This window comes from Schistocerca cancellata, chromosome 2 (assembly GCF_023864275.1).
Source record: "Schistocerca cancellata isolate TAMUIC-IGC-003103 chromosome 2, iqSchCanc2.1, whole genome shotgun sequence".
In the NCBI taxonomy this organism is placed as follows: domain Eukaryota; kingdom Metazoa; phylum Arthropoda; class Insecta; order Orthoptera; family Acrididae; genus Schistocerca; species Schistocerca cancellata.
The window spans coordinates 149,097,020-149,241,198 of NC_064627.1; the positions used below are offsets into that span (position 1 = coordinate 149,097,020).

At 41.3% G+C, this 144,179-nt stretch overlaps 1 non-coding gene across 1 annotated transcript; it reads right to left on the minus strand.

Annotated features, from left to right (window-relative positions):
* Positions 1-140,977: 140,977 nt before the first annotated feature.
* Trnas-cga (transfer RNA serine (anticodon CGA)) lies at positions 140,978-141,052 on the minus strand. The gene has a single exon. It is a non-coding gene; the product is annotated as a tRNA-Ser (tRNA).
* Between the last annotated feature and the right edge of the window lie 3,127 nt (positions 141,053-144,179).

Sequence of the window (144,179 nt, forward strand, 5' to 3'; positions counted from 1 at the left end):
ATCAGCCAGCCCCAGCAGGTACCGAGGGCCTCTGAACCTAGACGACTGGCTTCATTCCTGAGCCACGATTTGCAGTCAGGTGCACCCGGTGTACTCAATCGCTGCTGGGGCCTCCTCCACATCTCAGATGAGACGTCACGGCAGCAAAAGAGAGTGGACAATGGAATTCTTTCCCGACCTCCGAGCTATTTACCTTCTGCCCAGAGATGCACGATCCAACCGCTGTTCACCAATCGGCATCAAATAACTGTCGACAGACCAGGACATGTGAATCGGAAGATGCAGAGGCATCAAGGATACCAGGTGATAACATATGTTCCTTAGGTGCCAAAGTATTCGTCTCAGATGCCCCGAAACTATCTCAGCCCAGCGTAGATGCAGCCTGTCAACTGACCAACAAAGCCTCCAGTCCTCTTACAGACTGTGGACATTTCCCCCTGCATCTGTACACATCACGCGCAATACCTATCCCTATACATTCTATCTTTTCTGAGCCCCAGGTAACGAAATCCTAACCAAAGAAACTGAATTCATTCAACACGAACACTGGAAAACAACGCAAATCCTTAAACAAAGCCGGCCGTTGTGGCCGAGCGGTTCTAGGCGCTTCAGTCCGGAACCGCGCTGCTGCTACGGTCGCAGGTTCGAATCCTGCCCCAGGTATGGATGTGTGTGATGTCCTTAGGCTAGTTAGGTTTAAGTAGTTTTAAGTTCTATGGGACTGATGACCTCAGATGTTCCATAGTGCTCAGAGCCATTTGAATCATTAGAGTGAGCATGTACCATGTTACACGGTCCACTCACGTTCATGTGATTATCACCTGTGGCGACATAAGTGTACAATAACCGCTCACAGGTGGTAAGTGACGGCACTATCAGTGGGGAGTATGTAAAGTGTGTTAAGGGACGCAGAAAACAGTGCAGTCGCTGTTGTCAAGCGGAAATGGAATCATTTATCTTATGTCCATCATCATTGGCTTTCGTGCTAAGGATGGAAGCATTTATGAATGAGCTGAGTTTCTAAAGTGTTCGCGTGCCACCAAGATTAAAGTATAACATGGATGATAAAATGGCGCTGTCAAAAACTGGTGCTGAGGTAACTGTGGAGCACCATGGCCCATAGATGGCTGCAGTGAATGACGGCTGCAAAGATGTGTATGAGTCAACAAATGGGCCACTGTTGAGGAAAGGACAACCCAGATGAACTATGTGGTTACCAACGTTATATCCCTAACGACCAATCACCTAACATTGCTGCATATGGGACTCTGCAGCAGGCACCTGTTTCATGCACCCATGCTGATTGTTGTTTATCGTCGATGAAAGACGTAATTTGCACGCCAATACTGCAATTGAAGTCCACTGACTAGCAACAGGTTATCTTTTTCAGTTGAATATTGTTTTATGTTCCACTGGACAGATGGCCATTAGCATGTATGGCACTGCAGCAATCGTCGGTTGCGTCCAGGCAGAGGAGGGAGCGTTATGGTCTGGGGAATGTTTTTGTGGCATTCGTCATTCTGGAAGGCACAATGGATGAATAAATATATGTATCTATTTGGGGACCATGCCCACTCCTAAATGTTGTTTGTTTTTTCCTCGACACGAAGGCATCCACCAGCAGGACACTGCAACAAAGCACACAGCTCACAGTGCATGTGCGTGGTTCGAAGAGCACCAGGATGAATTAACTGTACTCTCCTGAGCAACAAACTCCTGGAATTTAAACCCAATCTACAATCTGTGGGACTACCTTGATCAGGACGTTCGTGCCACGGATCCTCAATCGAGAAACCTAGTGCAGCTGGCAAGAACACTGGAGTCAGCATGGCTCCACATTCCTTTTGGCACCTCCAAAATCTCATTGGCTGTCTTGCAGCACGTCCATGCTGCGAAAGGTGGTTATTCAGGCTTCTGAAAGGTGGTCACGTTAAAGTGACATGGCCATGTATAACAGTGACTTTTACAAACATCCTTACTAATCATTTAGAAAAGACTATAGACTTTAACAACTGAAAATAAGCTGGCTTTAGAAATGACATCTGCAGGTTGTTGACAAATTCACTGAGAAACACTTTACGGTCAGTTAGTTAGTAGTGGGAGTATACACTGAGTATAGGCACTTTGCTTAGGCACAATAAGCTGTAGGGAAGGATGGGTAATGTACTATAAGCAAAAGGAGGAGGAGAGAACAATTACAATGGAAGACCAATAACAAAGTGTTCTGATTAAATATGGTATAAGACGTGGCTGCAGTAATTCGCCCCCACTTTTCAGTCTCTATGTAGAAGAAGTAAGGACTGAAATAACAGAAAGATTCAAGAGTGGGATTAAATTTTAGAATGAAAGGATATCAATGATATTATTTGCTGATGTCATTTCTATCGTCATTGATACTGAAGAAGAATTAAAGGACCTGTTATATGCATTATGAGTCAATTTAATAAAGAAAAATGTAATGAGGAGTAGCAGAATTGACATAAATGGTAGAATTAATATCAATATTGCCTTTCTATCTTGCAAAAAAGTACATGCATTGGATGAAGCAAGAAGGACCCAAAAAGCAGAACCAGTACAGGCAAAGAGGGTATTCAGTGCTGACTGAAATTGACTAGCATCAAAAATAGGCCTGAATTTGAATATAATGAGTGTCCTAGTAGATACAGGATGTGGATTAAGAGTAAACCAAATAAAGGCGAAAGTAACATGTGAGGCAGAAATGATATTAGTGGTAAAATTAATATCAACATACAATGTTGAATCAGCCGTCTAAATTTTCAATTGTTATGTTATCCAGCGAGCAAAATAACTGATGACGGTCGAAGTAGAGAGGATATAAAATGTAGACTGGCTATGGCAAGGAAAGCGTTTCTGAAGGAGAGAAATTTGTTAACATCGAGCATGGATTTAAGTGTCAGGAAGTCGTTTCTGAAAGTATTTGTATGGAGTGTAGTCATGTATGGAAGTGAAACATGGACGACAAATAGTTTGGACAAGCTTTCGAAATGTGATGCTACAGAAGAGTGCTGAAGATTAGATGGGTAGATCACATAACTAACGAGGAGGTATTGAATATAATTGGGGAGAAGAGGAGTTTGTGGCACAACTTGACAAGTAGAAGGGACCGATTGGTAGGACATGTTCTGAGGCATCAAGGGATCACAAATTTAGCATTGGAGGGCAGTGTGGAGGGTAAAAATCGTAGAGGGAGACCAAGAGATGAATACACTAAGCAGATTCAGAAGGATGTGGGTTGCAGTAAGTACTGGGAATGAAGTAGGTTGTACAGGATAGAGTAGCATGGAGAGCTGCATCAGACCAGTCTCAGGACTGAAGACCACAACAACAACAACATGGTCGTCTTCAGGCGACTTTGTCTTGGGGACATTTCAACGAAGATTATTGAAATTTGCACACAAAAAAACATTGTGAGAACAAAAATTTACTAAAATGTGTGATGAAAGCTGCACTAAGATGGTAGCAGAAAGAGCGCTAAACCCAGACTGGTGACATCATACTAAATCGTCGTCACTCGTTATACGAAGCATCGCTCGTTAAGTGGGTCATATTTTTACCGTTTGTTTTGCTCGTTATGCAAATTGCGCGTTATGTGAGGTGCTCGTTAAGCGAGATTCCACTGTGCTAAATTAAACCTGGCAAAATTCGAACCATATGTACATACTGGGAACGGAACCATGCTGATTGTTGTGCATGTGGGATTCGCGATGACAGATTTTCTTAAAGAATGTAAATTACTCTACAGATATAGCAAGTCAAACAAATCAGGTCATTACCATTTGAAAATGAACACAGCTGAGTTTAGAAACTTGTTTGACAGTGTTTTGAATTTATTAGAGGAAGGTTCCATCATCATCATGGACAATGCCAGTTATCGCTAGGTAGCCATGAAGCGACCTCCAGCAACGAAAATACAGAAGGCTGACACGGTCGCTTGGCCAACTGAGAAAACTATTTACGAGATGTTGGATAAGGTTCGTTTAAACAAAGAAGAACTTGTTTACGAGCAAGATGTACTAGCATATGAAAGGAAGTACCAAGTAGTTCCCTTAGCGCCTTATCATTGCCAGTATAAACCAACTGACCACATTTGGACACAAGTCAAGAGAAAAGTAGCCCGAAGAAACAATACGTTTGAAACCACAGATGTTGAATGCTTACTTTACGAGGCCTTGGAAAACATCATAATCGAACAATGGCAGAAATATGTTCAGCACGCAGAGAAACTACAGGAAGAAGATTTCGAGAAAGAAGTCGTCCGAGACACCGTAATAGAGCCACCAACTGCAATGTTGAGTCGACAACCACAGAAATTGGGAGCAGCGAAGAAGAAAATGAATAAAAAAATGCGATGGAGAAGATTACACAATTGGATACAAAGGAATGAAACACATGCAACATTTCACACTTTTATTTCAATTTACTGTGGACTAATAACACCAACATTTCTTAAGTAGTAGTTTAAAAAATATTGTACTGCAAACAAATTGTACTGTTAGTGTTTTGTATTCATTCGCAAACGAATATTAGATTGGATTCCTTAGGAAACGGTATGCTAAATCACTGTACAATGGTTTGGAAAACAAGCTACGTATTTACAGCTATCAGTCACATAGTAATATGGTTTTATTGCAGATCTAGATTCAGCTATCTTATAGCTAACGTTAGTACGTTTAGAATGTGCCATATTGACCAATTATGCATTTTCGTTAACGTGCTAATTTGCTGGAAATTCCAGTAGTTATTCTTCTATATCCTGACATGCGTTTTGTTAGTGATTTACGTATATTTCTACTTCATGTAAAGATATAATACCTGACGTTGTCTGTAAAATGTATTTGAATTCAAATAATGCACACGCACATTGCTTACATAGTGTTATGACTGACATAGTCTAAATCAATATTTCACTGCAAAAACTTGTAAGAGGTCCGAGCAGATGTAATTTCGATGTATTGCTCATGCGCTGCCTTCGATATTCAAGGTATAAGACAATCGCTGACCAGAGACCAGTGTTGACTGTGTACGAACTCTGTAGCTGTAGCAGTAAGTTTTTGCTAGTGGCTAGTCTGCAGTCTGCTCTGGCCTGGTACGGTATATCGTGTTGGCTGGTCGGTCGCGGTCCAGCGATGCCGGAGCCTGAGTATTATTGTATAAGGTAAAAAGCAGCCTCGCGCATATCTAGTAATGTTATCTGAACTCCCATGTAAATGTTTTAAAAATGTCCTAATAATAATCTTTGTCATATAAAGTAAATTTCTAACAAGCATTCATTTCCATTTAAAGAATTTAATAATTTCTCCAATCCATGATCATTCCGATTGTTGCGAAAGAAAAATCAGCTGCTTCCTTTCATAAATCGGCCAGCATTGCACAGAGCTGTGCCGGAAAAATTTATTGTAAGAGCAGATATATTCGACAGTTTTATTGAGGTAAGAATTTTTCCTTATTTTATTCAGAATGATCTTACAGGGCCATGACGCAGCACTGCTGTCGTCCAAAATTTAACAGGTTATTGAATTTATTTTTTATTACGAGGTTTAGGAATTTTTTTGTTTCGAGCACACATTAGATGAGAAAAGAATTTTGTGGGTACATTAAATGGGAAACAAATTTTGTGTGGAGGTTAAATGTGAATGAATTTCTGTAGGGAGGTTATAAATGGGAACCAATTTTGTTCTGCGGTTACACTAAAATTAGAATCATTTTCATATTATTATTATTTATTCAATTTTGTGGGGAGGTTACACTTGGCGACAACCAGCCAGGATCGTATTTCTTTGTGAATCTCTTAGTAGTCATATATCTGCTCTTATTTACTTAAATGTAGTTTGCATCTGGCGCAGCGCATTTACTAATTTGTCACTTTTTCTTTCACAGATCATCGGCAAATTGTTGCTCTTTGTTGTAATTGTTTGTTCCATTTCACTTTGTCTTTGTTTCATTTTTTGGTTAATTTTGAGTTGTGAAAAATGCTGCGAAAAACTGTTAACAGTACATCGCGATGTGCAATGAGTGAAATAGTCGTCTCGAATAATTTGACCGATAATACTTGCGACACTCAGTGTAATAATGATGATCCTCTAATGACAGATAATCAGTGCCTGCCGATCACTAGTATTGAGTCAAATCCTAACGATGGGCAAATAAATTCAATTATGTCCAAAGTAAATTTAACAATTGATGACGCGGCACGTTCTGATACAGTGAACGCTGCCCAGTTTGACACGTCCAGTTTGCAAAATTTGAATTGTGAACAGATAAACTTTTCTCACAAAGATGAACAATGTAGTCAAAATACGTCAGATTTATTTGGTTCCGAGGTAGTGGCCCACAGTGCACATCCGATTGGCAAACCTTTCCGAGAATCACAGAATGACCAAATGGTTACACAAAACATGACAACTGCAGGTACGCCATCAAACAGCACAGAGAATAGAGTAGGTAATTTTGGCATGGATCAAGTTGTAGCATTATTACTACAATTCAAGAAAGAACAAGACAACTATTTCAAACAACTTAGTGAAAAACTAGACAACAATTATAAACAACTTAATGAGAGTTTCAAACAGTCGAATGAAAAACACGACAACCTTAACGAACAGAACAAACAACTTAGTGAACAGATTACAGCCGTTACCGCGCAATGTCATGATACTAAAGAACAATTACGTGAGGATACTAAGACTTGTGCTAGGAACAGTAGTGAAGAAATTAGATCTGTTGCACAAGAATTAAGTAGTGCACGTGTAGCCACAACGAAATTACTTAGAGATGAAATTAGTGCAGTCACTGAACAATGTTCAGAAAACGCAACACAGATACGCGACGAGTTTAAATTAATGTCAGCAGAAGTTTCACGCACTCTGGATACGGAAGTCGATAAGAAATTTGAACAACAGATCAGCCAAACTGATGAACGTTTTAAAGTGACAGAAATGAAAAATGTTTCAGTCTCTAACACGACACAGCATACGCCACATTCCGAACATTTGTCACACTGACACAGCTAGTGTAACTTAGGTAATTTGCAGAGACTACGTGACGTAGAATCCGAACAGACACAGACAAATAGAGTCTCATGCAATTGTCGTATCCACTTCAAAGCGTGTACCTGTGCTCTTGTCATTTTTAAATACCTTAGATTTTCTTACGGATAAAAATTGCTCATAATCAACGTTACCGTCACCGAATGTGTGAACAGGTTCACGATTGCATAAGAATCTGCTTGTCTGTGTCTTTTCGGATTTTAAGTCGCGTAGTCTCTGTAAATTACTTAAGTTATACTGTCTGTACGAGTGTGACAAATGTTCGCAACGTGGCGTATGCTGTGACGTGTTAGTGACTGAAACAATTTTCATTTCTGTCACTTTAAAACATTCGTCAATTTGGCTATTCTGCTGTTCACATTTCTTATCGACTTCCGTATCCACAGTGTGTGAAAGTTCTGGTGACTTTAAATTAAACTCGTCGCGTATCTGTGTTGCGTTTTCTGAACATTGTTCAGTGACTGCATTAATTTCGTCTCTATGTGATTCTGTTGTGGCTGCATGTGTATTACTTAATTCTTGTGTAACAGATCTAGTTTCTTCACTATTGTGCGTAGCACAAGTCTTAGTATCCTCACGTAATTGTTCTTTAGTATCATGACGTTGCACGGTAACAGCTGTAACCTGTTCACTAAGTTGTTTGTTCTGTTCGTTAACGTTGTCGTGTTTTTCATTCGACTGTTTGCAACTTTCATACCACTGTTTGAATATTTCACTAAGTTTTTCGTATTTTTCATTAAGTTGTTTGTAATGGTGGTCTTGTTTTTCACTGAATTGTTTGAAATTTTCATTACGTTGTTTGTACGATTCATTAATTTGTAGCAATAATGCCATAGCTTGATCCCAGCTAAAATTAGCGGCTCTATTCTCTGTGCTGTGTGTTGGTGTATCTGCTTTTGTCGCGTTTTGTGTATCCATTTGGTCATTTTGTGATTCTTGAAAAGGTTTGCCAATCGGATGTGCACTGTTAGTCACTATCTCGGAATCAAATAAATCTGTCGTACTTTGAGTACACTGTTCATTTTCGTTAGAAATAATTATCTGTTTGCTACGTAAATTTTGCAAATTGGGCGTGTCGAACTGGGCAGCGTTCATTGTAACAGAACGTCCCGTGTCATCAATTGTCGTTAAATTAACAGACGACAAAATCGAATTCGTTTGTTCATTGATAAGATAAAAATTATTAGTGGTCGGTACGCACTGATTGTTAGTAAACGGATGATTGTCATCATTACACTGAGTGTCGCAAATGTTATCGGTCAAATTATTATAGTCGGCTATTTCACTCATTACACATCGCGATGTACTGTTAACAGTTTTCCGCAGCATTTTTCACAAATCAGAATTAAGCACAAATGAAACAAAAACAATGCAAAACGCAACAAACACAAATATAACAAAGAGCAACAAATTGCCGATGATCTGTGAAAGAAAGAGTGACAAATTAGTAAATGCGTTGCGCCAGATGCAAACTACATTAAGTAAATAAGAGCAGATATCTGACTACTTCTCAGAAGATTCACAAAGAAATACGATCCTGGCCGGATGTCGTCAAGTGTAACCACCCCGCAAAACAAAATGTCAATGAAAATGAAAAATGTGAGCCAAGTGTAACCTCCCCACAAAAAATATTTTAAATGGAAACGGAAATGGAGCCACGTGTAAGCTCCCACAGAATTATAATTAAATGAATTTTTCTATGATTGTAACCTCTGAACAAAATTGGCTCCGATTTATAGTCGCTGTGCAAAGAATGCATTCACACTTAATATTCCCACAAAATTCTTTTCTCATTTAATGTCAAGTTCGGAATAGAAAAATTCCTAAACACCAAAAATAATAAAAAAGTTTCTGTAACCTGATAAATTTTGTAAGGACAGCAGCGCTGACCTTCGGCCCTGTATTCTGAATAAAAAAAGCAAAAATTCTTACCTCAATAAAACTGCAATTATATCCGCTCTTAATTACTCATTTTTCGACACAGCTTCGTGCAATGCTGGCAAATATTTTTTTGATTTTTGGATGCAATGATAATGCATTGGAAATTCTTTAAATTGAAATGAATGCTTTTCTTTAAAAGAGTTGGTTTATATTATAAAAATTATTATTGGGGAATTTTTTTGAAACAAATTAAATTACAATTAACATACATTATTTAATATGCGCAAGGCTGCTTCTTTACCTTCTACAACAATACTCATCCTCCAGAGTCCTGACCAGAGTCGCGAACAGAGCACACAGCCGACGCATGCCGACTCCCGCCGACTAGCATGGACTGACAACTACTGTCGACTACTGTCGACAGAGAACTACTACTCACTCGCTACTACTACTGTCGACTCACGCAGTCAAGCACAGACTAGCGACAAGCAACAACTAACGATAAACTACTCTCTGGTCAGAGATTCTGTCATGCCTCGTCCATCGCCGGCAATGTATACGTCTTTCAGCAATAATTACAGCATTTAGATGCGATTATGTGGAAGTAGCGACGAAGAAGGAGAAGATAGACGAGGATGAGAAAAATGTAGAGGACGTTGAAGAAAGCATAAATGAAGGAAGAAATAGAGAAGAGGAAATAAAAGAGAGAGAAGTAGCAGTCGAAGCTTATCCTACAGAAAGTTCGAATTCACAAGAGAAATTCCTGAAAAGACTCATGTATGATTCAGTGGAGGATTCGTTGATGCAAGAAGAAGAAGAACAGAACCAACCCTTTCAAATTCAACCAATTGTGAAGGCCATAGTAAATCATATCCCAGTCAATATTGTAATTGATAGCGGAAGTGAACTGACTGCGATCTCAGAAAATTTATTCATGCTGTGTAATGCCAATGAGGAATTGCCAGTTCTGAAAACACGTAAGATTAAAGTAAGAGGTCCTATTAGAAACAATGCTGCGGAAGTTACGAGACAAACAAGGTTAACTCTTTCGTGTCAAGGTCAAAAGATCGAAGCCAATTTCGTGATTCGGGAATGTCACACTTCTCGTTGAGCAAAAGCTAAAATTAGAAGGAATACCAGTTATAAACAAACAATTAAGAATGACGCGAGATAAAGAGGATGAAGAATGAGAATGGTATGCACAAAAGAGGGAATCGCCTCCTGTTAGAAGTCCATAAAGAAATCGACGAAAAATTGCAAGAAGTTCAAGGTATTTCGGAACACAGTAAAAGAGAATTAGAGGGTATTTTACGAGATAAAGCAGAGGTATTTTTACCTAAGACTGGCAGTATTAAACACTTTCAGTACAAGTTTGAAGTAAAACAGCAGAAACCATTTAGAGTGCCACCCTATACAATCCCATTACGCTACAGGAATAAAGTATTCCAGGACATATCTAAAATGTTAGATGATGATATTACTGAACCAGCTACCTCCACATATAACAGCCCGCTCCATATTGTACAAAAACGAGATGGGAGCATCAGATTAGTGCTCGAATCCAGACAGATCAACACAATCATAATCACTGAGACAGATCGCCCAGAAAATTAGAGGAATTGATACAAAACTTCCACGGTGCTAAGATATTTTAATCAATTGATTTACGGAGTAGTTTCTGGCAAATAGAATTGGCCCCAGAATGTAGAACATTTACAGCATTTATCGTATTCGGTAGATGTTACCAATTTAAACGATTGGCATTTGGTCTAAACATATCATCAGCAGCGTTTATTAGGGTATTTAATACTATACTCAGTCCGGAAATTTTACAAAAAATTACTTGTTATGTTGATGATGTGATTATAGCAGAACCCTCTTGGGAACATCACAACAACACATTAAATCAGTTTTTACAGATCATGAAAGAGCATGGGGTCACAGTAAATGTAACAAAATCCAAATTTGGAAGGCGAGAGGTCAAATTTCTAGGACACATAACTTCAGAGAAAGGGTTAATGACCGACCCAGAAAATCTAACGGCAATCAAAGAATTCTGTACTCCATATAATAAGAAAACTCTCAGAGGATTTCTAGGTCTCACCGGATTCTATAAAAAATTTATTTGGATCGACTCTCTCGCAACACTACGCCTATGTGCATTGACTGGAAAAAACACGCCATGGGTATGGGATCAACAAGCCAATGAAGAATTTTTAAAACTGAAAAACGCACTAACAGCGGCACCGATTTTAGCACATCCTAATCTAACACAAAATTTTTGTATAGCCACTGATAGCGCGAAAACAGGTTTAGGAGTTGTTTTATTCCAAGAATACGAACAGGCAGGGCTACGATCATATAGAACAATTGCATTTGCCAGTCGTGTACTCATAAAAAGCTAGAAAAACTATTCAGTCACGGAGCTGGAAGCATTGGCCATTGTATGGGGCTTCCAACGTTTTCGACACTTCCTATTCGGAAGAAAAACAAAAGAATACACTGACCACAAAGCATTAGAATTTCTGTTATCCGCCAAACTAACTCATGGGAGGTTAGCCAGATGGACGTTAATACTACAAGAATTTGACTTCACTATTACACACATACCAGGACCAGCGAATGTATTAGCAGATGCTTTATCACGATGTCCACAGGGTGCATCCAATAACATAGGTTTGGAAGCAGCAGAAGACCAGTTTACAATGTACTATATGAAACAAGTACCTTTCGAAAACTACATTACGACAGCATTGAAAAGCATAGGCAAAGAACAGGACAAGGATCCCAAAATACTAGGAATCAAACACAAGTGGAGAAGTAAGGATTTTCCAGACATTCGACAGCACTATCTCTTAAAAAACAATGTTTTATTTCTTAGACGAAATGTTGCAACGAATGAATGGTTAATTTATATCCCAGATGAACTAATTAATAAGTACATATGGTATACACATTTAAGTAATGGCCACTTTGGACCAAACAAATGCTTTTTAAAAATAAAACAAACAAGCCATTTTCCTAACATGGAACGACGGATTAGAACAGTATTAGTCAAATGCAAAAAATGTGAGGGCCAAATACGTCACTTTCCAAACCAAACCACCTATGTTTCCAATAATCCCTAAAAAATTAAAACAAATAGCTGCAACAGATTTGATGGGGCCCCTCCCACGCACAAAAAATGGATATATTTTCATATTTGTCGTTTTGGAACTTACTTCTAAATATGTTACCTTGACACCATTAAAACGTGCGACAGGTCTTACTATAAGTAAAGCATTTAGACAAGATTTTCTCAGACAAGTAGGTCGAGTGGAACGAATAATTTCGGATAATGGCCCACAATACAAATCAGTGCAATGGCAGAACATGTTAAAACAACACAAAATAAAATCCATCTACATATCTAAGTACAAACCTAGCGTAAATCCAGCAGAACAATCTATGAAGGACATAGGCACTTTATGCCGATTATATGCAGGCAAAAGACACAACACTTGGGATATATACCTTAAAGACTTTCAAGAACTAATAAATGAAATGCCACATAGCACTACAATACTACCTCCACTTACTGTACTTAAAAATATTGAACCCGCAAACATAACCAGAGAAAATGTTAGATTTCCTATTGTACCACGTAGACAGCACAAACAAGTCATAGCAACAGCACTCTCCAACATCAGAAAGGCAGCCATTAAAAGAAAAGAAAGAGGAGATAGAACAGCAATTAAAAGAACATTCTCTATAGGCCAGAAAGTATTTGTAAAAACACACCATCTCTCCAGCAAAAAGAAACACAAAATACATAAGTTTTACGCTGCATACAAAGGACCTGTCATAATTAGCCGAATTGCTCATGATAATGCTGTGGAACTAATGAACCCAAAAACAGGCAAAACCTTAGGACTTCACCATGTGAGCCATATCAAAAACTTTTAAGATTAATTTTATTACTGGTAAATAATCAGCACAATATTTCAAGATTATGTTGCAGATAAGATCGTCAGGAGAAAGGAGAATGAAGAGAGAGGAAGGAGGGAAAAAGAAAGTAGATTCAATAAAAACAAAAACAAAAATAACACCAATAGTACCATAGATTAAGGTGAAGGGACAAGATGTAGATAGTCTAACAGCATAAAATACTAAAATGCTATACACCACGACACTACAAAAAAATAAAAAACAAATTTGAGGATTCTTGTAGAGGCTAAGACACAAAATATCTTAGAATTGTAACATGGAAAGGGCACCGAAATTTGTAAAGCTTTTTAAGAAGGCGTAAAACAATGTAGGTACTAGACATATGTTAGATGATTATAAGTAAAACTTTTTGTAAGAACCATTGTAAAAACTAGGAAAGACCAGATGCAATGACCCACAAGTTGCAACGCGAGAAGTATCAATAAAGAAAAGGATGTAATTAGCAAGACACAATTCCTACAAGGCAGAAGCGTCGAGAGAAGGGAAAGGACAGCGAGACCAACAGAGGGCCCTTGTAGCTGAAGTGGGCAGTAAATCTGCTGAACTACAGAGTGGCAGAAACCTGCTGGGACAAAACACGGAACCTCAGAGTGGCAGAACACGAAAGGCCAAGAGGGTCTTGGAACGCCCCGACTCAGCAGAGTGAGCAAAAAACTGCCCGACGAGAAGACCGCTTGGGCAAGCCACCACTGGCAAAAAAATATGTGTAAAAGTCACACTACTGCTATTAAACACCACGCTGATGCACGAAACTGTAGAAAAGTTCCACAAAGTAAAAATGACATGCCCAAACAATTTATCAAACTGTTACTAAGAGGAGAACTTCAAAGCGACTAGTTATCAATGAATATTTCCATATCCTGCCCAGAGAAGAACCAAGAATCAAGTAAGAAGCAAAGAAAAAGCAGGATGAACAGAAGTTGAAGATTCGCAAGATTGAGACCAAGAAAGAAGAAGGGTGAAGAATAGACGACATACCTTCCCAAATCCCTATCCTATTGTAAACTAGTCGTCTGCGAAGCATTACAACAAAAAAAGACCGCTTTCAGTGACACATAACGATGACTTTCACGCATACAAAGCCAGTAAACCATGAGATTCTGCACTCACAGTTCCATTCCATTATGGGACCTCCACAACAGCAACACACACTTGCAAAGCCAACAAGGAACGACGAACAAAGCTGTACATCAAATACTTTCCCACATCCATCTCGCTCAAGTCCATCACCTTCATGCAAAAACATTCGCCAACCTCATGCTTAAACATTTATAGGATTGTGTGAATGTGTGAAATCAAATTATGTGATGTTGGAATTGTGCAAAAAGAAATGTGTGAAAAACTAAATAAGTTAAGCACACCAGACAGCCAATAAACTACAAAATAACAGTCATTGACTATGGACTTAAGTAAAAAATAGACTATCGATAAAAATAAGTCATTAGTTCTGAAATGGACGAAATAACAAGAACAAAAGTAAGGCATAATAAACACTAAAACTATATGCCATTTATTTTCTCCTCATAAAAATAAAAGAATAACTATATTTTACTCATTTTCTCTTTGTTTTTACAAAGAATAAAAAATTATCTTGTTGGATGTTTTCCCTTTTTTTAACACTTGTACCATTTATTAGGATAATATCTCAATACTTGTGTATGTATATTTCTTTGTCAAAGCAATTCTTGAAAATAATTCTTATTTATTAGTGTAACAATGTTGAAATGAGTGTCTAGAAACAAAAACATTTTACTTGTACATGATATTTAGAAAATGTGTTAGGAAGAGATTTTACTTAATTACTACATTTATAAAAAAATATTTCTAAGAAAATCGATGTGAAAGACTCCTCACTTTCAGTAACAAACTTCTTAAAAAAACTTTACAGTTAAATAAAGAAAGAAAATAATTACAAATTAATAATAATAATAATAATAATAATAGCATAAAAATATTCTTCTCTTGTCAATATAAACATATTTTTGAGAATAATGTGGAAGAATATAAGAATATAAATTAGTACTACAAACTAGCATACAACCAGAATAACATGGCTGAACAGTAGGCAACAAAATTCAGATAAAGTAATAATTTTTGACTGACTTAGACAACGATTCAATCATTACCTAACTTCAGTGCAAAAATTAAGTTCGAAGGGTGGTGATATGTAAGGTGTCAGACAAATCCAACACCTTCCATGAAAACCCTGGCATGATAAGCAAATCCAGTAGTATGTCACATAGCTCCGAATAAATCGTGACATTAAATTAACCAAAGTAATACAAGTAATGAGTGAGCAAATGGAATCCCACAGACTAACAGAAGAATGCCTAAATGCATGTCATACCTTCCCACCGTGAGACAGACGCAGTTCCGAGGGGAGAAACGAGAACAGAAGCCGAGAACTAGAAGACCCTATGATAAGGGACGGACACCCACGTCGCCAGCTAACCACCAGGACCACCCCCCAGCCCATGTTTAAAGCTAGAGCCCTCCAGAAGAACAGTATAGATCTTATGATAACACTAAATGGGCCACACCAGCTGCAAGTTTTAGCGTGAGACTTTTTCGCGTCTCTGTTACGTTGCAAACGTTACAAACATTGCCCCACCACGAAAAGTAACCTCCAGGACCACCCCCCAGCCCATGTTAAAAGATAGAGCCATCCAGAAGAACAGTACTTACGATAACACTAAAAGGGCCACACCGGCTGCAAGTTTTAGCGTGAGACTTTTTCGCGTCTCTGTTACGTTGCAAACTTCAAAAACATTGCCCCACCATGAAAAGTATAACGTTTCTCATTGGATAGACAGAATTTTTGTAGGTGGGGCTTGAGGTTAACATTGAGACCCTGATTGGTCAGATGAAAACACAGCCAGATAGTTTTTTTTAAACCAACTTCGGTAAATTGTAGTAAGGAGAAGTTAGGAGAGAGTTGCTTCCGAGGCAGCGAGCTGTGTGGAGCTGCGCCGCCCGCCGCCCTCTGACGCTGCATAACCAACGACAAGGTAAAGAATGCATGCGATGCCAAATTTTTGAGCGCGTAAGGCTTCACTCAGAACTGCATCATCTGTTACATCCCCGTTTTGCGTAATACTAGTGTCGATCGTCAATTAAAGCTCATGGTGTTCACATTTGCTACGTGAAGTAAAAATCTGAAACGTGATGATTTTTCTGTTATATAATTATTGAGAAGCCACATCAGCCACTTACCTTACGACAAGTTAAATAAGTAATTAAATATAATTGAGGGTCACTGTAGGCCATTTTGATAGTTTTCTCTTTTGTGAAACTTAATTTTAACCTAGATTATAGATGAGATATGGCATAGGTCATCCTTCGATCCATTGTAGAACTTGGAAACCCACTCAGGAAATATTCGTTCACATTTTTGTTGAACACAGTTGGTTTTTATCATCCTGTATTAAAATATTTCCTTTTATCAATAGTGCAATTTATAAACAATGTTTTGTGAGTAGAATAAAATTTCCAATGATAAACTTAACTGCTTTTTCGACGTTATTTTACCAGCTAACTAAAAGTAGGAAAGCCTTGAACCCATTCCACTAAATTTAGTTAGTATTAAGATACTTTTACAGGGAGTGCAGTGGAGCTGACACTGAAATCATTAAGTATTTGGTTGTATCATCACTAGTCTCACTGAACTCAGTGAATGTTTAAGATTTGCGAAAGATGCATGACACCCTGTTGCAACTGTTGAGAAGTATAAAATTCCATGTAGTCATGGGAAGGATGGGTGGATGTTTTGTATCATTCTGATAGATATACCCTATCATTAAATAAGTTGTTTGAAAATAAATAGAGTGCACTCCATCCATACTCTCCCCAGCAGCCCAGCGGGCTGAGTCGTTTCCCATCATTTTCCCTCACCATCTTGGTTTATGTCACGAAAAGGACGACAGCATTCTCTGCTGGTCGTACTGAGTACTAGACCTCGTGGAGAACGCATCAGTAATAAATGTACTTGCGTCATCAGCTCCTGTCACAGAGGCGTCCTCTGGCTGCGACGAAATGTACTAAGACAGTCGGGGTGTGCAGCTCATGGTGAGCTTGGGTACATAATAAAGGCAAGTCCTTTTTCCCGCTATTTTCTTTGCTTAGTAGAGACAACTGGCGTGTGACACACTATCATGGTGGAATTTGAAATTCGCTCCATTTTTCTGGGCGAGGGGTGGCGTGGCACTTTCCCACTAAAATTCAAACTTCCCGCCAAAATCCTCCAACTTGAATGACGTCATGGCGGCCATCTTGAATGACGTCATGGCTGCCATCTTGGATGGCGTCATCGCCGCCATCTTGGATAACGATACTTTGGGCTAGAAACCCTGTTGTTCCAATACTGGCGAGGTCCATCTTCGCAACCACGACACCGTGCTGCGTGGTACAGATGGGCCCAAAAATATGCCAAATGGACTGCTCAGGATTGGCATCACATTCTCTTCACCTATGAGAGTCGCATATGCCGTCAACCAGACAATCGTTGGAGACGTGTTTGGAGGCAACTCTGTCAGGCTGGACGCCTTGGACACACTGTCCAGTGAGTGTAGCAAGGGAGGTTCACTGCTGTTTTGGGGTGGCATTATGTGGGGCCGACGTATGCCACTGGTGGTCACGGAAGGCGCAGTAACGGCTGTATGATACGTGAATACCATGCTCCGACTGATAGTGCATCCATATCGACAGCATACTGGCGATTCATTCGTCTCCATGGACGACAATTGCGCCCCCAATATGCTCATCTTGTAAATGACTTCCTTCCGGATAACGACATCGCTCGACTACAGTGGCCAGCATGTTCTCCAGAAATGAACCCTATCGAACATGCCTGGGATAGATTGAAAAGGGCTGTTTATGGACTACATGACCCACCAACCACTCCGAGGGATCTACGCCGAATCAGCATTGAGGAGTGGGACAATTTGGACCAAAAGTGCCTTGATGAACTTGGGGATCGTACGCCACGACGAATACAGGCATGCATCAGTGCAAGAGGACGTGCTACAGGGTATTAGAGGTACTGGTATGTACAGCAATCTGAACCACCACCTCTGAAGGTCTCGTTGTATGGTGGTACAACATGCATTGTGTGGTTTTCATGAGCAACAAGAATGGCGGAAATGATATTTATGTTGATCTCTACTCCGATTTTCTGTACAGGTTCCGGAACTCTCGAAAGCGAGGTGATGCAAAACTTTTTTTGGTGTGTGAATGTTAGTGCGCTGAGAACTGTATAAGGCAACCGTACAGCTGTCGCAATTCTGCATCGGTATATTGGGAAATCCAGAAATAGAAGGTAAGAATATTCCATAACATCAAACTATTCTTATCAGCCATAGAGGAACTTTTCAGATCCTTAAAGTGGCAAAACGCAGAGGTGGTACCAGTTATTGGAACATAACTGAATACCGGGTGATCTGACACGTCGGGAGGATACAATTGTAAGCACTGAGGCTCTGAACAACAAGAAATAGATGCCACTATTTCTGGATGTAGTGTGACTTCACCTTTCCCAGGAGGGGTCTTGGCAGAGAAACCTTTCCCTAGAACTTGTATTCCTTTCCCTGATTCTCAAAAGACTCTTTAACGCTAAACTCACCTTCAGATCACCATCTTGACTTATGGTTTACATTGTATAATGAAAGGTGGTGAGTTAATAGAGGTATGAATAGTCTCTACTTAGCTTATTAAAACAGAGCTCTTCTAGAAAATGCTAAGTACAACAGACCTTATATTTTAATTATCTTAATTGTCCCCTTTGAAATCCCTAGGCTAGCAGGACAGGGCAGATGCGGTTATATTTGTGGAAGGAGGCCAATGTAAGTCACTGTCAGTTGCACTCAACATATAAACTTTAGCCCTTGAAACACACACTCACGCAAGCTAGAATCACAACTCTCAAGGTTTTAACGCAAGACCTCCTTTGATTTAATTTAGATCGGCTGAAGGCCACATCGAAAATCCAAGAACAAGGCGTAAGCAAGGAAATGAGCTACAGGAGTTCTTTTGAAGGTTTCACTTCTTTAAAACATTTTTTTATCTTCAATATAAATAGACTGGAAGCCTTAGCTTAAATTTTCCCCATAGAACTCGGCTGAAGGCCTCACATTAATCAAGAACAGTGCTCCGGCTTAAGGCCGAGATAAAGATTTTCGATGGTTAATCTAAATAGGCTGAAACGTCGGCTGAAGGCCACATATCAGCAAAACAATTTAAGGCCTTATGGCCTAGGAAGAAGAGCTGTAAGTAGGCTGTTTATGTTTTCTTTATGTAAGTTTGCTGTTTATGTTTTCTTATGGGCAACGTTACGTAGCGCTCTCTGTATGAAAATCACTGGCTGTGCTGTGTGCAGTATGTGGCTAGTTTGCATTGTTGCCTGCCATTGTTGTCATGAACTGCTATAGCTGGATGTGAACAGCAGATTGCGTTGGGCAGTTGGAGGTGAGCCGCCAGCAGTGGTGGACGTGGGGAGAGAGATGGCGGAGTTTTGATAATCTGTAAGACTGAATGTCAATTATGAATATTAAGGTAAATACATTGTTTGTTCTCTATTAATATCTTTCATTTGCTAACTATCCCTATCAGTAGTTAGTACCTTCAGTGGCTTGAATCTTTTATTTAACTGGCAGTAGTGGCGCTCGCTGTTTTGCAGTAGCTTGAGTAGCGAAGATTTTTGTGAGGTAAGTGATTTGTAAAAGGTATAGGTTAAAGTTAGTCAGGGCCATTGTTTTGTAGGGGTTATTGAAAGTCAGATTGCGTTGCGCTAAAAATTATTGTGTGCCAGGTTAAGCACAGGCTTGTATAATTGTTCTAAGTGGACGTTTCACATGTAAAATTGTTCTAAGGGGACGTTTCATATGTCGACCCTTAGCCTAGGATACCTCACTGGAATCTTCTGATTTTTTCTTGTAGTTTGTGTATTTAGTGTAGCTTTTGTTTATTGCTAGCGCGTAATTGTAGAGAGAATCTCCTTTGTAGTTGCAGTCTTTCATTGTTGTAATGTAAAACAGTTGTGGCATGCATGTAGATTTGCAACAAGTATTTTGCAGCTGCGCTTGTAATTAACTACATATTATTTTCAGTGCTATGTTAATGTGTTCTCTTATTTTTGCTCTTCAAATTGTGTTTTCGTGTGTTATCGTGTGAAATATTGTCTCAATAATGGCGTGTGAAAAACGTAACACTCGGCTCCAAAGTAAACTAAGAAACGACAGTGAAGACGAAAGCAATGTGTTAGCGCCACTGTGTAATGAGTTAACTAATGTTCAAAGTAGTAATTTGGTAACTGTGCATAGGGAAATGGAGCGGGCGTCAAACAATGGCGTAGACAGTCAAACAGGTAGTGAACAGGGAAGCATTATCGATCGATCGGTCGGCAACAGCTCGCCTCAGGAATCCGAAATGATAGGACACAATTTTGCAAATACTGTAGATTCAGGTTTTGGGTCCTCACCTTTTTCTCAAATGAGTCAAGACACATTTTCTGCTTGTCAAAATGTGAATGTTGCCGGTCAAAATGCACTGCTAAAAAGCATAGAGAAACAGATTCCAGACACTAATACATTATTATTGCAATTAATGCAACAAATGAAACAAAATCAGAGACAGATGGGACAAAATCTTCAAAAGTTAGACACAATGGAACAAAATCTTAAAAAATTAGACACAGTGGAACAAAATCTTCAAAAGTTAGACACAATGGAACAAAATCTTAAAAAATTAGACACAGTGGAACAAAATCTTCAAAAGTTAGACACAATGGAACAACACCAGAGACAAACACAGCAAAAGTTAGACACAATGGAACAAAATCTTCGGAAGTTAGACACCACACTTGAACAAACACGTGAAGATTTAACTACTGAATTACATAACATTGAATCGAAATGTCAAAAAGTCTGTAATGACGTAAAAACACAAATTTGTGAGCATTTTCAGCCTATTTTTTCGCGGCATGAAAATGCATTACAGAATCACGAAGCAGCCATAAAAGAGCTGCAAACCATTGTTCATGAAAATCATGAGACCTTGTGGGCTAAAATTGACTCAGTTGCATCTACCGATTCGGTTACGCAACTGGCAAAAACTCAGGACAACTTAAAGAACACAGTAGATTCGATTGCAACACAAATGGACACTCTGAAACTTGGTTCAGAAAAACACACTGAGGAAATGTGTTCACTATCGGAGAAAGTAGCTGAACTTTCGGATCAGGTCACTAACTTATCTACAAAGGGAGATGATGATCTGAATGACACAAGACCCGTAGCCTTCACGGACACAGAAGAGTATGAACAAATAAGAAAATTCAAACAAAATCAGAATCAAATTAATACGCAATACAAAAGAGAAATGCGGGAAGTACAAGATCAGCTGACACAGGTAATACAAGAAATACGTATTTCAGAGGACACTCGCGCCCCAATAAGGGAAGAGGGACATATAAATACGGAAAAGCCACAAAATAATAACACAGAGCATTTCGGTAATTATGAAAGGAACTGGCAAGGTGCACCGAATTTTGAGATGGAACCGCCGACACGACGTAACAATGACCGATATGCTACTCGCCGACACGATGATTTTGATTATAAGCTGTTCATTACTACACGTAAATTCAAAACATTTAAGAATTCTGGCAACGACATTCATCCACAAGCATGGCTCCATCAATTCTCTCATTGTTTTCCTCCCAACTGGTCATTAGAACACAGATTAGAATTTATGTGTGGCTATTTGGAGAATGAACCAGCTGTAAGAATGCGATCGGTCATTCACGATTGTCACAGTGAAGGAGATTTTTATCATGCCTTCCTCTCAGCATATTGGTCTCAAGCCACACAAGACCGCGTAAAACATAGCATCATGATGATGAAACACTTTGAACAATCTGAATTTTCCAGTCTTGTCAAATATTTTGAAGACATGTTGCACAAGAATCAATACCTGTCAAACCCATACAGCCCCTCAGAACTCATCCGCATTTGCTTAATCAAACTGCCTGAACATTTGAGACATATTATTTTAGCAGGACGTTGCAAAGATGACATTGAAGCTTTTCAGGGACTGTTACAAGAACTGGAAATTGACACTGACAATCCCGGAACGCGAAAACAGGAGTACAACAGTTACAGGTCACATCTGTCTCAATTCCGTGACGACAGAAACAATAAATGGCCACGACAAACCTATTCTTACAACGTAAATCGTGACCAAAACAGACACCACCCATATGATAACCACTGGCAGAGTAATAGTTACAGGGAAAGATCACCTTTCCGCGGTAATGACTATCACAGAGACAATCAGAGAAACAGACAATATGGGAACCAAAATAACTATTATCAAGGGAGACAGAATAACTTTAGACGCAACGGTCCAGCGCGTAGTTACGATTCAAGGAGAAATTCTCCACCATGTGACCGACAAGAAAGAAACTATGGAAACTACCGACATGACGACAGACGATATGATCGTAACGACAGACCTGAATTGCATCAGAACTGGCGAGATTTAAACAGAGCAGAGCACTCTCGTCACGATGAATTTGTAGAAGTTAGGTCTCCAAATCCCAATAACGACGCGCGCCAACAAAGAGACAATAGGCGATGACTCACACCACTGGCAGCCACAAGACGTACTTATGAAACTGATGACGCAGCTGCCGTAGCTAGTAATTACGTAAAAATGGAAGACATTAGGGACATCTTACTCCAGGAACACGACGTAACATATAACACCATTGCATATCCTGTGATTCACATTACTGTACATGACGTAAAATTTACGGCAGTACTTGACTCTGGCAGTCCCATTTCAGTAATTAGCGAAACAGCTTTTAGCAAATGCAACAAAGCGAACGATTGCCCCACACTTCCGTTACGTAAGATTAAATTACACGGTGCAATCTTTGGAAAAAGTGTAGATGTACGCCAACAAACCAATTTAGAATTCTTTTGTCAAAGCCACAGCTTCTCTATGAACTTCCTTATTGTTCCATTATTGTCGACGGAAATTATACTGGGAGTAGACTTTTTGAATGAATACAAAGCAATCTTAAGCTTTCACGATGCTGAAATAAGTTTAGAGAAAGAAGGTAAGTCAATAGCTTTGAAATTTGAAGACTGGCTCTCAAACCATGATGAGGAAATTAATCGGCTTTACGTTCTGTTAGACAACAGTTCGGAATTTTCTACGGAACTAGACACCAACAATCACTCTGCAAGTACTGACAGGGATGATATCGACGGCATATTTGAAATTAATGAGTTAATTCAGAATAAAATTCAAACAATTGAGAATTGCAATGACACTGATAGGCAGAACCTTTTTGAGATTTTACAAGCACATTCCACAGTTTTTACTCACAAAACAGGAACAATCAAGGGATTTCAATATCAATTTCGTGTTCGTGAGCATACTAAATTTTGTGTTAGACCATACGTAATTCCGGCACATTATAGGGACCGTGTTAGAACAGAAATACAATCTATGCTTGGCGAGGGCATTATTGAGCCTGCAGTAAGTTCATACAACAATCCGTTACATGTTGTTGAGAAGAAAAATGGATCGATCAGGCTTGTTTTAGATTCGAGACAAATCAATACTATCATCATTCCTGAAACAGACAGGCCGCAGACGATGGAAGAACTTCTTCAAAATTTTAATGGTGTAAAAGTGTTATCTTCCATTGATCTCAGATCCACCTTTTATCAGATCGAACTTCATCCAGAATGCAGAAAATACACAGCTTTCCTTTGTTTCGGCGTTTGTTATCAGTTTCGGAAACTTCCTTTTGGTTTGAACATTTCTTCAGCGGCATTCATTCGGGGGCTAAATTCCATATTACCTGAGTTCTTAAAACGTCACATCACTTTATATGTGGACGATATTCTAATAGCAGAAGCTTCATGGGAACAACATAACCGCATCCTCAACAGTTTGTTACGTATTTTTGCAGAATCTGGAATTACAGTTAACTTGGAAAAGTCAGAATTCGGTAGGTCAAAGGTGAAGTTTTTGGGACATATTATTTCTTCTGAAGGCATTCAGCCGGATCCAGAAAAGTTAGAAGCAATCAGAGCTATTCCAGTTCCATCCACAAAAAAACAAGTCCGCAGTTTTCTAGGTCTCGTAAATTTTTACCGTCGTTTTCTGAATATGCAAATTCTAGTTACACCAAAACTTTGTTCTCTCACTGGAAAAAATACTATTTGGAACTGGGACGAACAAGCACAGTTGGAATTCAATTCTTTGAAAGAAGCGTTACTTCACGCGCCAATACTAGCTCATCCAGATCTGTCACAAGATTTCTGCCTTAGCACTGATTCTTCCAAAGTTGGTCTTGGTGCCCATTTATTTCAAGAAGCCATAGAAGATGACATTACTGTTCAGAAAACCATTGCTTTTGCTAGCCGAGTGCTAACAAAATCTGAAAAAAATTATTCCGTTACTGAATTAGAAGCTTTAGCTATCGTTTGGGCATTTAACAAATTCCGTTTCTTTCTTTCTGGTAAGCACGTAAAAGTATACAGTGATCATCGTGCATTACAATTTCTTATGTCTTCAAAATTAAATCATGATAGGTTAAAACGTTGGGCATTGTTTCTGCAAGAATTCCGCTTCACAATAGTCTACATTCCCGGCAAGGAGAACATTGTTGCGGACGCGCTGTCACGCGCACCGGCTGGGCTTGAGAAAAGTAACACAGAAGGCAACCTCGAGAAAAATTTCAGTATTCTTTACATTCAGAAAGTCGCCTTTGAAAACTTCATCACCACATCTTTAAAGGACATTGCTCATGAACAAGATAAAGATCCGATTTGGAAAGATATCAAAAGTAAATGGCATGAAAAGACACACACTCAGATTCGGCATTATTACCTGGTTAGAAACAACATACTCTTCAAACGCTGCACTGTTGATGACAAGCTATGGGTACTTTGCATTCCAGACGATTTTGTTAATAAGCTCATTTGGTACATTCATTTCAGCTACGCACATTTTGGCCCACGAAAATGTTATCATATTCTTCGAACGACTTGTTATTTTAACAATATGGAAAAGAGAATTCGAAGAGTCTTGTCTATTTGTAAACTTTGTCAAAAGGCGAAACCATCTACTATCTCACATCGTGCTCCGTTATTTCCTATTATTCCTTCTAAATTAAAAGAATTTGCTGCTGTTGATCTCTTGGGACCCCTTGTCAGAACATCGAATGGATTTTCGTACGTTCTAGTCGCTGTTGAACTTACTTCAAAATTTGTTTCTTTCACTCCGTTACGTAAAGCCACTGGACGGTCTGTATCCAACGCCTTTGTTAAAAATTTCTTACGTGAAGTGGGACACGTTAGTAAAGTCATTTCAGATAACGGACCGCAATTCAGATCTGCTGTTTGGTCACGCATGCTTCGGAATCATAAAATCAAACCTGTTTTTATTTCATTGTATTCACCACACTGTAACCCGTCTGAACGGATTATGAAAGAAATCAATAAGCTTTGCAGACTTTATTGTCACAGAAAGCATCAGAATTGGGACAGATATTTACACTTATTTCAAAATGTGCTGAATGAAATGCCTCATGATTCCACTGCTTTACCACCTACTCTTGTACTGAAGAATGTAGAACCTCCGAACAGAATCAGAGAGCTTGTACCTTTCCCGAATACACGTAAACTGCGACACAAAGACATAATTGATTTGGCTCTTAAAAATATAAAATCTGCAGCAGAGAAAAGGAGAAAACTACACGGTAAAGCAAATGCAAAGAAATTATATATTGGTCAGAAAGTTCTCATTAAAGCTCATTCATTGTCACATAAGAAGAAACACTTGAGTCACAAATTCTTTCTAGTTTACGATGGACCTTACAGAATCCGACGTATGCCACATGATAATTGCGTTGAAGTTGAAACTCTGCGTACTAGGAAGAGTAAAGGTTTACACCACATTTCTCATGTAAAACCATTTATTGACAGATAATCTGCTTTTTAACTTAGTCTTTGCAATTTTCACTTCACGCTACTTGTACAATTTGTCACACTGAGAAACTGTTAACACGCAACATTTTGGTTTGCTTACGAGTGGATTCTGGATTTGAGGTGCTTTATGTGAAATGCCAGATGACACAGTGGTTAGTTTATGTGACAGCTACACGATTATATCACGATGTTACTAATGAGTGACAATTTACAATGTCGCTTTTGCGGTGTATCTGTTTTATATCTGCACAGTTTTTTTCTGAATTCTTCTATAAAGTGAGACATGTTTTAGTGGTGACTTTTGTGCTATTGCTACAAGGAGACAGCCTTTTCCGTAGGACAACAATACGTTACAGCACAGTACTTTCCTCATCACGGCAATAAGCGTAATAACTAAGTTATCTATACGCAAAGCATTTCACTTTGTTTATCATGAGGTAAGTACATTGACTTCTGCAGAACTTAGCTTTCGGAGGACAATAACTACGACACTTCCCAGAGATTATCTTACGCAAGACGCACATTTAGCGCTACAGGACACGTATTTGAGTGATTAATTTTGTACTTAAAACATTTATTTTTAAAGAGTTTTGAATTACAAAGAAAGTTTTTCGTGATACATTTCATTCCATTGCTGTAAGCTATAACACCTGAGGGTATAATTACAATAAACCTCAGGGGGGTACACGCCTACTTTGTGTACCATGTGTTTGGCAAGCACAAGGAGCCCTAGCTAATATGGTATTTGCTTATACAATTTAACACATCGGTACCATATTTCTCTAACACATAAATTACACAGCTATCTGATCATTTAACTGAGAGAGACAAACCGTTTTACTACGTCAGTGACACATGTTTACGCAATTACAGAGTTGGATTATTTCACACTTAAGAAATTGTATTTTGTCTGTACTGTGTGAACTCTTCATATTTTTTCGGAACCATTGTGATACTATGAGAGCTTTGAATGATGTATTTGGTAAGGGAGTATGATTTTAAAGTACGTTGGAGGCAGGTGACACTTTTGACATGAACAGAGAATTTTGTTAGGTTTTGAAATTATTGGAGGAAGCTACGACGATTTTGAGATTTGACTGAGGTTTTATGATGTTATTTTTACGACGACGATGTGTATTATGCTGTTGCGGTAAGTTTATGATCCATAAGCTGATGCTATATGAGTTATTTGATTATGCTATGTATCTGTTATGATGAAATATGGAAAAAGTGTCGACGAATAAGGTAAGGAGTAATGAATAGTGGTTAGGGACTCTTGACTTGTGAAAAAGGATGTTGGAAACCAAGAATCGTACTTTAAGAGTTATGAAATGTGTGTGTAAATGCGTGAATGTATCACAATGCAAGCGAAAATATTTAGGACACTGTCATATCAATAGCATTTTGTTTCTACAGATTTGCAACGCTAATTCTTGACCTGTGAAATTTTGTATATGAGACTGTCACTGTAGCGAAAACTGCTGTCGCAAATATTTCCGTAAGAAAGTTAAGTGACCACCTGCACATAATGCGACGTGGGCACCCAGGTGTGTCAGACACCTGGAGAACAAGCCTTTTCAGACGCTCAGGTAGAAAAGAAAGCCATTAGGGTGTGCCAGAGGCACAGGCGGAAGAGAAGGACAAAGAGAGGCCTATATATCTGTTAATGACATTCCTTTGTAGAGGGCATCGCTAATGCGACACCCTCGTCACTTAAAAACATATGATTTTTGTAATGCGTTGTGGGCACACAGCTGTGTCAAACACCTGGAGAATAAGCCATTAGGATGTGCCTTTCATCACTAATGCGACACCCTCGTTACTTAAAAACATATGATTACTCGCACTTTGTGCTAATTATTGAAATGCTTATGAATTGATGGGAAATATTCGTACATCTGCTCACCTGATTATGACAAGTGTCTTTCTACAAGAGTTGAGAGCCATTAACTTATGAAACGAAATGCCACATGACTATTGAATGATATTTTTATGCTTTGCTTTTCGTAGTTGCTTATTTCATTTGATATCTGGTTTCCAGCTGTGTTACAGCATTGCTTAATAAAATAAAATGCATTTGCTAATGTGAACTCTTTCTGTCAACAGATCTATTAAATAATTATTTTATGATCCACATTCTTTAAAAAAGGAGCACTTGGAAAGGATAGAACAATAAGAAGAAACTAGCAACAGTAACACATAATTTTCTTTTCTAGTACATGGTAATATTTTTTTTTACAATCAGTTGTTATGGTGCACCACTTTAATTACATAGACATTAAGATGTGAATATGCATTTCCCTTGTCTGCATTGTTGTTTTTACTGTAATATTTTTTCTGCTTGAGCTATGTCATGTGTAGGTATAAGTTGCTGCTGTTTGTCAGGCATAGTGTTACTGAATTTGACTTTGTGTTACTCTTCTAAGCTAGTTTTTCTTGTTTCCTGCATTGCCTTATATTAGTTGTAATATTGCACTTGCTTTGCTAATTTATGCTGCTTGCTTTGTCATTTCTATTTTTTGTCATTGATGTTTGTGTTAATTATTTTTTTTTTGCTGCATTGCCTCGTCCCTTGGTATATATATCTGAGCTCAGTAGATTTAAGTTAGCTTAAGAGGGGGTAGACTATATAAGAAACTGACTATGGAGAATAGGTAAAGAATGCATTGCGAAGAAAGATTTGGGCCCCAATGAGTATTGTACAATCAGAAATAATTATTTTGAAAGAAATATGAATAGAATACAGGAACGAGGTATAGGTAGGATTTTCTTGGAAATAAATGATGAGGTAAGCAATGTGTGAACATATAAATACAGAAAGCATGCTTGGATAGAATTTTTTGGTGGAAACAAAGGATGAAATACGAGGAAAGATATACGGAATGAAGTTGTGGGGTGGACTGCAGTACCAAACGTTACACTGAAAACAAACCCTGTCCTTTCCTTTTGTGTTATCCCACTATGTGTTTGTGTACCCTTGTGTATTTGTTATCTTCCTGTCTCTGTGTAGTTTCATAGAATTTTTTTCTTTTAATAGTAAGCTACATTCACTATGATGAGGCATATTGTTATCCTCAAAGATAATTGGCATTAATACTCTGTTATTTTCTTTGTAAAGATGCTTAGACATTATTTATTCTGTTTTAATGCTCATGTGTGAAGTTGACGTTTCAAAAGTGATTCTGATCTTTTATGTATGTACTCATGTCATCATTCCTGTAACACTGATGTATATGTTTATTTCTATTCTTTTGTAAAGCCCCTATTACTACAAATATTATCTGTATTGTTATGTTTTAATGAAGTATTTTGTACCTTTGTAATTGTATTCTTATGTTATATAATTGTAATTGACGCCAGTTAATCAAATTAAGTAACTTGTAAGCATTCATTTCACTGCACACATTTCTGTTGGTCACAGTATATGGACGATATGTGAGAAGTAGGGACTGTTAGTGTTTGCGCGTGTGTTAATAATTCAGCAAGGGACTGGATAACAGCATTGCTGGTTCTAAGGACAATTCCCAAAAACTTTGTGCGTGCACAAGTGGTGGTTTATGGACTTGCTATCTTCTCTGCAAGACTCTTCGATGGTAATTGTGCACCTGCACAGTCGCAGCAGATGGCTGCTGGCCATCTCTACCAGGACTACAGTGGGTCTACACCTTTGCTGACTCACCAGTACCACAATTTTTACAAGGACTACAGTGGGTCTGCATCTCTGGTGGCCCATCAATACTCTCTACCAGGACTACAGTGGGTCTGCTCTGTGATGACCTACCTACCAATATCCTTCAAAACGTTGAATGACTCTGCTGTGGGTTTGCTCTGTTGTGGCCCATTACCTGTCAGCATGTCAAGAGTCAGCACTGTCTTTCTGTTGGAAGGACAACACTACTTCTTCAAGACTGCATGGACATCCACTACTTCCGTGTGCATTGCCTTTTATTGCTCAGACTTTGATAAAAGAAATGGCAGTTTTACTGTGGTGAATGATCAGGACTGTCTTTATTGACTGTGAGAAAATTTTAGCTGTTGACCAACATTGTATTAATAAGTGTGTGCATTTGATATCTTTCTTACTGTAATTATGAAAAAATTTTTCAAATCTGTATTGGCCACTGGCCAAAAACATTTGTAAAATTTTTTGTGGGGAGCATGGGGGCTATGTAAGTAGGCTGTTTATGTTTTCTTTATGTAAGTTTGCTGTTTATGTTTTCTTATGGGCAACGTTACGTAGCGCTCTCTGTATGAAAATCACTGGCTGTGCTGTGTGCAGTATGTGGCTAGTTTGCATTGTTGCCTGCCATTGTTGTCATGAACTGCTATAGCTGGATGTGAACAGCAGATTGCGTTGGGCAGTTGGAGGTGAGCCGCCAGCAGTGGTGGACGTGGGGAGAGAGATGGCGGAGTTTTGATAATCTGTAAGACTGAATGTCAATTATGAATATTAAGGTAAATACATTGTTTGTTCTCTATTAATATCTTTCATTTGCTAACTATCCCTATCAGTAGTTAGTACCTTCAGTGGTTTGAATCTTTTATTTAGCTGGCAGTAGTGGCGCTCGCTGTTTTGCAGTAGCTTGAGTAGCGAAGATTTTTGTGAGGTAAGTGATTTGTAAAAGGTATAGGTTAAAGTTAGTCAGGGCCATTGTTTTGTAGGGGTTATTGAAAGTCAGATTGCGTTGCGCTAAAAATTATTGTGTGCCAGGTTAAGCACAGGCTTGTATAATTGTTCTAAGTGGACGTTTCACATGTAAAATTGTTCTAAGGGGACGTTTCAGAGCTTTCAATCTGAAAAGGCTGAAGGCCTTATCTTAAAATATTTCGTGTAAAACTCGGCTGAATGCCTTATACTAATGAATAACAATCTTATGACTTAAGGGCAAGACAGGGATTTTGAATTTTTAATTTAAGAGAGATTAAAACTCGGCTGAAGGCCACATAAAAACTAGAAAATATTTCTTATGGCTTAAGGCTTAGACAAAATGTTTCAACTTTTGATTTGAAAAGGCTGAAAACTCGGCTGAAGGCCACATACCAACTTGAAACTAATTTATGGCTTAAGGCCTAGGCACAAGGAATTTTCAGTTTTCGTTTCGAAAGCTAAAACTCGGCTGAAGGCCACATACCAAAAAAGAAACAATTTTGTTTATGGCTTAAAGCTTAAGAAGCCCTGCAATTTTAATAAGCTAAATCTCGGCTGAAGGCCACACAGAGTACTTACGACTAAAAAAGGAATTCACTATGTAAAATACAAGGATCAGCCTGGGAAGGTAGCACTAACGTACTTTTAGATGAGACAGGCAGCCAGACCGACAACCTCTTAACCGGAAGGCAACCCAACCGAAAGCCAGCCGACAACCAACCAACAAGATCAGTTCTGCTCCACCCGACCAGCAAAACGACAACAACATGTCAATAGCACAACGTTCTGGATACTGGTGCCCAATCCAGCCAAGCCAGAATAAACGCCCAAAACTACCAACAACACCGCAGCTGTCGAACTACACGCCATGCTGGACAGTATCAACACGACGAGGAAAATACACTGCCAGAAACTACGTTAATGACCAGGGCAGGTCACCGGAACATGAACGGCCACAAGGTGGAAGATACCGCTGGTACACTTAATTAATGAAGGAATGAACTAAATTAAGTTAAACACCACACAGGCTGCAATTCTGGCCTACTTCAATGCAAAAATGTTGTTGCTCATGGGAATCTCCCAGAAGGCGACAACCAGGATCAAAAGAAGAAATGTGATAGCAGTTGGGGCTTGATAGTAGTTTAAGTGATGACTCAAGTTTAGTGTCCAGTATCAGTGGGCGACGAGCTTCGTAACCCTCGCAAGAAGCGCCTCACAACTCCAACCAGGCGTGCGCGCCGCCAGCGGCTCCGACCTGACCACGCGCCACGGAGACTTCCTCGCTTCACTGACCCAACCGACTGACTGCCTCACAACGGAAACGGTCATACAACCAAATACACGTCAGCCGATGAGACGACCGACCGTACGACCAGCCAACGGTCGTTCCCGCTCCAGTCTCCTACCGTCGGACAGTGCGTGTGGGTCCCCACTGTGTGTACTGTCTGTCAGCACCTCACTGGCGCTCCATCCCCGACGCTGCTCCGTGAACAACTGCACCCCTGATCCGTTTCCAACTGACTTCCAAACCCACGACGACCCGGAAATACTATCGGTCACTCCAGAGATGGTACGACAGTGCACTTATCGATAAGCTCTGCTGCTGCCACTCACGGGCAAGTAAGGCAGATGTTAGTGGCGCCAGTAAATAGAATGAGAAAACGAGGCGGCAGTACCGTAAAAGAAGATGACAAACAATAGCTTATTCTGTGACTGTATTATTTTCTAAAACAAAGCACAACCGCTGGATAATGAACAAAAACAACGTAATTTTTACATTTACACAAAACAACCTACACTGACATCACAATACACAAATCATAGCATCATCCAGACTACCAGAAGTCTGCTGCTTTAGATCCATGCTGAACAGAGCACACACATTACTTTTAAAACCCAACACACTAACACAAGAAATTAATACGATCAAAACAATCGCGATAAATAAAGGATATTCATAAAGAATCAACAGACGAACTGTCGAACATAGGTAACAGAAGCAATACGCAATAACAATTGTCACAACACATATATTCACAAGAATTCTCTATTTAGACGCAGCATAATCACTAACTTATATACAAACACCAATATTTAAATAATCTTAGCTACAAATAACAAACTTAGATACCACTTACCTCTCACAGTAAACACGGGCACCCCAGTAACAAACACAATCGAATATATAAATTACAATGTAACAATCAATAACTAATTATCCATACCGTAATAGACATTAACTAAGTGACATCCACAAAAGACAAACTGCACTCCATACAGAAAACCATGGTAAAAAAAAACTTGATCTACTATAACAATTAGAGATAATGTTACGCAAAGAACTATCTTCTGAAAAAATGTTGAATGAACAAATGAATTTTAGGAGTCACAGTTTTTTTCAGAATTGTGCAACAATTTGATAACATACAGCCACATTTGACATATTAAAAAATATTCGTGTTATAAATGATATCTATGTATAGTTAATAACGTAACGGCTTTGCACGTTTCTTGAAGTAATAACATCTATGAATTTGTAGAAATGCAGCGTCTTTACATTAGAAATTCTTTGACTTGTGTTTACAAATGTGCTGAAAAGCGGGAAGCATAGATATGTATATAACATGTCTAACCAAACTGTAATTCAAAACTGTGTATCCACAACTGGAAATAGTAAGTTATCTTTTGATTTGTCTTATTTTGTAAAATTATGTTCACAATATGCCACTTTGTAATATATCGATGTAATTTTACCAGGACCAGGATTAACATAAATTTGAAAAAAAAAAAGATGTAGACTGTCAAAGCCCCTGAAGATGAGCTTCAAGGCTCGAAATGCATCGTGCATTGAAATAAAATCATGATTGTGACTAAAGGCGTTTCTTCTTTATTTTGCGGTTTTAGTGATGTATTTGATAGGTAGTTCAACTAAATATTTGCATTTGTAGTTTTGGCTCATATGCTGTATATCACGCAAATGAGTAATTGGTAGACAACGGTTATAAACTGCTGGAGCAGATGTGTCTTATTATTACTTGTAACTTGCTGGAATTGAGTAATAACCTGAAATAATGGAAGCAGCCCTGGTATGTTATCTTCTGTTGATAAATACCGACGTTGAACAGGAGTATTCTGTTTCTCCAGGGGAGTGGGTGGAGGAAGAAGTGCGGCGCGTGGCGGGTAATGCGATAGTATTTTGCGCTTGTTCCTTTTTGGTAGAAGATTTGAAGTACTGTCGACTGATTCCGCGAACTGCTAGCTGTAATTCAATGCAGAGGGGGCTGTCTCCACAGATAATACACTGGCGACGTACTGTACACGTGGCGCTATGGCTACAGAAGGGAGAATAAAAGTTCCACAGTGTAAATGTCGCAGCGGAATGTAGCGGACGAAGCACTGAAAGAAACCCGTCTGTGTAGATACACAGGACGGGTGACAGGAAATGGATCCAGCAAAGTTTAATATCTGCTCTGCAATCAAAGAGGAGTCCCTCCGCTGCTTCAACCTTGTGCTTTGCAAACAGACGTCCTTCTTCTTCCTGTGCCGTTCCCCAATGCCTTGCCAATCCGTGCGAAACATGGTAACATGGAAATTTAGCAAGTAACTTATTATTCACTATTTGTCCCGCCAGGACACAGTCCAGTAGTTATGAGCAGTTGTTAATGGACGATCTGGCAACCACTTCTATTTTCTAGTTCTGAGGCTGTGCTACTATTTTATTGAAATCGCCAGCCTTGTCATGAATCTGAGATCTACTGCGGCCGCTCAATCTATACAACATCGGTTGCTTGAGATGAAAAGTGCTCCCGTCGTCATAACCTAAACTCTACGTAATAATAATGGGTTGTGATGTAACGTAACAGCCGCTTCCGGCCACTACCTAAATTTTCTTGAAAGTATTCCTCCCTTTCCATATTGATCTTTTCTTACTTAATATATTTACTCTGTAACTGATTTCTCTTTTTGAAATTAATAGCGTACTGGCGTGCGGCCGTTGGGGCGCTATTGCCAGATCGTGAGTGACATGCAATTCATATTCGCATGCACCTCTACACTGCCCGACTGCTAAAGGAACAATTGGCACTTGCTAATGAACAACTGCCAGTTGCTATGGTACAACAGACAACGGCTACGGAACGCCCGACCAATGATAGTAAAAGAAAATGAAAATACAGATGGCGCGAACGCTCTGTATACCGACTGTTTATGCAGTACGGTGTTTGACGAAGGTTGTTGTGGAACCGATTAGTACGACATTCCGTGTGGCATGGCAACATATCTGTAAGGAATCATTTGGGAGCTTACGATCGAGGACGAGCAGGTGGACTGCTCGAAGGCGCCAAAGTGTCACTACTGTGGCCACATCAATGGGCGTGCCCGAAGTGTCATCACGCGATTTAAAAAGGCTACTGAAGGTGAAAAAGCTATGCGAAAGCATGTGGTCGTCGTAGACGGATTACCGCACCGCAAGAGGATCGATACGCAACCCTAATGGTGAAAAGGAAATGACATCTCACTCTTCGGCAGGTCGATCCAGACCTTGCAATAGCTACCGGTACACGTGTCCCTGCCAGAACCATTTCGTGGCGATTAAATGACGCTTGCTTGCATACTCGGAAGCCTGTTACATGCCTCCCACTTCAACCACGCCATGGTCCAGAAAGAGTTCGTAGGCGAGGAAGCATGTCTATTGGGGTCAGCAACAGTGGTCTACAGTGATGTTCTCCGACGAATGCCACATCACTCTGGCAAGTGACCACCAGTGAGAGTTGAGAGAGAGGGGAACAATTTACACACCGCAGAATGTCCATGAACGTAATCGGTATGGCCTACGTTTATGGTGTAGGCAGGCATGCCTAATTGCCAAACACATCTGCGTATCTTTGCGCGAGGTACCGTTGCAGCACAGTGGTATTGCACGGAGATTATGCTGGATCATGTCAGTCCATTTACGTGTACGGTAGGTCCAGATTTTCTGTTTATGGACGGCAGTGCCCGGCGCCACACAACAGCTGACGATATTGACTGACGGGGAAGTGACGATATTGAGCGTATGGGATGGCATGCGTACTCCATGGACCTTGTAAGTAGGCTGTTTAGGTTCTTATATTGGTAACGCCGCCACCACGTAGCGCTCTGATGAAAATCACTGGCTGTGCTGTGTGCAGTCAGTGGCTGGTTAGCATTGTTGTCTGCCATTGTAGTGTTGGGCAGCGGCAGCTGGATGTGAACAGCGCGTGGCGTTGCGCAGTTGGAGGTGAGCCGCCAGCAGTGGTGGATGTGTGGAAGGAAATGGCGGAGTTTTGAAATTACATATATTATGACTTTTGATGATATTAAGGTAAATACATTGTTTGTTCTCTATTAACATCTTTCATTTGCTAACTATCCCTATTAGTAGTTAGTGCCTTCCGTAGTTTGAATCTTTTATTTAGCTGGCAGTAGTGGCGCTCGCTGTATTGCAGTAGTTCGAGTAACCAAGATTTTTGTGAGGTAAGCGATTTGTGAAACGTATAGGTTAATGTTAGTCAGGGCCATTTTTTGTAGGGATTTTTGAAAGTCAGATTGCGTTGCGCTAAAAATATTGTGTGTCAGTTTAAGCACAGTCGTGTATAATTTGTTCTAAGGGGACGTTTCATATGTCGACCCTTAGCCTTGGATACCTCGCTGGAATCTTCTGATTTTTTCTTGTAGTTTGTGTATTTAGTGTAGCTTTTGTTTATTGCTTGCGCGTAAATGTAGAGAGAATCTCCTTTGTAGTTGCAGTCTTTCATTGTTGTACAGTAAAACAGGAGTGGCACGCATGTAAATTTGCACCAAGTATTTCGCAGCTGCGCCTGCAATTAACTAGATATTATTTTCAGTGCTATGTTAATGTGTTCTCTTATTTTTGCTCTTCAAATTGTACTTTTCTGTGTTGTCATGTGAAATATTGTGACAATAATGGCGTGTGAAAAACGTAATACTAGGCTCCAAAGTAAACTGAGAAATGACCGTGAAGATGAAAGCAGTGTGTTAGCGCCACCATGTAATGAATTAACTAATACTCAAAGTAGTAATTTGGTAACTGTGCATAGGGAAATGGAGCGGGCGTCAAATAATGGAGTAGACAGTGAAACAGGTAGTGAACAGGGAAGCATTATCGATCGATCGGTCGGCAACAGCTCGCCTCAGGAATCGGGAATGACAGAACACAATATTGCAAATACTGTAGACTCAGGTTTGGGTTCTCACCGTTTTCTCAAATGAGTCAAGACACATTTTCCGCTTGTCAAAATGTGAATGTTGCCGGTGCAAATTCACTGCCGAAAAGCACTGAGGAACATGTTTCAGACACCAGTGCATTGTTATTACAATGAATGCAACAAATGGGACAAAAGCTTCAAAAGTTAGACACAATGGAACAACACCAGAGACAAACACAGCAACAGTTAGACACAATGGAACAAAATCTTCAAAAGTTAGACATGATGGAAGAAAATCTTCAAAAGTTAGACACAATGGAACAAAATCTTCGGAAGTTAGACACCACACTTGAACAAACACGTGAAGATTTAACTACTGAATTACATAACATTGAATCGAAATGTCAGAAAGTCTGTAATGACGTAAAAACACAAATTTGTGAGCATTTTCAACCTATTTTTTCGCAGCATGAAAATGCATTACAGAATCACGAAGCAGCCATAAAAGAACTGCAAACCATTATTCATGAAAATCATGAGACCTTGTGGGCTAAAATTGACTCAGTTACATCTACCGATTCGGTTACGCTACTTGCAAAAACTCAGGAAAACTTAAAGGACACAGTAGATTCGATTTCAACACAAATGGACACACTGAAACTTGGTTCAGAAAAACACACTGAGGAAATGTGTTCACTATCGGAGAAAGTAGCTGAGCTTTCGGATCAGGTCACTAACTTATCTACAAAGGGAGATGATGATCTGAATGACACAAGACTCGTAGCCTTCACTGACACAGAAGAGTATGAACAAATTAGAAAATTCAAACAAAATCAAAATCAAATCAATACACAGTACAAAAGAGAAATCCGGGAAGTACAAGATCAGCTGACACAGGTAATACAAGAATTACGTATTTCAGAGGACACTCGCGCCCCAATACGGGAAGAGGGACATAGAAATACGGAACAGCCACAGAATAATAACACAGGGCATTTCGGAAGTTATGAAAGAAATTGGCAATGTGCACCGAATTTTGAGATGGAACCGCCGACACGACGTAACAATGACCGACATGCGACTCGCCGACATGATTATTTTGACTATAAGCTGTTCATTACTACACGTAAATTCAAAACGTTTAAGAATACTGGCAACGACATTCATCCACAAGCGTGGCTCCATCAATTCTCTCATTGTTTGCCTCCCAACTGGTCATTAGAGCACAGATTAGAATTTATGTGTGGCTGTTTAGAGAATGAACCAGCTGTAAGAATGCGATCGGTCATTCACGATTGTCACAGTGAAGGAGAATTTTATCATGCCTTCCTCTCAGCATATTGGTCTCAAGCTACACAAGACCGAGTAAAACATAGCATCTTAATGATGAAACATTTCGAACAATCTGAATTTTCCAGTCTTGTGAAATATTTTGAAGACATGTTTCACAAGAATCAGTACCTGTCAAACCCATACAGTCCCTCAGAGTTCATCCGCATTTGCTTAATCAAATTGTCTGAACATTTACGACATATTATTTTGGCAGGATGTTGCAAAGACGACGTTGAAGCTTTTCAGGGACTGTTACAAGAACTAGAAACTGACACTGAGAATTGCGGAACGCGAAAACAGGAGTATAACAATTACAGGTCACATCTGTCACAATTCCGCGATGACCGAAATAATAAATGGATACGACAAGGCTATTCTTACAATGTAAATCGTGACCAAAACAGACACCACCTGTATGACAACCGTTGGCAGAGTACTAATAATTACAGGGAATGATCACCTCTCCGCAGTAATTACTATCACAGAGACAATCAGAGAAACAGACAATATGGGAACCAAAATAATTATTATCAAGGGAAACAGAATAACTTTAGATGTGACGATCCAGCGCGCAGTTACGACTCAGGGAGAAATTCTCCACCACGTGACGGACAAGAAAGCAACTATCGAATCTACCAACATGACGATAGACGTTATGATCGTAATGACAGACCTGAACTGCATCAGAACTGGCGGGATTTAAACAGGGCAGGGCCCTCTCGTCACGGTGAATTTGTAGAAGTTAGGTCTCCAAATCCCAATAACGACGCGCGCCAACAAAGAGACAATAGGCAATGACTCACACCGCTGGCAGCCACAAAACGTACTTATGAAACTGATGACACAGCTGCCGTAGCTAGTAATTACGTAAAAATGGAAGACATTAGGGACATCTTACTCCAGGAACACGACGTAAAACTTAACAACATTGCATATCCTGTGATTCACATTACTGTAAATGACGTAAAATTTACGGCAGTACTTGACTCTGGCAGTCCCATTTCAGTAATTAGTGAAACAGCTTTTAGCAAGTGCAACAAATCGAACGATTGCCCCACACTTCCGTTACGTAAGATTAAATTACAAGGTGCAATCTTTGGAAAAAGTGTAGATGTACGCCAACAAACCAACTTAGATTTCTTTTGTCAAAGCCACAGCTTCTCTATGAACTTTCTTATTGTTCCATTATTGTCGACGGAAATTATACTGGGAGTAGACTTTTTGAATGAATACAAAGCAATCTTAAGCTTTCACGATGCTGAAATAAGTTCAGAGAAAGAAGGTAAGTCAATAGCTTTGAAATTTGAAGATTGGCTCTCAAACCATGACGAGGAAATTAATCGGCTTTACCTTCTGTTAGACAACAGTTCGGAATTTTCTATGGAACTAGACACTAACAATCACTCTGCAGGTACTGACAGGGATGATATCGACGACACATTTGATACTAATGAGTTAATTCAGAATAAAATTCAAACAATTGAGAATTATAATGACACTGATAGGCAGGACCTTTTTGAGATTTTACAAGCACATTCCACAGTTTTTACTCACAAAACAGGAACAATCAAGGGATTTCAATACCAATTTCGTGTTCGTGAGCATACTAAATTTTGTGTTAGACCATACGTAATTCCAGCACATTATAGGGACCGTGTTAGAACAGAAATACAATCTATGCTTGACGAGGGCATTATTGAACCTGCAGTAAGCTCATACAACAATGATACATGATAATTGTGTTGAAGTTGAAACTCTGCGTACTAGGAAGAGTGAAGGTTTACACCACATTTCACATGTAAAACCATTTATTGACAGATAATCTGCTTTTTAACTTAGTCTTTGCAATTTTCACTTCACGCTACTTGTACAATTTGTCACACTGAGAAACTGTTAACATGTTGAAGTTCAATATCCACTCAAGAACCAAGAGAACTTATTTAAACAGAAATTACGAATGCATTGTTATTGCAAACAGACGACACAGTGTTATTGTGTGTGTACATTCTTGCTTGTTAGTTGCACGATTACGTAACGACTATAAGGCTCACATACTTAGAACATTTACCAGTACTGCTAATGAGATTCTAATGCAACATTTTGGTTTACTTGAAAATAAATTCTGGATTTAAAGTACTTTCTGTGCGATACCAGACGAGACAGTGGTTAGTTTATGTGACAGCTACACGATTTTATCACGACGCTACTAATGAGTGACAATTTACAATGTTGTTTTTGCAGTGTTTCTGTTTCATATCTGCACAGTTTTTCTGAATTATTCTGGAAAGTAAAACATGTTTTAGTAGTAACTTTTGTGCTATAGCTACGATGAGACAGCCTTTTCCGTAGCACGACAATACGTTACAGCACAGTAATTTCTTCATCACTACAATAAGCGTAATAACTAAGATATCTATACGCAAAGCATTTCACTTTTGTTTATCATGAGGTAAGTACATTGACTTCTGCAGAACTTAGCTTTCGGAGGACGATAACTACGACACTTCCACAGAGATTATCTTACAACAAGACGCACATTTAGCGCTACAGGACACGTATTTGAGTGATTAATTTTGTACTTAAATCATTTATTTTTAAAGATATTTGAAGTACAATGATAAAAAGGTTTTCCGTGACACATTTCATTCCATTGTTGTAATCTGTAACACCTGAGGGTATAATTACATTAATCCTCAGGGGGGTACACGCCTGCTTTGTGTACCATGTGTTTGGCAAGCACAAGGAGCCCTAGCTAATATGGTCTTTGCTTATACAACTTTACACATCGGTACCATATTTCTCTAACACATAAAGTACACAGCTATCTGATCATTTAACTGAGAGACACAAACATTTTTTACTATGTCAGTGACACATGTTTACACAATTACACCGTTGGATTACTTCACACTTACGAAATTTTCTCGCTTCCCGAGCACGGGGTCCCGGGTTCGATTTCCGGCGGGGTCAGGGATTTTCACCTGCCTCGAGATGACTGGGTGTTTGTGTTGTCCTCATCATTTCATCATCATCCAGGAAAGTGGCGCAATTGGACTGAGCAAAGATTGGGTAATTGTACGGGCGCTGATAACCACGCTGTTGAGCGCCCCACAAACCAAACATCATCATCATCACTTACGAAATTGTATTTTGTCTGTACTTTGTGAACTGTTCATATTTTTTTCGGAACCATTGTGATACTATGAGAGCTTTGAATGATGTATTTGGTATGGGATCATGATTTTTAAAATACGTTTGAGGTAGATGACACTATTGAAATGAGCAGAGAATTTTCTTTAGGTTTTGAAATTATTGCAGAAAGCTACGACGATTTTGAGATTTGAATGAGGTGTTTTGATGTTATTATTATGACGACGATGTGTATTATGCTGCTGAGGTATGTTTATGATCAATAAGCTGATGCTATATGAGTTATTTGATTATGCTACGTAGCTGTTATGATGAAATGTTGAAGAAGTGTCGACGAATAAGGTAAGGAATAATGAGTAGTGTTTAGGGACTCTGGTTTGTGAAAAAGGTTGTTGGAAACCAAGAATCGTACTTTAAGAGCTATGAAATGTATGTAAATGCGTGAATGTATTACAATGCCGACGAAAATTTTTTGGACACTGTTATATCAATAGCATTTTGTTTCTACAGGTTTGTAACGCAAATTGTTGACCTGTGAAATATTTTTATATGAGACTGTCACTGTAGCGGAAACTGCTGTCGTAAATATTTCCGTAAGAAAGTTAACGGACCACCTGCATGTAATGCGTCGTGGGCACCCAGCTGTGTCAGTCGCCTGAAAAAAAAAAGCCATTAGTGAGGGCCTTTTCAGAGGCACAGGTAGAAAAAAAAAAGAAAAGGAGGCCATTATCCTCGCTATTGACATTCCTTTATAGCAAGCATCGTAAATACGACACCCTCAAACTTGAAAACATGATAACACTGTGGAGCTCTTAATTTATGATATTTACTGCAATGCCTAATGAAATGACGAGAAATATTTAGTTGAGAGAAATGCCATATGGCTTGCTTTATGTATTTATTTACTCGTTTTGTTTAATATCTAGTTTCTAGCTGCACTGCAGCATTGGTTAAAATAGAATTTTATAGATGTACTAATATAAATATTTTCTGTCTACAGATCCAGTAAATACTAATTTTGTAATACACTTCCCAAAAAATGAAGGAGCACAAACACATTTCCCTTCACAGGAACTGCATACATAATTTTCTTTTCAAGTACTTGGTAATTTTTTGTAGAATTAGTTTTTGTGGTGCACTACTTTAATTACATAGACATTAAGATGTGAATAGACATTTCCCTTTTCTGCATTGTTGTTTTTACTGTAATATTTTTTTTTGCTTGAGCTATGTCATGTTTAGATATAAGTTGCTGCTGCTGTTTGCCAGGCATAGTGCTACTAAATTTCACTTTGTATTACTCTGTTAAGCTAGTTTTACTACTGATTTATTTTTCTTGTTGCTGCACATTGGCTCATATTAGTTGTAATGTTGCATTTTCTCTGTTAATTTAGATTTACTGCTGCTGCCAATTTGCATTTTTTTGTCATGGCTGTTTGCGTTAATTGTTTTGTGCTGCTGCATTGCCTCATCCCTTAGTTTAGCATCTGAGCTCAGTAGATTTAAGTTAGCTTAAGAGGGGGTAGACTATAAGAGACTGAGTTGCGATTAATTGGAAGAAATGCATTGAGAAGTTATACAAAAAAAGTACAGAAAGCAGGTATAGGTAGGATTTTCTTGGAAATAAGTGATGAGGAAAGATAATGAAAAATAAATAATGACGTAAGAAAAATGTGAATATATAAATACAGAAAGCATGCTTGGATAGGGTTTTTTTGGTGGAAGCAAAGGTTGAAATAAGATGAACGATCTATGGAATGAAGTTTTGGGTTGGACTGCAGTACCAAATGTTACACTGAAAACGAACCCTGTCCTTTCCTTTTGTGTTATCCCACTATGTGTTTGTGTACCCTTGTGTATTTGTTTTCTTCCTGTCTCTGTATAGTTTCATAGAATTTTTTCTTCTTTTAATATTAAGCTACATTCACTATGATGAGGAATACTGTTCTCCTCAAATGTAATTGGCATTAATAATATGTTATTTACCTTGTAAATATGCTTAGACATTATTTATTCTGTTTTGTTTTAGTGCTCATGTGTAAAGTTGATCTTTCAAAAGTTATTCTGATCTTTTATGTATTTACTTATGTCATAATTCCTGTAACACTGATGTATATGTTATTTCGATTCTTTTGTAAAGCTTGTACTACAAATGTTATCTGTATTGTTATGTTCTTTAATGATGTTTTCTGTATTTCTGTAATTGTATTCTCATGTTATAAAATTGTAATTGACACCAGTTTATCACATTAAGTAACTTGTAAGCATTCATTTCACTGCACACATTTCTGTTGGTCATAGTAATGCACAATATGTGAGAAGTTGGGACTGTTAGTGTTTGCACGTGTGTTACTAATTCAGCAAGGGACTGGATAACAGCATTGCTGGTTCTAAGGACAATTCCAAAAAATTCATGAGTGTACAAGTGGTGCTTTATGGACTTGCTATATTGTCTGCAAGACTTCTGAGGACAATTCCAAAAACTTTGTGCGTGCACAAGTGGTGGTTTATGGACTTGCTATCTTCTCTGGAAGACTCTTCGATGGTGATTGTGCACCTGCACAGTCGCAGCAGATGGCTGCTGGCTATTTCTACAAGGACTGCAGTGGGTCTGCGCCTCTGGTGGCCCACCAATACCACAATCTCTACAAGGACTACAGTGGGTCTGCATCTTTGATGACCCAACAATACCAGGACTACAGTGGGTCTACACCTTTGCTGACTCACCAATATCATTATTTCTACAAGGACTGCAGTGGGTCTGCACCTCTGGTGGCCCACCAATACCATATTCTCTACCAGGACTACAGTGGGTCTGCTCTGTGATGACCTACCTACCAATATTCTTCAAAACGTCGAATGACTCTGCTGTGGGTTTGCTCAGTTGTGGCGCATTACCTGTCAGCATGTCAAGAGTCAGCACTGTCTTTCCATTGGAAGGACACCACTACTTCTTCAAGACTACATGGAAATCCACTACTTCCGTGTGCATTCTCTTATACTACTCAGACTTCGAGAAAAAGAAAAAACACTGTAATTTTACTGTGATAAATGATCAGGACTGTCTTTATGGACTGTGAGAAAATTTTAGCCTTTGACCAACATTTTATCGATAAGTGTGTGCATTTGACATCTTTGTTATTGTAATTATGAAAAATTTTATCAAATCATTATTGGCCACTGCCCAAAACAATTTCTAAAATTTCTTGTGGGGAGCATGGGGGCTATGTAAGTAGGCTGTTTAGGTTCTTATATTGGTAACGCCACCGCCACGTAGCGCTCTGATGAAAATCACTGGCTGTGCTGTGTGCAGTCAGTGGCTGGTTAGCATTGTTGTCTGCCATTGTAGTGTTGGGCAGCGGCAGCTGGATGTGAACAGCGCGTAGCGTTGCGCAGTTGGAGGTGAGCCGCCAGCAGTGGTGGATGTGTGGAAGGAAATGGCGGAGTTTTGAAATTACATATATTATGACTTTTGATGATATTAAGGTAAATACATTGTTTGTTCTCTATTAAAATCTTTCATTTGCTAACTATCCCTATTAGTAGTTAGTGCCTTCCGTAGTTTGAATCTTTTATTTAGCTGGCAGTAGTGGCGCTCGCTGTATTGCAGTAGTTCGAGTAACCAAGATTTTTGTGAGGTAAGCGATTTGTGAAACGTATAGGTTAATGTTAGTCAGGGCCATTTTTTGTAGGGATTTTTGAAAGTCAGATTGCGTTGCGCTAAAAATATTGTGTGTCAGTTTAAGCACAGTCGTGTATAATTTGTTCTAAGGGGACGTTTCAACCTAAGCCATATAGAGCATTCCTAGATCCTTTTAGTAGACGTGTTTCTCGGCAAACACCCCTCCCCCTCTCCCCCGTGCCGTGCAAGAACTGAAACCGGCGTTGAGAAAGGAGTGGGACAATATACCGCAAGAAGTCGTCAACAATTTGCTAGCCAGCATGAATAACAGGTACAAAATGTGCTTTTGTGGACGAGGAGGGAGTATTCCTTCTTGAGAGTTAGATATCGATCTTTATGTTGGGAGTCTGACCGGTTTCATGCATGAATGGTGCATATGTCTGTTATTCTGCTGAAATCTGTACCATTTTGCGTTATAAATATACCACTCTACCTCTATTACGTATGTACCGTGTTTCATGTCGTCCGTCATTGCCTGAGATTATTCCTGTCCAACAATGTTTTCTGTTCCTTGGCAGCTGTAAAGCAGTATAATACTCTTTGCAATAGGTTGTGCATTGGTAAAAATGAATGTAATTACGTTTTTGTTGATCTACTGATTTATGCTATGTCGGACATTTCGCAGTGTAAGCAGTGTAAAAGTACGTTATTTAATTAATAAACATTTTAAATTCTTTTTTTATTCTATTTCCTATTTGCAATGTATAGTGTATACAATTATTATAAGCGACATTAGGTATTATATGTTCATATGAAGTGCAAATGTACCTAAATCATTGAAAAAAACGCTTATCTTGGTGAAAAATATAGCTAATGGAAATTCAAGCAAATTAGCGGGCTAACAAAAATGCATAATTGGTTTATATGACATACTCTAAAGGCACTGACGTTAGCTACATGATATATAAATTTAGATCTGTGAATGAAACCAGATTACTATGCGACTGAGTGCTGTAAATACCTTTCTTGTTTTCCAAATCATTGACCAGTCGCTGAGCAACCCAGTTCCCTTTGGAATCCAGCCATATATATACAGTATATGGGTTTTGGTAGTGAATGAATACAAAACACTAAAATTAATATTTGTTTACAATATAATATTTTATTAAAGTTTTGCTTACGAAATGTGCTATCCCTGCCACAAACTTCTTTTCGTAAGTGACGGAATAAAGACTGAAAATAAGTTAAAGAGACTGTCAAAGACAGTAATGACAAACAAACATTGAAATATAAGTGTGGGGGAGGAGGAGATTAGTGTTTAACGTCCCGTCGACAACGAGGTCATTAGAGACGGAGCGCAAGCTCGGGTGAGGGAAGGATGGGGAAGGAAATCGGCCGTGCCCTTTCAAAGGAACCATCCCGGCATTTGGCTGAAGCGATTTAGGGAAATCACGGAAAACCTAAATCAGGATGGCCGAAGACGGGATTGAACCGTCGTCCTCCCGAATGCGAGTCCAGTGTGCTAACCACTGCGCCACCTCGCTCGGTAAAATATAAGTGTGGTGAAAACATTACGTCCTTAAAAGAACCAACGTGTTTATATGTAATTGAAATAAAATGACTGACAGTGTAAGATTATTATTATCATTGTTCTTGTTCGTTTGATGAAGAAGGACACTTACTTACGTTTGTCTCGTTTTATAGAAGTAGGTCTCAATCGCCGCCACTGGTGATGTAAAAACGCTGCCTGTCTGCTCTCGTCTGAGAATTTAAGTGTAATTCTGCGGAATATAGATTCTAAGAATTATGTTACCTTTCATTTATCCAAAAAGTCATTTTCCGCCTCCCCATCCCATCATATCAATTGGTTATCGGATTGGCCCCTTGCTTTCATTATTGCTTAGTCAATGGCGGTTAGACGCCTTTGAACTAACAGTGAATATAAATTCATATTACACGGCCGTAATAAACTTGAGAGCTGAATACAAATATTATTTATATTTGCAAGATTAAAGTGTACGTAATGCAAAGTATTTTTTTTTTTGTTCAGGGAGAGAAAACTAGAGCATTGCACAAAGTTACTGGCAAAGATTAACTTTCTTGGCGCCTTACGGTCGCATTTCCATTCATTACGTAAAAGTTGCAAATTAGTGGGCGCGAATGTTTATATCAGCCACTGCCAAAGATATGTTCAAAATAGCCGGGACACAAAAATTAATATCATATGCACGTATGTTTGCTTGTGATTTTGGAAAGGTTAATTAAAAGGCAACCACAGCCAAACAATTTATGTCTTCGCTTCGTAAGAAGCCAGTTCGCGCTCACGGTCGATTACTGCCCGATCGCAAGCGCAGCGACTACCAAATTAGCACCAATAACAAGTTCTATCGCGATCGCTATAATTTGAAGCGAGCGCGAATTTCAGTTCTGCTAATGCGCTACACGCACACAAAATCAAACAAAAGGTAGGCAGGGGCTGGTACAGAAATCTTGATGTTATAACGGCACAGGATATTGAGAGAAAAACATAAAATGTCTTCTCATCTCTTGGGTCACCCTCTCGTTGCATTTTGTTAACTCGTCTTCTTCTTCACTGATCTCTCGTAGTTCTTGAGTCATCACCGCGGTTGACGATTATAGTCCCAGTTGCGGTGCCTTTCTGTAGATTTCGTGCATGCTGAACACATTTCTGTCATTGTTTGATTGTGAGGATTCCCAACGTCTCGTGAAGTAAGCACTCAACATCTGCAATTTAAAAACTGTTGTTTCTCTACTTCTCTCTTCACTTGGCCCCTTCCCCATCAAGTACCTTAAGGCCCTCAGCTTGGCTCGAATTCGTCAGACGAGCTCTAGTGAATGGTTCTGAGTAACCTGTTTCATCCAAATAGAATATAGGTCACATGACAAGTGAACTACCCAGCGAATGTGAAAGATAATGTGGTAAGCGTACTAATTATGTCCTCTTTCATTTGCCTGCACATCTGGCTCATAGTTGTTAAAACTAACCCTGTCCAACATCTTAGCTCTAGCGTCTGTAGGTGAGAAGGCGACAATTTCGCTGTTAGTCATACGGCTACGCCAGTTTCTGTGTTTCCGTTGTTGGAACTCGATTAGTGACTGCCGAATGATACCTGGCGTTGCCCATGACGACGACGGAATCTTCCTCCAATAGATTCTAAAAAACTGTTCTCAAACCAGTTTCTAAACGTAGTTATGTTTATTTCCGAATGGTAATCTTCTGATTTGTTTGTTTTGCTATATTTGTTAACTAATTTACATTCTATAAGAAAACCATGTACGCTGAACCTTCATCGTACAGCGATCAGCTTGGCCCCTTTCCCAACAGGTACTTTAAGGCCGCCCACTTGGCTCGAATTCTGTCAGATATACTTTAGTGAATGGTTGTGAGTAACCCCGGTTTCATCCGAATAGAGTATAGGTCGCATGTCACACGAAGTACGCAGCGAATTCCTGGTCCGCAGAAATTTAGTTCCGGGGACAGCTGAGTCAATGCGTTCGAGAAAAAATTAGGCATCCTCATTCTGACGCTTATATTAAATTCTTCTATCGTTTAATACGCGTCTGACAGCTCTAGCAGATCCAGTAAAATTTACTGTTAACTTTTTTCTCAATTTTTCTGATATCGGGTACTCGTCAGTGTCGTAAAACGTCTTTATGAATGCCGTTTAGTTGGTTAAAGAGATGTATTGCTTAATGTTTTTCCTGGGAGAATCGAAAATCGCCGATTTTCCATCACGACACAGGCACCAAGTTCTTCTTAAATCAACGCCACAAGCTACACCGTAAATAGTCTGTACGTTAGAAGGTTTTTTTTTCTTACTATGTTTTTTTTACGGTAATATATTACGTATTTCTTGATATAATCGATACTGACTTTGTCTACCTCCTGGAAATCCAACTAACTTGCAAGTAGCAGCTAACACTTCGCTATCATTGTCTACAAGATGTTTTAGATACTTACAGAATGGTTTGGCTTTTCCGTCAAAAATGAGTTGCCTATCTTAGTCGCATTCTTCCTACTGTCAAAGTGCCTCTTCTTGGAGTTGTTTGTAAAGCCGACGCACATGGTACAGGGGAAATCTCTATTTCTACCTGATTTTCCATCTTAAACTTACGCAAATCTTTCCATTCAATAAATAAATTGCACAAATACTACAATTAAATACATTTTTTTACTTCGAGCCAAATTGCCAAAACTAGTAACTCAATGAGGAAACAAGAACTGCGCAAAAGTTCACACACTGTCTCGCAACTACGCAACTACGCTCAGCGTTGCCATTTTAGAATGTTAACAGACAGAGCGCTATTCGAGATAAGACACAAGTGCGGATCAGTGCGCTTGCGGGCGCCCACCATTACGCCTGACCAGAGTTATGACGTGCAATGGAAGTTACAACCACACGTTTTTCGCAGTGACATAACACGTTTTGTGCGGCGCATCTACCATAAACTAACCCTGTGAAGCATGGTATAAGAACACCGCTGATCTTAATTCTGACACCTCCTTCGAAAAGCCTTTTGAAGCAATTGATGTTTTTCAATCTAAGCAGGGAGTGAAAATATCTCGGTTCTGATAATAAAAAAAGATGATAATTTTATTACTATTAGTCAATCAATAAACATACTTCGATAGCCGTGTAATACTTTGCCTATACAGGGTGCTACAAAAAGGTATGGCCAAACTTTCAGGAAACATTCCTCACACAAATAAAGAAAAGATGTTATGTGGACATGTGTCCGGAAACACTTAATTTCCATGTTGGAGCTCATTTTAGTTTCGTCAGTATGTACTGTACTTCCTCGACTCACCGCCAGTTGGCCTAATTGAAGGAAGGTAATGCTGACTTCGGTGCTTGTGTTGACATGCGACTCATTGCTCTACAGTACTAGCATCAAGCACATCAGTACGTAGCATCAACAGGTTAGTGTTCATCACGAACGTGGTTTTGCAGTCAGTGCAGTGTTTACAAATGCGGAGTTGGCAGATGCCCATTTGATGTATGGATTAGCACGGGGAAATAGCCGTGGCGCGGTACGTTTGTATCGAGACAGATTTCCAGAACGAAGGTGTCCCGACAGGAAGACGTTCGAAGCAATTGATCGGCGTCTTAGGGAGCACGGAACATTCCAGCCTATGACTCGCGGCTGGGGAAGACCTAGAACGACGAGGACACCTGCAATGGACGAGGCAATTCTTCGTGCAGTTGACGATAACCCTAATGTCAGCGTCAGAGAAGTTGCTGCTGCACAAGGTAACGTTGACCACGTCACTGTATGGAGAGTGCTACGGGAGAACCAGTTGTTTCCGTACCATGTACAGCGTGTGCAGGCACTATCAGCAGCTGATTGGCCTCCACGGGTACACTTCTGCGAATGGTTCATCCAACAATGTGTCAATCCTCATTTCAGTGCAAATGTTCTCTTTACGGATGAGGCTTCATTCCAACGTGAACAAATTGTAAATTTTCACAATCAACATGTGTGGGCTGACGAGAATCCGCACGCAATTGTGCAATCACATCATCAACACAGATTTTCGGTGAACGTTTGGGCAGGCATTGTTGGTGATGTCTTGATTGGGCCCCATGTTCTTCCACCTACGCTCAATGGAGCACGTTATCATGATTTCATACGGGATACTCTACCTGTGCTGCTAGAACATGTGCCTTTACAAGTACGACACAACATGTGGTTCATGCACGATGGAGCTCCTGCACATTTCAGTCGAAGTGTTCGTACGCTTCTCAACAACAGATTCGGAGACCGATGGATTGGTAGAGGCGGACCAATTCCATGGCCTCCACGCTCTCCTGACCTCAACCCTCTTGACTTTCATTTATGGGGGCATTTGAAAGCTCTTGTCTACGCAACCCCGGTACCAAATGTAGAGACTCTCCGTGCTCGTATTGTGGACGGCAGTGATACAATACGCCATTCTCCAGGGCTGCATCAGCGCATCAGGGATTCCATGCGACGGAGGGTGGATGCATGTATCCTCGCTAACGGAGAACATTTTGAACATTTCCTGTAACAAAGTGTTTGAAGTCACGCTGGTACGTTCTGTTGCTGTGTGTTTCCATTCCATGATTAATGTGATTTGAAGTAATAAAATGAGCTCTAACATGGAAAGTAAGCGTTTCCGGACACATGTCCACATAACATATTTTCTTTCTTTGTGTGTGAGGAATGTTTCCTGATAGTTTTGGCGTACCTTTTTGTAACACCCTGTATAACATCCAACTTCACTTCCGCAATCCCGTGATAAAACCGAATCCTTTGACACACGTCATGATAACGTTCCGTTTGAACTTCGAAAGGAGTCTGCCGGGGTACACTTGTGTGTGGCACCTGAATATGGTAATAATATTGATGTAAACGAGAATGGACCTATGATTTTTTAGACGATCTATGTCTCAGATACGCTTTATAATGCCGATAGCTGACTGCACGACCGCAGAACCAAAGACACTGCTTCAGGTCTGAGATTGTAGTGTAGGAGTAAGAGAGCGCTTGGGACACAATGGTAGGTAGCTGTCTGTGAGTGAGAGAGGATGGTGTAGGCAGCTTTTGTGGTGTGCTCTGTGAAGTCACCTACGGTTAGATTACTGTGGTAATTACGAGAACAAATGTTCGCCGGCCGCGGCGGTCTAGCGGTTCTAGGCGCTTGGTCCGGAACCACGCGACTGCTACGGTCGCAGGTTCGAATCCTGCCTCGGTCATGGATGTGTGTGATGTCCTTAGGTTAGTTAGGTTTAAGTATTTCTAAGTTCTAGGGGACTGATGACCACAGATGTTAAGTCCCATAGTGCTCAGAGCCATTTGAACCCTTTGAACAAATGTTCAAATGTGTGTGAAGTCTTATGGAACTTAACTGCTCCGTCGGGAGCAGCCGCACAGTCCATGACTGCAGCGCCCCAGACCACTCGGCTAATCCCGCGCGGCAGAGAACAAGAGAGCAGAAGTCTTCATCCAAGGAAAGTGAAGATGTTAAGTAATTACGATTTTCGTTTTGCCAGCGCGTTAGTATAGATGCGATGGCTGATAATTTGTAATTGTTGAGTAACACCAGAACGTACGTAAACTGACTGATCAAAAGGCTAGTTAGATATTTCACTTTTGTAATGTTTCTAGGATTAGTTAACAGATTTATATGTAATTTGATGATTTGGATTTATGCTGGTTTTAAGAGATTGGATAATATTTGCTGTATAATGTCATTGTTTATGAATCAATTAGTAAATACGATGTATTTTTCTGACAAATGTAACATCAATTGCCAGATGTTTTTGAAAAGACAAACTTAACTTGCAATGTAATTTCAGAACAAACGTCAGTAATTCTCCACAATCAGTACCGTCTCCCTGTCCAGGTCATATGTTTTTCGGAGAAGTTCAATTTGTCTTAAATGTTTTCATTTATCAGCCATAAGAATTTCATGTGCATTTCAAAGTATTACAGCCAGCATTGCACATCGCTGAGCTTTATTTATTTATTTTTTCATGAGAGACCAGAATACATCGCGTTCCACCGTTGCTGCTTTAGAGGTTAGGCAATAAATATTAGTATGCACTCGGTATCATTCAACGTATTCCATACAAAGCAGAATAATTTTACTAATTATCCAAAAGATTTCTCTTTAAAAGAACGTCACACTTGGCGACAGCTCTGCCAGTCGTTCGAGTAGTGTAATTAGTTATCAGACGGTAGATTGCGCTATTGCGGACGCAGCTGACCTGCAAATGGATGACGTGCACAATTCCAAGCTTGATTGTTTACCACATGAGGTCAGTGATTTACGTACTTTTCAGACAATTAATCAGATTGCAGCAAATGGGTCAGAGCACACAGTAGTGCAAAGTACTCAATCTGTCTTAAAAAATCCGTCAGATTCCATTACTGGTAAATATGCAGATAATGCAACAAACGAGACGTCCATGGTTGTAGGTGATGTGTCCGCATCACAAAGCACAACACACGTGACACCCGACACATTGATTCAGAGTAATACGGCAGTGATGTTTCAAAATCTCATGCACATGTTCAATGAACGATTTAATAAGAATGATGAAATGATGGTTAAAGACAATAATAAAAATGATGAACAATTTTCCATCATACGACAAGAACAGATTTCCATCATACAAGAAATACCAGAAAAACAAGATCAAGCCATCACTCAGTTCAATGATCGATTTATTAAAAAGAGGAACAATTTTTCAACATATGTCACGAGCTTAAATCGTACACAGAAACGACTGATAACCGTTTCAAACAGGTAGTTTCAGACATTAAGGCCAGTGAAAAACGTCTTTGAGATAAAATTGAAGCTATAGCCAGGCAATGCACAGACAGAAGCAAACCTTTGAGAGATGACATTAACGCTCTAAGACATCAATGTAGTGAAAAAATGAAAAGCTTACAAATGACTCCAGTCAGTTAATGAAAGAATAGATGAAGACATTCGGTTAGATGCACGTCTTAAAGTTCACACTGAGACCTCAGGAAAGCGATACAAAGATTATCTCCGTAATCACACAGAGGAAAACAGTCAGTTTTTACAATCATAAGCAGTACAAAGACAGGAAGGAGAACAGCGCTTGCTCACTAATCTTACAACCCATGTTGACGCTAGTATAAATTCTGTTACGCACGAGTTTAATACAGATTCCCATATACCAACCCCGCACAGTTGTCTTACACAAACTGAAAACAGCTCTGATAACTCTGAGATTTCTCAAATGTTACAAATTAGTTAACGTCAGTTTCAATGGGTAGTACAGCCCATAGGAAGCATAGCGGCCACGGACAGACAAGAGCATGAATATGCAACAGGTATGACCACCACCACCTAGAGACAAGGCCGCGGCGCGAAATTCATAGCAGGTCGCGACGTCACTCCAAGCGGGCCACCATGTTGTGTTTCGAAGCGTTTGTTTATCTACACGTTTGTTGGATCGAGTGCTATATTCGTGCTTAAAACTAGCGATTACAGTGTTTACGTGTAGTGAAGCTACTGTGAACATGGTTTACAAGTGTTGTGTGCCAAGGTGTCGTGGGAATTACGGAACTCGACCGAAAGTAATGTTGTTTTCCTTTCCGAAAGATGCGAATCTGCGTTGGAAATGTCTTTCAGCGATTCATCGGGTCAATTTCCAACCCACTGAGCACACGAAGGTATGTAAAAACTATATACCTAGTACAATTATTATTTTTTTCTGGTGGAATATCTTGCATTTTGGATACATTTGACTAAAATTGTGAGCAAAAGTTCGCAGTAAATAGGCCTAGTATTCGTTATCAAGTGGCTTTATTTTGATTTTGAAAACGAAATATAAATTTGTGGCTCGTGTTACTTTTTATTCGTGTTTAAATTTCTCTGCAGTTCGTATTTTGTTACGCATTACCAATACGTTTTATTCTCTATTTGTGAGTGGGTGTTGTTTTGCACTCTCGCATTAGTTAGCATGAGTGCTAACGAATGTTGAAACTGCTGTTTTCATGTTTAAAAAGCGATCTCTCTGTACGAAGCATATCTGTGTTATTTTTCGATGTGTCAAACAATGGAACAAATTAATCTAGAAATAGGTTAAATTTATTATTGACGTTTTTAGCTTGACACATTGTCTCATTCCAACTGCTGCAAATGTCTGCTGAAGATTGGTAGATTTTCACTGTTGACTTATGCTCAAAATCTGCCATATGTTTACAGAAAAGAAAATTTACATTACAATAACAACGCATAATTGTTTTTGTGAGGTGAGTTAAAAGTGATTGTTTGCTTGGGGAATGTACTCAGCTTTCCTGAGGGAGCTCTATAAACAGTTACACAATATTTATGTAGGATACTGAAGGCAGAGGAATTTAATATTATACACTGTATTAGTGCAGAATTTTTCAAGTGATTGTAAATAATAGTTGTCTGGTCCAGAAAGAATGTACTTTATCACAGTGCATTTTTCACAAATGTACCTGGTTTTACCATGTATATCGCAATATTATTTACATCCCGCACTCGTACGTTTTCACTGGCTATTGATAAGTCTTATGCAATTACATTACCGGTAAAAAAGAATTATAAACTATAGTTTCTGCTATGTCGCGATTGATAAAGTTACTTATTTTAACCATTCGGCAAAGTACTCTCCTCTTTGCGTGGTATCATTTGCCAAGATCTCGTTTCGTTCTCTCCAGCGGTTTACGAGATATGACAGGCGTTATGAATATTTCATTCCCGCGCGTTGCGATCGGAAGTGAAGTTGCTGCAGATGCTCAATTTTTTCGAGATTGGAAGCAGATATTGATCCAAAGTTTTACGAAAATTTCAAAACCTCATCTGTATTTCATACTCAGCAATAGAATGTGTAATATGCATCAAACACAAATTCATAGCGACCCCTATTTTTAATGGCAACGTTCTCAAATTTGATACTCATCTGTGAAATAACACAACAGTTATGACCATTATCGAAATGATTGGCACTTCATCATGTAGCTGCCATATAAAGCTAGAAGTATTTCAGAAATTAATTATTTTTTACGGAATAGGTTCTGTAAAACCGTTTGACAAAGATTTGCAGGCCGTGCGTCTCGATTCTTTAAGCGCAGCGCCAAGCAAACCCTGGCCCGCTTTGCGTGACGTCACAAGAGCGCGCCGCGGCCTTCTCTTTAGGTGGTGGTGGTATGACCCATGCTGTCCTCGAAACCAACAGTGGAGCTGCCAGCAATACCGTCGGGCCTCATAACGGCACGCCGCAGCTTACTTCCAAGCAATGTAGCGCCACGCCGACCCAAACAAAATTCTGCTCCGCATATCAAGCGCACTGATGTCAAAGTTACTTCCTTTTACTTGCAATGCCAATCTGATTTAACAGCAGTGCACAGATCCTATTAAATTAATTTCCAAGTCATCAGCACAAGTCAGTTAACAACAAAATACCCAGTGTTCAGTACCACCAGCATCAAAATGTCAAGCACATTTATTTGAAAACATAGATTTCCGAACCGAATCATATCTACACTACTGGCCATTAAAATTGCTACACCAAGAAGAAATGCAGATGATAAACGGTTATTCATTGGACAAATATATTATACTGGAACTGACATGTGATTACATTTTCACGCAATTTGGGTGCATAGATCCTGAGAAATCAGTACCCAGAACAACCATCTCTGGCCGTAATAACGACCTTGATACGCCTGGGCATTGAGTCAAACAGAGCTTGGATGGCGTGTACAGGTACAGCTGCCCATACGTCTTCAACACGATACCACAGTTCATCAAGAGTAGTGACGCGTATTGTGACGAGCCAGTTGCTTGGCCACCATTGACCAAACGTTTTCAATTGGTGAGAGATCTGAACAATTTGTTGGCCAGGGCAGCAGTCGAACATTTTATCTATCCAGAATGGCCCGTACAGGACCTGCAACATGCGGTCGTGCATTATCCTGCTGAAATGTAGGGTTTCGCAGGGTTGGAATGAAAGGTAGAGCCACGGGTCGTAACACATCTGAAATGTAACGTCCATTGTTCAAAGTGTCGTCAATGCGAACAAGAGATGACCGAGACTTGTAACCAATGTCACCCCATACCATACACGTTCCAATGTGCGTTCACCGCGATGTCGTCAAACACGGATGCGACCATCATGATGCTGTAAACAGAACCTGGATTCATCCGAAAAAATGGCGGTTTGCCATTCGTGCACCCAGGTTCGTCGTTGAGTACACCATCGCAGGCGCTCCTGTCTGTGATGCAGCGTCAAGGTTAACCACAGCCATTGTCTCTGAGCAGATAGTCCATGCTGCTGCAAACGTCGTCGAACTGTTCGTGCAGATGGTTGTTGTCTTGCAAATGTCCCCATGTGTTGACTCAGGGATCGAGACGTGGCTGCACGATACCTTACAGCCATGTGGATAAGATGCCTGTCATCTCGACTGCTAGTGATACGAGGCCGTTGGGATCCAGCACGGCGTTCCGTATTACCCTCCTGAACCCACCGATTCCATATTCTGCTAACAGTCATTGGATCTCGACCAACGCGAACAGCAATGTCGCGATACGACAAACCGCAATCGCAATAGGCTACAATCCGACCTTTATCAAAGTCGGAAACGTGATGGTACGCATTTCTCCTCCTTAGACGAGGCATCACAACAACGTTTCACCAGGCAACGCCGGTCAGCTGCTGTTTGTGTATGAGAAATCGGTTGGAAACTTTCCTCATGTCAGCACATTGTAGGATCGCCACCGGCGCCAACCTTGTGCGAATGCTCTGAATATCGTTGCCAGAATTCTTGAATGTTTTGAACTAACGTGTAGTAATAAACAGCTTATAGTCAAAATCATCATGTCGGCGATTCGCATATCGGTCATTGTTACTTCTTTTCGGCGGTTCCATCTCAAAATTCGGTGTACCTTGCCAGTTTCTTTCCGAAGTGCCCTGTGTTACTATTTTGTGGCTGTTCTGTATTTCTATGTCCCTCTTCCCGTATTTGAGTGTCCTCTGAAATATGTAATTCTTGTATTACCTATGTCAACTGATCTTGTACTTCCAGGATTTCTCTTTTGTACTGTGTATTGATTTGATTTTGATTTTGTTTGAATTTTCTAATTTGTTCAGACTCTTCTGTGTCAGTGAAGGCTACGGGTCTTTGTAGATATGTAGGTGAACTGATCTGAAAGTTCGGCTACTTTCTCCGATAGTGAACTTATTTCCTCAGAACCAAATTTCAGAGTGTCCATTTGTGTTGAAATCATATCTGCTGTGTCCTTTAAGTTTTCCTGAGTTTTTGCAAGTTGCTTAACCAAATCGGCAGATGTAACTGAGTCAATTTTAGCTTGCAAGGTGATTTTCATGAACAGCAGATTGCAGTTCTTTTATGGCTGCTTCGTGATTCTGTAATGCATTTTCATGAGGGGAAAAAAACTCACAAAATTGTGTTTTTGCGTCATTACAGACTTTTCGACATTTATATTCGGTTTTAAGTAACTCTGCAGTGAAATCTTTATGTGTTTGTTCAAGCGTTTGTTCCACTGAGTCTTTTGAAGCTGTTGCTGTGTTTGTCTCTGGTGTTGTTCCATTTGTTGCATTAATTGTAATAACAATACACTGGTGTCTGAAACATGTTCCTCAGTGCTATTGGGCAGTGCATTTGAACCGGCAATATTCGCATTTTGAAAAGCAGAAAATGTGTCTTGACTTATTTTAGAAAACGGTGAGTACACAAAACCTGAATCTACAGTATTCGAAAGATTGTGTCCAGTCATTTCAGATTCCTGAGGGGAGCTGTTGCCGACCGATCGATCGATAATGCTTCCCCGTTCACTATATGTTTCACTGTCTACGCCAATATTTGCCGCCCGGTCCATTTCCCTATGCACATTTACCAAATTACTACTTTGAATGTCTGTTAATTCATTACACAGTGGTACTGATAAGATACGCTCGTCGTTACTATTATTTCTCAGTTTACTTTGGAGCCTAGTGTTACGTTTTTCCACACGTCATAATTATCACGTATTTCACTCGATAACACAGAAAAACACAATTTGAAGAGCAAAATAAGAAAACACATTAACATAGCACTGAAAATAAGATCTAGTTAATCGCAAGCGCAGCTGAGATATACTTGGTACAAACCTACGTGCATGCCACAACTGTTTTACTGTACAGCAATGAAAGACTGCAACTACAAAGGAGATTCTCTCTACAATTACGGGCTAGCAATAAACAAAGTTACACTAATTACACAAACTACAAGAAAAAATCAGAAGATTCCAGTGAGGTATCCTCGGCTAAGGGTCGACATATGAAACGTCCTCTTAGAAAAATTATTGAATTACTGTGCTGATAAACCTCTTACATTATTTGCTTTTCAAACAGCTGAGCAAGACTGAACGTACTCAGACATTACTCTCTTTACTTATTCTGATCAACACTAAACTGACACACAATATTTTTAGCGCAACGCAATCTGACTTTCAAAAATCCCTACAAAAGAATGGCCCTGACTAACATTAACCTATGCCTTTCATGAATCACTTACCTCACAAAAATCTTCGTTACTCAAACTACTGCAATACAGCGAGCGCCAATACTGCCAGCCAAATAAAAGATTCGAACTACTAAAGTCACAAACCACTGACAGGCATAGTTAGCAAATGAAAGATTTTGATAGAGAACAAGCAATGCATTTACGTTAATAGTGTTCAAAAGTCATAATATATATAGCAGTTCATGACATCCAGTATTACAAATTTACTGTCTCTGATGGACACACGTCCAGATCATCCGCTCTCAAAACTCCGCCATCTCTCTCCCCACATCCACCACTGCTGGCAGCTCACCTCCAACTGCGCAACGCTACGCGCTGTTAACATCAAGCTGCCCAACACTACAATAGCAAGCAACAATGCAAACCAGCCACAGACTGCACACAGCACACCCAGTGATTTTCATACAGAGCCCTACGTGGCGTTACCAATACAAAAACCTAAACAGCCTACTTACACTGATATTATGATAGTCACCAACTATGATTGTTGGTAATTTGTTGCCGAGTACCTGTTGTGTCTCTGCACATGACTAAGGAAAATAATATGGAGTTCAGATGTTTTGGTACACTGAATGCTATCCACATTGGTCACTAGTAAGTTACTGAAACCGCACAAAACAAAAAGAAATGGAGTTTATGATGCTGTCACTTCAATATGCTCATAGGCTTCAGCCATGACTCTCCCTTTCCCTTGCCCAATCCTATACCATTATCTTGACGATTAGGATTGTGTACTGATTTCGCTTCATATGATTTACTTGTGAGCAACTTTGCTTACAAAACAATTTACTCGTATTATAACCAGATTATTAATTAATACTAGTGCACCTGAGCACCCTAAATTCTTTCAAGTAATGATATTATACAGTTGGATTTTTTGTACAATCATGACATGTTACATTATAATGGTCCTTAGGACTACACTTTAATACTACTCAAGATTTCTACATATCAGTAATGAGCTACATTTACCGCACATTTGTTGTAGGAGGTACTTCCGAATATGTGTCAAATTTGTTAAGGAGTCAACTGGGGTACGCTTGATATGTGGCACCCGAATATGATAACAATATTAATGTAAACCAAAATGGATCTATGATTTTATATACGATGTATGTCTGTGATAGGCTTCATAATGCTGACTGTGCACGACCGTGGGGCCATAGATACTGCTTCTGGTCTGAGTAAGAGAGCCATTGACGCACAATGGTAGGTAGCTGTCTGTGAGTGAAAGAGGATGCTGTAGGCAACTTTTGTGGTACTAAGCTCGGATTATCGTGTAGCCTGTTGTAAATAAGTGGTGATCTTACTCTTTGTTACTGTTAGGAATAATTTTATATAACTGACTCGGCAGTGCAACTTCCAGTATCAATAAAGAAATAGTCACAGCAAATACACATTGAGCCCCTTAGGTACTCAATCCTCTGGCCCTGTTCAAAACTGATAACGTTGGTTCCTGTGGACATAACAGATAAGCTGAATTGTCTTACCTCTTAAGTAGCAACGAGGAACGCAATATAGTCTGGTCTGTCTTGGAAAAAAAAGTAAAATATGCTAGCTACAGGCCCAGCGGGGTGCAATGCTGACCATAATACTTTGAAGTGCACATGAAATTCTTTTGGTTGGTAAATAAAAACATTTAAGAAAACTCCAACTTCTTCGAAAAACATATGACCTTGACAGGGAGGCGGTACTGATTGTGGTGAATTAATAAGAACTATTTTTTTTGGTGAAATTATATTGCAAGTTAAGTTTGTCTTTTCAAAAACATCTGACAATTGAAGCTACATTGGTCAAAAAATACATCATATTTCCTCATTGATTCACGAACAATGAGATTTATATGGTTCAAATGGCTCTGAGTACTATGGGACTTAACATCTGTGGTCATCAGTCCCCTAGAACTTAGAACTACTTAAACCTAACTAACCTAAAGATATCACACACATCCATGCCCTGTTAACAAATCTTAGAAACATTACAAAAGTGAAATATCTAACTAGCGTTTTGACCAGACAGTTTACGTACATTCTGGGGTTACTCACCAATTACAAATTATTGGCCAACGCATCTATACTAACGCGCTGAAAAAACGAAAATCATAATTATTTAACATCTTTACCTTGCTTGTATCAAGACTTCTGCCTCCTTATTCTCGCAATTCCTACATTAATCTAACAATTGGTGACTTCACAGAGCACACCACAAACGCTGCCTATACCATCCTCTTTCACTCACAGGCAGCTACCTACAACTGTGCGCCCAACGCTCTCTTCTCCAAGACTGCAGTCTCAGACCAGAACCGGTATCTTTAGCTCTGCGGTCGTGCACAGTCAGCTATCCACACTATAAAGCCTGTCAGAGACATACTTCGTTTATAAAATCATAGTTCCATTCTGCTTAACATTATTATTATTATTATCATATTCGAGTGCCACATACAAATGTACCCCAGTAGACTCCTTTCAAAGTCAGAACTGAACTTCATCATGATGTGTGTCAAACGATTCGGACTGCACACCGCTGAGCCTGTAGCTAGCAATTTTTTTTTTCGTGACCGAGCAGAATATATCGCGTTCCACCGTTGCTGCTGTACAGTTAAGGCAATTTAATTTATAGTTATCTGCACAGGGACCAAGGTTATCAGTTCTGAACATGGCCAGAGGATTCAGCTCCTAAGGGGCTGAATGTGTTTTGCAGTGACTGTATTTCTTTATTGGTTTTGGGAGTTGCATTGCCCAAACAGTTCGTATAAAATGTTTGCAGGCAATAACACAGAGTAAGCACACCACTTGCACTTACGACACGCTATACGATAATTCGAGTGAAGTATTCATTCTGCAGTTCACACATTTACTTAACGTAATCGTTGTTTTCTTTTGAAAGGAACGTTACAACTTTTATCTCGGTATTTTTCTAACGAATGTTGATTTTGTATATTCTGAGGCCTTCCACGCTTACCTCCTTTCAACTCGGTTCAATCACCTTGCCATTTGCCTGTGAATGGAACTGGAAATTTGTGAGGGACTCCAAATACGATTTTGATGTGTTGAATTATCTGTATTGGCCACCACTATAGGGTAAAATTACGTGAAAACTAATCCAGTTTGTCGGACACGTTGTAATTCTGATATAAGTCTTGTTACGTCACAAACGACACAGTCCCAGCTGGCGGCGGGCACTTGGACAGTTGTGGCGACAGTATTAACACGCTATCGACGGGCCTTGCAAACGGAAGCTTCGAGAGCTGCAGATATACTCGTAAGTGTGTTTCCAAGATGGTGCTGTATTGTCTTTACCTAGAACGACTGTGGCAACATAGCGGCAGCGAGACAGTTGAGTACATCTGAGTAGTGTTGTTTTTGTTGAGGAAGTCTAATTAAGTAAGATTATCTCTCTACATTTATACTCTGGAGAATGAAACATCCCCTATTAAATTTGCTATTGCTTGCGCTCCAATAAAGTAGCATCCTAACCTTTATTTTAATGACCTTTAACTGATGGATAAGCGCTTAAGTGTTCTCACCGCTACGGAAGTTATTTCAATCGCATTTCAGTAGCGCTGTATAGGTATATTTAGAGAAGAGAGATTCTGCAGTAATCAAGGTCGCGAAACAGTGCACTCCGTACAGTGCATAACTTTGGCTGGCGCGGTAGAGGCGGGCACTTCGTATTTATATCCAGTTTTCGGTAAAAACGCTTTTTCACCTTCCCGTATATTTCATACATTTGCTGGGGGTCAATTCATTGCGATGGGGACACACACTCAGCCGGTACTATTACTCACTGACTCGACCACGTATCATAACAATATCACTTGCTGAGCGTACTCGGCGCTTGACAATCGATTTGTATCTTATTCTCCACCTGTGAAAGTGAAATAGTTGTATGCTCACCTTTGAATAAGGGACAGTGGATCGCTTACAAGGTCACTATGATGGGTGTGGTAGTGGTTACTTCTTACCAAATAAAATACTGAGCTGCTTTCCCACTAACTTTTACTGTACCATACGAGGTACATTCAAGTTCTAAGGCCTCCGATTTTGTTTCTCGGGACTGGAAAGAGATAGAAACATGCGCATTGTTTTAAAATAAGGCCGCGTTCATTGTCAATACGTCCCAGAGATGGCAGCACCGTACGGCAGATGGAATTTTACCGCCAGCGGCGAGAATGAGAACTGTTTTAAATACTTCAAATGGCGACGTTTTCCTTACTTGAACAGCGTGCAATCATTCGTTTTTTGAATTTGTGTGGTGTGGAACCAATTGAAATTCATCAACAGCTGAAGGAGACATGTGGTGATGGAGTTACGGATGTGTCGAAAGTGCGTTCGTGGGTGCGACAGTTTAATGAAGGCAGAACATCGTGTGACAACAAACCGAAACAACCTTGGGCTCGCACAAGCCGGTCTGACGACATGATCGAGAAAGTGGAGAGAATTGTTTTGGGGGATCGCCGAATGACTGTTGAACAGATCGCCTCCAGAGTTGGCATTTCTGTGGGTTGTGTGCACACAATCCTGCATGACGACCTCAAAATGCGAAAAGTGTCATACAGGTGGGTGCCACGAATGCTGACGGACGAACACATGGCTGCCCGTGTGGCATGTGGCCAAGCAGTGTTGACGCGCAACAACAGCATGAATGGGACTTTCTTTTCGTCGGTTGTGACAACGGATGAGACGTGGATGCCATTTTTCAATCCAGAAACAAAGCGCCAGTCAGCTCAATGGAAGCACACAGATTCACCGCCACCAAAAAAATTTCGGGTAACCTCCAGTGCTGAAAAAATTATGGTGTCCATGTTCTGGGACAGCGAGGGCGTAATCCTTACCAATTGCGTTCCAAAGGGCACTACGTTAACAAGTGCATCATACTAAAATGCTTTGAAGAACAAATTTCTTCCTGCACTGCAAAAAAAAAAAAAAAAAACGTCCGGGAAGGGCTGCGCGTGTGCTGTTTCACCAAGACAACGCACCCGCACATCGAGCTAACGTTACGCAACAGTTTCTTCGTGATAACAACTTTGAAGTGATTCCTCATGCTCTGTACTCACCTGACCTGGCTCCTAGTGACTTTTGGCTTTTTCCAACAATGAAAGACACTCTCCGTGGCCGCACATTCACCAGCCATGCTGCTATTGCATCAGCGATTTTCCAGTGGTCAAAACAGACTCCTAAAGAAGCCTTCGCCGCTGCCATGGAATCATGGCTTCAGCGTTGTGAAAAAGTGTACGTCTGATGGGCGATTACGTCGAGAAGTAACGCCAGTTTCATCGATTTCGGGTGAGTAGTTAATCAGAAAAAAAATCGGTGGCCTTAGAACTTGAATGCACCTCGTATTTTGATGTTCCATCCTATTCTATTCGCAGATGGAAGGTTGGAAGAAATACTACTCCTGTGCTTCTGTGAAAGTTAATATTTGCCTCAGTTTTTCAGCGTCATCTCTATGGGTTATATTCATGGTGAGACGAAGAATATTCGTACTTTCTTGCTGGAAAGCGAATCTTGCAATTTTCACGCGAGATGTACGACTTCTTTCTTCGAGTGGCTGCCATTTAAGATTTCTCTATATTTCTGTTACATCCTCTCGCCGATCAAACGAGTCTGTGCTCCGTGCCTCCTTTATGTACGCTAGATGTGCCATGTTTGTCCATCGTGATACAGGTCCCCTAAACTCGAGCGTTGCGGAAATATGGGCAGTGCTAGCATTTTGTGTGCAATTTCTTTTGTAGCTAAGCTGCAAGTTTCCAGTACAATTTAAACGAATCGAAATCTGCCAGTTGTTTTTCCTACAACTGAGACTTTCCGGCCGTTCCACCTAGTATCTCGAATATAGTAGCTCTTAGAAACTTTCCTGATATGATTTGTTCTAGCGGTGTCTAGATGATGATAGTCAAAAGATACCAGCCTTTTACCCTCAATAAAGTGCACGATTTTGCATTTTTCCAAGTTAAAACGTTATTGCCAGTCTTTACACCTGGATAATACTATGCCAACCTCTTACTGGGAATTTACTGCAATTTTACAAGACAAAATTTGCTCGTATGTAACAGCATCCCCACGGGAAGGCCTGATATCGCAACTAAGGCTATCTGTTACGTAGTTAATGTGTAACATGAACGTCATCGCTCTGTTAAACTTCTCTGGGGGCGCTCCAGATATTTCTTCAGTGTCTGCAGACAAATTCCCAACAATGAAACCATGCTGCGTTCTAGCTGCCAGAAAATTAGCCATTGTTAGATACTCCGTAGAATGAGGACACATCTGGACCGATCCACGATCTCTACCATCGTAAGACTCCGCTTCTATCATGCCTCTTTCCCACAACATCTACATCGGATCAACATTTACAGTTCACCGGCATGTGAGTGTGATCCTGAGTCGGAAGCTGATGTCAACCACATCTTATTTATGTGCCCCAAATTTGACCGTGAATGGTTCGTCTTTCTGAAGACATTGCTGAGTATGGGCTACCATCTTCCTCAATCAGCTTCTTCTCTTTTGTGTACTAAAGACGTTCGTCTATATAAAGTGATAGTTAACTTCATTAAGAGTACTGGTTACAATCTGTAGGTTTTAATGGTGTACGTAAATTATAAATATGTCTTGCTGATGAAGATATTTCAGAATTGGTGTGAATTGTAAGTCAAGACACTTTTAATTATTTTCCAATTCAATTCAATTTTTAAAACATTATGTACAAAACTGTAACAGTTAAGCTTTTTATTCTTGTAGATATGCATTTCTGTATTTGTTTATTCAATTATGTGTACATTGTCACTATGTGTTGCCGATGGCTAAATTGAGTACACACTCAAAGGCCAAATAAACAAAAAAAAACATATTTTCCTCAGATGGCGTCGATGTAATATTGAACGAAGACCTTTGGATAAGTCTAGGAATGACGAATGAACCTGATTTCCTCAGTCCAAGGAGCTGAGGATATGACGTGTGGAAAGGGAGGACTGAGTTTCGCATGGTCGATGTTTTCGCAACCCATGCGGATTTCCATGATGAGATTACTTTATTCCGTCAGCACAATGTGTTTACCTGCCAGTCAGTATCTTACCCACTGTATCCAAAGGTTACGAATATACGAGGTGCATTCAAGTTCTAAGGCCTCCGATTTTTTTTTCTCCAGATTGGAAAGAGATAGAAACATGCGCATTGTTTTAAAATGAGGCCGTGTTCATTGTCAATACGTCCCAGAGATGGTAGCACCGTACGGCAGATGGAATTTTACCGCCAGCGGCGAGAATGAGAACTGTTTTAAATACTTCAAATGGTGACGTTTTCCTTACTTGAACAGCGCGCAATCATTCGTTTTCTGAAATTGCGTGGTGTGAAACCAATTAAAATTCATCGACAGTTGAAGGAGACATGTGGTGATGGAGTTATGGATGTGTCGAAAGTGCGTTCGTGGGTGCGACAGTTTAATGAAGGCAGAACATCGTGTGACAACAAACCGAAAAAACCTCAGGCTCGCACAAGCCGGTCTGACGACATGATCGAGAAAGTGGAGAGAATTGTTTTGGGGGATCGCCGAATGACTGTTGAACAGATCGCCTCCAGAGTTGGCATTTCTGTGGGTTGTGTGCACACAATCCTGCATGACGACCTCAAAATGCGAAAAGTGTCATCCGGGTGGGTGCCACGAATGCTGACCGACGACCACATGGCTGCCCGTGTGGAATGTTGCCAAGCAATGTTGACGCGCAACGACAGCATGAATGGGACTTTCTTTTCGTCGGTTGCGACAATGGATGAGACGTGGATGCCAGTTTTCAATCCAGAAACAAAGCGCCAGTCAGCTCAATGGAAGCACGCAGATTCACCGTCACCAAAAACATTTCGGGTATATGCCAGTGCTGTAAAAATGATGGTGTCCATGTTCTGGGACAGCGAGGGCGTAATCCTTACCCATTGCGTTCCAAAGGGCACTACGGTAACAGGTGCATCCTACGAAAATGTTTTGAAGAACAAATTCCTTCCTGCACTGCAATAAAAACGTCCGGGAAGGGCTGCGCGTATGCTGTTTCACCAAGTCAACGCAACCGCACATCGAGCCAACGTTACGCAACAGTTTCTTCGTGATAACAACTTTGAAGTGATTCCTCATGCTCCCTACTCACCTGACCTGGCTCCTATTGACTTTTGGCTTTTTCCAACAATGAAAGACACTCTCCGTGGCCGCACATTCACCAGCCATATTGCCGGCCGCGGTGGTCTAGCGGTTCTGGCGCTGCGGTCCGGAACCGCGGGACTGCTACGGTCGCAGGTTCGAATCCTGCCTCGGGCATGGGTGTGTATGATGTCCTTAGGTTCGTTAGGTTTAAGTAGTTCTAAGTTCTAGGGGACTTATGACCTAAGATGTTGAGTCCCATAGTGCTCAGAGCCACCAGCCATACTGCTATTGCCTCAGCGATTTTCCAGTGGTCAAAGCAGACTCCTAAAAAAGCCTTCGCCGCTGCCATGGAATCATGGCGTCAGCGTTATGAAAAATGTGTACGTCTGCAGGGCGATTACGTCGAGAAGTAACGCCAGTTTCATCGATTTCGGGTGAGTAGTTAATCAGAAAAAAAATCGGAGGCCTTAGAACTTGAATGCACCTCGTTTTATTTGTGATCCACTGACAAAATACTTAACGCAAATTTAACTTATTCGGCAGATATTAGTCCGGTTTTCGTAAACATCATAGCACCAACGCTGCACTAATACAAGTCACTGATGACCTAAACAGTGCCATAGACAACTGCAAGGCCACATTATTCACACTTCTAGACTTGAGCAAAGTGTTTGATATCGTCGACTTTCACATAATTGCTCTGAGAAACGCTACAACTTTAATTTTCAGATAGGACGCTGATTCTGCTTGAAAGCTACCTGAGAAACGGCAGTGTGGGAATGAAATGTCGTCGTGGAAGCACGTTATCTCATGAGTGCCTCATAGGATATACTGTCGATGGACCTACTTTCTTTTTCCTTTGCTTTCCTTTCGACCATATTCGATATAGGAAAAGCTGTTGTTGGAATTTGACTTCTCATATGGACTGGTAATTTGATTTGCATGCCACGTATCGTGCAACAGGTGCATAATATTGCTGTGTATGCAAGTTATGATGATAACTTATGCCGAATTTTAAACTAGGATTATTATGTTTTTGAGTTCTATAGGCTATAAACTAGTTGTGTATTACTCTTGTGTATTGGCATGTTGTTTTTAGAGGTGCTTGTTGATGATGTGTTGGTCCCAATTAGCCAATAACACAGAAAATAAACGATAAACGTATACGGACTACAATGGACAATGTTTCTTTTCGGAAATACTCGTATTAGGAGGCTGTGGGCCAATATATTAGAATATGTATTATAACTTTAATTTGTGTAATCCTATAGTTCATTTTTGTGATAACATATTTATTAGCTATTTTTGAATTATAAGTGTTATACAATATTTCATCTACATCTCTACATCTACATCTACATGACTACTCTGCAATTTACTCTTTAGTGCTTGGTAGAGGGTTCATCGAACCACCTTTAAGGTACTTCTCTACCGTTCCACTCTCGAACACTTAAATCTTTCCGTGCGAACTCTGAATTCTGTTATTTTATTGTTATGATAAATTATCCCTATGTAGGTGGGCACCAACAAAATATTTTCGTATTCGGAGTAGAAAGTTGGTGATTGAAATTTGAAGAGGAGGTCCTGCCGCAGCGAAAAACGCCTTTGTTTTAATGACTGCCACCTCATTTCGTTTGTCATATCCGTGGCACTCTCTCTCCTATTTCGCGAAAATACAAAACGGTCTGCAATTCTTTGAACTTTTTCAATGTCCTCCGTCAATCCTATCTGATGCGGATCCTACATCGCACAGCAATACTCCAAAATAGGGCGAACAACCGTAATGTAAGCAGTCTCTTTAGTAAATCTGTTACATATTCTAAGCGTTCTATCAATAAATTGCAGTCATTGGTTTACTTTCTCCACAACATTATCTATATGATCGTTCCAATTTACGTTATTCGTAATTTTAATCCCTAAGTATTTAGTTGAGTTTACAGCCTTTACATTTGCGTGATTTATCGTGTAAAGAAAATTTAGCGGATTGTGTTTAATGCTCATGTAGATGACATCACACTCTTCATGATTTGGAGTCAATCTCCACTTTTTGCACCATGCAGATATCTTGTCTACATAATTTTGCAATTCTTTTTGATCCTCTGATGACATTACATGACGGTACATGGCAGCATCATGTGCAAACAACGCAAGAGGACTGCTCAGATTGTTTCCTAAATCATTGTTGTATATCGGGAGCACATTATGGTGATCCATAATGTTCGAGCACAGTATACGTTCCAAAATCCTACTGTAAATCGACGTTAATGATATGGGTCAGTAATTGGCGCATTACTCCTGTTTCCTTTCTTGGATATTGGTGTGACTTGGCCCAATTTCCAGCCTTTGGGAATGGATCTTTCTACGGACGAGCGGTTATATACGATTGCTAAGTATGGAGCTATTGTATCAGCATACTCTGAAAAGAACCTGATTGGTATATATTCTCTACCGGAAGCCTTGCCTTTCTTAAATGTTTAAGCTGCTTCGCTACACCGAGAACATATACTCTTAGGTTACTCACGTTGACAGTCGTTCTTCATTCGAACTCTGGAATATTTTCGTCGTCTTCTTTTGTGAAGGAATTTCAGAATACTGTGTTTAGTAACTTTACTTTTGAGGCACTGTCGTAAATAAAATCACCATTCTTATCACGTAGTGCCACTGGTGTATATTAACTACGTCCAGAATCTCTTTGGATTTTCTTCCAGATATTGAGGCAGAGTTTCGTTGTGGAAATTATTAAAAGCATCTCGCATTGAAGTTCGCGCTAAATTTCGAACTTCTGTAAAACTTCGCCAGTCTTAGGGTTTTGCGTTCTTTTAAATTTAACCTGCCTTTTTGTTGCTTTTGAAATAGTGTTCTGACCTAATTTGTGTGCCATAGGGGATCAGTACCATCTCTTATTAGTTTATTTGATATATCTCTCTCAACAGCCGTCGATACTTTTTCTGCAAATTTAAATCACATCTGACTTGCGGTTACATAGTTAGAGTGGAAAGAGTGGAGAGCGTCTCTTAGGAAGGTGTGGAGCAAATTTTTATCTGTTTCCTTTTTTTTTAAACGGATGTATTTTGCCTTTATTTTTGGTGGTTTTGGATGTTACTGTATTCAGTCTAGCTATAACAGCTTCGTGGTTACTAAACTCGTGTATCTGTGATGTTATTCCTAATTTGATCAGGACTATTTGTTGCTAAGAGGTGAAACATGTTTTCGCACAAGTGGGCTCTTGAACTTGTACAAAATAGTTTTCTGAGACGGCATTTAGACGATTTAGAACCAAGTTTTATGCCTAGTGCCGACTTTAAACGTGTATTTTCGCCACCATATCGATCGCTGCAATTGTGAGTTGGGTCCTTATTTGAAATGACACTCAAGTTTTCTTTGAACTGTGCAGCAACGGTATCATCTGAGTCTGGGGTTGGGAGAGTGTCAGTAAGAGGAACCAATTATTATTTTATTGCAGATGTCAAGTAAAACCTCTGCCCATCAGTTTCACTAAGAAGTAAACTACTTCTGACAGCAGTAAACACTCCACCACCAACCTATCCTTTCCGAACACGGTTAGGTCCTTCGTAAAAATTCCGTGTGAACTTATTTACGGCTTTTATCAGCTTTCCATACCTGTAACGATTTGAGACTCTGCGACAATATTGATTTTTCCTGTGTCTATCCTCTTCCTGTTTTTTCCTGCACCCTTTCTGCACGTTTCCGAGACCCTGAAACCTACAAATACCCCCAGTCACCTCCACACAGCCCTCCCCCCCCCCCCTAACGGTGTAAACGCTTCCTACGAGTCATGGTCTCCTGACCTATTCAGCAGAGCGTGGAAATCCACCACCCTACGGCGCAAGTCGAGGAATCTGTTACCAGGTCGCAGAATCGTCTGAGCATCTCATTCAGGCCTTCCACTCGACTCTGTATCAAATGATCACAGTTGGTTCTGTCGATGATCTGCAGATGGTGAGCTCCGCCTTCATCCTGGCAAGCAAGACGGACAGTCTTTTACTACTTCAGCTAGCCGCCTGAAACCAGAGAGAATCTCCTCCAGTCCAAAGCGGCACACATCGTTAGCATCAACATGAGCCACCACCTGCAGCTGGCTGCACCCTGTGCTCTTCATGGCATCCAGAAGCACCCTTCTGTCTGGAATGACACTTCCCGATATTCACACAGAGTGCAAATTTGATTCCTTCCCCTCCTTCGGAGCTATATGCCTAAGGAGCTCCATTACGCGTCTAACGCTGGGCTCTCAACTACCAGTAATCCCAGGCCGACAGGATTCCTCTGGAACAGGGCGAGCGACATCATCTGGCTCAGACACTTCATCAGCCACAGAGAGCTCCAAAAACCTGTTCGTCAGACGAACCGGGGATGATCCTGCAGCTCATCTAGTTTTTATTTAAGCATTGCATATTTCTAATTACAGGATGGGTTAGCTATTCTGGATGACACTTTCAGTAGTTTTGAGTTTAAGGCATGCGAACGGAGACTCACCCCAGTTACTCCGAGTTAGTGAGGTTTTACTGTAGTCCACTGGAATAGTGTTACTACGGAATAATGACATCCATTATTTCAATACCAGAAGAAAAAGGTAGATTCCTTACTCTTCATTAAAACTGACATTAGCTCAGAAGGGGTCGAGTAATGTTCCCACGCTCGCAAATAATAAAAATAAATAAATAAATAAAAATTCACAGGTTGTCAGTGCTCACAACCTACACGAGAAACAAATGAACAAACGTAAACACTGGAATACTGTGCTGAGTCCGAACACTTGTAACTGGCAAGGTGAAAAGAAAAAAACTGCCACGACTATAATTTTTACAACGAAGTCTCTTTGGACCTCAGTTGCGGTAACATAGAAAGAAAAACCAGAGCTTTGCAGAGTATGTGAACAAGATGCAGAAATGCCTTAAAATAAATGAAAGAAATTCTGTTTTTAGTCTATAACAACCAAAACGTACAAACACAAGTATTCATATTTCCAGGATGACCACAAAAGATGCTTTGTAAACAAAAACGAAACGCGTCTGGTGTAATATTCTCTTTAATACAATGTAATAATCTTAAGATGGCGAAAGCAATAATAATTGATTTTAACAGCTGCTGCGGAAGATGGCCAGAGGAAGAAACACATTAATGATCATTACTGTCTTGCTGTGAGACTTGAAATTCAGACCTTATGACTAGTACTACAAGGCATATTACCTGTTTGACAAATATATGAAATTTAATTTCGTTAAACTGAGCTTGGCAATCTGCCAAGACAAAAGCCTGAAGAGAAGAAATAACTGAGATACGTTTGACAGTTTTCCCGGCAACAATCAGATCCTGAAACAGTTAACTGTAGTGTATTAAATATGTAAGCGATTGTTAACGCAATTTCTGGATTACGTGGAAAACTATGAATAACCACTGTTCACCAACCACAGTGCACAGTGGTTCGTGTTTAAGGTAAAATAACATAAACTAGATTATATCATGATCACATAATATTACCATAATGTATATAGATAACAAGAGACTGACAATACTGAAAGTGTTGTGTTCTCCTTTTGTATATACAGGAGGAAAAACAGAACCGTTGATTAACGCTCACCGTCAAATGACACAACTCTTTGTTTAGTCAAGACACAGAGAAATTAAAGACATTAAAAGCCAGTGGACATCAATTTGTATCAGTGGGACAAGACGAAAATTTGTGCCACACTCGAATTTGAAACTGGGTTTCCTGCTTACTAGGCAGATTTGCTGACCACTACACCATCGAGACATAGTGGTCACGACAGTCCCACGGACTACCCTAGCAAGCTTTCCGTCTGATTCAAATTCTCAAATTACTGACGTGGTGTCCCTGTTCATTAGCCTCACCAACCGCAGCATGCCGCCGATTCCCGTAAGAGTTCGAGCATGAAGTGCATCTGCATTGAATGGATCATTGACCGTTATTGCCTTAATTACATATATGTGGCGTCCGTTCTTCTATATCTACATCTACATACATACTCCGCAATCCACCATATGGTGAGTGGTGGAGGGTACCTCGTACCATAACTAGCATCTTCTCTCCCTGTTCCAGTAGCAAACAGAACGAGGGAAAAATGACTGCCTATATGCCTCTGTACGAGCCCTAATCTCTCTTATCTTATCTTTGTGGTCTTTCCGCGAAATATAAGTTGGCGGCAGTAAAACTGTACTGCAGTCGGCCTCAAATGCTGGTTCTCTAAATTTCCTCAGTAGCGATTCACGAAAAGAACGCCTCCTTTCCTCCAGAGACTCCCACCCGAGTGCCTGAAGCGTTTCCGTAACACTCACGTGATGATCAGACCTACGAGTAACAAATCTAGCGGCCCGCCTCTGAATTGCTTCTATGTCCTCCCTCAATCCCACCCGATATGGTTTCCAAACTCTCGAGCAGTACTCAAGAATAGGTCGTATTAGTGTTTTGTAAGCGATCTCCTTTACAGATGAAGCACATCTTCCCAAAATTCTACCAATGACCAGAAGACGACTATCCGCCTTTCCCACAACTGCCATTACATGCTTGTCCCACTTCATATCGCTCTGCAATGTTACGGCCAAATATTTAATCGACGTGACTGTGTCAAGCGCTACACTACTAATGGAGTATTCAAATGTTACAGGATTCTTTTTCCTATTCATCTGCATTAATTTACATTTATCTATATTTAGAGTTAGCTGTCATTCCTTACACCAATCACAAATCCTGTCCAAGTCATCTTGTATCCTCCTACAGTCACTCAACGACGACACCTTCCCGTACACCACAGCATCATCAGCAAACAGCAGCACATTCCTATCCACCCTATCCAAAAGATCATTTATGTAGATAGAAAACAACAGCGGACCTACCACACTTCCCAGGGGCACTCCAGATGGTACACTCACCTCCGATGAACACTCACCATCTTTCATAGATGGCAGAAAGAACAGCCACCACAAATGTATCTGTATTTAATATTTAGTGACACTCATCATTATAGATCCCCTTTCCTGTGATTGATCGAATTATTTACACACATAAAACTCTTGAGCTGTTTATCTCGATAACTGCACGGTCTGTGCAGCAGATTGCTAACTGGGTTCGATTCCCAGCTGGATCAGAGATTTTCTTCACTCGTGGGTTAGGTACCGTGTTGCCCTCACGCCATAATTGACATTCCACTATTGAGAGGGCTTTGTGGGCACATTATAAAAGCCAGTAAATTAATGAAAAGTCTTTCGAGCTCTACAGTAAGCAAAGAAGTACCCGAAGATTCTGAACTGCGGGAGACGGCATATCTGTAGATATCGCACTCTAAATGTCCTAAGTGCAGTTACTGTGGAGATTGTCCGTCAGGTACAGTTAAACAATCTTAATATACAAGTATGACATATGCTCAGCAGAGTGATGGCGCGAAGACTCTATGGAACTTGAACTGTGCTCCAAATGGAAGTCAAGGCAGAACTGCCATATTTCACAACCGCTGCACGACTGCGGCGCCTTGCAACTCCTGGGAGGCGTGGATCAAGCCTCATCTGGATTGGCGCCATGCGTGTCGTGCATGGACATGCAGCATCTTTTTTGGTAGAATGCTGATATAACATTATACACTACTGGGCATTAAAATTGCTACAACAAGAAGAAAGACAAATATATTATACTAGAACTGACATGTGATTACATTTTCACGCAATTTGGGTGCATAGATCCTGAGAAATCAGTACCCACCATCTCTGGCCGTAATAACGGCCTTGATACGCCTGGGAATTGAGTCAAACACAGCTTGGATGGCATGTACAGGTACAGCTGCCCATGCAGCTTCAACACGATACTACAGTTCATCAAGAGTAGTGACTGGCGTATTGTGAAGAGCCAGTTACTCGGCCACCATTGACCAGACGTTTTTGGTTACTGAGAGATCTGGAGAATGTACTGGCCAGGGCAGCAGTCGAACATTTTCTGTATCCAGAAAGGCCCGTACAGGACCTGCAACGTGCGGTCGTGCATTATCCTGCTGAAATGTAGTGTTTCGCAGGGATCGAATGAAGAGTAGAGCCACGGGTCGTAACACATCTGAAATGTAAAGTCCACTGTTCAAAGTGCCGTCAATGCGAACAAGAGGTGACCGAGACGTGTAACCAATGGCACCCCATACCATCACGCCGGGTGATACGCCAGTATGGAGATGACGAATACACGCTTCCAATGTGCGTTCACCGCGATGTCGCCAAACACGGATGCGACCATTATGATGCTGTAAACAGAACGTTGATTCATCCGAAAAAAATGACGTTTTGCTATTCGTGCACCCAGGTTCGTCGTTGAGTACATCAACGCAGGCGCTCCTGTCTGATGCAGCGTCAAGGGTAACCGTAGCCACGGTCTCCGAGCTGATAGTCCATGCTGCTGCAATTGTCGTCGAACTGTTCATGGAGATGGTTGTTGTCTTGGAAACGCCGCCGTCTGTTGACTCAGGGATCGAGAGGTGGCTGCACGATCCGTTACAGCCATGCGAATAAGATGCCTGTCATCTCGACTGCTAGTGATACGAGGCCGTTGGGATCCAGCACGGCGTTCCGCATTATTCTCCTGAACCCACCGATTCCATATTCTGCTAACAGTCATTGGATCTCGACCAACGCGAGCAGCAATGTCGTGATACGATAAACCGCAATCACGATAGGCTACAATCCGACCTTTATCAAAGTCTGAAACGTGATGGTATGCAATTCTTTCTCCTTACACGAGGCATCACAACAACGTTTCACCAGGCAACGCCGGTCAACCGCTGTTTGTGTATGAGAAATCGGTTGGAAACTTTCCTCGTCTCAGCACGTTGTAGGTGTCGCCACCGGCGCCAACCTTGTGTGAATGCACTGAAAAGCTAATCATTTGCATATCACAGCATCTTCTTCCTGTCGGTTAAATTTCGTGTTTGTAGCATGTCATCTTCGTGGTGTAACAATTTTAATGGCCAGTAGTGTAGATGATCGACAACATAACAGAAAGAAAAAGAGACACTGAAAAAATTAATTATAATGACAGTATGAAAACCACAAAGGTAATTAAATACTAAAAAACAGAAAACGGAGATAATTCTGTTAACAGAATGAAAATGTGTGTGAAACGCTGTCATGCAAGGGGGGGTAACATTTTTTAGCTCACATAAATTTGTTGCATGCAGCACACAAAAATCACTGCACAGTGTGTTGAAAATCCATCGCTTTTTTTAATTTTAGGAGGAAGCACTAAACTTTGATCACAGTTACCTTTGCGGATAATGCATTGAATCTCTGAAATAGTTGCAAGTGGAAGTGATAAGGGTTTATGTGGTATGTTTCTTCAGAAGTGAGCGGAAGGGGACACGTCTTGTGGGTGACGGGCAGAATTATGGAGGTCCTCAGATGTCTTATCCTCTGACAACCCAAAGGACCATTATTGACGTAGTAACAGCACTGGCATCGTCATTGTGATGACTGGCTCCGACGTCGACTAGTAGAGTGATGCAATGTGGCCTTACAGATCCTCCAAGTAAGGTGGCATATGTCAGTCGCACTGAACGGAGATTAGGGTTTTTTAGCCAAAAGGGTCGGCAATAATACGGTGTGTTGGAATCGTGAGTAATACGAACCTGATTTCAAACAAAAATGCATTGCATTACCCCTCGTAGATACTAGACTGTACACCAGACTTCAGTCTAATGTCCATATCAGTGCTCCTCTCAGTGAATGTGTCCACGCATAAAGCCATTGCAGTAAATTATCCCTTGTTCGTTCCAGGATAATTACATGAAACATAAACAACAATATTTACCTACTGTTCCAATGAAATAATTCAAGTACTCATAAACTACATATGCACAGAGCCTAACAAAAAGTAAATTAAAGAAGATTACACGAAGAAATCTTGTTTACAACATAAAGTAATAACACCTTGTTTACAACATCAAGTAATAACAGTTCTTAATGGAACGAACATTAATTCAATAATAGTAATGCAATTTCTTACTTTAATCAACGACTGAAAGTCAAAAGTCAAGTAAAATAATGGTACATTCTTATGGAAATTAGAGTATTCAAATTCAAGCATGAGGATAGTCATCTCCTTCTCATACACGAATGATAATTCTTTTATTTCTGTTCTTCAGAACTACTCTGCTACACACCATAACAAGATTTGTCAAATATACAACTCTGTTTCAGATCTACAGCTTGAGCTCAAAAGGAAACTGGTAGGTGTCACTATGGCATTGGTACCTACGAACAAGTTTGTACACGTGAAGGCTTCACTACTTGTATCATGCCTAGAAAAGGACACAATCATAAATCAGTCATCATTACCAACACAATTGTAAGTGTGTGGTCCTTACAATAATAATATAATAAGTAATTGTACAAAGATAAATATTATACCTCTATTGAAAATAAGATCACCAGATATACGCAAATTTGTTTACGGATAGTGAAGTCCATTCAGTACACTCCAAAAGTAGTTTGCATCATCATCGTTTCGAAGCAATCACAATATTAGTCTGGTATAAAGGCATGTGTATCTTATACTATTTTTGTAATTTCTAGGTCATTATCCCAATAATTGTAAACCATCAAAGCAATATATAGTACCCTAAACAGTTAACAATACTTATCAATACTTATTCTTGGCGACACACAAGAAAGGTAAATAAAACAAAATAAGCATCAGTCATTGACTTTAGTTTAAAAGCTTAATTATATATATATATATATATATATATATATATATATATATATATATATTCCCCATAACTAATTTGTAATAATCCAGGACAGTTCAGGTACTCATCACCTCATATGCACAAGTAATGTAATCATACTCTAACCAACCATTTAATGACATATATAAGAGAAGACAGGCATTTACTTAAGATACAACTACTGCTTTCAACATGAGAATACTCAATAGTTAGTCGCCCAAAAAATCAATGCCATTCACCGTACTCATATGATATATACCGTCGTAGATAAATAGTAAATTATTAAAGAAAAGGCGACTACAACAACTTATCCACGAATCTTCAGAGCAAGCTTGACCAAGTTACAGAACTCCCCATTCTCAGACCTCCACAGAACTTCCCACGCTCCAGTTATCCTATCAGTGTCCAAGAAATTCCAGTAACCAAAGCAGTAATAATTGACACCAGAAACAATGGTAGATCATAAGTACAAAGAAGGAACAAGTAAATAACAAACGCCAAGTAAACTGCCATTTTAATGCTGCAAAGAAATTCACTGCAGGGGGTCTCCCAGTACATATAACAATACTTCATTCGAAACTAGCACCTCGCTTTCCCAATACGTCCATGAGCTTATAACTATCTTGAGAATAATAATATTACAGTTTTGCAAAAGCAATAGTCAGTAAAGCTTGTGTCAACACAAAAAGGAAAGAATAAAGTGGAACCTTCACATTCACTCTCACTTGTTTGCAATCTTTGATTCCTGGCACTGCACTTACGTGACTCGTCTCCCCACCGTCCTCCCCTACATTCCCCTCAAATGACTCAAGTCACAAGTAGCAATGAGAGACCAGAGCCCAGAAATGCCTCACACAGAGAGCATCCCAGAGTGCCCCAGAGAGCTTTTGGCAAGATCAACGTGTAGTTTTTTCTTAATAGATAAAGACATAAGGATAAGGAAGGGAATTTTATTTAATTTCTCTAATAATGAGTTAGACCACCAATAACTTTAATTTTGGAACAATTAAGTGATCCTTTCACCCATATGCACTCATCTCAGACACATTTATTTGCGATGGTTCCTCGTCCTAAGAACCAAAGGCATGCTAGACATATAACACGATCTTCCGATGTCTCTGTTGTACAACTCACATATTTCAAAGGTGCGATAAGCAATAATGTCTTTATCATTGAAACTCTCAAGTCCTCCTTTGGAAACTTCGTCTCCTGAGCATGAAATGTAGATAGTCCAAATTACAGAAACGTTGGAAGCAATATCGTATGGTATTTACTTTTTTGAAACAGTAAAATTTTAACAAGAGTACCCAGATCAGGAGTCGGTAGTGTCAGGAGAGGAAAGCGCTTGATTTACCAAAAAAAAAAAAAAAGCATGAGTTCGCTACATATCCTTCTCAACTGGCCTCAGATAAAATTATAAGTGATACTAACCCTACTGAATAAGGCAAATTTGCATACATAATCAAACGTAGAAAAATGTATGGCACCTAAAACATGCTCTACACTTATAGTAACAAGAAAGAATTCAACAAAAATTAACATTAAGATACGAACCGCTGTTCAAACCTTTTCTCAGACACATTTAGTAGCAACTCTGTGCTAAGAATCTTAGTGTGTTGCCACTTTACACATGTGTCCAATTTACTTCCAGGTCTTTACTCTATAGATAGGATGTTCATTTTAACTAAAGACATTGAAATATCTCGAAAACCACACATTGGATCAAAAAAAGTTATAATTACAATTTGTTTGTCTCGGAGGGGGCATCCAAAGACATTGCATTCAACTCCCCACCCTAGGCCATGCATTGGGGAGTAACTTTGAAAGCTTCAATGGGAACCCCGTTTTTATTTCAGATTACTTTCTACGACAAATTCCACATGCGTTTTTTCTCAAGCAGTTTCTTCGTTTCGCCACAGATGACACAACAATCAGAGGAATAGAAATGGGTACACAGTCGCAATTGTGAGCGTGGGATTGATCTGAGATGTACCCTTTACCCTGTGGCTCCTGCCAGATGCAATTTCCACCCCCACACTACTACAGAAGTCAGACAGACGCTCCTAACGTTCTAAAGAGAAATGCCTGAAAAACTTTCAGCAATAAATATCTTCTGGAGTCGTCCGCTGTAAGGAAATGACACAAAAATTCACAAAATTTCTTACGTAACTGGTGGAATACTTGGGTACTGGAGTAGTGCTAGTTAGTGTAAGAAAAACATGAAACTAACGAAAGTTATTATTTATTTTGCAAAAATTTGTTTATTTTGCAAACATTTTGAGAAATCACAATGGCACTTTTAGTTATGAATTGAACAAGTTATATCCTGGTTCTTTTCGGAATGTGAAGTTACCTTTCAAGGACAGGATTCGCTAATGAAATTTCTACACAAAGTTTAGAATGGTTGTTAACTTTGCAGAATGGCTGAGAGGCGTGCCTACCCAACTCGAATAATTATCCGTTAGAATGTTGCTACGTACAGTCAAGGCTGTCGGGTGAGAAATGCAGTGAAGTGAACTGTTGTGGACGAAATATGGGGCTCGCAATAGCTGTAGCGCACAATACCGTAAGCTGCGATGACTGCTGACTGCGCTGCTCGCTGCTGGCAAATAAGATAACTCTCGTTCTATCTGGATTGACCTTCGCCAATCAAACTCTCCCTACTCCTTGATGAAGTCAAGGACTCCTATTCGCCCCTAGTCTAACTATAGCGTGATACACCGTTCAGACAACCAGTCCACTGCGATGCCACTAAAAAATGCGCTCGCAGGCGTTTAACTATAATTCTGTCCGTTCACACCACACAATAAGTGTGGCGGCCAACACAGTGAACAACGCTTAATCGCAAGGACTCAATATAGAGTCGCACTTCGATTCGCTCTCGACAGAGGTGCTCTCCCAGTCAAGTACTGCGGAGAGACTTGTTCCTCGCTCTTTGAGTACACGTACGAGCGCGCACGCTGTCGTTACGTGTTCTCGATCCAAGAGCGACAACGGAACGGCCCCTCTCCACGCCAGATGTGAAGGGGTATATCTTTCGGTCTCTTCCATTACTCCTTCAGCTCAAGGCGTCAGAAATATCGTCTGCCAATCAGCATTGCTCTTCTAAAACGGGAGAATGACATTTCGTTTAAGGCGACCAATCTTGAAATATGTAGTATCGGCGTTTGGCGTTTGCTGTCTCCCTGTGAAAATCTCTGAAACTGCGTGTAGCCGCTTCCACACAATGTAGCGGAATTTGCTTTTAAGCCGAACACGGGGCCAATCTTTCACTCGGGCAAACGCTGTTTGCTCTACGGGTAGTCACTGGCCAACGTTGATGGGTTGGGATTGGCCTCCTGGTGTGTGGTTGCCTATCTCGAACTTAAAGCTTCTGTGACCGTCGTGTCTGGAATGTGCGTGTGTGCGCCAGCCTCGAGTATTTCAACCACGGTGCGCACTTGCGATTTATTAGTTATTTGCATATCGTTTACATGAATTCATACAATATTGACTTTATCTTATCGAGTTTGGGTTCGAATGAAGCGTCTTGATGTGCGGAATATGACTGTGAGGGCGGAATATGTAAGCTGTGAAGGTCAGGAGACCACGACGTCTTACACAATTTACAACGTACTACTCAAAGGCCCTTGAATATCCAGTGGCACGTGGGACCCATCTCCCTGCTACAAGGGTAGGACAGGCCAGTATTTCATAACTTAGAACTGGAAACCCCATTCGCACCGCTATATTCCTCCGACATATCGAACAGGGGACTACTCGACACACCACCATTTTCATGGACCACTCGAAATACAACAGCAGCCTCAATATTTCTCCTACATTCTCTGTAAATCAGGATCATTTAAATTTTTTCTTCTATTGTTGTAACATTCATCATCCACTTGCACGTCTGTTCTCCAAACGATAGATGTGCAAGTAATAAACACTGCGCAAGTATTGTGCTGTCTGCAGCCGCTATCTGTTCTGTGACTGCACATTACGTGAGCTATGGCCGCAGTGGATCTATTGTGATACATCGTAGTTCACTACACATCCACGGTGCCGCATGGGTTAGTCCACCATTAGTGTGTCGGAGGAGTACAACGTTGCGAATGGAGTTCCCAATAATAAGTTATGAAATACTGGCGTGTCCTGCCCTCACTACACAGAGGTGCGATTCCACGTGCCACTGCATATTCAAGAGCCATTGAATACCAAATCGTGAATAAAAATTATGTACCAATTTCTGTTTCTCTGATTACAGCGCCGTCAGTGGAGAAATGAAAAAAAATGCGTCAGAACAAACATATGTAGATTTTGCCCAAGAATCGTACGTAATCTGCAATAAAAAACGGGCGTTCCTATGGACAGTTTCAAAGTTGCCCTCCCATCACCCACGCGTGGGGTAGGGTGGGAAATCGACTGCGGTATCATTGGGTTTCCCCCTCCGAGGAAAACAAGTTGGAGTTATAACTTTCTTTAATACGATGTGTATTTTTCGTGATATTTCAATGTCTTCAGTTAAAATGAACACTCCATATACTCTTTGGTCGTATTTCACTGTACAAGACTGCTACTGTCAAATCTCACATTCACAACATGTACTTATCCTAGCACTTGGTAATCTTCTCAAGGAAATACTTCTCCACTTGCATATGTGCAGAGTTTATTAAAGGGAAACAAGGGTCTATTAAATTACAAGAAAAGTTTTTTATAAGGCTAGTAGAGTTTATTAAACAGCAAGAAGAGTTTAGTAAGGGGCAAGAAGAGTTTATTAAAGGGCAAGGTGAGTTCACTAAAGTGTTGGGACAGTTTATTATAGACAATAAGGAAGATAATAAAATTTATTAATTAAAATAAATTTTAAAATCAATGTTAGTGAGGTGACTGAAAAACAAGGGAAAAAGAAAACATTGAAAGTAGCTAGGCAGTGCCAAATGACCGTCCAAATTCTAAGAGTTCTAAGCTTAGCTGGCAGGTATTGACTGCAAACATATTAGGTACCTCTCCAGCAGTATATGGAAGTGTTGATAAAGTGGTAGGTCAAGATGCAGTACACAGTGAATTGGGCAAGGAGGAGATGAGCCAAGTGCAACATAAAATCTTATCTAAAACTGAAATATATCGATGGAAATTTGACAAGAAGCGTGCATGGTGTTAGAGACTGGTACAAGCAGTATGAAAGAATAAATATGAAAACATAAAGACAGAATCATTTAGGCCAATCACTGTACCAATAGGTTGGGATAGGGAAGCAGAAGATGTTCCTCTGGATGCAAAGCATACACAGAAGAATCAGAAAGGTATATTAGTGAATACCAATAGTGGGTTTCCACTTGAACAGGGAGGCCAATCAGATTCAGTGATACAGCAACTAAGATGTCAAGTACAATTTCTTGAGGTCTATTCTGAGGGTTAGTCAGTAAACAATAAAGAGTAACTGAATGAGTTTACAAAAAAACTGAGCAAATTACCAGTTTGGCACAACTTTCCAATAATTATGACAAATGTAATGACTCTGTCCATAGGAACTATTGGTTGTTACAACTTTATTCTTGCTCATTTTATGATTTACACTGTGAAAATTCGTGTTGGGAACGAGGAAAAGAGGCTGACAGCAAGTTTAAAAGTAAGCTTTTGTGTAGAGAAGATTTTGTACTCAATAGTATGATCAAATTGTGTTTATTACTATGGGAATTGTAGCCCACTGTAAAAGAGCGAGACTGAAGAACAATACAAACTTCAGCACACGGGTGCTGCAGAATTCGTGTAAACAAGGATCCAGCATACATTTTGTTGGTATACCAATTGGCATTGATACTCTCCCAGCTGGGTCTAAGTTTACTTCTTATTTCTAGTATCAGTTCTCCCCTCTTCCATCTTTCTTATCTGTAAGTTAAGAAAACTTTAGCAGCTATATTATTGCTTGGTAAACTCTCTTCACCCTTTAATAAATTCTTCTTGCTCTTTAATAAACATCTGTAGAAGTTGCAACAACTCTTTTTCTCAAGATTCTCTAAAAGTGATTGAAGGTCAAGAAACCAGATTAGTTGGCATATACGTAAAAGATGCCAGATTCGAACCCTCAGCCAGTAAATTACTGTTCTGTGACTGATCACATCCCACAGAAGTGCTGAAAATTATTAACTCTAATGGAAGGTTTCTCTGTTCCTCTCTTAGTACAGGAGGATAAGTACCCTGATCTACTTCCATGGCATATATCTCACTTCACTCATTGACCAGACAAATTCCTCCGCTGCTTGTCTCTGCCGCTAATAAACTATTAGAAGCAACTTCACTCAACCCTCCAGTTCCACCTTTGGATATAGTAGTAACTGGCATTTTGACTAACTAGAGAACAATGAACCAAAAACACAAATCTCAGAACAACGCAACTATTTTACAAGGAAAATAATAACTAGAAGCCACCAAACTAGCTCCATAGAGACAGGAAATCAACAAGAGCAACCCACCAACAATGATGCAATCAGTTCTATCTACCAAAAGTACTAATGACAACACAGGTATTACCGTATCCTCCGGCAAACATATTTATCTTAAACCTCACAACTTGGTAATGCTTTCATGCATTAAATTTGTATATATTTATTAATGAAACTCTGAGACTATGTAAAAAATCACAAGTGATCACTAATCATATCACACAATGTTTCATCTTGTCCCTCCAGTTGATCCTTACCTACACAACAGAAGTGCTGCTCTTCCCTGCTCTGTCATAATGTATGAACCAAATTACAGAGTTGCGTGAGTCTGTAAGAAATCATTACACTGCAGGTATAATTAAAATACACGCATTTGCTTGCCAAAACTGAAAACCTTCGTGTAGAATGCAGCTAGCTGATCACGTGACAGTGGAATGCCTGTCAGTGTTGTTATGATAATTTTACTTTCAAACAATAAGAGAAAATGTGATGGATAGTGATTAATTAGTTCAAAAGAGCGTTGCAAACTAGAGTTATATTGAAACTCGAAATCACAAAGAACTTCAATTACGTTAATATAAGAACTTTGTTACAAACAGTGAGGCAGATACAAGCAGAAACCAAAGAGAAGTCAGTACACGATTTTCATAATATTTACTCCTTACCATTTCTTTGAAGTGCATATGACCCTCCAGGTTAGCCGGGAGCGCTAATGCGCTGCTTCCTGGACTCTGGTAGGCGCGCCGGCCCCAGATCGAATCCGCCCAGCGGATTAAGGCCGAGGGCTGGTGTGCCAGCCTGCCTGGATGTGGTTTTTAGGCGTTTTCCACATCCCACTAGGTGCATACTGGGCTGATCCCCATGTCCCGCCTCAGTTACCCGACTCGCAGACATCTGAAACACGTTCGCACTATTTCGTGATTTACACTACACGCAGACAGCTGGGGTACACCGATTCCGTGTCAGGGGGTACGGGGTGGCGGTAGGAAGAGCATCTGGCCACCCCTTCAAATTAACCTTGCCGAATCCGATTGCAGCCACACCGACCCAGTGAAAACTGTGGGACAAAGGCATAAGCAAAAGAAGAATATTTTTATGAAATGCATTTAACAAGGATGAAGAATCATTTATGTATTCCATGAACACATGATTGATAATCAAGAAATAGTTACCAAAATACACAGCATCAAACGAAATGTAACCTTTCAAGTAATAATAATTTGCGTAATGAATAATGATACCAAAGCAGCATGTGCAAGTACTAAAATTAGCACTCACAGTAAATATACAATTTCTAATACATATTACGTACTTCCAAGTAACAGCCAAACAACGAAGCATTTCAGTAGTCTGCTACCACCTGCTGTGCCCGTCAAAGACACAGCACACTTCACGACTGCTCGACAACACGACAGTGGCGTCATCTGACCCTACCATTGACTGTGGTAGGAAAGCGGTGTGTATCATCCATGTGTTCAAATATAGAAGCACAAAGATTATGAAATTAACAACTACTTCTCATAACACACGCATATTTCAAATGATCAGCATGCAGCCATATTTAAATAAAATTGGGCAGGTGCGAGTTGCCAGGTATCGACGATACTGGTAAGATGCCGGTTCCAGGGATTAGAAAACTTTCTAGAATGGTTTAATTTCATGTCTGGAGTAGGATAACAAATATCAAAAGAAATATTTTCTTCGCATGATATAACAACAAATCAACAGTTGTGTGATGTTTTCCTTTACTTGTACTGTGAAGGCTATCTTCTTGCCAAATTTCATGGTTCTACTGCAAAGAGGAAGTGAGTTTGTGATTGTCAGAATATGACATAAATGGCCGTATCTTTTGATTACATTGACTTAGAAGCTAAATATTATTATACTACCGAGGAACCATACAGTTTAGTACCTGATATAAATTTCAACTTTATATGTCTACCCGTTCCTGAGAAAAAGGGTTTTGAATAGTCGGACAAACAGACAGAGAATGAAGTGATCTCACACAGGTTCCGTTTTTACTAAAGTTGTGCTCTACGGAAACCACGGTTCGGTAGTTTGGTACAGTACATAAATGACGTAGTTAATGGTAGGATTACCAGCAGTATTGGTAGCATTGGTAGGGGAAGAAACAAATGAATGTGTGATGAGAAACTAGGACCCGTTTCTTTCTTTTGGATATAATTAAAATTGCACATTGTTTTGTATTAGTCCTCTGTGTATTTTGTATCCTTAGAAAGTATAGAATGTACTTTATAAGCAATGAAAATTAATTGATCGCGTAACCTCTGCGTTTTTAAGTAGCCATATAAATTACTTCAATGCAAGTACAGTTGACGTGGAAAGACATAGAAGTATCTTTATACTTATTGTTGTTATTTTGTTCTCAATGCAACGTTCTTCATCATGATGAAAGGCAAGAGTTTCATGTTATTATTGATAAGTGCGAAGGTTGTTTATGAGTAACAGAAACATGTTTGAAGCGATGTTTGATTTGTTTTTTGTGGTGCCACCGCCAGACACCACACTTGCTAGGTGGTAGCCTTTAAATCGGCCGCGGTCCGTTAGTATACGTCGGACCCGCGTGTCGCCACTATCAGTGATTGCAGACCGAGCGCCGCCACACGGCAGGTCTAGAGAGACTTCCTAGCACTCGCCCCAGTTGTACAGCCGACTTTGCTAGCCATGGTTCACTGACAAATTACGCTCTCATTTGCCGAGTCGATAGTTAGCATAGCCTTCAGTTACGTCATTTGCTACGACCTAGCAAGGCGCCATTACCAGTTACTATTGATGCTGTAAAACATGTACCGTCAAGAGCGATGTTCACCAATTATGGATTAAAGTTAAGTATGCCAGAAGCTACGTACGTTTTTTTACTAGTCTCAATTCCTTTAACTATTCCAGACCTCACGCCAGCCTGCGTGAGCTAAAACGCGTGCCTTTCGGCTTCCTGTCATAGTGGGTTGGCTGTCTTGCCAATCCACAACATTTTTGTTTTGCGTTTTTTTTTTATTTTTTATTTTTTACCTTCCGTTTTAACCGGCTGAGTTGCAGTACCCTAAAAAATCAATTAAATATTATGTAACTTCACTCGTTTCATCTCGCATGGGTACAGTCGCCCATGCGAGATATAACTAACTTACTAGTCGTCTTTCATTCATTTTCAGTTACACCTATGCTTTTCCCGGGCAATGATAAGTACCTCCCTCTAGCATACAATAAAATAATCCGACACCTACTCATACTATCAACTGTGGATACCCCACCCTTTCTATCTCAAAAGAATGTCCTATCCAGACGTTTGCAAATTTCTTCGAAAAAGCAACCGACTGGAGCGGTATGAAATCAGACTTGTTCCGCAGATAACGTGCAGCAGTAATTTCTCTCAAACACTGAGAGGCTAATACCGGTGCAGTTAGGTATCAGCGAGAAAATGAGTCTCTGAATTCTCGCTAATTTAAGTACATTGGTCAGGCGCAAGTTTTTACTAATGTAAATTACGTGATATTTTCCTAATATTTAGTTTATAGCAATAATATCCTGCGCTAGGCAAGATGTTTAAATTAGCGAGAAATCAGTAAGTCTTGGTCTGAAAAAAAGAAAAAGAAAAAGATACTGTCTACGGTGATAAGAGGTGCCAGATATCTAACTGCTTCAATATTACGTTCTCAGCGTTTGAGAGTAACTCTTGCTGTGCGTTATCTGCAGACCAAGTTTCGTTTCAGATGGCCTCGGGCAAGGGTGATTTTCAAATACCCGATGTCATGTAATATATCCCAGTGTCTGCATCTTATGATCCAGTGGAATAATGGAGTTGGCACGGTAGCTCAGGGCTAGCCCAGACTAAACGATGAGTACAATGACGAACAATCTCAAAAAAAAAAGACTTGCACCAGGCAGCCGAACTACCCCACGTGGAGTCTCCCGGTCAATAATGCCCTTCTACCACTTCATTTTCGTTTTACACGACAGCTCAAAGAAGAAGAATCATCAAAATTAACTGAAATAATAACATGCAAGTTTCTTTCTGTTGCAGGTCTGAAACTACTTTCGACATGATCTTATGCTCCAGTGCCTGTCATATAATACAGGGATGGTATGCAGTTTACCTTAGTAGGACTTTGAGCTCAAACTTTAACGGTTTGTTGTAAGAAATACAAATGACAATTCCGTCTGCAAATGCAAGAGACGTGGTTCAAATTACCGGTGTCGATCCCTTTTCTGTCAGTATACTAATTATATCCAGGATATTCAACATTTACATGGCATTTATCGCTGTCATGTGCCACTATAAAGGACCTTTGAAGAAAAAAAAAACTTGGAAGACGACGGACAGGGGAGTTTTTGACTATGGTATCGATTCCAGTGCCGTAGAACCAAAGAACCAAGAAATACAGTGAGCACTAGCCAATTAGCCTCGTTTCACTTTCTCCACACCTTACATTAAGAACCACGAATAAAATAATATAAAAGACGATGGAAGCGAAGATGTAATACGACTTTTGTGAATTTTGGTACAGTGGTTTATTGAGAAGGGAGGAGACTCTACATGTGTTATACAGGAGTTGAAAAGGTATTTGACAGTGTGACATAGGATAAGTTAATAATTATAATGACGGAAAAGTTGGAGATTTATAAAGTTATTATATTTAAAGTGTTGAAAAGCATAAATCCATCTACCATGTCCCTTTTCATTTAATACGAGAGTAACGCGATACTTAGAGGATAATGTGTGGACAGAATATGATGGCTCAAAAATGGTTCAAATGGCTCTTAGCACTATAGGACTTAACATCTGAGGTCATCAGTCCCCTAGAACGTAGAACTCCTTAAACCTAACTAACCTAAGGACATCACACACATCCATCCCCGAGGCAGGATTCGAACCTGCGACCGGAGCGGTCGCGAGGTTCCAGACTGAAGCGCCTAGAACCGCTCGGCCACACCGGCCGGCAGAATATGATAAAAATCTTTATAAAACGGAATTGGACTGTAGTGATTGTACATACTGTCTTGTAAATAGGTTCAGATCTCAACTGAATTTAACATGGTGCGGGCCTTCGTTTCTCTTTAATTTCAGAGTTCGTCGGAACAGGGCAGAACGCTGAATGTGGGGCAGGCACAGCAGCCTCTGACGTAACGATAAGAGCGGCCCCTGGAATCCGCACAGGCAGGCAGCCTCAGGTGTTGTCTCTGCGAAAGTCTCCTCGCAGGCGAGCTCTTAGAGGGACGGAGCTGTTGTGTATCTACGATCCGCCCCCAGCCCTCTAGCTCAGCAGAGGCCAAGGGAGGAACACTAACAGCAGAAAGCCGGCACCTCAGTGAGTGGTGCCCCCTCTCTGTAAAATAACACAGTACCAGTGGATGGTTCAGGAGCCACGCTACAGAAACTACAAAAACCGGCAATAGAAAAATAGTCAAATAACACTTGTTGCAAAAACATCACGTCTGCACTTGAATCGTAAATAAATTGTCGCAGCGCCGCAAGTGTAAGCTCGGAACTATTTCTGCACATATTCATGGTAAGAAAGATACAGGCCGGCATCTGTTTATTACCAAAACTAGCCAGTTGATTATCTGGAAGTAACATGAAAAGTCGTGTGTCACAGCCCGTGGTAGAGTCAACAGATGAACCCAAGTGTAAAGAGGGAGATCCTACTTTTGCAACTTCATTATGGAGACGTGGAAACTCGCTATGAGGAATGCAACACAGACGTTGTAGACAGTTTTAATGTAAAAGTGTTTGTCATTAAAATAAAAATTACTTTGCGGGTCAATACGTTACATCTACACATGCGCATTAGCTCCTTCAGCTCAACTGGTAAATGTTCTAGAAACCATATGTAAGATTAACAGGATCTTTGAATTGTTTATAAATCAATTCTTGTTATTCTTTCAAGGCCACAGCGAGTTCTTCAAACCTCACATTTTCTTTAAAGGCAATACGCGTAGGGAATTGGATGGAGTTTGTCAGACTGTGCCCCTTCTATAACCAGATTTGCTCCTTAAATACATCTCCATCAAATCAGAAAGAAGTTGTTTCTCACCTTGCAGTGTCTTACTATGAGCAGCGTTCAGTCAACTACACTTAAAATGCGAGGTCTCAATCCATTCCGGATGTTGTAATTTTCGTTCCTGTGCAACAGTAGCGAGCTTTAAATCGAAAAGTCATTCCAGGCGCCCTCCTTGATTAAACCGTCGTACTTTGCAGCAACATATAATGTTCCCATACTCTTCGTTCATTTCCATCGAAATCTGTTCTAACTGACAGTGTAATCATGTGTGCGACTTTTATAATTTTACTGTTAATACCACCAATTTCTTCACTTGCTCAATGCCTGCAAATTTCGTACAAAGTGCTTCTTGATATGTAGAAGATTTTTTTTTATTTATTGTTCCGTGGGACCAAATTAAAGAGAAGTCTCCATGGTCATGGAGCGAATCAATACATGAAATTATAACACGATAGTACAAACAGATAAAATGAAATATAAAAAACATATTCGGGCGACAAGAAAAACAACAATGTAACACTGGAATTTGCTTAATTTTTCAGCTCTTCCAGGAGCTCCTCGACAGAATAGAAGGAGTGAGCCATGAGGAAGCTCTTCAATTTAGACTTAAAAGTGTTTGGGCTACTGCTAAGATTTTTGAGTTCTTGTGGTAGTTTCTTGAAAATGGATGCAGCAGAATACTGCACTCCTTTCTGCACAAGCGTCAAGGAAGTGCATTCCACATGCAGATTTGATTTCTGCCTAGCATTAACTGAGTGAAAGCTTCTAAGCCTTGGGAATAAGCTAATATTGTTAACAAGAAACGACATTAAAGAAAATATATACCGGGTGATCAAAAAGTCAGTATAAATTTGAAAACTGAATAAATCACGGAATAAATTAGATAGGTACAAATTGACACACATGCTTGGAATGACATTGGGTTTTATTAGAACCAAAAAAATACAAAATTTCAGAAAATGTCCGACAGATGGCGCTTCATCTGATCAGACTAGCAATAATTAGCATAACAAAGCAATAAGTCTACCATCATTCCTCAACTATAGCTGCAGTCGAGGAATAATGTTGTGAACAGCACTGTAAAGCATGTCAGGAGTTATGGTGAGGCATTGGCGTCGGATGTTGTCTTTCAGCATCTCTAGAGATGTCGGTCGACCACGATACACTTGCGACTTCAAGTAACCTCAAAGCCAATAATCGCACGGACTGAGGTCTTGGGACCTGGGAGGCCAAGCATGACGAAAGTGGCGGCTGACCACACGATGATCACCAAACGACGCGCCCAAGAGATCTTTCACGCGTCTAGCAATATGGGGTGGAGCGCCATCCTGCATAAACATCCTACGTTCCAGCAGGTTTTATCAGCCAGGCTGGGGATGATGCGATTCCGTAACATATCGGCGTACCTCTCACCCGTCACAGTACCAGTTACAAAACCAGATTCACGCATTTCCTTGAAGAAAACAGGCCCGATAACGGTAGATGTGGTAAATCCAACCCATACCGTGACTTTCTCGTCGTGCAATGGATTTTCCACGACAGTTCTAGGATTTTCGGTAGCCCAAATTCTGCAGTTGTGGGCGTTGACAGACCCTCGGAGCGTGAAATGAGCTTCGTCGGTCCACAACACGTTACTCAACGAATCGTCATCTTCCGCCATCTTTTGAAACCCCCACACAGCAAATGGCCTCCGCTTCACTAAATCGCCAGGTAACAGTTCATGATGGCGGTGGATTTTGTACGGATAGCATCGGAGGTTTTTTGTTTTGGTTCTAATAAAACTCCATGTCATTCCGAGCATGTGTGTCAATTTTTACCTCTCTATCTACATTATTCCGTGGTTTATTAAGTTTTCAAATTTATACTGACTTTTTGATCACCCGGTACTGTGAGGGCAATGTCAGAATTCCCAGACTATTGAATAGGGGTCGACAAGAGGTTCTCGAACTTACACCACATATAGCTCGAACAACCCGTTTTTGAGCCAAAAATACCCTTTTTGAATCAGAAGAATTACCCCAAAAAATAATACCAAACGACATACGCGTATGAAAATATGCGAGGTAGACTACTTTTCGTGTTGAACTGTCACTTATTTCAGATACTGTTCTAATGGTAAATAAAGCAGCATTTAGTTTCTGAACAAGAGCATTAACATGGGCTTTCCACAACGGCTTACTATCTAACCGAACGCCTAGGAACTTGAACTGTTCCGTCTTGCTTGTAATACGCCCATTCTGTCTGATCAAAATAGCGGTTCTTGTTGAATTGTGAGTTAGAAACTGTAAAAGCTGAATCTTACTGTGATTTAGCATCAAATTATTTGCTACAAGCCACGAACTTATTTCATGAACTACATTATTTGATACTGTTAAGCTGGTGTCATCAGCAAACAGAAATATTTTTGAATCACCTGTAATCCTAGAAGGCATATCATTTATATAAATAAGAAACAGCAGTGGCCCCAGCACCGACCCTTGGGGAATGCCCCACTTAACAGTGCCCCGTTGGGACTGAACATCACTACCACTCTCAATATTGCGGAGAATTACCTGCTGCTTTCTGTTCTTAAAGTAAGAGGCGAACCAATTGTAAGCCACTCCCCTTACTCCATAGTGGTCCAACTTCTGCAGTAATATTTTGTGGTCAACACAGTCAAAAGCCTTCGTTAAATCAAAGAAAACACCCAGCGTTCGCAACCTTTTATTTAATCCGTCCAAAACCTCACAGAGAAAAGAGAATATAGCATTTTCAGTGGTTAAACCATTTCTAAAACCAAACTGTATATCTGACAGCAAATTATGTGAATTTAAATGCTCCAGTAACCTTGTATATACAACCTTCTCCTTAACTTTAGCAAACACCGATGGCATAGAAATAGGTCTAAAATTGTCAACATTATCCGTGTCTCCCTTTTTATAAAGTGGCTTCACTACCGAGTACTTTAATCTGTCAGGAAACCGACCACTCCTAAAGGAAAAGTTACAGATATAGCTAAGTACTGAGCTAACATACATAGAACAATACTTCAGTATTCTGCTAGATACCCCGTCATATCCATGAGAGTTCTTGGTCTTTAGTGATTTCATTATTAACTCAATCTCCCTCTTGTCAGTATCATGGAGGAGCATTTCAGGTAACAGTCTCAGAACACTTTTTTCTAAGAGCGCTATATGATTCCCTGTTGGGTCTAGGTTTCTTTTTAGTTCACGTGCTATATTCAGAAAGTGATTATTAAATACTGTACATATATGCGACTTTTCAGTAACACGGACATTCCCACTACGCACTGATTCTATATCCTCGACCTGTCTCTGCAGGCCAGCCACTTCCTTTACGACTGACCATATGGTTTTAATTTTATCCTGAGACTTAGCTATTCTATCTGCATACCACATACTTTTTGCCTTCCTAATAACGTTTTTAAGCACCTTAAAATACTGTTTGTAATGGGCTGCTGCATTTAGATTTTGACTATTTCCAACGTTTTGATATAATTGCCAGTTTGTTTTACAGGATATTCTTATCCCTCTAGTCAGCCACCCAGGCTGCCTGTTTGTGCTAGTACCCTGTTTTGAACGTTCTAATGGAAAGCAACTTTCAAAGAGCACGAGAAAAGTCATGAGGAACCCATTATATTTATCGCCTACTGTATCAGCACTATAAACATCTTGCCACTGTTGTTCCTTGATAAGGTTTACAAAGGTTTCTACAGCAACTGGATCAGCTATCCTAACAATTGATAACTATATTTAACATGTGTTGCAGCACAAAAAGCTTTTAGAGTTAAAATTTGTGCATCATGATCTGAAAGGCCATTTACCTTTTTGCTAACAGAATGCCCTTCTAGTAATGAGGAATGAACAAAAATGTTGTCTATGTTTGTTCTACTGTTCCCTTGCACTCTCGTTGGAAAGAATACGGTTTTGCATAAGATTATATGAATTAAGGAGGTCTACCAGCATCCTTTTCCTTGCACAATCACTTATACAATTAATATTGTAGTCACCACATATAACTAACTTCTTGTATTTCCTATAAAGTGAACCAAGAACCTCCTCTAGCTTTAGCAAAAATGTTGTGAAATCGGAGTCTCGGGATCTATAAAAAACAACAGTTACAAGTTTAGCTCCGTTAAATTTAACCACACCTGCACAACATTCAAACACCTTTTGAGTACATTACTTTGAAACATCAATTGCCTCAAATGGGATGCCGTTTTTCACATACATGGCTACTCCCTCACACCGCAAAGAGCTCCTAGAAAGTCTGCCAGCCAACCTGTATCCTGGTAAAGGAAGTCTCTGAATTATCTCCTTATTTAAGAAGTTTTCGGATATACCAATAATTTCGGAGTCAACATCTATAAGCAGTTCACTACTTTATCTCTAATACCATGTATATTTTGATGAAATATACTAATTCCCTCATTACTCGGATACCTAAGCTTTGTCGAAAGTGGTTTCTTTGTTAGAGAGACCTCCCTTAAGCAGAAATACCTATCAGCTGACTTCAATCTAAAAAAGGTGCAGCTCTAACACCCACTACTACAGGATTTTTCCCATGAGTGATCCCACCAACCCCACCTATGCTGTCACCTATAAGCTTTGCCAACCACCGCTTCCCATACCTGTTGAGGTGCAGGCCATGTCTAGTGAAACACGTCCTGCTGATAGACTCCACCGACACCACTGAAATGTGACCCATGCTTTCTGTCATCAGCGCACCCCCAAGTCTCATGTTATTACGCCTGACGGCTTTATTAAGATTAGGCCGATCGTGACGCTGAAACAGTTCCACGAAATAAACATTCGTGTTGCCAGTCTGAGTGGCTATCTTTTCCAGGCCATTATCTATGCCATACTCCCCATCTCTGTCAATACTATTACCAGCCCTACCCACAATCACTAGTTGACACTCTTTAGTAAAATCCCTACATAACCCCCCTATGTTAACAGTCACCTGAGCCAATCCTGCATTAGGTTTCACAATCCTGGTGACCTGGTACTCACTCCCCAACACTTCCTGCAACTGTTGGCCTACACCTCTGCCGTGAGAACTACTTAACAACAGAATCTTCTTCTTTCCCTTCGGCTTTGGAACTGTCGTAGCCACCGTAACTCCTGAGGTCTGCTGCATACTTCCTACATCTACCCGTCTATCGATCGTTGTAATTTTTTGCTATTTCATTGTCAACTAAACATTTAAATTCTTCCAGCGTGCTATTGCAATAACGTTTCACAGCGAATTGTAGTACCCGTTGCTTATGCGACTGCATAGTATGTATTGATAATTTTCATGGCACATTTCTTTCGCTCCCATTCATTTTTAAAGACTTGTGACGACAGACGGCTAGACTGGTTATTTTTGTGAAAAGAGCCTCAGGACCTGTGAACGCCCTTCAGACTACGAACAAACAGCGAAGGATAAACGGCACTGATACCACGATTCTGCAGAACTGAAGAGAGCTGTGCCGATCGAAATATGCCACACAGCAATACTTAATGGAATTTTTGTCTAGCAAGAATTTCGGCAGATAGTCACACTTTTCCCTGCTGATGCTTTAGATATTCAGTTGATGGGGTCTGGAAGTTGGCTAAAAATGGTTCAAATGTCTCTGAACACTATGCGATTTAACTTCTGAGGTCATCAGTCGCCTAGAACTTAGAACTAATCAAACCTAACTAACCTAAGGACATCACACACATCCATGTCCGAGGCAGGATTCAAACCTGCGACCGTAGCGGTCGCTCGGTTCCAGACTGTAGCGCCTAGAACTGCACGGCCACTCCGGCCGGCTCTGGAAGTTGTTCCACTGTTTCTTGTTAATGAGCTCCGAAAAGAACTTTCTCCTGTTTGGTTGGTATCTCATTGACAGGAGTCACCCCGTCGATAGTCTGATTGCCTGTGTAGTTGTTGTTCAAGTATAACCATCCAGGAGGCGCGTGTAGGGTATTTCAAGGTTAAACCTATTGACACGAGCAACTCTGTGTTGTGTCTTGCTTTCATTTAAATAATCGCTTGGCGAACGTCAATCTGAATGTAAGTTTCAGAGTCAGAATTCTTTGTCATATTTGGAACCCAAAATATTTTGTCGTCATCTTGAACCGTAACTATCCTCCAAACAGCACCTTCTGAATCTGCCTCAAATGTTGAGGACTGGAAATAGCATCCTCGGTAAGCTGTACAGTACTACCTGGAGATCTTCATCGACCATCCTGCGGTCTTCAGCCTTGGGTTTGGTGTACTCAAGCGCTGAGTGTTGTGCAACTGTTTGGATGAACAGTCATCATACTAGGCTTGTTGACAACCAGCTGAATACTACGATGAGCATAATATCTGGTGCAGTCAGGTCTCCAATTCGTTGGCTTCCCCTGCTAACCATTATAATGCCTCCTGATATGCTCAGATCTTCTGCCCTGATGAGGGAATTTCAGAAGATGTCCAAGAACTCTGCTTTACCCGTTCACAGTGAAAGACCAAAATCGCATCCACCAATCCTACCTTTTACTTACGTACGTGGATGCTAAGGATTTTAAATGACTTGATGAGTGGAAACGTAGGTGGGTAGCTGCACCTGCATCTCTATAGGTGCTAGACTTCCAGGTGGATCACACCTACCGTGCAAGATCCGGACTGCCTTGAACAGAATCAGAACGGGTTATGGCTGATGCAGAGATGCTCTTCAACAAGTGGAAAAAGTTGCCTAATCCAGACTGTGACTGAGGAGCTCCACACGAAAATATTCATCACATTGTCAGTGACTGCAAGATTCGAACATATCACTATGATGAATAGGAATTCCGCCTGGCAACTCCAGTTGCTGTGCTCAGGACTGAAGGACTGTATATGCAGTTTCAATTGGAAATATGTATGTATGTGTATTTAATAACTGATATGTCGAACCTGGTCCGTGTGAAGTTTAGCACGCCGTGGCCGGCCCTATATCTTCTTTTATAAGAATGCTGTGAACACTCGCGACATCACGGATGACAACAGCATTGCTCACATGGCTGCACCCTAACGTTCGTGTTCTGACTAATACTCAAGCACCATGTCGCACAACTGGTCGTGTAAGTCACCCAGTGCCTGTACCGTAGAAAAGCGGATGACGCACGTCAAGTTTGGTAGTTCTCCTGGAGTTAATCTTCGACTAGTAGTTTCATCTTGATATGGCGTACACGAGGAAGATAGTGAACTCTCTTACTCGCCGAATTGAATCCGTTGAACTGAGGCCATTTTCAAGGTTAAAGCCGGTATTGCACGATGTTAGAGTGATGTATCCTGGGACTGAGTATTTTTTTTGTCCTGAGTGGTCATTTGGTAATTGAAGTCGTTACGAATTTAATCTGAGCGGAAGTACTGTGCTACGACTGAGCGCAACATTTTTCTCACTTGTGTAAATACCTCGTATGGCGACTGAAAGCATGCGGCTGGCGCTGTTCGGTCACAGCGACGAGACAGTTCGCGACGAAACGGCACTTTTTGCAGCCAGCGAGTTTATTCTGTGCGGTGTGCGTGCGCCTCACCGTACCTACACAATACGGCGGAATTACTCATTCCCCTGGCAATCGCGTTGTTTTGGTCGCTCCTTTTTGCGTGGCTTTTTAGCGCTTCGTTAAATGCAGTATGGTTTTAGTACTATTGTTGAGCGCGGGGATTTGCTTTCCAGTTTTTATTCGTTCTGTCCGAAGTGAATCGGCTTTACATTGGAATGTCGATGCATTTTTTAAAATATTTTTAAAGTATTGATTTAGTTATCTACATTGACATCTACGCACCGCAAGCCACCTTACTGTCTGTGGTGGAAGAAACTTTTGGTACCACTATCTGTTCGCCACATCCCTGTTCTAAGCTCGAATGGCGGGTGGGAGCAATGATTGCCGGTAATTATCAGCTCTAATTTCTCGAATTTTCTCGTTGTGATCATTCAGTGGAACGTACATGGAAGACATTATTATGTTGCCCGCCTTTTCCTGAAACGTAACTTCCTGGATTTTCAATAGTTAACCTCTCAGTGATGTGCAACACCTCTGCCACTGGAGCTTGTTGAACACCTCCGTGTTGCTCTCGCATTCGCTAAACGATCTCGTGACGAAACGCGGCGCTCTTCGACCGTTCTTCTCTATCTTTTACGTTGACCCTACTTGGTACGGGTTCCATAATGGTGAATCGTATATAAGAAGTGGTCGAACAAGTGCTTTGTAAGACACTTCTTACGTGCATGAATTACATTTCCTTAGGATTCTTCCTGTGACTTCCAGTCTGGTATCTGTTTTTCTTTTTCTTTTGTGATTATTCCACTTTACGTCGCTTACATGGCTAGTCCTAGGCATTGCATTTTAGTTATTGTGGCCAGTGTAATCGTACAGTAGACCATGTCTACGTCTATTTGTGAACAATACGCTACATTTACTTACTATCAGTGTAAAGCCCTGTACCAATCATCAGTCCCCAGCAGCTATTTTTGCAGTTGAGTTCTATACATTTCTTCTACCGTTGCTACCTCCTTACAGACAACCATATCATCTGCAAACAGCCTCCTCTGGCTTTATCCACCATAATACAGAAGTGTTGCATCACGTTGATTTCGCGGAGGTATGTTTCCATTGTGACTTCGCTGTACCTATCGGAAGGACATTCCGAGCGCTATTTGTAAACACACTCGCAGTTACTGTGAGAGCTACCTACGGGTAGAACGCTGCATTCGATTGGGTTGCAGCATTTTAGTTGAAAGTAAACCACCAGTAGGGACCTATCAGAGACGTCTGTGAAAGAGTTAAGTGAACATCCATCGTGCAACCAAGAACAATCGAGATCAGTGATGGGCTGCGGATCATCGCGTTACGTGCAGAAGTTTTGTCAACAACGGATTTTGCTCGACTTGTAAATCGACAGCAAAGTGATACATGGAATCGGTTCCAGTTGACAGGTAGCGTTGATGACAGGCCGTCTACGTGAACAGGTGCAAAGGATGATCGATATCTAGGACCTTTGAGTCAGAGGAACCGTCGGCTGAGTGGTCCAGAACTGAATTCGGCATTCAAAAGTGCCGCAGTACATCACATATCGCATCAAACGGTTCGGATGCGATTGCATGATTCGAATCTTCGTTTCAGATTATGGTGGTCAGCACCACATCATACACCACAGCACCATGGAATCGGCTACAGGTGGGCTAGAAAGAATGCGGAACGGACGCACCAGTTTCAGTGTCGTGTTTACGGACTAAAATTGTATCTGTTCGTACCCTCATGTACAGTGTTTGGGGACAACCTTTTAAAATCAGGTGCCTTCAACAGGCTGTACCATACGTGCAACAAGTGGTGGCGGAGTGATGTTCTGGTATGGTATTACACGGGGCCACCGTACATGTAACATAGTTGTCGAGGCCAATCTCTGTGCTCCATAGTACATGGACGTGATTCTGCAACCAATAATGAGACTGTATCGCAGACATTTTGACAACAGTTTCATCTTGATAGGTGGTAACTCGAGTGCTCATTGTGATGTCACCGTAAACACGTTCCTTCAGCATGCTGGGATCAACAAGAATCGAGAGGTCTGCTGTTTCCCAGACATGAACCCAGTCGAACATTTGTGCGATCGATTGAAACGAGCTGTTTTTTGACGTTGGCAACGAGCACATACCCTACACAACTCACATGGACTCGCCATTGAAGAGGGAGACAGTTTGGACCAGTACTGGCTTGATGATCTCATCGATCTTATGCTATGACGGATTCAAACCTGGATCCAAGAAGGCGGACGCTCCACTACGTTAATGTCGCTCAGGAGTGGTGTGAAAAATCTCCCAACGGGAAACAGACGTATATGTCGTTACACAAATGTTTGTTTTTTGATCTGGTAATGTAGACACATTTGGCTATAGCGCCATTCTCAAGTAAACCTGTAGATGTTACACTGGTGAGCGTACTTACATTTATAAAAGTTGCACAGGAAGGTCAGATTGCATACATACATCTAGTTGGAATAGACACTCATATTGCATCAGTGAGTAAACTGTCGACTGCCAATTTAATGCTAGATAGGTATAAACATGTAAGTTTTGTTTGTGCAGAAAATTTTCGCGAAATACTTTTCTCCCAACAAGCCGAAGTGAACCATTCACCTTCCCTACCAGATTTCTCACATGCTCGTTCCATTTCATATCGCTTTGCAACTTTAAACCCAGATACTTAAACGATTTGACTGTGTCAAGCAGGACTCCAGTGAAACTGCATGTGAACAGTACAGGTTTGTTCTTCCTACTCATCCACATTAACTTACATTTTTCCACACTTAGAGCTAGCTGCCTTTCATTGCATCAACTGGAAATTTTGTCTTAGTCGTCTCGTATCTTCTTTCAGTTAATTAACTTCGACATCATAGCGTATACCACAGCATCATCTGCTTGAATATTGCTCAGCAGTGTGGGATCCGTACCAGATAGGATTGATAGAAGAGATAGAGAAGATCCAACAGAGAGTAGCGCGCTTCGTTACAGGATCATTTAGTAATCGCGAAGCGTTACAGAGATGATAGATAAACTCCAGTGGAAGACTTTGCAGAAGAGACGCTCAGTAGCTCGGCACGGGCTTTTGTTGAAGTTTCGAGAACGTACCTTCACCGAGGAGTCAAGCAGTATATTGCTCCCTCCTACGTATATCTCGCGAAGAGATCATGAGGATAAAATCAGAGAGATTTGATCCCACACAGAGGCATACCGATAATCTTTCTTTCCACGAACAATACGAGACTGGCAGGGAGAACCGATAGAGGTACTCGAAGTACCCTCCGCCACACACCATCAGGTGGCTTGCGGAGTATGGATGTAGATGTAGATGTAGATCATCAAGAAACAACCTCAGATAGCTGCCCACCCTGTCTGCCAAACCATTTATGCATATAGAGAACAACTGCGATCCTATCATGCTTCAATGGGCACTCTTGATGATACCTTTGTCTCTGTCCATTTATCTCATGTGTAAATGTTTTTGAGTTGCTTATCCTGTATTTCTTGTTATAGGCATATACAAATCCGAGAAATACTCGAAATTATAAAAAAAGAACCTTCTAAGATACAGAAAAGCTTCTATCACAGGAACTTCTGAAATCACAGATCTCCTAAAACTAACATACAACCAAAATTATTTTGAATCCAACCAAACAATTCACAGGCAGGCATATGTAGTGGCAATGCGAAATTGTGTTGTTGCCACAACTGCAGAAATATTTATCAACACACTAGAAGAAAAAATTTTCAGCTCCAAATTGCCACTATTCAAACAAATTGTATATTACCACACATATGCAGATGACTCTTTGGTACTAGTAGATGGAAACGATGAAGATATCTGGCCCATTCATCAAGAACTCAATAGCTTGCATCCAAAAATAAAATTTGCAGTGGGAACAGAAGCAAACAAATTCATAAATTTTCCTGACCTTAAAATCATCAACAATAACAATCATCACATATCTGAAATTTGTGGAGAACCAACTACTACAGACAGTGTAATCAATGGAAGTTCACGCAATATCACGAAAATATGATGTTTGAACTCAGTGATCAATAGAATAATCAGTGTATCACTCGAACACGAAGAAATACAGAATGAGTTTGCAGTACTCCAATATACAGCATATTAATATAATTTCGACACAAACATAGTTCACAAACTGTATGAAAACCAAACCATTCACAAAGACATACAATTAATGAGAGCAAATAAAACTAAACCAAAAAGTAAATTATGTACCAACAATAAACTTGGACTAAATATCGACTAAAATAAACTAAACTTCAAACAAAAAATTATAAAACTAGCTTTCTGAACAAACATCAATCTAAAAATGAAAATGATATCTGGAAAAATCAAAATCGCGATTTTTGTCAACCCAGGCATATACAAAATTTCGTGTACCGACTGTGCAACATTCTGTATCGATCAAACAGGAAGAAATTTTAACATTGAAAATCTAAGAACATACAAGAAATTGCGACAGCTGTGAATCAAGCTTTTACCAACATCTTAAAAACCAGCAGAGCATATTGAAAGAACAGGGTTTGTATAAAAAGTAGTGAGACTGAGCTTGTGAATTAAAATTTATTGTAGATATCGCTACAACCACTTAGTACTCTTCAATGTATGACCTTTGAGAATCAACAACACACTGCATGCAAGATTTCCGTGCTTCCAATGCTGCCACAAATACTGAGTCTGGAATGGACTTCAAAGCCTTCGCTGTGGCGGCTTCAACCTCTTCCAGGGTCCCATGATGGTGTCTTTTCAGAGAACCTTTTAGTTTGGGGAACAACAAAAAGTCTGGCAGGGACACATCGAGACTGTAGGGGGGCTGGGGCAACGTTGGAATCCCTTTCTTAGCTAGGTAGCTGGCCACCATGAAGCAGGTGTGACTCGGTCCATTTTCATGATGCAGCTTCCAATCATCGGCGATGGCTGGCCTCATGCAGTGAACCCTGGCAAACTGTCTCTTGAGCACTTCGCAATAAAAAGCACCATTGATAGTTTGGGGCACAAACGCATGATGAACCCTGCCCCTGACGTCGAAAAACACAACCAGTATAGCTTTCACCTTCGATTTTCTCAAGCGAGTCTTTTTTGGAGGTGGGGATGCTGTGGTGTGCCATTTGGCACTCGCACACTTTGTCTCCGGATCGTACTGAAATACCCAAATTTAGTCTCTGGTGATAACATTATCTAAAAGTTTTGGATCAGCTTCAAGGCTCTGGAGATTGTCTTGGCCAGCATCCACACGTGCTTGCCTTTGAAAGTCGGGGCCATGTTGGTGCAGATCTTCCTCATCGACAATTCTTTGGTGATGATGTTGTGCAATATCATTTTATCAAGTCTGAGGTCGTCTGCTATCATCCAGACACTCATCCGATGGTCGATGTTCAATAAAACGCGCACACGGGCGAAGGTTTCATCAGTTTTGCTGGTTGTTGGGCGCTTGGAGCGGTCCTCGTCCTCAACGCTGTCCTAGCCCTCTTTAAAGGTCTTCACCCACCTGAAAACCTGGGCTTTTGACAAGCAAAAGGATTGCCGACACATATCCGACGTTTCTGTACCCTAGTTTCACACAAAACTTGATGGCGTAACGTTGCTCGATTGTTTGCTGCACGTTGCGCCACGATCGACGACTTTGCGACGTGTCCACTCAGCACACGATGCTGCCGAAACAACAGCCCGCAGGCGACTGGCATGCCGCGCGTTTTCGGCCAGACACCCCCCACCAACAATCCCCCTGGGCGAGCGCGTGCTGAGAAGTACAGTCGCGTCGGGAAAAACTCGGTCTCATTACTTTTTATACAAACCCTGTACATTACAGTGTCTACACAGTGTACTGAAGGGACATACCAGGGACATGTTGGAAGAATTGGTAAAACGTATGTACATACCCACATACACACACACACACACACACACACACACACACACACATCACACAAACACACAGAATTATCCGAACGATATCCTTAATTCACGAATCGGCCTCAAACTCAAAAATTATCTAGAAAATTGGCATTCTGGAAAACGAGAACGGATAAAAATCACAGTAAATGGAAAACCAAAAATAGCCATAGATACAAATGGTAAAAAACTTATAGTCGGCAGTGAAACGCAACTAACATCATTGACTAGCAAGGAGTGCACAGTAAACATAAAGCATCAACGAAAATGAACTCTCATTTCAGCTGTGAAAAGTATTTCGCGAAAATATTCTGTACAAACAAACTTACGTGATTATACCGATCTAAGAACAGACAATCGACAGTTTATTCACTGATACAATTTGGGCACCTATTCCAACTAAAGGTATGTGTGTATGCAAACTGACTTTTCTGTACGACTTTTTTTAACGTAAGTGGGATCACGAAATGTAACATATAAAGATTTACTTGAGAATGGCGCTATAGCAAAAACGAGGTTGTGGTAAAGAAGGACGATTACTAATTAAACCATTTGCAGCTTACCTGGAGATTTTCATTATCAAATCTCATGTTATGACGTATTCTATGTTGCGGGCCCAACTGAAAAGAATGCAATTGTATTCATCACTCAGCTGTGTCTAATGGTGATTATGCTGTCTCATCCAGTACGCGCCATCTACACTACTGGCCATTAAAATTGCTACACCAAGAAGACGACGTGCTACAGACGCGAAATTTAACCGACAGGAAGAAGATGCTGCGATATGCAAATGATTAGCTTTGCAGAGCATTCACACAAGGTTGGCGCCGGTGGCAACACCTACAACGTGCTGACATGAGGAAAGTTTCCAGCCGATTTCTTATACAAAAACAGCAGTTGACCGGCGTTGCCTGGTGAAACGTTGTTGTGATGCCTCGTCTAAGGAGGAGAAATGCGTACCATCACGTTTCAGACTTTGATAAAGGTCGGATTGTAGCCTATCGCGATTGCGGTTTATCGTATCGCGACATTGCTGCTCGCGTTGGTCGAGATCCAATGACTGTTAGCAGAATATGGAATCGGTGGGTTCAGGAGGGTAATACGGAACGCCGTGCTGGATCCGAACGGCCTCGTATCACCAGCAGTCGAGATGACAGGCATCTTATCCGCATATCCGCATGGCTGTAACGGATCGTGCAGCCACGTCTCGATCCCTGAGTCAACAGATGAGGACGTCTGGAAGACAACAACCATCTGCACGAACAGTTCGACGACGTTTGCAGCAGTATGGACTATCAGCTCGGAGACAATGGCTGCGGTTACCCTTGACAGGAGCGCTTACGATGGTGTACGCAACGACGAAACTGGGTGCACGAATGGCAAAATGTCGTTTTTTCGGATGGATCCAGGTTCCGTTTACAGCATCATGATGGTCGCATTCGTGTTTGGCGACATCGCGGTGAACGCACATTGGAAGCGTGTATTCGTCATCGCCATACTGGCGTATCACCCGGCGTGATGGTATGGGGTGGTTACACGTCTCGGTCACCTCTTGGTCGCATTGACGGCACTTTGAACAGTGGACGTTACATTTCAGATGTGTTACGACCCTTGGCTCTAACCTCCATTTGATCCCTGCGAAACCCTACATTTCAGCAGGATAATGCACGACCGCGTGTTGCAGGTCCTGTACGGGCCTTTCTGGATACAGAAAATGTTCGACTGCTGCCCTGGCCAGCACATTCTCCAGATCTCTCACCAATTGAAAATGTCTGGTCAATGGTGGCCGAGCAACTGGCTCGTCACAACACGCCAGTCACTACTGTTGATGAACTGTGGTTTGAATACCCGTTTGTCATCTACATTTCTTCTTGGTGTAGCAATTTTAATGGCCAGTAGTGTACATACACTTCATAGTGGTCGCTCAAAGTCTGACACTCTTCATGCCCCTTATTATACTCTACCAGATGTGGTAACAAAACTGAACACGAGAAGTCCTAATGAATGCTATTGGCCGTTCTAGGTATCGCTGAGAATTGAACACTAATTATTTACTTAACCGCACTTGTGCGAAGTTACGCTGACAGTAAACTATATCTTCTGAGTGCTTCTCGTTTTTAGTCAGGTGGTATATAGGGCGTTACAAAAATATGTGTCATAGGGGTTACGATGTATGTGAGCTCATAGCTCAAGGTATGCATTATAGAGCCCATTACTAGACATTTTGTCATGTTTTGTCCATACTACCACCTCACAAAATATGGAATACCTTTCTATATATATTGTTTGTGTGTTGATTTCCCGCCAAGATTAGCACCATTAAGTGCTATGTTAGATCTGTCCAGGCTTTTACATATTTTACATTATGTTCTTTACTACAAATATACACTATGTGATAAAAAGTATCTGGACACCCCAAAAACCATATGTTTCTCATATATGGTGGAGTGTGCTGCCACCTACTGCCAGGTACTCCATATCAGTGACCTCAGTAGTCATTAGACATCGTCAGAGAGCAGAATGGGGAGCTCCGCGAAACTCTCAGAATTTGTACGTAGTCTGGTGATTGGGTGTCACTTGTGTCATACGTTTGTACACGAGTTTTCCACACTCCTAAACATCCCTAGGTCCACTGTTTCTGATGTGATAATGAAGTGGAAACGTGAAGGCACACGTACAGCAGAAAAGCGTACAGGCCGGCCTCGTCTGTTGACTGACAGAGACCGCCGACAGTTGAAGAGGATCTTAATGTGTAATAGGCAGACATCTATCCAGACCATCATACAGGAATTCCAAACTGCATCAGGACCCACTGCAAGTACTATGACAGGTAGGCGGGAGGTGGGAAAACTTGGATTTCATGGTTGAGCGGCTGCTCATAAGCTACACATCATGCCGGTAAATGCTAGACGACGGTCACTTGGTGTAAGGAGCATAAACACTGAACGACTGAACAGTGGAAAAACGTTGTGTGGAGTGACGAGTCATGGTACAGAACGTGGCGATCCGATGGCAGGGTGTGGGTATGGCGAATGTCCGGTGAACGTCATCTGCCAGCGTGTGTAGTGGCAACACTAAACTTCGGAGGCGGTGGTGTTATGCTTTGGTCGTGTTTTTCATGGAGGGACGTACATTCCTTGTTGTGCGTGGCACTATCACAGTACAGGCGTGTATTGATGTTTTGAGCTCCTTCTTGCTTCCCACTGTTGAAGAGCAATTCGGGGATGGCGATTGCATCTTTCAACACGATCGACCACACGTTCATAACGCACGGCCTGTGGCGGAGTGGTTACACTACTGAAACATCCCTGTAGTGGACAGGCTCGCACAGAGTTTTGACCTGTATCCTATAGAACACCTTTGCGATGTTTTGGAACGCTGACTTCGGACCAGGCCTCACCGACTGACATCGATACCTCTCCTCAGTGCAGCACTCCATGAAGAATGGGCTGCCATTCCCCAAGAAACCTTCCAGCACCTGATTGAACGTATGCCTGCCAGAATGGAAGGTGTCATCAAGGCTAAGGGTGGGCGAACACCGTGCTAAATTTCAGCATTACCGATGGAGGGCGCCACGAACTTGTAAGTCATTTTCAGCTAGGTGTCCGGATACTTTTGATCACATAGCATACATTATGACTATGTTTACATTTAATGTGGGATACGATACACAGGAACAGATGTAACGGACAGCTGAGAACAGTAGCAGGTCTAGCAGAAGGAGAATACCATATTAAGTCATGAGAAGTAGAGCAACCAAGGCAAATTGCAAGCAGATAGATTTCAGCTGAGAGCACTGGCATCAGTAGACGTGACAGATGTTACGTCTGCCACAGACGGCCCATGCCAGGCAGACTTCACTCAAGACACCCCTGTGTACCATATAACATACACAAGCACTTGCAGGCGCAACCAAGAGGAAAACAATTCTTCAAAATAAACAGAACTTGCTAGAGACTGATGCGAACCTTTTTCTGCAGAGGTCACCTCACAGACACAGGGAAGTTGGAGTACTCCGCCGACCTCCGCCGGCTTTATAAGGCCAGCGCAGCAGCAGTACAGCCAGTTCCTCGCCGAGCTAGGACCAGCTCCGACGGACCTCACCGACGCTGTTGATGAATAGTCGTCTACATGTTATTTGTTTTCTTTGTGTGTATATAGTGATAGTTCGAGAAGTGTAGTTCAGTTTCAATAAACGTTATTATGCTGAGTAATCTTCAACAGAGGAAGAGGCAGAAGGAGAGGACAGCGACAGAAAGACAAGGAACAAAGACAGGGGGAAGAATGTGGCGCGACTGAGTGAGCACCGAAAACAAACAAGCATAACCGATGAGACGATGAAGGTATTTGCTTTGCTGTTGGACAGAGTGACAAATTGGCCACATACGTGTTAATGCGACGGCGTGCTAAAAATGTCTCCGAATTTTTTATTCTGTTCTCAATATCAGTTTAGGTATTAGATGTCACGCATATTAATCGATCGACTTTATGTATTCGCTGTGGAATTTTGCCACCATCAACTGCTAGAGGGCTCCGAATTGCAGTGCGTAACAAGGTGGCGTGTAATGTAATTAGGTCGGTGCGTGACAAAATTGAGCACCCCACGTAAATCACTCCCCCCTTCAGCGTGATCACACACGAGCGCTGCGACATGTGCGACAATCCAAAGCCTCAGTTTCAGAGTCATCGACCATCCATCATACGGTCCCGATCTGACCCCATCCGATTTTCATCTGTTTCCAAAACGTAAGGAACACCTTCGAGGACATCGCTTTGATAGTGGTGAAGCGGCACAAGCAGAGGTGAGGTTGTAGCTCTGTCAACAATGTAAAATATTGTTCAGTGACGGTACCAACAACCTGGTCTCTCGTTGGCAGAAGTATGTTGTAAGGAGTGTGTCAGAACGTTCCATTACATAGAAAACAATATAGCGAACTTAACGCTATTCTTTGCATTGCGTAAGCACTCAGATATCGATAGTAAGAATTTGAGGGCGAAACATGGGAGCACGATTCTAAGCATTCTTGTGAGACGAGGTCTGTGTGCGAGAATGGAAGTAATAGTGTCGGTCGAGAGCTCGGAGACAGAAGACGTGTAACGCTGCCCTCACGTCGGTGATGGAAGATATTACCACACACAAGGCGTGATTTCATTTCTATAGCCAGGAGAAGTTCAGATAGCTTAACTAGGCTTGAAGATGGGAATTCACGGTAAAACTCTCAAGCACAGCGCTAAACCAATTGCAGGGTTAGGCTCGTGACTGTTAGTCCGAGTTTGCAATAATCCCATGTTTTGCTTGTCAGTTAAAGAAGCCTCCTTATCCTCCAAATAATAATAATTATCCTCCAGATATAATTAATAAATAAATGCTGTTGTTATTGAATGTTGATGTAACTTTGAAATTGAAATAATTTGTTAATCTGGCACTCAGCTATTATTGATACTTATGCCATTATAATTGTCATCGTTTATTATTGCTCATGATGATTCTGAAGTGTTAAATAGACTTAATTTATGAAATCCCCTCTCACAAGTTATTTAGTAATTAACAGGACCCAAGCAAATTCCTGTTTTATTAAATTCATTCTTAGTAACAATAAGATTCAATCACTGCTGCTGCATGTTGCTGCGAATCGCTGTAAACCACTTGGAAAAAGGCAGTCGTCTAAAGTGGCGAGTGCAAAAATTAGGGCCAAAACAGAGACCCTGATGCACCACAACATGTCATGTACTCTATCTAATCGAGTAAATTCCGTTGCACATGACATATTCTGTATGACTTATAAATTCTGATTCAAAAACGCAGCCAGATATCTCAGGTATTCATTGTTACAGGTTCATTTGTTCCTGTAGTTTTTCATATGCAAATACGCAGTCAGATAGCTTATCTAAATGTTAGTTTTAAGTTTTTCATGTAACGATCTGTTGAGGACTTAAATGACAGTGAAACTGGCAGTCATACAACAAACACACAGTGTTATGCAGATTAGATTCGGATTACTGATAGTTCAGGTTGCTTATCGAGCCCATTATCACAGAGGAACGTCACATATTCGTTGTAGCTACATTATACATACTTGTTGCATATACGTTACAGTGTTCGCCGCCAGAGTGACTATGTTGAGGAATACAGTTGTAGGCATGAGTACTAAAGTTGTAGAATGTTAATAAAGTTTGTTTTATTTTAAAAGCTTTAAGTGTTTTCAGCTCGCTGTCGTATTTTACAGAAAATACCGAGACTGACAAAATGGAACAGGGTAAATGTACCAAAGAGCGCACAGTCCGGAATACAGCGCACCTTGTGTTCCTGACAGTTGACTAAACCCAGCTAGCCACTGATGTATTTGTGTTCAGAATAGGACAAGTTATGTGAAGAACTCCTGTATTTCCGAAGAGAAACAGGTAATAATCACTTTTCAGTTTTCTTGACGTAACTCTGGTACTCTGTTGCATAAGATACACACAGGATACAAGACCCTTTAATTCTTGATTGCATTTTGAAAGGCTGGCTTGCAATCTACAGTGTCATACCGCATCCACATGTTTTGCAAATGTAACGTGTGCTACCATCTGTTGACTTTGCTTGGAATCATTGTTTCTGTACGAAACATCGACCGTATCATGACGCCAACGAGCGCGTCCGTTTTCGTTAGGGTTGGTTGGGTGGTTGATATGGGGGAGGGTGGCATACAGCGGCATCATCGGTTCCATCGTATTAGGGAAGAATAGTGAAGGAAGTCGGCCGTGCCATTTCAAAGGAACCATCCCGGCATTTGCCTGAAACTATTTAGGGAAATCACGGGAAACCTAAGTCAGGATGGGTGGACGCGGGTTTGAACCGTCGTCCTCCCGAATGCAAGCCCAGTGTGCTAACCACTGCGACAACCTCCCTCGGTCTCCCTTTAGGGCACAACTGCAAATTTGTACATCTTGAGTGTGTCCTTGAGTCCGAAGGATAGGTTTTGTTTCTGAATGACTTCAAATTAAGTACGAAAATCTAACAGGAACCTCGTCTAAACTGACGAGCTGCCCAGTGAGGCCACACAGCGAATTGAAAGTGGAGAAAGCAAACAGAGGTTGCTACTGCTCTTGCTACGAAGGAATCTGATTTAAGGAAAATACTGAAAGCTTGTGAGCAGAGAACATAGATTTTGGTTTTTCCAGAAGACTGGATACAGTGCATTAAGTGTGGGACATGGTGGCACGAACAGTGCTCTTCATTTGAGGGTGATACTGCGTTCATTTGTGACATTTGCTAAACCCGTACTCTCTGGGCATGTTTTGCTTACTCTTAAGCTCGAGGTGAACGAAAGAGTGCACATTTCCCTTTCCTTGTGTTTTTGAAAACTACAGAAAAGTGTTACCTCTGTGCTGATGTAGTTTTGTGAAAATGTAGATTTTGTGTTAATAAATATAAACTTGAAGTAATTTTGTTTTCTGATTGCTAATAACCCAAATACCCGCTGATGAAAAAGTCAGTATAAATTTGAAAACTGTATAAATCACGAAATAAGGTACATAGAGAGGTACAAATTGACACACATGCTTGGAATGACATGGGGTTTTCTTAGAACCAAAAAAATACAAAAGTTCCAAAACTGTCCCACAGATGGCGTTTCATCTGATCAGAATAGCAATAATTAGCATAACAAAGTAAGACAAAGCAAAGATGATGTTCTTTACAGGAAATGCTCAATATGTCCACCATCATCCCTCAACAATAGCTGTAGTCGAGGAATAATGTTGTGAACAGCAAGTAAAGCATGTCCGGAGTTACGGTGAGGCATTGGCGTCGGATGTTGTCTTTCAGCATCCCTAGAGATGTCTGTCGATCACGATACACTTGCGACTTCAGGTAACCCCAAAGCCAATAATCGCACGGACTGAGGTCTGGGGGCCTGGGAGGCCAAGCATGAGGAAAGTGTCAGCTGAGCAAACGATCATCACCAAACGGCGCGCGCAAGAGATCTTTCACGCGTCTAGCAATACTTTTTTTTGTTCTAACAAAACGCCATGTCATTCCAAGCATGTGTCTCAATTTTTACCTCTCTATCTACATTATTCCGTTGTTTATTAAGTTTTCAAATTTATACTGACTTTTTGATCACCCGGTATTTACGGTTATTCCTTAACTGCGCACTCTTAGGTATGGTTTGTCTACTGTTTTTCTTATGCGCGACAGGGAGTTATACTGTGTGTGAAGTGCATGGTAACAGGTTACAGACGGATAGGAGCGTCAAAGAAGGAGTTTGGGAAAGTTTTTGTTTTGTAGAAGCACAAAGATGGTATATTAGGTGAGTTACACATTGTGTAGGGATTATAATGAGGTGATGCTTACACTAAAGCGGCAAAGAAACTGGTATAGGCATGCGTATTCAAATACAGAGATATGCAAACAGGCAGAATATGGCACTCGGGTTGGCAACACCTGTATAAGCCAAGTGTCTAGCGCAGTTGTTAGATCGGTTACTGCTGCTACGATGGCAGGTTATCAAGACTTAAGTGAGTTTGAACGTGGTGTTTTCGTCGGCGGACGAGCGATGTACCGTAGACATCAGGAATCCGGTAAAACATCCAATCTCCGACATCACTGCGGCCGAAAAAAGATCCTGCAAGAACGGGACCAACGACCACTGAAGAGAATCGTTCAATATGACAGAAGTGGAACTCTTCCGCAAACAGCTGCAGATTTCAGTGCTGGGCCATCAAGTGACAGCGTGCGAACCATTCAACGAAACATCCTCGATACGGGCTTTCGGAGCCGAAGGCCCACTGTGTACTCTTGCCGACTGCACGACACATAGCTTTACGCCTCGCCTGGGACCGTCAACACCGACATTGGACTGTTCATGACTGGAAGCATGTTGCCTATTCGGACGAGTCTCGTTTCAAATTATATTGAGCGAATGCACATGTATGGGTATGGAGACAGTCTCAAAAATACATGAACCATGCGTATCAGCTGGGGAGTGTTCAAGCCGGAGGAAGCTCTGTAATGGTGTGGGGCGTGTGCAGTTAGAGAGAATACGACTCTGACAGGTGACACATTCGTAAGCATCCTGTCTGATCACCTGCACCCATTCATGTCCATTGTGTATTTCGACGAACATAGGCAATTTCAGGAGCACAATGCGACACACCACACCTCCATAACGGCTACAGAGTGGCTCCAGGAACACTCTTCTGAGTTTAAACACTTCCGCTGGCCACCAAACTCCCCAGGCATGAACATTATTGAGCATATGTGGGATGCATCGCAACATGCCGTTCAGACATCTCCACCCCCTCTTACTCTTACGGATTTATGGACAGCCCTGAAGGGTTCGTGGTGTCAGTTCCCTCCAGCAGTAACTCAGACATTAGCCGAGTCCATGCTACGTCGTGTTGCGGCACATCTGTATGCTCGTGTGGGCCCTAGGTGTACCAATTTCTTTGGCTCTTCAGAATAATCTCCGATGCTAGTAGGTCCTGTGCAGTAGATGAAGAAGACGTAGTGTTGTCGGTATCAATCACAGTTTCTTTTATGAACTTGCGAAGACTGCGTAGAAAGCGTAGTTTACTTGCCTTGGCAGCGGAGCGATATAGACGGCAACAAGCTCAGAATACATTTGCAGACTTGAGAACACCCCATCAGCGTGGTAAAATCATGAATATTCAGCGGACAGAAATGAAAGACGTCGGTACATTAGCGTCACCACAGCTGCAGAAGAGCCATTAGCTCTGTGATCTCCTGTATCCCCGTGTGATACGCTCACTTAGCAGAATGGAATGTGTAATTCTCTGTGGTAGCGTTAGACATTCGCACGTTTGAAACTAAAGCGAAACGCTGATTTCGCTGTCTCTTACTCTGTTTCTCTCATATTGTTTCTCTCATATTGTATGTGATTCAAAGACTTCTATTCTGTATTTTGAAGTATAGGAATCACTCAGAACGTTCATCAAACTCCGACAGTGTAGCGTTTTAAAACGTAAGATATCAACTACGGTGTATAAGGAAGCCCACAGTTTCATGAAATGCACTTAACTTGTGATATTTCAAATACTACGAATGCAACTAGTTGTAATAAAAGGTAATATATACAGCTGCGTGTTCAGAATTAGTTTCTTCTCATACTTAACAGATAGTTTTCATTGTCTCTTGAAATTGTATCTTCTTCGTTCTTATTATCAGCTTCAACCAAGCAGACATGGTGAGTTCGATTAATATGCAATATTTTGTATATTTTGCACGCTGTCTGCCAATATGTTTGCAGGCAATCAGTGATAACTATTGGAACGTTTCTGTTTGTTAATACGGAGAGTTATTTGTGTAGTTTATATTGTTAAACTTTGTTGTTGTACTAGCTGAGCACCTAGCGTTGCCTAGATACGTAATGATTCCGTTCTTCTAATAGTCCATCTCCTGCTACTTCCTTCTCTGACCATCTGATCCTCCTACCCCCCTTTCTATCAACTCCTTCCTCTCTCTAATTCCATCTTCTCCTTCCTCTCTCTTCGTCCATCTCCTCCCTCTCCATGTGTATCTCATCCTCCCTCTGTCTCTTCATCTGCTTCTCTTTCCTCTGTAACTCTTCTCTCCCCATTCCCTGTTCGTATCCCCATCCCCTTCTATCTCTCCATCTCCTTCTGCCCCTATCTATGTCCAGCTCCTTCTTTCCCCTTTCTGCCTGTCTTCACACTCTTGCCGCCCCCCCCACACCCTATCTCTCTACATTGTCATCTCCTCCCCAACAGGAGGCTGATGGTTCTTACTCGTACAGATCATAACTAATATGTATACCAGGTTTGGTTGAAATTGTTCCAGAGATTTAGGATCAACTTCTTACTGTAGATTTGCCGCATACTCGCATATCAAATATACTTCACATATATTTAACATATTTTACCCGCACTTGTATACATAATGTCACTGTATTACTTGAGAATTTCGTCATCCAGTTTCATTTTCAAGCATCTTAATATTTATGACGGCCTATCTCCTGGAGTAAGTTTTGTAGACTGATGTAATTTTGCAAATACGTTCGTTGCTATATGTGGCTACTGTCTGCGAATTGTGTTGCGAATATAGTTACCAGCCAAGACGTAATAAATTTTAACATTATCAAAATGCGGCAGTTTTTCACGCATCTCAGTGTTTATGAAGTCATATATACTGAAATATGTGATGTACAGTGACATAATTTTGCTGGTGGATTCAGCGGTATATGTGAATACTGACTGCGAAACAGGTCGCGAACAGATTTAGTAGTAAAGACGTAATAAACTGTAACGTATTGCTTCATGCGGCAATTTTACTGCATGAACAGCAAAAATGTAATAAGCGATAAATTCTTTCCGTTTCATCATTTTGTAAGGGTTTGATATCATATGTGAACTTCGGCCGGGCTCTGTGGCCGATCGGTTCTAGGCGCTTCAGTCCGGAATCACGCGGCTGCTACGTTGCAGGTTCCAATCCTGCCTCGGGTTTGGCTGTGGGTGATGTCCTTCGTTAGTTAGGTTTACGTAGTTCTAAGTCTAGGGGACTGATGACCTCAGATGTTAAGTGCCATAGTACTTAGGGCCATCTTTATGTGAACTTCGTTGGAAGTCAGTAAGTGCTACAATTCTCATGCTATATTTCTCAAATACTGGGTGAATAAATTACAGATATTTGCTCTCACAGGCTACACTGTGTTTTCATACCCACGCTTTTGATAGATAGGGGATTCATACCACCACAGCAATGATTTCCAGAGAGCAATTGATATGTTTACCAAGATTGGTTGAATTCTGTCCAGTGGTTTAAGAGGAGATGTGGAACATACATGCATAGATACACAGATCCATTTTTATATTTTGTATGGACGTAAACGGAGAAGGTTCTACTATATCGACGAATATGCTCATGGAACGACCATCCAACACGTAGTGTACGGTACTGCGTTCCAGGGTCACCGATTTTCTCTATTCCATTCGCCTATCGAGCGTTGGAAAAATGATTTTATACATCCATCTACACGCCCCATAATGTTGTTTACAGCAACGTATTTAACGGTCAGAGATTCTCATTAGGTAGGAAACCTACTGAGTTAATATGTTTGTACATGGATTTCATAAACAGACATCTTGCGGAAAACAGCTTGCACTGTTCGTCCAGGAAATCCAGAATGCTTCTTACACAGACGCCCAGGTTGATACTGTGTTTCCTGACTTCTGGAAGGCATCGGATACAGTTCCTTGCGGTTGTTTGGTAAACAGGATACAAGCTTACCGAGTATCAGAGCAAACTGGATACAGGACTTTCTGAGCAAGTGTAACTTAATCCGTTATTCTTAGCGGGACGAAACTGACAGAGGTTCAAATGGCTCTGAACACTATGGGACTGCCGGTCGGGATTAGCCGAGCGGTCTAAAGCGCTGCAGTCATGGCCTGAGCGGCTGGTCCCGGCGGAGGTTAGAGTCCTCCCTCGGGCATGGGTGTGTGTGTTTATCCTTAGGGATAATTTAGGTTAAGTAGTGTGTAAGCTGAGGGACTGATGACCTTAGCTGTTAGGTCCCATAAGATTTCACACACACACACACACACACACACACACACACACTATGGGGCTTAACATCTGAAGTTATGTCCCCTAGAACTTAGAACTACTTGAACCTAACCAACCTAAGGACATCACACACATCCATGCCCGAGGCAGGATTCGAACCTGCACCATAGCACTCGCGCGGTTCCGGACTGAAGCGCCTAGAACCTCTCGGCCACAACGACAGCCTGAGAGAGGTAAAGGTAATTTCTGGAGGACTTGAAGAGAGTGTTATAAGGCTATTATTGTTTACAGTATACTGCAAATATATAATCCACTGAACAACAGAATCTCTAGAGGCTTTTTACAGATGTTGCTCTTGTCTACAAGAAGGCTGCAACTGCAGAAGACTGCAGCGAAAACGAAAAGGACCTGTAGGGGACCCATGACTGGTTCGGCAGTTGACCCTGAATGTAAATAACTGTAAGATACTGCGTGCATTTAGGGGAGAAGATCCATCCCTGTTCAATTAAGCTATTGAAAGATTGCTGGAAACAGTAACAAACGTAAAATACTAAAGAGCAACGACACGGAGCAACCTAAAGTGGAATGACCAACACTAAACAAATTGAAGGAATGCGATTTTGTCATATGATAACATGGTTGGAGACCGTGGCTGTTATTTGAAGACAAATGTTGGTGGCGTTGAGATAGCAACCAGCCATAAATTTATTTTATGTTCTTTTATTCAAAAGGTACCGTTACCGGTTTCGAATCATTACAGTTCATCGTCAGATGGCTTTCATGCTTTCATTACAACATGTGCAGCGTTTTTTACTTATTAGTTATGGTAAAATATAAATAATAGGTAAATATAAGCACGTCACAAAGATGCTTGAGTTACAGATTTGCGTTGGGATATGACTCACGTGAGATGTCGGTTTGGAGTACTTGTTTTCATAGTTTTCGTCCAGTAGACAACGTTTGTAGTTCTCGCCGCATTCACGTCATTGTACACATAGACTTGCATAATTGAGCGCTTCAGATTTGTCACTGACTGCATTTCCACCGCATTTCTATCCCTGCACACGTAAATTTGTATTACTGAGCACTTCAGCTTAGTCAAAGTACAGACTTCTAACATGCACCGCATGTTTTGATCGATACATCGTGTTTGCAAACATGAGTGTCAAAGATGTTATGATATATCATAATATTACAAAGATGCTACGTGTTTGGAAAAATATCATATATTCACTTATGCAACTGACATACCTTTTACACCAGTACAGAGAGATACTGATTTTGTGAATATTAGAGCGAATACCGCTGCACTGATTATAAAGATATTCCAGAACAGATGCAAGGCTGAGACTACTTGGAAGAATCAGAAGAAAATATACTTCATCCACGACAGAACTGTTTTACAAAATACTGGAGAAGCTGAAAGGTGACTTATTTTTTAGAGTGCCCGTTCAATTATCGTACTTTAACTGAGTTCTTAATATCACGACTTTATTATTCTATCAATGTGTCTGTGAGGAAGGGAATTTCATAACATTTTACATGAGGCTGACTTTGTTTTGAGTGCTGTATTCAGTCGTTCTGCAAGAGTTTAGTTTCTGGCTGAGAAGAGAATTCTTCCCGTGTGGAGCAATGAGCCATCGGCGGTCTACCGCTGACAAAGGGAGCAGGGACTAAGCAGTTTTTCACAGAAGCGGATAGAGTGGAGGGCTCTGCGTACCATAGCACTGGTCGGTCTGCCATCTGGGCAGCGCTGACACCCCTCACTCCTCTGTAGTGATGGGCTAAACTGCGGTTTTCCGATATCAGTGATTTCTGTGAATTCTACTTTTCAGTATCTGTTATTCTTAACTGTGATTTGTCGCAGTTAAGAGGCGCAGTTAAGGAATCCAGGTGTTGTATCCCTCCGCACTCTACCACTGCGATTTCTGCTACTTCTGCGATTTCTGCTACTTCTGCGATTTCTGCTACTTTTGCGATTTCTGTGACTCCTGCGATTTCTGCGACTTACCACCGTATGAGAAAGTTACATTTGTCCTACAGCAAAACAGCAATTTCGGCGGTACAGATGCTAATGCAGGTGACAACTGGTCACTAGAACAATGCCGCTGCTAAGTAACGTATCGAATTCCTACAGCACAATAGCAGCTTGAGTGGCAAGGGTCTCATGCAGGCGGCAACTGGTCACTAAAAGAGTGCCGCTGCCAAGCTATGTATCGGTTGCCTACAGCGCAATAGCAGCCTCAGTGGCAAGGTGCTAATGCAGGCGGCAACTGGTCACTAGGAGAGTGCCACTGCTAAGTAACGTATTGACTCCCTACAGCACAACAGCAATTTCCGTGGCAAAGATGCCAATGCAGGTGGCAACTGGTCACTAGAAGAGCGCCGCTGCTAAGCGTCGTATTGATTGCCTAAACCACAACAGCAATTACAGTGGCAAAGATGCTGACGCAGGCGCAACTGGTCACTAGAAGAGTGCCGCTGCTAAGTTACATATCGATTGCCTACAGCACAACAGCAGCTTCAACGGCAAAGTGGTAATGCAAGTGGCAACTGGTGACAAGAAGAGTGCCACTGCTAAGTAACGTATTGATTGCCTACAGCACAACACCAATTTCTGTGGCAAAGGCGCTAGTACAGGTGGCAACTGGTCACCAGATTAGTGCCACTGCTAAGTAACATATTGATTGCCTACAGCACAACACCAATTTCTGTGGCAAAGATGCTAATACAGGTGGCAACTGGTCACCAGATTAGTGCCACTGCTAAGTTACATATCGATTGCCTACAGCACAACAGCAGCTTCAGTGGCAAGGTGCAAATGCAGGTGGCAATTCGTCACTAGAAGAGTGCAGCTGCTAAGTTACACATCGATTGCTTACAGCACAACAGCAGTTTCAGCGGCAAGATGGTGATGCAGGGAGCAACAGGTCACTAGAAGAATGCCACTGCTAAGTTAAGTATCGATTGCCTACAGCACAACAGCAGCTTCAGCGGCAAGGTGCTAATGCAGGTGGTAATTGGCCACTAGAAGACTGCCACTGCTAAGTTACATATTTATTGCCTACAGCAAAACAGCAATTTCGGCAGTACAGATGCAAATGCAGGTGACAACTGGTCACTAGAGCAATGCCGCTGCTAAGTAACGTATCGATTGCCTACAGCACAATAGCAGCTTGAGTGGCAAGGGTCTCATGTAGGCGGCAACTGGTCACTAGAAGAGTGCCGCTGCCAAGTTACGTATCGGTTGCCTACAGCACAACAGCAGCTTCAGAGGCAAGGTGCTAATGCAGGCGGCAACTGGTCACTAGGAGAGTGCCACTGCTAAGTTACGTATCGGTTGCCTACAGCAGAATGTTAGTCTCAGTGGCAAGGTGCTTTTGCAAGTGTCAACTGGTCACTAGAAGATGAACTGGCCTTAATAATTTCATAACTGTTAAAAGTAATGGTAGCGTTGTACGTTTCTTCGCTTTATTAGTTCCAAAAAGATTTAACTTGGGTCTTGTTTTGACTGATCTTTGGGTAGTAGCAGTTGAGCTTCAGGTGGTCACTGCATCAGAGTAGATACTGGCTATATATGATTAGGAGTCCAGACATAATTCGGGAGCAAATTTGCAAGTGTGTTAAGTCAACTATAAAGAGAGTGATTACCAGAAAATTTTGTATTTCCTCGAATTTTCTACAGGTAAAATACCACAGAGGGACTCCGATTATCATTTATCAGAATTGGTTTTACTTGGAATGTAACACTGCTAATACTGGGAGGTCTCGTGTAATAACGGTATGGAGAGCGCTCATATATGAGTTATTAGATTATTGCAGCGTTTGGCAGATGGAGCTGTAACTTGACCAAGCAGTTATTATTGGTACTGTAGTGTGAAGATTTGTTGAGATCGGGTAGCAGCTCTTACATGAAATAGTCCTGTTTGCTACTCCCAAAGGCAACTGAATGGCTGCTGTGTTTGTGTCGTTATCTGAGACCCTTTATGGTAATTGTATGGTTGCTTTATATGTATTGGAGATTAGTTTGGTGATCTTCATTTAGCGAGTTATTGACTCAATTGCAGAATCTTTTGATTAACAGGCACTAGAGAGCTTAAAACGGAATTTTGCTTTGGTCGTATAGCGTTTGTTGCCCGTAAATTCGTAGGCATCTTTCCCTGACTTATTAAATAGTTGTAACCATTAGTGTGAATTTTGTGCAGATTTATCATTACTTGCGCAATTATTATGGTGAGTGACCATTCATTAACGAAACCTTAGCGGGTCGCGTTGGCCAACACCTGAAGAGATAGAATTTAGATTCAATTGTGTAACTTCAGGGCCGAAGGTGGTGGCGGCTGAGTGCTTTGCTTATATTTTTTTAATAATTGACTATCATTGTTGTATGGGGAACTAGTTTTTCTGGCACTCGTCCACAGCTGACGAATAACTGCTGTTCGAAAATAGATCTCAAATAAAACTCTGCCTTTGGCAGCCGAAGACAGTGCTCATATGGGTCTTGTTCTCTAATTCAGAAGCCCTTTTGGCCGAAAGCTTTTTTTTTTAAGCAGTATTTTTCGTTTGCCTATTGGCGACTGAGTATCTCCACTACATCGTGAGTAGCAGTCTATCCTTTTCATAACACTGATAGTAATTTTTATAGCAGGAAATGAAATAAAAAGATCTACATACTTGAAATTAATAAACACAAAGGAGAGGACTAAATTATATCTCTAACTTGGAAATTAGTTTGATCATTGCCTGAAGTTATCAATATTTATACCACAAAAGAAGGGAGGTTTGCAGTTAGCACGCATATTTCGATTAACTCTATGTAAAATAAGCTTCGTTATAACTAAGTATGTCCAAAGATGTAACTAGAATCTTTTGTATGTAACTGTCTACATCTGTAAGATAACTATAGAAAAGCATTTTATTTGTCGTCAGCTGTATAAATTACATTTATTATTTACCTGTTTCACTGGTTTCAACCATCATCAGCTGTAAGAAAGGTTTAAAAATGCATGTTTGTTATAAAAGAAACTTTCTTGTACCATATGTAACAATGGCAAACGTGGAAAGCAACATAACCAGATGGTGACAGTAACTTAAGAAACTTAGGAAAGCTACACATACTCTCCTGACAGTTAAAAGGCGACTAACTAACAGTAGTGTATGTGTAACTTATCTAAGTTTTTCAAGATATTATCAAAATGTGATTATATTGCACTCCACATTTGCCATTGTCACATTTGTTACAAGAACGTGTCTTCTATGAGAAATATGCGTTTTTAACCCAACAGACGTAATTTTTCTTCAAGACGGTGATGGCTGAAAGATTTGAAACTGGTAAAGAATAAGTATAATTTGCACAGCTCATGGCAAATTAAAATGCTTTTCTATGAATATTTAACATTTTCACCGTAGAGACACGGGAGACAGAATGTATCGCGACTGTTAATAAAAGTTAATATCATTTACGCTAATCAGCGATATACAGGTAGTAGCGGTCCTACATGGTGTGTAACTAAACTGCAAAGAACCGCATATGAATTCGTGTGGCTCTTTGTTACCATTGAATTATTAGTTAAGAAAAGTAATTTACCAACCGTCAGCAAAAAGGCGAATTATTACTTAATAAATTACAACGTAGCCACTTATCATGTGGTATAGATATTTACTCGTTAAAAGAAAATACCAAGTTATATTAATTCTCAGAATTTTGCCGAAAGACAGCAGGTATTTCAATAATTTTATATAAGTAGTAATTGAAAGATGTACTGAGGGTGCTATTACACGTATAAAAGAAGTTGTATTGGTTGTTAGTTTTTTGCACTGAAGGAAATTATTTATTTAATATTAGAAATTCAAACATGAACCCACAACATCTTAACGATATCTGTACCTTGGTACTAAGTACATGCCAGTCAGATGCAAAACTACGTAATGTTGCATTCATGTACATAATTTAAACGTGTACTGGAAAGGAGTAATATGGAATCGATACTAGCAGCGCTCCTACACACCACTTACGCGTGTAATCGTCGATTACTTACAGAAGTAGTCCAGGCAGTAATATATACAGGAGATGTTCAGCACATAAAGTGTTGATCGCAGCCAGGATTTGTGTATTCGTGTAATCGTCGATTACTTACAGAAGTAGTCCAGGCAGTATTATATACAGGAGACGTTCAGTACATAAAGTGCTGATCGCAGCCAAGATTTGTTTTCACCATAGTTCATGAAATACTAGTGTGTTCTGCAGACTAACTAATACTTTGTGAGACTGTGTACAGAATTTTGACCACTGCAGTAATTCGTAATAGAGCTACAACCGTTTCTATATTCCTAAGAATGTCAATAATATTCTTGGAGGCAGATTACGATTATCAGTTGTATGACACTACAAAGCCTACTGAAAATTAATCCTGCTGAATAGTACGCACCTTTGTGCACAATACATAAGGAAGTGTTATCCAGTTCGTTGCAATATATATATATATATATATATATATATATATATATATATATATATATATATAAACACAACTTCACGACTTGCACAGAAATGGCAATCGATAAACAAATCCAAAGCAACTGCATTACCAACATGCGAAATCAAATCTTACCTTTGTAACTAATAAAAATTGGACAAACATTATACCCTGAATGTTTTGTTCGAATTAGTTTGTACTACCACCTCCTAAAATATATTTACTATTCCTCCTGAAACTCAAAAAAATCCAGAACGGAACCCTGTAGCAACATGCCTATCTCATCCTAAGACATTACAAGCAGTGCCTCAGCTTGCGTGTCGCAAATACGCTGCTGTTCCGCAGTGCAACTGTCGCACGTTTCGGGGCCACTTGTTGAATTCATCAATGAGCACCAGCCGTTGTAACGGACGAGAGGCCAAACTTCCGTCATGGTGCACTGGCTGCTTGCGGTCGATGCACGCGTCCTGGTTGGGCTATGACGGCCCGGGCTGCCGCAGGTGGATTTCCAAATGCGAGCGGCTGCAGCCGACGTCAATTTAACTGTAGCTGTGCGCTGTTCATTTCACCCCAACGACTGTCAGTCCGCTTGTTGCTTTCGCGAGATGTGATTTCGACCATACGGCAAACCGCCAGTGTTTCGACAGCCAATAGAGGTAAACGGGAGCGTCCACACGTAAAGTCAAATGGCCGGAACAGAATATCTGTTCGTAGCCTTGCCGTGACCGTTGCACTGCCTTCGTCGACATCTACATCTACATTTATACTCCACAAGCCACCCAACGGTGTGTGGTGGAGGGCACTTAACGTGCCACTGTCATTACCTCCCATTTCTGTTCCAGCCGCGTATGGTTCGCGGGAAGAACGACTGTCTGAATGCCTCCGTGCGCGCTCTAATCTCTCTAATTTTACATTCGTGATCTCCTCGGGAGGTATAAGTAGGGGGAAGCAATATATTCGACACCTCATCCAGAAACGCAACCTCTCGAAACCTGGCGAGCAAGCTACACCGCGATGCAGAGCGCCCCTCTTGCAGAGTCTGCCACTTGAGTTTGCTAAACATCTCCGTAACGCTATCACGGTTACCAAATAACCCTGTGACGAAACGCGCCGCTCTTGTTTGGATCTTCTCTGTCTCTTCCGTCAACCCGATCTGGTACGGATCCCACACTGATGAGCAATACTCAAGTATAGGTCGAACGAGTGTTTTGTAAGCCACCTCCTTTGTTGATGGACTAGATTTTCTAAGGACTCTCCCAATGAATCTCAACCAGCTACCCGCCTTACCAACAATTAATTTTATATGATCATTCCACTTCAAATCGTTCCGCACGCATACTCCCAGATATTTTACAGAAGTAACTGCTACCAGTGTTTGTTCCGCTATCATGTAATCATACAATAAAGGATCCTTCTTTCTATGTATTCGCAATACATTACATTTGTCTATGTTAAGGGTCAGTTGCCACTCCCTGCACCAAGTGCCTATCCGCTGCAGATCTTCCTGCATTTCGCTACAATTTTCTGATGCTGCAACTTCTCTGTATACTACAGCATCATCCGCGGAAAGCCACATGGAACTTCCGACACTATCTACTAGGTCATTTATATATATTGTGAAAAGTAATGGTCCCATAACACTCCCCTGTGGCACGCCAGAGGTTACTTTAACGTCTGTAGACGTCTCTCCATTGATAACAACATGCTGTGTTCTGTTTGCTAAAAATTCTTCAATCCAGCCACACAGCTGGTCTGATATTCCGTAGGCTCTTACTTTGCTTATCAGGCGACAGTGCGGAACTGTATCGAACGCCTTCCGGAAGTCAAGGAAAATAACATCTACCTGGGAGCCTGTATCTAATATTTTCTGGGTCTCATGAACAAATAAAGCGAGTTGGGTCTCACACGATCGCTGTTTCCCGAATCCATGTTGATTCCTACAGAGTACATTCTGGGTTTCCAAAAACGACATGATACTCGAGCAAAAAACATGTTGTAAAATGCAATTTCGTCATATGATGACATGTTGGAGACCGTGGCTGTTTTTGAAGACAAAATGTTGATGGTGTCAGGACAGCAACCAGCCACAAATTGTGGCTGGTTGCTGTCCTGACACCATCAACATTAATGTTCTAAAATTCTACAACAGATCGATGTCAGAGATATAGGTCTATAGTTTTGCGCATCTGCTCGGTGATCCTTCTTGAAGACTGGGACTACCTGTGCTCTATTCCAATCATTTGGAACCTTCCGCTCCTCTAGAGACTTGCGGTACACGGCTGTTAGAAGGGGGGCAAGTTCTTTCGCGACTCTGTGTAGAATCGAATTGGTATCCCGTCAGGTCCAGTGGACTTTCCTCTGTTGAGTGATGACACAGTTTACTTATGCCCTGCGCAATATGGAGCAGTGCGAAAACGCTGTCTGTTTAGTTACTTATGCACCGATGGCAGTGGAAAGTGGTACACCTTGAACAGCTTTATTAACAGCTACAAGATTCATGCTCGAGGACTTGCATGCCTGTGGGATACGTCGATTGAAATTTCATCCTGATGTGACCTTATTTTGAATACAGGTAAATGCCACTCTTACAGATGAAGAATGGTATGGGTATGAGATGACTACTGGGTGTGTCTAATGGTTCGGGTGGAAATCGACCAGAGTAGGTGCACATGCGACCTATCGCCACCTATTCGACTTGGAGAAAGGTCGAATCATTAGAATGAGGGATAGGGAACATCATATCTACGTAATATTCTTCTTTGGTCTGCAGCCAGATGATGAAGTCTTCTTGACACAATATTCCGCGGTTCACCTGGCCGCTATTTTCAGTTGAGAAAGCTATTGCACGAACTCTCCAGAACCGAACAGTGCTCTATCACTGCAGATTTTTCTAGCTGAAACAAACGTGTATGGTGCTAATATTCAACACGTCGGTCCTGAATCGTACGAAATTTTTTGACCAATATAAGTTTTCCCACAATGGCAGGGAATTTTGTATAGAGCGGTATTTCTCAATCCCAAGTCATCTTTACTGAGCCAAAGAGCGCTCTAATCTTGGCTGGCAGTCGAAAAAGCTTTTGCCCACATATAATTTTCAAATTCTTCCCAGTTTCGGAGACCTAGCAATGGGTAGGAAAGCCACCGATTTACAGCTATCTTCTAACGGTTATCTCGAAGGTCCAAATTGGAAAGCACGACATCTGTTTGTCTGAATAGCCATTCTGCTTGAACGTAAGTTTAAGATGACCCAGCCCTTGTGTCAAGCATTCTGTGTTTATCAGAAGCTCACGCACATTGACCGTTACCTGCATGCACGAACTGTCATCCATCGTTCTAGTGTACGAATGTACTGCGGACTTTGGGAGAAAGAACATATGCCGTTTCAGGCGCAGAAATCCTCTGCCATTGTGGGAAAACTTATATCGGTCAAACAGTTCGTACTGTTCAGGACCAATGTGTTGAGTACTAGCGCCACACACGTGTGTTTCATCAATAATTCCAAGACTACTGACTGTTCTTGAATTATTGATTAATCATACTAATCGCTGCTTCTCTCCACAACCATGTTGTCCAAAAACGTTTGTTTCAACCTGAGAAATATACGCTGGCAGAGCACTACCTTTCCAGGGACATATTCCTAATAAAATGCTGTAAGAAGAGACACAAATAGTTGTCCCTGCGTCTCGCTATTGGGACTTATTTTAAAAGAATCCATTGATGTACGATTATCTGACAATTCTGCCAGAGTCAGGCACGCTAATGACATAGTTTTTCGGTCTACCGTCAGAGGTAAAACTACTGGCACTGCCTAACTGCATGTGAACGTCGATAATCCCATGAAGTAGCGGTACCCTTTGCCCTGCACCCGTCGAACTAAGTACCCCTGGTGACTTCTTTGGCTTTGAATCCGAGGAAAAATATCGAGCTTCCACCCGTTTAACCGTCTTGGAATACCTGGATACTTAACAGTATGTTTCAAACGTACTGTATGTGCGCCGACCTTGTGAACAATACCGGTTCCAGGGATTATGCTTCACTTTTGATGTAGCCTACAACACGTTATCCTGTAACATGGAACTTGTGAACAACACCCCTCCCAGATGATTTACCTCTTTTGATGTCGCCGATGAAGAAGCAGTTACTTCAGACATCTTTGGAATGTGGACCTTGTAACAAACAATGCCCATCCCAGGGATTGGTACCTATTTTGATGTAAGTGACAACAAGTTTTGTACGGAAAGGGCTGATGAACGCCGACAAAGGCATTCTCTGCCTTCCAACCTGCGTGCTGTATGTGGGTGGCTCTGAAAATGGTGAAAAATACCCATCTCAGGAGATCTGCAGTTATTTTGATGTAGGTGACATACGGCTTGCCGGGAAGGACTGGTGAATGTTGACAAAGGCATTCCCTGTCTACCCGGTTTTTCCAGGAAGGACTGGTCTACACTGACAAGGGCATCCCATGCCTTCTCGCCTGCGTTCTATATGTCGGTGGCCCTGAAGGGTGTGAACAATACCCAACGTGTCTGAACCTGCAGACGTGGGCTTACCCCTTGTATAAATGTTCCGATTGGTTCCCTGAAAATTAGCGGACAGGGTTTGAGCCTATATAAACCCTCCACAGTCGTCTTCATTCTGCTCTAGTCCGTGACTATGTTCAGTTGTCCTTGTTAGTGGATCTGTCCACCTCTTTCATCGAATTTTCTACAGTGCGTGAATCCACCTCTACCATGAAGTGATTGGCAGCAACAAACAGCAGGATTGCCAGTGACAGCAACACAGCAGCAGCCAGGAAACATCTGAGGTAGTCAGAGGTGGAACTCTCATTTAAGTATAATTTTCTTTCGTAGTGTGTGTGGAAATTTCGTAGCAATTTGTTTATAAAAATCAGCATGTTCAAATTTCGCCAAGTTCATAGCATCTGTGTTTATCAAATGACTGTGTTAGTAAAATTTCGTGCGTTACAATTTTTTCCATGTCGTAGTTACGCCATTTATTTTTGAAATGCAGGCCAGAGAGTCTGAACAGCCTCCAGTAGTGATGTGTTTCATAGTTTTGTATTTCCTGTAAGTGTATACCTTTTTAAATAAACATATTCTTGCTGTTGTAGGTGATTTTGAGGAGGTCATGGGTAGTGTTACGCCACACTGATAAACCTATTTCCTTCCCGCCAGAGGTTAGAGTCCTCCCTCGGGCATGGGTGTGTGTGTTGTTCTTAGCATAAGTTACTTTAAGTTAGTTTAAGTAGTGTGTAAGTCTAGGGAGCGATGACCTCAGCAGTTTGGTCCCTTAGAAATTCACACAAATTTGCACATTTGATAAACCTATTGCAGATATCATGTAAGTATATTTCTTTTAGTTAATTTTTTTTCGTAGTGTTGTAATTTGTTTGTTAAATCAATATGTTGTTCTTGTTGCTGTTGTACGTGATATCAGTGAGCTAGACCGGTGGATCCATGTCAGTCCAGGCAAGGAGATACCACAGTAGGAGCTACTACTTTGTCATTCTGAACCGAAGATAACGAAGTGGGTGGGGGATGGTACAGGTAATTTATTTTTTTAATACATATAATCAGTATTCTTTCCTCCTTCGCAGCAGCAGCAGCAACAGCAGCAGCAGCAGTAGGCGAGTTTATAATGTGTGTATTTATTTTTCATTGTTCCTTGTCTACAGCTGGTGAATGAACACTGCAGCGGGTGCTAGTTTCTCCTCCACCACCTTGGCACTACATTGTGGTGCAGGTGTCAGGACTGGTGAAGACGCCACCAAAATAGGTCCTGTGTGACATTCCTCACCCACCAGGATGAGGCTCGAGGCTCAGTGAGTTGCTACTGCCTCAGTTGCCTGCATCCCCTCTGCTGCCTCTCCCACTACTTCTGCCCCTGCCCTCGCCATAGCAGGACTATGGCAGCCAAGGGATTCCACTCCTCCAGCCGCTAGGACACCGCTACTGTAGCAACTAGGTCCGGACTGGGAGTTGCGAGAACTCATGTCAGCCTCCCCCAGCCTGCATACTAACTGGTCTGATGTGGCTGCACCGAACCGTCAACGTCCTTGTAAGGCTGGTGCACCATGCCACATACATCGTCATTTCAACCAGCCTGCAACAAGATGATCATTTACCATGGCTGCTAGTAATAGTGATCCTATGGTTAGTGGCAGTTCCCTCTCCTGTCCTATTATAGATGGACACCAGGTTAGCCGCGCGGGATTAGCCGAGGGGTCTAGGGCGCTTCAGTCATGGACTGTGCGGCTGGTCCTGGCGGAGGTTCGACTCTTCCCTCGGGCATGGGTGTGTGTGTTAGGGTAATTTAGGTTAAGTTGTGTGTAAGCTTAGGGAATGATGACCTTAGCAGTTGAGTCCCATAAGATTTCACACACATCTGAACATCATCTGACACCAGCTTAGCAAGGTGAGACATAGCTAAGCCACAGGTAGCTGAGGATGTATTTGAGAAGTGCATCTATTTTTCTCATGTAGACAATACAGTTGGAAGGTACAGAGACTCGATCAGTTTTCTGAAAGCATGGCCTTGCTGTCTTGCAAACATAGTTCCTCGATATCATTAATGATCCGCGGTACCCTGCCATTAAATGCAGTGCTATGCTGTATTGTGCTCTCGCACATCTGTACAAACAGGACTCTGGTGTTGAGGAAACAAGGATTGTGTACATTTGGGGGGGGGGGGGGATGGTATGGTATTTCGGAGCGAGCACCTTAATCGCTAAGTTGTTTGATAATTCCAAGATGGATGTTGGAGGCTCAGGTAAAGCACTCAGCTGAGTGCTGCACCTTGATATCCATACATATGTCTTTGCTCTGATAAATGTGGAGGGGGGGGGGGGGACAGCTTTATTGAGCTTCCTAAGAATGTAGCAGTCAAGCACACATCTGTTAATGTCCAAAATAGAGAAGACATCTCTTGATCTGCATGATCAATCCTGGCATGTGAGAGAAATCATAAGAAAGATCCCCAGCGCACATGTCAATACAGTGGAGGTACTGATATTCATGGGCTTTATGACTTTGATAGTACTGAGTTCCCTGCTAAGGTCAAGGACATTCCTAAATTTGAGGCACTGAATATTGGGATATCAGCTCAAGTTTATAGCCTGATGAAGATTAAATGCAAAGTTGTCGGATCCTTTAATTCTCTGAATTTGCCAGTCGGCGTAAGATGCATGTAAATGTGCTGCTGTTTTTGTTGGTTGGTTGGTTGGTTCGGGGAAGGAGACCAGACAGCGAGGTCATCGGTCTCATCGGATTAGGGAAGGACGGGGAAGGAAGTCGGCCGTGCCCTTTGAAAGGAACCATCCCGGCATTTGCCTGGAGCGATTTAGGGAAATCACGGAAAACCTAAATCAGGATGGCCGGACGCGGGATTGAACCGTCGTCCTCCCGAATGCGAGTCCAGTGTCTAACCACTGCGCCACCTCGCTCGGTCTGTTTTTGTAAGGCGATGATTATCACTACTTATGTACCAGACATATGTTGTGGCTCCTTACACACAGTGTCAAAAAAAATCGTCGTGTAAAGCATATTTGCTTCAAGAGTCTCAATCCTTTTTCCACAAGCGACTTAGTAGCAAAGATCTTAAAGATTAAGAATGCCCACTATCAGGAGCATTGCCCTTTTGTAGTGTATGCTGAGTTTGAGCGCCTCCTCACGCCTGTGACACTCTGTGAAGGTAACCGTACAGCCTCACACACCGCCTTCACAGAAAAACATGTACAACATGCGGCATACTAATCCTCAACCCAAAGCTGTTCACAACATTTGGGTGCTGTAAATAAATGGCGTGGTCTCCAGATTTCACCCTTCATTGTAAATTGATGTGATATTGCATGGCATGGTTCTCCCTTTTTAAGCTCAGTAAAATGCACTTTAATATCCTTTGTTGCAATTTTGATCTCCATCGACACACGCCAGTCACTGTCTGTTGCTTCTTTGCCTATATTCAGACACTTTGATCCACTAGCAGTTAAAATGTATGTTGAAGGAAATAGTAGCAGTGCACAGGGAGCAACTGGTATCTTCTCATCCACCATATCCATATAAGTATATAGTTCTGGCAATCCGGCCTTGACTTTCTTCATCTGTGCGGATGCACACATATTGCCCGAACTCTTACGGGACTTGGTAAGAATGTCTTCCACGAGTAATGAGTGTGTTGGATAGGGACACTACGAATGTAGTGAGTGGGCGTATAAGATGAGAATGTGGATCTCGCGGGAGGCGTGCGCGAGATAGTCCCTGCAGTCACACTATCCTCTGTGCCCTCGGTAGCTCAGATGGACAGAGCGTCTGTCATGTAAGGAGGAGCTCCCGGGTTCGGGTCCCGGTCGGGGCACACATTTTCACCTGTCCCCGTTGATATATATCAATACCTGTCAGCAGCTGAGGTATTAATACATAATCCTAACATCCACCGTATGTCCTTACAGTATCAGTGGAACGTTTCACAGTTCAATGAATGATGTATGTAGGAGTCCAGTACTTCTGCTAGTCGGGAACAAGCTGCGTGTCTTCATCGGTGAGTGGAACAGACAGTAGCTGATCACTGTCCTCTGCAAAATCCTGACCAGTTACACTACAGGGTCCAACATACTGGAGATCGCTGCAGTTCGTGGCACACAGGAAGTCACTTTCTATCCTGGCAAGCTGTAGCTCATCTCTACAGGTCTGGATGCATTGGAAGGCGCTTCTGGTCCTGACAAGTCGGAGACCATTGTCGCTGCTGTAGATATCGCCTCTGATGCTGAACAAAGGAGAAGAAACGTTAACATGTGAGACGAAGAAATGGAGCTGGGCAAAGAAGTAGCAATAGCAAAGATATACAAGGTGTTTGAAAAAAAAAAAAAAACTCCCTAGTTTTAATGTGTCCTAGAATCCGTACAAAGTGACATACCTATTCTAGTTTGTGGTGTTTGATACATAAACTCTCGACGTTTGGCTCCCCTGCAGTTGGTAGGTCTGCTTGACCCTGTGACGGCACCAGTCTGTTTCCTCAGTTCAGTCCAGGCGTGCGTGCAGTGCAGAGCAACTCAGCAACAATGTGTTCTCCGCAGCAGAAAGCGCAGCGTGTTTATTGGGCGTGTGAAAACTGAGTCAGTTATAACAGTGCAATGTCAGTATGGTGGTGAACCACCTACAGCAAAAACTATCCGTCATTGGTTAAAGTCTTTCAAGGAAACCGGTAGTGTTTTAAAAGCAAAACAATAATAGGAGACGTTTACTGTGACATATTGACAGAGTACTTCTTTCCCCAAATGGGCGATATTGAGAAGGAAAAGTGACTTGTGTTTTCGCAACAAGATGGCGCCCCACCTCATTGCAGTAACCATATGATGCGTGCAGCTCTTGATCAAAATCGGTTCAAATGGCTCTGAGCACTATGGGGCTTAACATCTCAGGTCATCAGCCCCCTAGAACTTAGAACTACTCAAACCTAACAAAGAACATCACACACATCCATGCCCGAGGCAGGATTCGAACCTGAGACCGTAGCGGTCGCGAGGTTCCAGACTGAAGCGCCTAGAATCGCTCGGCCACCAGCGGCCGGCGCAGTTCTTGACACTCGCTTTCCAGGAAGCTGGATAGGCAGGGCTGGCCCAATACCTTGGCCGCCACAAAAACCATGCTTAACCACACTGGACTTTTTCTTTTGGGGATACATAAAAAATGTTGTGTACAGCGAAAAGATCAGAGACCTGAGTTATTTACAGGAAAGAATCGTCGTGGCGGTTGGGACAGTTACACCTGAAATGTTGGTGAACATGTGGTGAGAAGTGGTATATCGTTTCGACGTGTGCAGGGCAACAAATGGATCCCATGTTGACGTCTACTAGCATTAAATAAAACTTGAAGGAATTCTCTTTCATGATACCTACTTGTTGATGTAATTTCCCCATTAACTTTATACTTAAAACTCTGGAGTTCTTTTTCACACATCCTGTATAATGAGTACTTACCTTTCTGCTGCTTCCTGTTCTGGTGGGAGGCAATGGATGGTCTCAGATGCTGCTGCTGTCGACAGCCGATGTTCCTTTCACTGTTTGACGCCAGTGGGCTACCACTCGCGGTTTATCCCTGACGTCACGATCATGTGGCCATATACCGCATTGTCATTGGTTCCAGCCAATTTTTCAAACCCACGATGTCAGCAGTGCGATGTTGCTAAATTTACAACAGGGACAGGGCTGGGGGAGGGCACACCATCTCGAATAAATTTGGTAACGATGCAGACTGAACTCATAGGAATATTACCACGCTACTGCCAGGACATCGACTGGAGATGCCTTTGATACGTTCGTATCGATATACTTTGGGTCGGATGACGGTTGTGTTTTGACTTTTTGACTTTGAGTGTATCTAGCATGGAGCAAGAGCACTGATTCCCCGCAGGCGCCGGTAGAGGGGTGCTGTGCAAGAGCCAAGAGTGGGCTTGGGCTTAAGCTGCTTCTAATTCCACCTCGAAAGTAGTTCGCTGAGTTGGTCTAGCTATGAGACTATCTAGGCCGTTATCCTTATACAACGGAAGTTGAGCTCCTGTATGATGTAATACGTCGTATTGGAACACAGAGTGAGTGAAATTATTTTTGGTGTGATTCAATGTTGGTAATGCCTGCAGAAAGGTGGCTGCCTCAACATTTAAGTCTTCCTTGTTTTAAAATAATTTCTCATAAGTGATCTAAAGTGGCGCATTTAAATAAGTCGCTAAGATTGCACCTTATTGGCGCCTGTGTAATATTTTGATTCTGGGCGCTTTTCACTGCAGTAGTTGTATTTCTTCAATAAAGGTGCTCAGGTTAGTTGTGTGTGCTTGATGTAAAATTATTGTACTAAAATATTTTTTTAAAAATTTTTCTGATGAGTCTGGGCTCAGTCGTTTACCACTCTTGGATCCCCGCATCCTAAGCCATTTCATCTTTGTTAGATTGACGTGCAGCGTACAAAATGCGTTTTTCTTGTAAAGTAAATTTGTATGCTGCTACTGTGAGAAATGGGCACAACAAGGAACTTGTTGCACTTGAATGTTGTTTGTGAGTAGTGTTACGGTTTGTATGAGGAGAAACGTCAAGGAGCTGGTACTGGAATACTAGAATGACAGCATCGCGATCTATCGAAATTGCGGTTTATCGTACCGCAGTATCGACGCCCGTGTTGGTCGAGATCCCACGAATGTCATGCGAATGTGGAAGGGCCGTACGCAGCGCCTAGTCAACGCCGTACGCTTTAATGTGCGGCCGCGCAGGATAACACAGTCACGACATGTACCTCGACAAGTGCGACTACTTCTGGAACATCGCGGACTTTCGGTGCGGCGACCTTCGGCGCAGCTCCTCGTGGCGCTGCCGCAGAAAGACATTCGCCGACAGTGTTGCCTGCAAAGACAACTTTATGTAACACTGTCGCTAATTTTGAGAGTTACTGTACGAGAAACGGCTCCTTTGCAGCCGTATGTAAGACAAGCAGGTGGATATGGAGGTGCTGACATAATAGTTGAAAAAGCGAGCCTGTCTGTACACCACAGGGTGGTCAAACGGAGTGGTGCTATTGTGGTGTCCTTGCAGGATGTCCACGCAAGTATGAATCTGACAGTGCGACAAGAAGGTGTTGATCTTTACGTGCCTGGAAGCAATGTACGAGGGCTATCCACAAACTACATTACGTTTTGGAATTAAAAATAAATAAAGTATTGGAAATTTTTTTTATTATATACAGATGCAAGCCACACTTAAATACTACTTTTCTACATAGTTGCCATTTAAATTAAGACACTCATCGTAGCGATGGACGAGCTTGGAAATTCCTTCGTCGTAAAATTCGGCCGCCTGCGCCTTCAACAACGTGGTTACCTATTTAGGGACAGAAAAGGTGTGATTTTTGTGGATTTCCTGGAAAGAGGCACTACAATAAACTCTCAAAGGTATTGCCAAACTCTTCACAACCTCAGAAGAGCAATACAAAACAAGCGCAGGGGAAAATTGGGCTCAAAGATCTTGCTGTTTCACGACAACGCCCGGGCCCACATGGCAAATGCCACTCGTGAAGTTCTCGAATCTTTTAAGTGGGAGTTGTTTCCTCATCCGCCGTACAGTCCCGACCTGGCACCGAGCGACTTCCACTTATTCCCAGCAATGAAGAAGTGGTTGGCTATACAGCGTTTTGATGACGACGCACAGCTTCAAGAAGAGGTAACCACGTGGTTGAAGGCGCAGGCGGCCGAATTTTACGACGAAGGAATTTCCAAGCTCGTCTATCGCTACGATAAGTGCCTTAATTTAAATTGCAACTATGTAGAAAAGTAGTATTTAAGTGTGGCTTGCATCTGTATATAATAAAAAAAAATTCCAATACTTTATTTATTTTTAATTCCAAAGCGTAATGCACTTTGTGATTAGCCCTCGTATAAGCACAACAAGCGTGCTATAAATCACTGTAAATGTCCTCTGATTCTAGCACACTTATGCGCAGTTTAGCAGGAACCTCTGCAACATAGCCAGCTGGTGTGTCCGAGTGGTTCTAGGCGCTACAGTCTGGAACCGCGCGACCGCTACGGTCGCAGGTTCGAATCCTGCCTCGGGCATGCATGTGTGTGATGTCCTTAGGTTACTTAGGTTTAAGTAGTTCTAAGTTCTAGGGGACTGATGACCTCAGAAGTTAAGTCCCATAGTGCTCAGAGCCATTTGAACCTCTGCAACATGTGGTTCAGGCAATGCTCTATCATTTTATAGGCCAGCCAGCAGATGGAGCCAGTCTAGGCAGCCAACTCCACTAGACCATTTCACAGCTCTAAGTCCGCACCAGTGGAATTAGAACGACATGACGGATGAGCCGTCCCCAGACTCCAAGGCAGTAATCGTACTCTTGCCTTCGATGGCAGCAGTTCACAGCTAGGCCGGTATTGCTGCCATCCATCTTCACTGGGGCGAACTTCTAACCTGGTAGCGGTGAACACTTCTGAGAATTCAGCGGATATTTATGACGATGGCACTGCTCACTCAGGACCTCATAGTGCTAACTCAGGAACGTGCTGCCGAGTGGTGTGAACAGTGTCAGCAAACCTTCTGACACCAACATCACTAATAGACCACATGCCTGCAGAGACGTCGCAGCACTGCAGCATTGTAGCTCAAGACTATACAGCACATGTTATACCTTGCGGCGAAGTTTTCCTAGCCACCCCTGACCAGGAGCCGGCCGTATTGGCCGAGCGGTTCTAGGCGCCACAGTCTGGAACCGTGGGACCGCTACGGTCGCAGGTTCGAATCCTGCCTCGGGCATGGATGTGTGTCATGTCCTTAGGTTAGTTAGGTTTCAGTAGTTCTGATTTCTAGGGGACTGATGACCTCAGAAGTTAAGTCCCATAGTGCTCAGAGCCATTTGAACCAACCTGGCCAGCACCAAGGTCTACACAACCTGCCACTCCACCATCTGTACACCATAGTGGCCCCACTTACCCCGGTGTCGCGAATGGTTCGCGCATGTGAGTAGAAATGCATAAGATTGCATAAGATGAACATGTAGGAAAGCAACATAACGTCAGCCAGGGCGCTGGGAAGCAGGAGAGGTTGCGTTTTTGTGGCAAGGGACACTGGAACTGCATGACCAGCTACGACAGAATGTTCTCGAAGGACGACAGGACACGGGAGACGCGTGTGATCGCGGGAGATTGCAACAGACGAGCCTACATAAGCAGGTCGCTGGTGCTTCTGGGGGATTACTTCGACAGTTGCCTCAGACGCTGGACCTGAGTTACTCTGCCCTCGGGACGGGACTTAGTTTCTCGTGGCAGTTAGCTGCACAGGGTACATGCAGTATTGCCCAACTTAATTTAATGTGTTGGTGCCTCTGAGGGTTCGACAGTGGTCTTATCCTACCTCGTGTTTCATCTTAGTTATTTCATCACGAGTATACGTCCCTTATCTCACCGAGTACCCTTATCTGCAAAGAATTTCCAGCTTGTTTTCCAGTTGAACGAGCCACCTCATTACTGGATTTAGCGTCCAGCTCCCATCCTGATCCGCTCGCAGGAAACTACAGACGCAACACCGCGTTGCTATAATTATCTACATCAGTGTCACCACGTCGTATTTCTTATCCAGTCGCCCAGTCGTATTTCTATGTACAACGTCATGATGGACGTATCAGCGCATGGAGCTTCCGAGGAGAATGAACTTTGCCAGACAACATTCATCATCATTATACACGCCCAGCACACCTGGCGGCACTGTTGGGAACAACACCACAGAGTCAATAATTCTGGACAGAAAGAGTTACATATCTGATGTGTTCAGCTGACAGCTGTGCTCTATCTTCTTTCAACAGGATTACGCAGGACCATTCGTTGTCCTGACCTACTTGGATGTTATGGCCAGCATGTTCTCCAGATCTCTTACCCGTTGAGGTATCTTCACGCATTGGAGACTGGTACACTACTCGGCAGCCACTACGTTTGATGAATGGACAGACTTGAAGCAACATGAAATTCCGTAAAACTCCCGCAAGATTACTTGGCCCATGTACCGAAACACTTTCAACCCTCTGTTCCAAAGGAGTGGCCGCCTACGTTGCTTGTCGCCTACTCAGCTATGAGCTTCGTGTGCTGTGAAAGAAACATTACCTTCTCGCCTCGGCTACACTGCGAGAACAGGGGCGTACGCTCTCTGGTTGCATTGCAACTTGTAAGGGGTCCGCGAACCCTCACCTGCGATAAACGCATTGCTTGTCTCAGGCAGGGCGGTGGTAGACAAAATCGATTGTCAGGCACCGCTAGCTTTCAGTGAAGTGTCAGTCAGTTCGAGTTTGGAGTTCGTCTAGTGCGGGCGGAGGCGTGAGCTACGTGTCGCGTCATACCGGCTGAGTGAGTTCTCGCCGTCCGTCCCCGGTAGCTGAGTAGTCAGCGCGACAGAGTGTCAATTCTAAGGGCCCGGGTTCGATTCCCGGCTGGGTCGGAGATTTTCTCGGCTCAGGGACTGGGTGTTATGTTGTCCTAATCATCATCACTTCATCCCCATCGACGCGCAAGTCGCCGAAGTGGCGTCAAATCGAAAGACTTGCACCAGGCCAGCGGTCTACCCGACGGGAGGTCCTCATCTCACGCCATTATTATTTAGTTCCCGCCGCCGTGGTTGACTCTCAGCAAGACGATGCGCCGGCCACAGATTGGATTGTAGTGATGATTATGTGTGTTAGAAATGTGAGATGAAAGAAGTGGCTGCCTCAAAACCCTATTTAATCGGAATATATCAATGGAACAATGTAAAACACATTGGTATTACTTATTGCAAAAATAGATCATAATAGAGGTAGGAACTCAAATTCCCCTAATTACCTCTATTCCTCGCCCACGATGGAATTTTAAAAAAGCCAATTGGACTGAGTTCTCCACAGATCTTGACAAATGTTTGGGATGGATACCACCCACTAGCAAAAATTACCAAAGATTTGTTGGTGCCATGATAAGCACGGCCAAGAAGCACATACCAAGAGGGTACCGCAAAGAATACATCCCTGGATGGTCCCAAACGAGCGAAGAACTATACCAGGGCTTCCTTGAATCCGGAGATCAGGAAATAGCGGATGAAGTGCTTCACAGCTTGGATGCAGCCAGAAGACAAAAGTGGACGGAAACTGTAGAAAGCCTCAATTTCCAAACATCTAGCAGGCAAGCATGGTCACTGCTGAGAAAATTAGGTAACAGCCCACCAGCACAACGACAAACAGCAGCTGTAGGACCAAATGCCATAGCTGCACATCTAGTTAACACATCTAGGACACCAAAGGATAAAACACATACAATCCAAGTGAAGCGAGAACTCAAAATCTTAAAAAATGAAGCCACAGAAACTGAAAACTCTCGCCCTTTCTCTAGCGCAGACATAGAAAAAGCTCTGAAAGATGTCAAACCAACAAGGGCACCAGGTTTCGACAACGTTCACCCTGAATTCATAATAAACTGTGGCAAGTATACAAAAGTATGGCTGGCTCAATTTTTCACAAACATCATGCAAACTGGCAATATCGCACAAGAACTCAAACGCTCTAAGGTAATAGCTATTCTAAAGCCTGGGAAGCCAGCTGACATCCCAAAAAGCTACAGACCAATTGCCCTGCTGTCTGTAATTTACAAATTACTAGAGAGGCTTATATATAACAGAATTATCCGAGAAATGTTCAGGGCGATCCCAGTTGAACAGGCAGGCTTTCGGCCAGGAAGAAGTTGTACTGACCAGGTGTTGTCACTCACTACTTACATCGAGGCGGGATTCCAGAGAAAATTGAAAACATAAGTCGCCTTTATTGACCTCTCAGCAGCTTACGACACTGTGCGGAGAGAAGGCATCATGTACAAAATTCTTCGAGTAATTCCTTGCAAATCTATAGCACGCTTAATACACAGCATGCTCAATGATAGGGTGTTCCAAATAAGTATGAACACTGACTACAGCTCCATCAAATAACTAAACAATGGCTTACCACAAGGATCAGTGCTCGTACCACTGCTGTTTAGCCTCTGTATTGCAGACCTGCCGGAAACACAATCAAGAAAGTTCGGGTACGCTGACGATTGGGCCCTCGCTAAAAAATGTAGCACAATTGAAGCATCTAAGAATATCCTAACGAAAGACCTGAAGATAATGGGTGAATATTTCTGTAAGTGGACACTTGAACCAAATGCTTCCAAACCAGAGTTTAGTTGCTTCCATCTCAACAACAAACTCGCTGGAATGGAACTCAACATTCGATTTGAAAATACCGTTCTCAGGCATAATAAAACTCCGAAGTACTTGGGCATGACGCTGGACAGAACACTATCTTTTAAAGTGCTCCTAACAAAGACTGCCGAAAAATTAAAGACAAAGCTCTGTGGTACTATCTGTGGAGCAACGGCCTCCACTCTCCGCACCTCTGCTTTAGCAATTGTGTTCTCGGCTGCCGAATACTGTGCTCCGATTTGGCTAAACAGCCCACATGTAAAAACGGTGGATGTCCAGTTGCATAACTCTCTAAGGATGATTTCTGGAGTAACTAAACCCACTCCAACGCAATGGCTCCCAATATTAAGCCACATCCCGCCGCCACACCTGCGACGTACTGACGCCCTTGTACGTGAATACAAAAACATCATGGGAAATCGAAGCCTGCCATTCCACCAAGATATTGAGGCTGCAAACACTAATAGGCTTCGATCTAGGAACGTGCCAACAAGAACAGCAAGGAACTGTGTACAAGAAGATTTCAGTGTCACAAACGGTCTGAAAAATGGAACGCATGGCAAAATCGTAACATGCCTTGCATCACACAAAAGCCACCTGGTTTTGACCTACCACGCAAAACGCGGTCCACTCTAAATAGGATTAGAATCGTCATGGCAGATGTGCTTACTCCCAGTATAAATGGGGTAAAAAACTATCCCCTCAGTGTGACTGCGGAGAAAGTCAGACCATCAGCCACTTTGTTGAAGAGTGTTCCAGAAGAGCCTATAATGGGAGCCCCGACGACTTCCTGCTCGCAACTCCAGAGTCGATAGATTATATTATTAGACTTGATGTTTGTTTGTAATCCTTAAACTTTGTTATATTAGTAATGTTTGTTTGCAATTATTAACATTTTTTGTATTAGTGATTTGTCTGTTTCTTTCTTATGTGTCTGCATTGCCACACGATAAATAAATAAATTGCAAAAACCGTTTATCATTGTGATGCAAAAAGAGACAGCCAGAGTCGCAATTAAAATAGATGTTTATTTAGTTAGGCAAACATTGGTTGGTTTGAACGAACATTAGTTGCGACTCTACACACACGTGCACATTTTATTTACTGCTATTTTGATGGACATTTTACTTGGCAAACATTGGTTCATTTCAGAATGGGTGCAGCCCGAAACCAGTCACCGTCTAAATAATCATCCATTTTAGTGCAACTCTAGCTATCTTCTTTTGCATCACCATCTAAAAAATGAGTTACTGTCCCATCGTACCCAGGAAGCCGGGGTTATGCAACTTTTAGCACTGTGTTGAACATTGTTGACCAGCCGCATATTGATTAGAAGCAACTCCCGAAGCTGCTAAATCGGATTAGCATTTATCTATTACGTCACAGTGACATAAAATTTATAGCTAGGCTGCTATTTTGATTAATAAAGAATGATGTAATATTAATCAGGAGTATTTCAAACTATTTTCAAACAGTTTTAAAGAAATTCAGAATGTGATTTTCACTCTGCAGCAGAGTGTGCGCTGATATGAAACTTCCTAGCAGATTAAAACTGTGTGCCGGACCGAGACTCGAACTCGGGACCTTTGCCTTTCGGGGGCAAGTGCTCTACCAGCTGAGCTACCCAAGCAGGATTCAATGCCAGGAAGTTTCATATCAGCACACACTCCGCTGCAGAGTGAAAATCTCATTCTGGAAACATGCCGCAGGCTGTAGCTAAGCCATGTATCCGTAGTATCCTTTCTTTCACGAGTGCTAGTCCTGCAAGGTTCGCAGGAGTGCTTCTGCAAAGTTTGGGCGGTAGGAAACGAGGTACTGGCAGAACTAAAGCTGTGAGTACAGGCCCTGAGTCGTGCTTGGGTAGCTCAGTTGGTAGAGCACTTGCCCGCGAAAGGCAAAGGTCCCGAGTTCGAGTCTCGGTCCGGCACGCAGTTTTAAACTGCCAGCAAGTTTCAGTTTTAAAGAAATTGTTTGGTGAGAGAAATCGATTCTCACGCATCTCATTGCCCCATCCATCAGTATTATGATGAAATGGTTATTATTTCTTCAACGATCACAATTATTGTGACATTTATTAATTTAGTAAGGTACAGTGGGAAATTCGAAAGCTTTGCAAAGGAAAAAGTGGGCCGCTTCGAGTTTGCGCTTGATGTACGTTGGACCAAGTGTTGCTGCACACCAAATGGACCTAACATACTGGATTTTTCTTTGAACTTGAGACGAGATGCGTATCTATTGCCAGTCTCGAGGAAATGGGCCGTATTTAGTGCACACATTAGCGATCGTGTGCGCAGACGATAGAATGGAAGTATGTGTTCATAACATGCCTCAAATCTCATAAACGGTTAGAGATACCGAAACGAATTTTTGTAAAATGGCAGAATGCAAAGCGCAGAGTATTTTTCCATATCCTAAACTTTCTTATCTATTGCGATACATGAGTGGCTTCAGATTTTAGCAATGAAATAATGTAATTTTTGAAGGGCCATCGATAGCTGGTGAGGTGAGAATTGGTATTAGTTTGTAACAACGTACACATACGTAAACATACTTTTATTTTCACACAGGGCATGAGCTTTTCATGAGCTATTGGCCTCAATCATCCTCAGTTGTTTCATTAATAGTAGATTGTTTCAGGATTATATCGCAATTGCAGCTACATTAGCATGTTGGTGAGCTGAAATTGTGTGAACACCACTGTGTTCAGCATGTACACTGTGTGCAACGAGAGAAAGAAAAAAGGGATGTGCAAGACAGGCTCTGCTTGAATTTAGGCATAATTCTGTACCCAATGTATTTTTGAAAATATGGTTAACTTGTCGAATTATTGGTTGTACTGGCATGATCTCCTAAGAGGAATGTTTACAGACTCAGTAATTGTAGCTTACAAGTTCTGCAAGACAGGTGTTTGTGTGAAGGCTTCAAGTGAAGAACTACACCTCCCCTACTGCCCATTTCCATTCCTAAGGGAACCCACACTGCTACTGTCAAGCCGTCTGCAAACCACGCCGTTTGCGCAGCCCTGGGGCCCACGTAATATTGCACACACTCTACTCGAACGTGTCATCCAAGCTCAGTGCCTAGCCAAGTTAGGGCCATTTTTGCTGCCAGATGTGGCAGTTCTGTGTACTGAATGTCGCATCCCGTATATCCCCAAATCACCAACAGATTTAATCATACATACCTCCTACTGTACTTTATGCGGACAATAAATAAAATTTCCCATAAAATATCTCCCACACCATCTAACCGACTGTAAGCAACCATGTAAAGGGTATTTTTGATTAAAACACTCTTGGCTGAGAAAATATTGCTTTAATGACGCTTTTCACCTTTGTAAGGTATCATCAGGTTGTCTACAAAAGACTAAAAGCAGAATGATATTTAAGGTACGGTCTTATAATGCAAAGCTGTAATAAGTGTAGCGTCCCCTTAGAAAAATTATAAATGACTGTGCTTCAACTGACACACAATATTTTTAGCGCAACGCAATCTGACTTTCAATAATCCCTACAAAAGAATGGCCTTGACTAACAATGACCTGTACCTTTCATGACTCACTTACCTCACAAAAATCTTCGTTACTCCAACAACTGCAATACAGCGAGCGCCAATACTGCCAGCTAAATAAAGGATTCTAACTACTGAAGGCACTAACTACTGATAGGCATAGTTAGAAAATGAGAGATTTTGATAGAAAACAATGTATTTACCTTAATAGTGTTCAAAAGTCATCATATATATATATCAGTTCATGACATCCAGTCTTACAAATTTACTCTCTCTGATGGACACACGTCCAGATCATCCGCTTTCAAAACTCCTCCATCTCTCTCTCCACATCCACCACTGCTGGCGGCTCACCTCCAACTGCGCAACGCTACGCGCTGTTAACAGCCAACTGCCCAACACTACAACAGCAAACTCCAACAACGCAACAGCACAGTCAGTGATTTTCACACAGAGCGTTACATGACGTTACCAACATAAAAATCTAAACAGCCTACTTACATAAGGTACCTACCGAAACTTCTATGAACATGGACTGAGAGACATTTGTAGAACTAACATGCAGTGGGATAAGCATACGTTTAGATCGAGCTATCTATGGCATGTACCTAGACAATGAACACAGACTGATAAGCAAACATTAAAAAGAAAGAATAAATTACATAGTGGTAAGTCAAATAAAGTGTTAAAATACAAGACAATGTCTCTGATAAAGTCATGGCGGCAGGTGCAGTGGCGCAGCGATAAGACCACACCTAACAGAATTGCACACATCTTGCATCGCTAAACATAGTGCAATGAAAAGCAACTATCACAGTACTAGAGGCTGAGCACATGTACGGTTGAGCATGAGAGTAAGCACCGCATGCAGTTAATCAGTGGGAACACATGTAGTTGGCGCTCACAAACAATTTGCACACCATAACTTTAAAAAGATTTAAAAGAAACAAATTTGTATAACGCACCAGTAGACTGCAAGCTCAGCAGCACACGATAGCAAGTGATGTGAACCAGAAACAGGAGAAACTGGAGTAAAATATTTTTTCCCTTTACTCTTTTTTGTAGATAATCTGATGACGCCCAACAAAGCCGAAACGCGTCATTAAAGCAATTATTTTTATTACCGATACTGTTTCATTCAATAATAACTAAAATTTATTTATTTGTTAGACTTGCGTTGCAATTTTAAGTCTTCAACTGCTACTTCACGAACTTCACATTTTCGTCTGCTCGGGCGATTGAAGGATG